The sequence below is a fragment of the Rhinatrema bivittatum genome, chromosome 3 (genome assembly GCF_901001135.1).
Source record: "Rhinatrema bivittatum chromosome 3, aRhiBiv1.1, whole genome shotgun sequence".
Lineage (NCBI taxonomy): Eukaryota > Metazoa > Chordata > Amphibia > Gymnophiona > Rhinatrematidae > Rhinatrema > Rhinatrema bivittatum.
This window is the reverse complement of record NC_042617.1, coordinates 79182857-79327035: the sequence shown is the minus strand read 5'-3', so window position 1 is coordinate 79327035 and position 144179 is coordinate 79182857.

Below are 144179 nucleotides of genomic sequence, written 5' to 3'. Positions count from 1 at the left end.
CTGCAGCAGCGTCCTCCTCCAGCCCCCGCAGGCCAAGAAAGAAGAATCCCATCGGCCACGGGAGGCTCACGCTGCTGTCTCCTTTCCCAATTACTGGTTGCTTCGATTGTTCGGGGGCCGATGCTGCTGCCGCCGCCGCTGCTATTTTTCCACACGGCACGGCTCTTTCTCCTTCCCGCGCACCGCGTATCACTTCCTGTTCCAGGTCACGGGGGGGGGGGGGGCACGGGAAGAAGAAAAGGCTGGCCGCAGTGCCCTGCTTCTTCTACCACCGCTGCAGTTCCCACTGGGCTTGAACGTACTGATAGCCCGGTGGCAATGGCAGCAGGGATGGAAGAGCAGAGGGAGAGACCGGGAGCACGCGACACACCTGCCGGTGCTTGGCGACACACTGGTGTGTCGTGACACACCGGTTGAGAAGCGCTGACTTAGAGAATAGCCACTACCTATTATCAGAAATAGTAGCCTGGGATTTATTTACTTTTTGGGTACTTGCCAGGTACTTGTAACCCAGATTGGCTACTAATGGGAACAGGATGCTGAGTTTATTGGAACCTAGGCCTGACCCAGAATGGCAATTTCTTAAGTTCTCATATATATTTTAAATAACATTATTATTTTATAGATGACAAATTATATTTTAGGGACAAACGTATTAGTTATTGATGTCATGTTGTAAACTGTTATGATGGTACCCATCCAAATGATGGTATATAAAACTCGTAATAAATAAATAACTAAATATTAGGGATGTGAATCGTTTTCCATATCGTCTTAACGATAGAAATCGTGTGGCAGGGCAAGAAAATCGTCTTAGGCACGATTTTTTAGTTAAAAAATCGTTAAAAATCGTTTTTTCCGATTAGTGCGCACTAACGGGAGTTAGTGCGCACTAACTGAAAATGATACAATTTGACACTTTTCAGGTCAGTTAAGGTCAGTTTAGGAATGAATATGTATTCCTATTGGCTGCCCTCTTATTTATTCATGTTACCAAGTTTCCTACTGACAGTATATGGGGGATGGGAAATGGAAACAGTTGGTAGCTTGACAAAACAAGTAATGTGATCAGTCAATGTGACTAGAACTTGTGCCCTAACCCTGATACCAGGGGTATTGTGATCTTCCTGCACACAGTGCCCTATCCCTATTAATACCAGGAGTGTTGTGATCTTCCTGCACACAGTGCCCTATCCCTAATACCAGGGGTGTTGTGATCTTCCTGCACACAGTGCCCTATTCCTGATACTGGGGGTGTTGTGATCTTCCTGCACACAGTGCCCTATTCCTGATACCGGGGGTGTTGTGATCTTCTTGCACACATCCCGATATCAGGGATAGGGCACTGCATGCAGGAAGATCACAACACTCCTGGTATTAATAGGGATAGGGCACTGCATGCAGGAAGATCACAACACTCCTGGTATTAATAGGGATAGGGCACTGCATGCAGGAAGATCACAACACCCCTGGTATCAGGGATAGGGCACTGTGTGCAGGAAGATCACAATACCCCGGAGGAGTGAGGGTCAGGCAGCTCCCCCCTGTCTGTGAAGCCAGCCTCTCACTAGTAATGCAGGGAGGGAGCTGTCTCAGACTTCTCCATCCACCCCCCCCCCCTCACCCACACACCATTCACTAGCTGGGACATGGGGGAAGTCAGGAGTGAGGGACAGGCAGCTCCCCCCTGTCTGTGAAGCCAGCCTCTCACTAGTAATGCAGGGAGGGAGCTGTCTCAGACTTCACCATCCTCCCCCCTCACCCACACACCATTCACTAGCTGGGACATGGGGGAAGTCAGGAGTGAGGGTAAGGCAGCTCCCCCCTGTCTGCGAAGCCAGCCTCTCACTAGTAATGCAGGGAGGGAGCTGTCTCAGACTTCACCATCCTCCCCCCCCCCTCACCCACACACCATTCACTAGCTGGGACATGGGGGAAGTCAGGAGTGAGGGTCAGGCAGCTCCCCCCTGTCTGTGAAGCCAGCCTCTCACTAGTAATGCAGGGAGGGAGCTGTCTCAGACTTCACCATCCTCCCCCCCCCCTCACCCACACACCATTCACTAGCTGGGACATGGGGGAAGTCAGGAGTGAGGGTCAGGCAGCTCCCCCGTCTGTGAAGCCAGCCTCTCACTAGTAATGCAGGGAGGGAGCTGTCTCAGACTTCACCATCCTCCCCCCCCCTCACCCACACACCATTCACTCGCTGGGACATGGGGGAAGTCAGGAGTGAGGGTCAGGCAGCTCCCCCCTGTCTGCGAAGCCAGCCTCTCACTAGTAATGCAGGGAGGGAGCTGTCTCAGACTTCACCATCCTCCCCCCCCCCCCTCACCCACACACCATTCACTAGCTGGGACATGGGGGAAGTCAGGAGTGAGGGTCAGGCAGCTCCCCCCTGTCTGTGAAGCCAGCCTCTCACTAGTAATGCAGGGAGGGAGCTGTCTCAGACTTCACCATCCTCCCCCCCCCCCTCACCCACACACCATTCACTAGCTGGGACATGGGGGAAGTCAGGAGTGAGGGTCAGGCAGCTCCCCCCTGTCTGTGAAGCCAGCCTCTCACTAGTAATGCAGGGAGGGAGCTGTCTCAGACTTCACCATCCTCCCCCCCCCCCTCACCCACACACCATTCACTAGCTGGGAAATGGGGGAAGTCAGGAGTGAGGGTCAGGCAGCTCCCCCCTGTCTGCGAAGCCAGCCTCTCACTAGTAATGCAGGGAGGGAGCTGTCTCAGACTTCACCATCCTCCCCCCCCCCCTCACCCACACACCATTCACTAGCTGGGACATGGGGGAAGTCAGGAGTGAGGGTCAGGCAGCTCCCCCCTGTCTGTGAAGCCAGCCTCTCACTAGTAATGCAGGGAGGGAGCTGTCTCAGACTTCACCATCCTCCCCCCCCCTCACCCACACACCATTCACTAGCTGGGACATGGGGGAAGTCAGGAGTGAGGGTCAGGCAGCTCCCCCCTGTCTGTGAAGCCAGCCTCTCACTAGTAATGCAGGGAGGGAGCTGTCTCAGACTGGTATCAGGGTTAGGGCACTGTGTGCAGGAAGATCACAACACTCCTGGTATTAATAGGGATAGGGCACTGTAAGAGATGACTGTAGTAGATTGAATAAAGATCTGATGTTTCTGCTCTCCTCACACCAAACAAAAACAACACACAAGCAGAGAAGCCCTTCTTACAAAGCTGAGCTAGTGAGTTAAGTAGGAGGAAAAGTAAACATACTGGTGCCAGTGTGGCTACTTAAAAAATACACTTACCAACAATCAATTACATATATTTGAACTGTGTACAGTTCCAGCCAGGACCACCTTTCTAAAATGCAGTGATTGGCAAATTCAACATGCACTAGCATTTCAGGTGCCTGCTAACAAAAATAATAAACAAACAAGTTCTAGTCACGTGAGTGCTGATCATTACATTACTTTTTTTGTCAAGCTTCCAACTGTTTCCATTTCACATCCCCCCAACCATATTGGTAACATCAATAGATAAGAGCACAGCCAGCCAATAGGAATACATACATACATATTCATTCCTAAGTGACCTTTACTGACCTGGGAAGTGTGAACACTTTGTTTCATTTTCTGTTGGTGTTCGTTAGTTTCCAGTTCCATTTCCCATCCCCCCAACCATCACCTCAGTGGTAACCTTGGTAATATCAATAGATAAGAGGGCAGCCAGCCAATAGGAACACATATTCATTCCTAACTGACCTTCAGTGACCTGGAAAGTGTTTATTTGTATCATTTTCAGTTAGTGCGCACTAAATCGAGTTAGTGCGCACTAACACGATTTAACGATTTTTAACGATAAATCGTTAGAATTTCTATTGTATCGTGTTCTATAACGATTTAAGACGATATAAACATTATCGGACGATAATTTTAATCGTTGAAAAACGATTCACATCCCTAACTAAATATACATGTTTAGATCTTGAAGTATTTGAGGAAGGGGGTATATGCATATAACATAATCATAACACAGTTTAGCATAGCATAACATAATATGGCTTTGGGGATGCTTTCCAATATCGATTTAAAGAAGAGGATAATGGGGATCTTTGAGTATAAATTGAGTATATGTTATGATTCAGTGTGGTGTTTCCACTACTTGCAACCATGGGGTAATGGGGAGGAGGTGTATGTGTGTGTGTGTGTGTGGGGGGGGGGGGGTGGTGGTGAGAAATGTTTGGAAGTCACAAATGTGTGCGGGGGATGGGAGTTGATTTAGGTAGAATTTTGATGCTCATGGGAAGCAGTTAGAGTCTACAGAATTTTGGCAATTGTTGCCAAAATTCTGTAGACTCTAACTGCTTCTAACTCAATTCAAAAGTCTCCTCTTCCCCCTGAGTATCTTGACCCAAAGCAAGTCTGTAGCAATATCCCAGTTTGCTCAATGCTGGTGTAAAGGAAAACTTTAGAAAGCAAGCAAAAAAGAGTGGACTATTTACGCAGATATGCACAGAAAAACACACAAATACATGGATAATGATAAATCTATATCAATGCATGTCTCTGTGTGTGGATGCGAGTGTGTGGAATGTTTGTGTGTGTGTATAGATTTTTATGGCGTGTGTGTAGAGTATGTATGGGTGTGTGTCTAAGTTTGTGTGTATGTGTGTATGTGCTGTGGGATTTGTGTGTATTTGGAAGTATGTGGAGGGTGTGCATTTGGAGTGTATATGTATATGCATTATGCATAGAGTATTTGTTACGCACCCCGCCCATGGCCGTCCCGCACGCGGGCCTGCTCACCTTCATGGTGCCACAGCGGGTCCCGGGACGACCTCCCTCGCGGTAGTTGCCAGTCCTGCCAGGCACTGGCGTCCTGCAGCGGCGGTCGCCGGGCCTTCCAGTGCGCGCCGGGCCTCTTGCCAAGGTTCGGCGTCTTCAGCCATGTTAGCCACGCCCATTCGCACGTGCGCGCAGACTGCCTGGACTCATGTAGGGCCAAGGGCGGGTTCTAGCTCCGCGGCACACCCTGATTGATTCCCCGATATAAGGAAGCACCTGTCTCTACTTCCTTGCCTTGGCAATCGGGTCGGTTTGTTCTAAGATTGCCTCTGCGTTTGTTCCTGCTCTTGCCTGTTCCTAGTCTCGTTCCAGGATCCTTCTGTTCCAGTTCTGTTCCTGACTCGTTCCTGCATCCTAGTTCCTGTGCCCTGCTTGCTCCTGTGTTTGTCTGTCTACCCAGGTAGTACCCTCGGGCTGTCTTACTGGTACTGACCTCAGCTTGCTCCTGACCTGCCTGCCTGCCTGTCGCCTGCCTCAAAGACCACAGCTTGCTCCTGACTTACCCGCCTGCCTGCTGCCTGCCTCAAGACCTCAGCCTGCCTTTGACCTCATCTGACCTCCAGTACCTGACCTTTGCTCTGTTGACCATTCCTCGGACTGACTTCTGGACATTGACCTTTGTCTGCCTGACCTTGTCTCCAGATTCTGGCTCTGTTCCTCGCCTTGTTATCACCAACTCTGTTCTGGTTCTCCCTGTTCCAACTAGCAGCCACCTTTGAACCGATCGTGCTCCCCCTGTCTCCGTGGGCACATCTGACTTTCACTCTCTTAGGAGACCCTGCGAGGCCTGGGTCTTTACGGGCTCCTGCTGGGGGGACCTCGGGCTTCCAGTGGTGAAGATCTTCCTAGCCTATGTCCCCTCCAGTGCTCTGCCCCCTGGGGGCAGTTACTTCCTGTTTCCTTTCAGAAGGCATTCCATCTTTGCCCCAGGACAAGGGTCCACCCCTGAGCGCAACATTATTTATTTATTTATTTGGCCATTATATATACCGTCATTCCATGAATAGATCACAACGGTTTACATGATGACATTCACAGTTATAAATTCAACAGACAAACATAAAATATTGGTTTACTATGTTTTGTATTCTTATGTAGGTATTAATTTCCATATATTCAAAGATGTTTTCTGGGATATATTGAATTACAACTAGTACATAGAGAAAGGAGTGTGTGTAATCACAAATAAAATGTTAGGTACTATCTGGGGATTTTTATTTGGGGGCATGCATTTGTATGGGTGTGGGTGCATATGGGTTCGTGTTTGGGGGAATATATGTGTGTGAGGTATATGTGTATTTTTAAAGGGGGGTTGATTGTGGTGTGCTTGTGAGGGTGTGTGTATATATTGTGTAGTTTGTGTGTGGGAGTTTAAGTGTGTGGAAATATGTGCATGAGGGGTCTGTTTATTGGGGCTGTGTGTGGAGAGTGTAGAGATACAGTTGCGTGTGAAGTACTGTATGTGTATAGGAGTTGGTGTGTATGTTGTGACGGGTGCTCATTGAAGAATGTATACAGGATGTGTGTGTGTATGTGGGTGTATATACTGGGGTTGTGTTTGTGTGTTTGTGAGGTGTGTATATCTTTGCATGGGGGGGGGTGTTAGTGTCTCTGAATAGGTTTATTTTGCTTATACTTTGAAAGGCATGAATTTCATTACCATGCTGGAGTGTGCTGGGAATGATCTCAGTCTCCCAAATTTACTACTAATGTTCTTCTTAATTCCTGCATTTTGTCAAAGAGAGCCTCCTTCTGCAGTTTATAGATTATGGGGCGGATTTTCAGAGCCCTGCTCGCCTAAATCCGCCCAAAACCGGGCGGATTTAGGCGAGCAGGGCCCTGCGCGCCGGTAGGCCTATTTTACATAGGCCTACCGGCGCGTGCAGAGCCCCGGGACTCGCGTAAGTCCCAGGGTTCTCCAAGGGGGGCATGTCGGGGGCGGGCCCGGTCGTCGCGGCGTTTCGGGGGCGTGTCGGCAACGTTTTGGGGGCGGGTACGGGGGCGTGGCTACGGCCCGGGGCGGTCCGGGGGCGTGGCCGCGCCCTCCGTACCCGCCCCCAGGTCGCGGCCCGGCGTGCAGGAGGCCCGCTGGCGCGCGGGGATTTACTTCTCCCTCCGGGAGGCGTAAATCCCCGGAGAAAGGTAAGGGGGGGTGTAGACAGGGCCGGGCGGGTGGGTTAGATAGAGGAAGGGAGGGGAAGATGAGGGGAGGGAGTTAGAGGATTCCCTCCAAGGCCGCTCCGATTTCGGAGCGGCCTTGGAGGGAACGGAGGTAGGCAGCACGGCTCGGCACGCGCCGGCTATACAGAATTGATAGCCTTGCGCGCGCCAATCCAGGATTTTAGTGGATACGTGCGGCTCCGCGCGTATCTACTAAAATCCCGCGTACTTTTGTTTGTGCCTGGAGCGCCAACAAAAGTACGCCAACGCGCCTTGTTTAAAAATCTACCCCTATATATTTAAGAACATAAGAACATAAGAAAACGCCATCCTGGGTCAGACCAAGGGTCCATCAAGCCCAGCATCCTGTTTCCAACAGTGGCCAATCCAGGCCATAAGAACCTGGCAAGTACCCAAAAACTAAGTCTATTCCATGTAACCATTGCTAATGGCAGTGGCTATTCTCTAAGGGGCGGATTTTCAGAGCCCTGCTCGCCTAAATCCGCCCAAAACCGGGCGGATTTAGGTGAGCAGGGCCCTGCGTGCCGGTGAGCCTATTTTACATAGGCCTACCGGCGCGCGCAGAGCCCGGGACTCGCGTAAGTCCCGGAGTTCTCCGAGGGGGGCGTGTCGGGGGCGTGTCGGGGGCGGGCCCGGTCATTGCGGCGTTTCGGGGGCGTGTCGGCAGCGTTTTGGGGGCGGGTACGGGGGCATGTCTACGGCCCGGGGCGGTCCGGGGGCGTGGCCGTGCCCTCCATACCCACCCCCAGGTCGCGGCCCGGCGCGCAGGAGGCCCGCGCGCGCGCGGGGATTTACTTCTCCCTCCGGGAGGCGTAAATCCCCGGAGAAAGGTAAGGGGGGGGGGTGTAGACAGGGCCGGGCGGGTGGGTTAGGTAGAGGAAGGGAGGGGAAGGTGAGGGGAGGGCGTTAGAGGATTCCCTCCAAGGCCGCTCCGATTTCGGAGCGGCCTTGGAGGGAACGGGGGTAGGCTGCGCGGCTCGGCGCGCGCCGGCTATACAAAATTGATAGCCTTGCGCGCGCCAATCCAGGTTTTTAGCAGATATGCGTGGCCCCGCGCGTATCTACTAAAATCCAGCGTACTTTTGTTTGCGCCTGGAGCGCAAACAAAAGTAGGCCTATTCGCGGAGTCTGAAAATCCGCCCCTAAGTGAACTTAATAGCAGGTAATGGACTTCTCCTCCAAGAACTTATCCAATCCTTTTTTAAACACAGCTATACTAACTGCACGAACCACATTCTCTGGCAACAAATTCCAGAGTTTAATTGTGCGTTGAGTAAAAAAGAACTTTCTCCGATTAGTTTTAAATGTGCCCGATGCTAACTTCATGGAGTGCCCCCTAGTCTTTCTACTATCCGAAAGAGTAAATAACCGATTCACATCTACCCGTTCTAGACCTATCATGATTTTAAACACCTCTATCATATCCCCCCTCAGTCGTCTCTTCTCCAAGCTGAAAAGTCCTAACCTCTTTAGTCTTTCCTCATAGGGGAGTTGTTCCATTCCCTTTATCATTTTGGTAGCCCTTCTCTGTACCTTCTCCATCACAATTATATCCTTTTTGAGATGCGGCGACCAGAATTGTACATAGTATTCAAGGTGCGGTCTCACCATGGAGCGATACAGAGGCATTATGACATTTTCCGTTTTATTCATCATTCCTTTTCTAATAATTCCCAACATTCTGTTTGCTTTTTTGACTGCCACAGCACACTGCACCGACGATTTCAATGTGTTATCCACTATGACACCTAGATCTCTTTCTTGGGTTGTAGCACCTAATATGGAACCCAACATTGTGTAATTATAGTATGGGTTATTTTTCCCTATATGCATCACCTTGCACTTATCCACATTAAATTTTATCTGCCATTTGGATGCCCAATTTTCCAGTCTCACAAGGTCTTCCTGCAATTTATCACAATCTGCTTGTGATTTAACTACTCTGAACAATTTTGTGTCATCTGCAAATTTGATTATCTCACTCGTCGTATTTCTTTCCAGATCATTTATAAATATATTGAACAGTAAGGGTCCCAATACAGATCCCTGAGGAACTCCACTGTTCTCTCCCTTCCACTGAGAAAATTGCCCATTTAATCCTACACTCTGTTTCCTGTCTTTTAGCCAGTTTGCAATCCACGAAAGGACATCACCACCTATCCCATGACTTTTTACTTTTCCTAGAAGCCTCTCATATTTGTCCAGTTTTTGACATATTCTCTACTTGCCCAGAATGCAAGTTTTTTGTTTTTTTTTTGGCATAGAAGCAGCAGTATATTACTCTTTTTTTATTTTCAGATGTTCATCTATCTTTAGGTAGCTCTCTCAATTTTTTCATCAGTTTCTGTGATCAGTCTCCTGCTGCAGTAAGTCAATGAATTGGGTCACCATGGCCTATAGCAGTACCAGGAACGTTGTCTTCATCTGAAGACTTGGTAATATCACTATGCTATCATTAGCCCTAGTGCTGAGGTTAAAGGTGAGCAGCTTTTAAACTTGGGCAAAGTGCACCCAGTATTACATTTTTTTTCTTTCTTTCTTTCTTCCTTTCGTACTTCAATAATAGTGGTTACCTAGCTGAGATTTGTTCTCAATGTTATAAACAAGGTCAGTACGCAAGATTTGGAGAGAGATATTTATTCAATTATTTTCTGGTAGTATGTACAAATATATACAGGTTTAATAGACTAGTATATACTTTTAGATTAATATATACATTTATTAAATTAGTATATACATACGTGACTATGTACATTGCTAATAGGATGTGAAGCAGCACACCTTTTTACTTATGGTTAGTAGTCTCAGTCTACACAACTATATACATTTCTACAAGGCAGCGAGAACATCCAATGCTTGGCAATTTGGGGTTGTTGGCCCCCACATTATACCACCCTATAGAAACAGAGAGGTACCTCATGCATTCCCATTTACTCAAGTATTATTATTATCCTCCCCATTTTTCTCTGGTGAGCAGTCGTGGCCGGGGATGGGGGGGGGGGGGTGTCCATCTCCATCTACTGTGAGGTCCATGCCAGCACTGGGCGGGAGATCCAACTCAGCCTCCAGTCTGTGGTTGGGGTCCACACTCTCCTGGAGGACCCAACTCCACCCTTTGCTCTGCTAGGTCCATATCCTCCACCTCACTGGATTACCACTGAGTTCTCTTTGCTCTGAGGGGGGGGGGGGAAGGAATAAAACCACCTCATGAACTGGTGGGGGGCAGTAAACCCTCTTGCTTTCAGCCATGCACCCACTTGGACTTCTGCTTTATCTATTGTTTGACCCTATATGGGACACCTCTCACCCTGAGAATCAGGTAGGAGAGCAGAGCATGAACTATGTACACACCTCTCTATAATACCTCTCTTTTTTCTCTTTTTTTTTTTCCAACTTGACTGAGAACTTGCCACCCAATGTGCCTGAATACCCCTGCTAGTCGGGGTGAAAATCTGTCTGCCTCCCAGTACTGTCTTCCAGCACATTTCTCTCAGAAATCCTTTCCCCAATCATAGTTCTGTAATTTAGAAATGTAAATCCTCTGAATTTTTATTAGTGATATTTCCTACAAAATTACCCAGAGGTCCAGGGGACAATAACATGCAAATCCCCTACCTGAATGTCTGACTAATCCATTCAATGGTCAGTTAAGTATCCTCACAGCAGGATCTCTGGCAACCTTTTCAGTTTCCTGAGTTTGTAGTTCAGGTTACATAGTTGTATTGTTCTGTACTTTTCTTTCCTGTAGCTCACTCAAACCTCAGTCTCTTGGGTGTGTATATGTGTGTGGGGGGGGGGGAAGGGGGGTTCATGCCTTTCTTACTCTGGGCCAAGCTGTTGAAAGGGGGAAAGGGTCTTTTGATTGTAATGGTCATCAACATTCCATAGTCTCTATCTACTTCCTTTACGGGCAGCTACAGAAAAACCCGCGGGAGAGCCGGTGAGCTCCCAGGCCACTCCCCTGGGCGCGAGATTCAGTATTGGCCCATATGCAAATGAGGGCCTGCAGTAAAAGGAGGCGCTAGGGACACTAGCGCATCCCTAGCGCCTCCTTTTTGACAAAAGCAGTGGCTGTCAGCAGATTTGACAGCCGATGCTCAATTTTACTGGCATCGGTTCTCGAACCTGCTGACAGCCATGGGTTCAGAAAACGGACACTGGCTAAATTTAGCATCCGTCTTCCAACCCGTGGGCCACGGGCAGATTTAACTTTTTTTTTTTTTACTTTTTACTTTTTTTTTAACTTTTGGGGCCTCTGACTTAATATTGCTATGATATTAAGTCGGAGGGTGTACAGAAAAGCAGTTTTTACTGCTTTTCTGTACACTTTCCCGGTGCCGGCCGAAAATGTGCGACTTCACTGCACATTTTATTTTCTGTATCGCACGGGAATGACTTATAGGCCCGCATTAGTTTCGGGGGGGGGGGGGGGGGGGGTTGGCCGCACGTTTTCCACATGCTGTTACCCCTTGCTGTATAAAGGGTAAAAATAGCACGTCGAAAACGCGCGGCCAAAGGGGGGCTAACAGTGCGCTCAGCCTGAGTGCACTTTACTGCATCGGCCGGTAAGAGAGCAATGGAGATTTTTTGGAAGGGTTCATTCTCTGAAAATACTGACTCATATATATTTTTTTAAACTCATCTGCAATATTCACATTTACTTTCTTTGTGGCAAATTTAGTGACTTTCCATGCCTTCTTTAGAGATTTAGTTTGCCCTCAGAAAGACAGACATGGATCCTTTTTACATATTTCTTATCAACATGTTGTATGCTGGATGCCAGGGTCTTGACCTTCTTCATGTGGCTGGAGCCACTGCCGGACCCCGCTTCCCCTGCGGCCCTGCAAGGCCGCCGACAAAACTCAGCCTCATGGCTGGGTGCCACCTTCAGGCCCTGCTCTTCGACCCGGCAGGAACGCCGCTGACGTTGCCTGCCTCTGGGCCCTTCTCTTTGTGGCCTGTGCTGCCGCCAGGCCTTCCACCGTGGCAGGTAGGCCGCTCTCCAGGGGGCTGTTCCTGCCTTGCTTCTGGCATTCCTTAGGTGCGAGGCCATGCCTCTTCATCTCTTAAAGGGCCAGTGACAGGAAGTGGCTGCAGCCCCACAGATGTCTAGTCTCTGCCAACTTCCTGGGTCAGCCCTATTTAAGGGCCTCGCTCCATTCCTCCAGCGTCTTTGCATCTGCCTGGATGTTCCTGATTCCTTTGTTGGTTCCTGTTCCGCTGTTCCTGTAGTCTCAATGTTCCATGTTTCCTTGTTTAGATGTTCCATGTTCCATGAGTCCAAGTCCAGAGATATTCCATGAGTCCAAGTCCTGAGTTGTTCCGTGAGTTCAAACCCCGAGATGTTACAAGTTCTGAGATGTTCCAAGTCCCGAGATGCTCCATGTTCCAAGTTACAAAATGTTCCATGTTCCAAGTTCCGAGAGGTTCCCAGCCTTATGTATCCAGTCCTGATGCTCCAGGTCCCGATTAACCTGTGCCTTTGGAGGTTCCTTGCTTTTAATCTGAGTTCCAAGTTCCAAGTTTTATCTTCGCCTCCGGAGGATCTGAGGGGTTACTTCGCTCCTGTGCTGTGAGACATCCTGAGCATGTCCCGCTCCCCTCATGGTCCGCAACCAGCTGCTCGGCTGTGTAGGGTATGTAGGGGCAGCATGGTCCGTGACTAGCCTCCGGACTGGGTAGGGTGCCTGAGGGTCTTGCTCGCCCCCCCCTCTGTGTCTACGTCTACATTCCAAGAATCCAAGTGTCTACATATACTTTCCAAGTCTCCAAGTGTCCACGTTTATGTTCCAAGTCTCCAAGTGTCCACGTCTATGTTCAGAGTCCCAAGCTCCACGTCTATATTCAGAGTCCCAAGTTCCACACCAGAGTCTCCAGAGCCCCAAGCTCCACACCGGAGTCTCCAGAGTCCCCAAGTTCCAAGCTCTTCCTTGACTCTCTGAGCTTCAAGCTCTCTTTGGACTTTCACATGTTCCATGCTCCATATCCTTGTCTGAGGCTTACTTTCAAGCCCTGTGTTCCCACTCCATCCAGCTCTGTTCCTCTTCCGCCCATTCCTACACACACACCTCACCATGGGGTGTGGTTCATGTCCTGTCTCAAGCCATTCCGTGGCCCAAGGGCTCCTGCTCTCCTATGAGCTAGTGACGTGTGCCAAACCCGCTCTATCAGCTCCAGAAAGTGGTTCTTCCAACAATATTCAAAAAGAATGTAGCCAGTCTTATACTTTGAAGCTTTCTTTGTGGGTGCTTGGGGGTAAGAAATCGAGCCACCTGGCCCAAGCATGGCCTTACATGGGGGCGGGAGGAGACTGGGCAGCCAGGCTCGCTCAGCTTCTCTCCTTTTTTTCCCTGTGTGCACATAACCAACTATATTCTTTTGAATATAGCTGGCTAAGCTCAAAGCTATCTAGGTACACGAACCCAGATAATTTTGAAACCTTATCAGCAACATTCAAAGATAGCTAGTTAAGTTTCAAAGCTATCTGGGTAAGTTTACCTGGAACACTTTGAGGATATTCAGGGGGCATTTATCCAACTTTAGCTGGATAAGTTATCCTTTTTCCAGTTTTTTTTTTTAATTTGAACTTGAAGTTGAATTGAAATCCCTATATTCCTGATTGCCAAGCACTTTAAAAAACTAAGTGATCCTATTCCAACTTTAATGTGTATGACTATTGTATGAGAAGGTGAAAATAAGGAGTTTATTTTAAAAAGGTAAAAAATCTTTAGGAATGGATATACACATGGGAAGGTGATGATGGGTACTTTCTACCCATAGGACTGCAAGCTCATTTTCAAAGAGAAATTCCTGATAGTTTCTCTTGGAAAATCTTGCCTATGTGTAACCCCATGGACTGTATTTTCACAGTGAGTTTTTCTTTATGAAGCCCTGAGAGAGAAGGGCATAGAGCACGCTCAGTTAGATGTTGTTGTTTTACAGCAGCCTTGCCCTGCCCAGTAGTCGAAGAAACTACATGTGGATAAAGTGCATATAGCTAGCAGAAGAGTGAGGATTTCTCAGTTCTGCCCAGAGCCCTGAGGAGACAGTAGACTGGTGATACCAACAGGATAGCTGTAGGCCAGAGACCAATGAAAATTTGAATAGGTTGAAAGATTCAGATTGTCAAAAATGACCTTCCAGCATAGTGTTAAATAAATAATTTTATTAAGAATCACAGGTGATGGTATCTGATTTACTTGCATATAACTTTTTTTCTGCATTTGTAAATCTATGTAATATATGTGAAATGACCAAGATTATAATATTGTGGCAACAAAAGTTAATTGAATGTAAACATTATGTTAAAAATTTGCCAAAGGCTTTTCTGGGTCCTGCACAGACCCTGCAGAAGACAGTAGACTAGTGATACCAACAAGAAAGCTGTAGGCCAGATGCCAATAAAAATCTAAGTGGGTTGCATGCAGGACTCAAGTTGTGGAAACTTTCCATTTAGATTAGAGTAATGGATTCCTAAAAACATTGAATCCAGAAGAACACTCCTAAAGAAGAAAATTACTTCAGGAACTAGGCATCTATCACGAAAGAAACTTACAAGTAACACAAAGTCTAAACTGAGGAAAGGGACTGAACAATTAGGAAACTCTGGGTTTTTTCCTATTACAAATTTGAGAAAGATAATTGTAAAATGATTAGCATTTGCATAAATTTAATGACAACCTGATTTAATGTTATTTTCATGATTGATGAAGAAACAGCTTTTCAAGTGTAAGCTAAATAAAGTTTTATCTTTGGTTAAAACACACAATGGTTTCTACTTCTCTCTGGCTTTTTTCCTGAGAAGCAGATAAGTAGTTGCTAAGGGGAAAATAAAAACAATCCAGATCCTGAATTGAACTCTGAATACATAGTACACATGTACTTTCTGCCTGCATTCAAAAGGGTGCAAATTATATATGTATAATTAAAGGAAAATACAAACTCCCTACATTTACAGAAATAATACCTAAATCAATATAAGAGAGAACAGCAAAATTCACAAAACTTTACAATCCATTATTATAGTTCACACAATAGTCAGAAAAACTGAGGTAATTGCTCCATAATGCTATTACATTTTAACTATTGAATGGCATCAAACAGGTGACTTGGGTATAAAACTAAACCCAATGTCTATCCCTGAAAAATCATCATATGCCAAATTTTCTCAAAACTCAGTCTACACTTGTGCATTCTTCATGGAATTGTTTTCATATCATGTACTCAATCATTATTGTGAAAATCCAAAAGTCTTAAAGACAGTAGTCTATTTGCAGAATATGTAAGTCCACATTAATGTAAAAAAATAAAAAATACTAGGGCTTCTCCACATTTCTTGTATCATCTCTTGTCCTGTCATCGATATTTTGAGATCACTCAGGGAATCTACAAGAAAGTAACCTGGAAAAAAAAGTGAACTGAAACAGGCTTTTCTCCAAATTAACCCCAGGATTCATCATCCCACTATAAATATAATGTATGCAGCTAGCTGCATTGCTGCGGTACGTTTTCACCCACTGCGGTTGCGGCCAGGCCACACATTTATACCCCATAGCGCCATGGGAAAAGGTGTTGTTATTTCCTACGGTACCGCTGGCGATAATGTGGAAAACATTATTGCCTGCAGCGCTGCAGGGCCATAACCTCACCCAAACCCCGCCCACACTCTTCTTATTCCCCTGCTTTAAATTGCACCATTGCACAAAAATTTGCACAGGAAATTAGACACAGAAGGATCAATCTTCAATGCCAGGTAGCTGGATAAGTCACAATTTTTTGAATATTTAGCTACATATCTGGTTAGATTTTAGCCAAATAAGTCATTATCTGGTTAAATGGTGGAAGTGGTGCAAACAAAAATAGCATCTGAATTTAAGAAAGCATGGGATAAATAGAGGCATTCTCTAAGGGAGTGATGGGAATTATAATGCTAAATTATTTGGATGGATGGGTAGACTGGATGGGCCATATGTTCTTTTTCTGCTGTCATGTTTCTTTGTTTCTTCTGTGTCTCTAAAATATTGCAGGATAAAAAAGATGCTTTCTGGGGTCATTTCAGGGTTGGTCTAAGTTATCTAGCTAACTTAGGCCAGGATTCATCAGAATGATGAATCCTGTGAAAATGGGGGGTGAAGGGGGGGGCGGGCCTGAGAAAGCCCACAGCCTTCACACCACAGCGGTGCGCCGGCTGCCGGCTTTTGCACCGAATAGCACCATTGGCACGCTCTCGGGCCGTTGGCTGCCACTAATAAAAATGGCGCCGGCCATCTTAAAGATGGTCGGCGCCATCTTTAAAGATGGCGCCGGCCATCCAGTGCTCCTACCATGTGACAAGGGCCGGCCAATAGCACGGATACCCTGTCACATGGTAAGGGCAAAAGGCCATCGGCGCCATTTTTATTAGTGGCAGCCGATGGCCTGAGAGTGGGAGATCGCTCCCCGCGCCCCCACCAGGTAATTTTAAAACGGTTTTGGGGGGGTTCGGGAAGCAAAGGGGTCATTTTTAAAGGGTCAGGGTGGGTTTTTGTTTATCGGCTCGGGCGCAGCCGATAAACAAAAAAACAGTTGTGCCAGACTATAAAATTTGTAAGATTTGAATCGGAACTGGAACCGAACTGATTCCGCTTCCGATTCACATCTCTAATATGCACATTTAAAATCACCATGTTCTCTACCCAGAAATTTATAACAAAGGCACCTATCTAGTCAAAAGACATTTCTGTACCGTCAGATGTAATCTCACAATTCTGAATAATGGACTTTATTTTGCCTTATACTAGTCAGTAAATTATTATTTAATACCCAGTTTCTGGTCCGGTCTGTTCTTTTGCAGCATCTCCTTCCCGGAGATGCCACAGCTACAAAAACATACAACGGATACACTAAGGGGAGGATTTTGAAAGGGATATGTGCATAACCCTTTAAAACCCCTCCTGCGTGCACGGGGGCATGGCGCGATCCCCCTCTAGGCCGGGGGATTGCGCGCCGGCACTTGGCCGGCACGCGCAACCTATGCCTGCCCAGAGGCAGGTGCAACTTAAATAATAAAGGGGGGGGGGATTTAGGTAGGGCTGGGGGGCGGGTTATATAGGGGAAGAGAGGGGAAGGTGGGGGGCGGCGAAAGGAAAGTTCCCTCCGAGGCCGCTCTGATTTCGAAGCGACCTTGGAGGGCCTTGGAGGGAACGGGGAAAGCCATCGGGGCTCCCCTAGGGCTCAGCACATGGAAGGTGCACAAGTGTGCACCCCCTTGCATGTGCATGTTATAAAATCGGGTGTAGATTTGTGCGCGCCGGGTTCCGCGCACAAATCTACGCCCATGTGTAGTTTTGAAAATCTGGCCCTAAGGTTCTTTCTCATTGTCTGGGCCATAGTTGAGAATCCCCCCCACAGAAAAAATACGCCCCCAGGGATCAAAGTCAGGCTGGAAAGGAGTTATTTAGCCAGCTGCCATTCAGATCCCTGTAAGGGAGTAGGCATTCTGCTTTTGTCTTTGAGAAGACATCCAAGAAATTGGCATAAAGGACAGGGACCTTGGGTACTGTTGCCATCAAAGGTGGACATGGAGGAGGCCCCACCTTCTGTAGGCAGGAATGGTGGCAGTTGGAACCCCATTTGGAGAGCTACAGAGAGGTCCAGTCGAACTGCGGAGAGTGGAGTTGTAACCACGGTAGCCCTAGGACATGGGATGAATCAACTTGTTGATCACATGGAATTCAGTTTGCTCGATATCTAGTGTGACTATATGCAGGGTTACCAGGACTGTTGTGAGAGTAATCCTCCTGGGTAACAAGTCTCCCTGGATGGAGGAGATGACCAGCGGAAGCTCCTTCGTGATGTTGGAATGTGCAGATGGTCCATCAGAGTTTTCATAAGGAAGTTCCCTCCCGTGCCGGAATCCATGAGAGCCAAGATAGGGAAGCTCATTTGGCCATGCTGATGTCTACAGGAAGGGTCAGTTGGGGTGCTGGAGTCAAAAGGTCTAGGTTTAGCCCCCCACTATACCATAGGCGGGGGAGTTTCCCAGATGGATTGAGCACTGCATGATTTGATGTCCAGATCCACTGCAGTACAGGCATAGTTCTGCTTGTTGCTGCCATAGGCACTCTTCAAGAGATAAGTAGTCATGACCCCCAGTTGCACAGGTTCCTCTAGTGAAACAGCTGGAGACAGGCCAGAAGTGGGAGGCGAAGATGGTGGAGGCATCTGGGGCCTTACTAAGGTAGGATTTCGAGGTGAGCAGAACTCCTGGGCTCGTTCCTGGAGGTGGCGGTCTCTCCTACCTGCCAGGTCGATGAGAGCCTCCAAGTATTTTGGAAGATCTCAAGCTCCAACTCATCCTTGATGTGAGAAGAAAGCCCCTCCAGGTATATGTGGTACAAACAATCCTCCCTCCAGATGAGCTCTGTTGCTAAGGTGCAGAAGTCAAAAGCATAATCCATCAGGGATCGATTCCCATGGCAAAGGTGAAGGAGATTCGTGCTGGAAGCAGCCTGGTGACGTGGGTCATTGAAGATTTTTTGAAGGAAGAGATGAATTTCTGCAGGTCCTGAAGTAGTGGATCAGAGCTTTCCCAGAGTGGCTATGCTCAGGACAGAGCCTTAACATCCAGCCAAGAGAGAATGAAGGTGATCTTTTTGGTCTCATCTGGGAAGAGAGACGGCTGGAGAGAAAAGTGCATATAGCATAGATTAACAAAACACCGTCACTGCTTTGGATGCCTTGCATACTTGAGAGGTGCCGGCAGAAGAATCAAGGAGTGAGGAGGCACTGCTGGAACAAAAAGAGTCACTGCTGGTGGTGACGGTGCAACATGAATCGCCGTAGCATACAGCCAAGAGTTGAGATGCTCTATGAAGGCTTCTAGAGCCTCGAGAAAGCACTGTAGTTCCTGGATCTTGTAAGCTAGGCCCGGAATGGCCTGAAGGGCAGTAGCCTCTGCCAGGTCCATGGCCTTGGCAATCTGTTGAGACTGTGGACCCTTAGACTGAGGGGAAGTTGTCATAATCTGTAGGGAGGAACCCTGCAGATCTCCCCCATCGGTAGGTGGAGAGGACTGGAGCAGAGACCCAGCTGGAGCTTAATGAATATCAGCCCTCGTTCCCCTTAGGTTGAACCCTCGGGTTCCAGGGCCTGCTGGACTTAGTTGCGGGCTTCTGGGTAGATGAAGAAGTGATGAGATGCATGTATGAGGCCATTCCAGGAAGAGCATGCAGTCAGGGTCAGGCAGAGGTCTAGGCAGGCAGCAATCAGGCAGAGTTGATATTCAGGCAGAGGTAAGGGCAGGCAGTGAACAAGTGGGGTCAGGAAGCAAGCCAGGCTCAAGCCAGTGAATCAATCCAAGAAGAATCCAGGAGCCAGTCCGAGGTCAAGAGCCAGGAATCCAATCCAAGCAGCAAGGATGAGGGATACAGAGAAGACAAGACGCTAAAGACTAGTGAAGGAAGGACCAACCAGGAAGTCAGGAACTAACACAGGAAGACACACAGAAGGGAGGAACAGGAATGCAGACAATGCACTTCTCTAACAGGACAACCTATTGCCAAGGCACTGGATAGTTGGCAGGGCCTCTTTATATCTGGACCAAGGCATGATGTCATCAGCAGGCACCTGCACGATTTTCCCGCCACTGGCCTTTAAAGGATCCGACAGTTGGCACGTATGCACCCTAGGAAGGCTCTGGACAAGCGGTGTTGGAATGTTAGTGCTGTGGAACCTTGAACTGGCACGAGAACTTGAACCTCCACTGAGGAAAGGACCTCAGTGGACCTCGTAGCCGGGAGGCGGTGCAGGACCAGGAGACCCAACTGGAACTTCACCTATACCAACCCTCGTTCCCCTCAGATTGAGCCCTTGGGTACCGGGGCCAGCAGGACTTAGGCGAGGGTCTCCTGGCGTAAGGTGTCCATGAGAGGAAGCAGTGTATGGAGGTTCGGGTCGAGGCTGGTGGAGGTCCGGAGAAACAAGGAGTCAGGTCAGGCAGCGAAGTAGCAACACGACAAACCAGGCCGGAATCTCCCCGGTCCTTAACCATGGCTATCACCCTTCCTAACCTTCCATGCCAGAAAACTCAGGAAACCCAGACCCCTCGGAAGGATGTCCTGAGGGCAGTCTTTGCCCAACTGGAAGACCAACTGGCATGTAAGTCAGCCAAATATGAAACCCTTGTCAAGAAGCATAACCAAGCCATGAAAGGGTTTTTGTCCCTTTTGACCTTCAAGGAAAACGAGGTCTGGAACCTATATGCCCTTCCACAACAAGAGACGGGGAAGCATTGTTTCTCTCCGGCTTCAGCCGGTGCTCTAAGTAACCCTGGAATATCTTTCTTTCTATGCCCTGTGGGACCTCAGGCTCCAGATTCACATGATCGTGATGATATTCGGTACCCCAGGCAACGTAACCCTCAGGAGGGGGTGCCTTGAGGAGGGAGTACTGTTACGCCGGCCAGCCACTGGTTCCATGGCCGGCCTTTCTCACCTCCTACTGCTGCCCCCACGATGCAGAGGAAGCACCCTCGGCGCTGCCCTCCTCTCCACGACATGGTGGAGATGCTGTTGCCATCCTCTTTCTGGGCCTGTGTCGTGACTGATTTGCTGCCGCCATATTTCTCTCTTTTCTGGGTTTCCCCTGGTGCGCGCATGCGACTCTCTGCTTGATTTAAAGAGCCCGTGGCGCGTTAGGGCTGCCGGTCCCCCCAGATGATGTCACTCACCTGGCCCTATTTAAGGCAAGCTCTGACAGTCAGAGCTTGCCTTTGCAACAGGTTCCCTCGCTTCCTATTGCCTCCAGGCTATTCTACAAGTTCCTGAGTTCTTCACCTTTGGATTGCTCCCTTGAACCTCAACCTCTGCTTTGCCTGACCACGCCGTTGACTCTCTGAACCTCAACCTCTGCTTTGCCTGACCAGTGCCTCGCCGTTGACTCTCCCTGAACCTAGACCTCTGCTTCGTCTTACTACGCTTGACTACCTTCATGATCAAATTTCCGCCTTGCTTGCCACAGACTTCGGATTGCCACCAGCTCGGAGTCAACCTGTTCTTCGATGCCTCTTCAGCTTACTCCCTGGATGAGGTTTACTCAGGCTTTGGCCTGCTCTTGCTCGAGTGCCCCCTGTCTGCCTCCGTTCCATGGGCGCTCGGGTTTCCAGGACATTGCCCTGGTCAGAGTAAGCCGGTACCATCTTCCACCTGCTGTCTCTGGGCTGAACCAGACTTTACTTCGACTTTACCTCGAGGCCCACCTAAGTCCTGCCGGCCCCGGCACCCAAAAGCTCAACCCGCGGGGAACGAGGGCTGGTATAGGTGAAGCTCCAGCGGCCTCTATCAGCCCACTCTGCCTGCCGATGGTGGGGACCCATAGGTCCGTATCTACAGGTTGCATCAACCACACCTCAGTTCAAGGGTCCACCTCCGACACAACAGGGAGCTTTTGAATACAAAGATTTGCTTATTTCTTCTCCCTATTACCTAACTTTAAAAACGCAATAAGAAAAATTAACTTCCTTTCACTGATTCTTCCCACAACTTGTATGTTCCCTAAGGTGTGATGTCTATGATGTCTCATCATACAAAGATAATTAGATAATTAGATCATCACTGTCATTAATGCAAGGGACAATGAGATAAATTGTGTGACATAATCATACAAGGTTCCAACTCTTCTGTTCTTTTTGGAATCACTTCAATTTTAATTTCCTTAAATCTCATTTTTCTAAGAAATCATGGGGCGGATTTTCAAAGGGTTATGCACGTATATTACGCGTGTAACCCGAAAACCCGCTCCTGTGCGCGCCGAGCATATTTTGCATAGGCTTGGCGACGTGTGCAAGCCTCGGGACGTGCGTATGTCCTGGGGCTTGAAAAAAGGGGCGGGGCAGGTGCGATCTGGGGTGGGGGCATGGCCAGAGGCCTCCGAAGGCCTGCTAGGCCGGGGGATCGTGCCGGCACTCGGCCGGTGTATGCAACTTACGCCTGCCCAGAGGCAGGCACAACTTAAATAATAAAGTTGGGGGGGATTTAAGTAGGCCTGGGGGGTGGGCGGGTTAAATAGGGGAAGGGAGGGGAAGGTTCCGGGGGGGAGGGGGGAAAGGAAAGATCCCTCCGAGGCTGCTCTGATTTCGGAGCGGCCTCGGAGGGAATGGGGAAAGCCATTGGGGTTCCCTAAAGCTCGGCACACGCAAGGTGCACAAGTGTGCACCCGCTTATAACATGCACGTGGCTGCGCACGCATGTTATAAAATCGGGCATAGATTTGTGCGTGCATATGTTAGAAAATCGGGCCCCATGTGTATAAATGCTCAATGGCAAATTAAAAAAAAACATTTTATGCAATTCTTAATCATTAATTAAATTTGGAATGAGAAGAGATATCAACTTCAATTCTATTATTCTATTATGAATCTTTAAAATCTCTCAGATTTTTACAAGAACCTGAATAATATCTTATATCATTACAACAAAGCTTTGTCAATTTATCACAAAGTCTAAGGAAAACCATAATAAATTAACACTTTGTCTATGTTTCCTAATATGGTTTATGGCCAACTTTCTGAATAAAATCACTTTTTGAGGAATTTTGGATAATCCAAGAACTAAAGCATCAAATACTTTCCGCCTTCTCTTCAAAGGCTCTCAATGGTTTTATGAAATCTCAATTTCCTTTGTGGACCATAGAATTTTCCATTGAATTTAGGATTTCTTTTGAATTTTATGGGTATCACAATTTCTTTGTTTTATAAGTCTGGTTGTGACTCACAACTTGTGAGTCACAAGTTGTGAGACACTGTTCATTCTTCTGTGGAAATTTCATTGAAACTTTGTCTTTATTCAGACCCACTATACAAAGGCTGACAATTCTTGAGGGTCAACACCTTTCTGTTTATTTTTAACTTTTCTGCTTTACCTTGACTAGAACATTTTTACATAACACATTTCATTACACTTACACACATAACTATTTCAACACTGGGGTTTTTTTTTTTTAAATATTAAGAGATTTTTACAACTATTAAAAGTTGCAGAGAGAAACCAAGGTACAGTTCTCCTTCTATAACAGAAATCTGATTCTGCTCTCCCTAGATTCTAATCTGTCACTGTATTTTCTCTGAATAAAGATATCCTTGCCTTTGTGATGTTACTTGTAAGAATAATTCTTCACTGACTGAATTCACCTGTTGCTTTATAAGTCTCTTCTGCGTTGCCTAGGAAATGATTTCAAAATCTTACTTTTCTTCACTTGAGCTAGGTTGAACAAACTAGTTTTTTCAGGTCCTCAGAGGAAAAACCCAGACTAGATCACCAAAATTGTTGGAATGGAGTCAAATTTTGCAATAAATGAAACTTTTAAAACTCAAAAGTGTTTCCAATGGGTACACCAAGCAACAAAGGACTATCTGATACCTTCAATTCCCAAACTGAGACCATATCAACACACACAAACCCCTCCAAAACTGCCCATTTGTACTAATGCCCAACCTGAAGTACCCAGTATAATTTTATTCAAAATTAATATCAATTTGGGTTCCTTATAACATTCTCATGTGTACCCAATGGGCCGGATTTTAAAAGCCCTGTGCGCGTAAATCCGGCCGAATTTACGCGCGCAGGGCACTCGCGTGCTGGCATGCCTATTTTGCATAGGCCACCGGCACTCGCGCGCACAGCCCCGGGACGCGCGTAAGTCCTGGGACTTTGTAAAAGGGGCAGGGAGGGGGCGTGTCCGGGGTGTGTCCGGGGTCAGGGGGCGGTTTGGAGCAGGACCGGGGGGTGTGGCGCCGGCCCGGGGGCATGGTCGAGGCCTCCGGACCAGCCCCCGGGTCAGGTGATGGCGCGCCAGCAGCCCGCTGGTGCTGAAAAGCTGAAAGCAGGCGTAAATCTGCCAACAAAGGTAGGGGGGGGGGGGTTAGATAGGGCCGGGGGGGGGGGTTAGGTAGGGGAAGGGAGGGGAAGGTGCGGGGAGGGGGGTGGAAAGAAAGTTCCCTCCGAGGCCGCTCCGATTTCGGAGCGGCCTCGGAGGGAACAGACAGCTCGCGCCGGGCTCGGCGCGCGCAAGTTGCACAAATGTGCACCCCCTTGCGCACGCTGACCCCGGATTTTATAAGATACAGATACGCGCGGCTACGCACGTATCTTATAAAATCCAGCGTACTTTTGTTCGCGCCTGGTGCGCGAACAAAAGTACGTGCTCGCGCAAATTTATAAAATCTACCCCAATGTTTAATTAAGCCCGTGCTGCTTGTTCTACTTCTCCTTCTCTGTAACTCACCAAAGACTTCCTGGTGCCACAGAGAACCTTTACCTTATACTTGTGGCATCAACTATGCAGCTCAATAATGCAATTGAAGTCTCCAAAGCCATGGGAGACCCTTCTTAACTCCCGCAGCTGTCCTCACCATCACGGCAGACAGCCGCCAGCAGCACAATACTGCCCTGCTCTAACCCTACTCCCAGAAGTCCTAATGCTGCAAACTTTAATCTGCTCTTCCACCAGGACCCCAGGAACCCCAGCCACAGGCCCTACCAGGCCCACCATAGCTACACCACAGCCACATTACAGTTGTATCACCACTACTTCTCTAGCAGCCCCAAAGCTGCCATCAACCACCCCAAGGACACAGGTAAATATATTATTGCTTTTTGCCCCTATTTTCAGAACATAAGTTATGTGGCAACCAAGATGTTGGGAGCTCCGTTGGTACAACATTTAGCCAACCAGGACATGATTTCTCTGAAATTAAATGGACTGTATTACAGCCAGTTCATCCACATTGGAGATGTGGCAATAGATAGCATATGCTCAATCATTAGGGATGTGAATCGTTTTTCAACGATTAAAATTATCGTCCGATAATGTTTATATCGTCTTAAATCGTTATAGAACACGATACAATAGAAATTCTAACGATTTATCGTTAAAAATCGTTAACTCGAGTTAGTGCGCACTAACTCCCCGTTAGTGCGCACTAACTGAAAATGATACAAATAAACACTTTCCAGGTCACTGAAGGTCAGTTAGGAATGAATATGTGTTCCTATTGGCTGGCTGCCCTCTTATCTATTGATGTTACCACTGAGGTGATGGTTGGGGGGATGGGAAATGGAACTGGAAACTAACGAACACCAACAGAAAATGAAACAAAGTGTTTACACTTCCCAGGTCAGTAAAGGTCACTTAGGAATGAATATGTATGTATGTATTCCTATTGGCTGGCTGTGCTCTTATCTATTGATGTTACCAATATGGTTGGGGGGATGTGAAATGGAAACAGTTGGAAGCTTGACAAAAAAAGTAATGTAATGATCAGCACTCACCTGACTAGAACTTGTTTGTTTATTATTTTTGTTAGCAGGCACCTGAAATGCTAGTGCATGTTGAATTTGCCAATCACTGTGCATTTTAGAAAGGTGGTCCTGGCTGGAACTGTACACAGTTCAAATATATGTAATTGATTGTTGGTAAGTGTATTTTTTAAGTAGCCACACTGGCACCAGTATGTTTACTTTTCCTCCTACTTAACTCACTAGCTCAGCTTTGTAAGAAGGGCTTCTCTGCTTGTGTGTTGTTTTTGTTTGGTGTGAGGAGAGCAGAAACATCAGATCTTTATTCAATCTACTACAGTCATCTCTTACAGTGCCCTATCCCTATTAATACCAGGAGTGTTGTGATCTTCCTGCACACAGTGCCCTAACCCTGATACCAGTCTGAGACAGCTCCCTCCCTGCATTACTAGTGAGAGGCTGGCTTCACAGACAGGGGGGAGCTGCCTGACCCTCACTCCTGACTTCCCCCATGTCCCAGCTAGTGAATGGTGTGTGGGTGAGGGGGGGGGGGGAGGATGGTGAAGTCTGAGACAGCTCCCTCCCTGCATTACTAGTGAGAGGCTGGCTTCACAGACAGGGGGGAGCTGCCTGACCCTCACTCCTGACTTCCCCCATGTCCCAGCTAGTGAATGGTGTGTGGGTGAGGGGGGGGGGGGAGGATGGTGAAGTCTGAGACAGCTCCCTCCCTGCATTACTAGTGAGAGGCTGGCTTCACAGACAGGGGGGAGCTGCCTGACCCTCACTCCTGACTTCCCCCATGTCCCAGCTAGTGAATGGTGTGTGGGTGAGGGGGGGGGGGGGAGGATGGTGAAGTCTGAGACAGCTCCCTCCCTGCATTACTAGTGAGAGGCTGGCTTCACAGACAGGGGGGAGCTGCCTGACCCTCACTCCTGACTTCCCCCATGTCCCAGCTAGTGAATGGTGTGTGGGTGAGGGGGGGGGGGGGAGGATGGTGAAGTCTGAGACAGCTCCCTCCCTGCATTACTAGTGAGAGGCTGGCTTCACAGACAGGGGGGAGCTGCCTGACCCTCACTCCTGACTTCCCCCATGTCCCAGCTAGTGAATGGTGTGTGGGTGAGGGGGGGGGTGGATGGTGAAGTCTGAGACAGCTCCCTCCCTGCATTACTAGTGAGAGGCTGGCTTCACAGACAGGGGGGAGCTGCCTGACCCTCACTCCTCCGGGGTATTGTGATCTTCCTGCACACAGTGCCCTATCCCTGATACCAGGGGTGTTGTGATCTTCCTGCATGCAGTGCCCTATCCCTATTAATACCAGGAGTGTTGTGATCTTCCTGCATGCAGTGCCCTATCCCTATTAATACCAGGAGTGTTGTGATCTTCCTGCATGCAGTGCCCTATCCCTGATACCGGGATGTGTGCAAGAAGATCACAACACCCCCGGTATCAGGAATAGGGCACTGTGTGCAGGAAGATCACAACACCCCCAGTATCAGGAATAGGGCACTGTGTGCAGGAAGATCACAACACCCCTGGTATTAGGGTTAGGGCACTGTGTGCAGGAAGATCACAACACTCCTGGTATTAATAGGGATAGGGCACTGTGTGCAGGAAGATCACAATACCCCTGGTATCAGGGTTAGGGCACAAGTTCTAGTCACATTGACTGATCACATTACTTGTTTTGTCAAGCTACCAACTGTTTCCATTTCCCATCCCCCATATACTGTCAGTAGGAAACTTGGTAACATGAATAAATAAGAGGGCAGCCAATAGGAATACATATTCATTCCTAAACTGACCTTAACTGACCTGAAAAGTGTCAAATTGTATCATTTTTAGTTAGTGCGCACTAACTCCCAGTTAGTGCGCACTAACTGGGAGTTAGTGCGCACTAACTCCCAGTTAGTGCGCACTAACTCGAGTTAGTGCGCACTAATCGGAAAAAACGATTTTTAACGATTTTTTAACTAAAAAATCGTGCCTAAGACGATTTTCTTGCCCTGCCACACGATTTCTATCGTTAAGACGATATGGAAAACGATTCACATCCCTATCAATCATCATGATCAAGAATGGAATTTTTGTATGTGGACTGTACATCTATATAGATTAAATGCTGATATTGAGTGGTGCGTATTGTTTTAATTGAAAACATAGCTTTTCAACTTTATGGTCATTATTTAGTACAGCAAAGTATTAATTTAAGTTAGACATATGTTTATTACAATTGAATGATAAAGAGTGACATGTGTGCTTCCATGTCCTGAGTGGGCCCTGTGGATATAAATCTTGTGTTGTTGCTTCTTCAGTGCTTACTGGATAAATTTGAAACACTGTTGGCAGCATTGGATACAGTAATTTTTTTTACATACAAGAGTTCCTGAAGCAATGACTTCATTCCATGAAATGCGATATCACGTCAGGCAGTTTCTTGGAATAAAAAAGGGGAAGTATTCCTGTTTTGATTTTATATGCAATTTAAAAATATTTAAAAAATGCTTGAATGTTATAAAAGGGACCACTGATTAGTGATTATATAAACATTTAGCAAAGTAAATGGCTAGAAAGACTGGGAAGTCAGTTGCCTGCTGCTAGTAATATGAGGCATTACTTAATTTTGCCATATAAATACAATAAATATTAGAGTTCCTTAAAAAAAAGGATTTTGATTGTAGTAGTATCCTAATGGTGTACTCTGTTTTGTTATTGTGGGTACAGGTTGTGTGAGAGCAGCAGAGGTGTTGAAAGGTAAGGGAAGATAATAGAACCATAGGTGGTGAAGTGGGAAATGGTGACAGAAATCTAGATGTGGTAATAGGGAGGGGAGAGCCAAAATTATAAAGGAGGAGGACGGGTTAATAAGGAGCCAGAAGTAGTGAATGAGAGGAGGAACGTTTTGAGAGAGAGAAAGAGGAGCTGTTGTGTGAGAGCCATAAGGGGTGATGGAGAAACATGTATGATAGGGATTGAAAGAGAATTTTTCAGGAGAAGAAGAATATGCAAGGGGAGAGAGTGAATCAGATAAAGGGTGAGTTTGAAAAATGTGAGATGGGATAACTGAGGAGTAAGGGAGTCACAATGGGAATGATGGGGTGAGAAAGCCAAACAAAAGGGGATGGGTGAATGTGAGAGGAGGTGACTGAAATGAAATGTTTCAAAGGGGGCAAGAAGGTTAGTGTAAGGATGATTAAAAATGGTGAAAAAAGGTGTGTGTGTGGGGAAGGGGTGGCTGTTACCAAAGAAGGGAGCCTGATAGCAGGATATTGATGGGGGAGCAGTCCAATGAAGGGAAGAGAAAGGGTGAGAGAAGCAATAAAGAGAGAGTTAGAGAAGTAAAGTGTTGAGGCAGTGGGAACATTAGGGTGAGAGATAAAGAATAGAAGAGGAGTGATGGAGAAGGTTGGATGAGATTGTTAGGGAGTATTTGGGCTTAGCAACCAGAGACTACCCTAGAGGGAAGATGAGTGTTTGGAGAGGCAAGGCCAATGGTGTCCAAGGACTGGAGAAGAACCAGAGGAAAAGCATGAAGCAGGATCACTGGAACTGGAGAAACAGGACATGGAAACTGGATTGTAAGATAGGAAGGTAGCAAGATTGCAAGAACATGATTACCAGGCAAGAATATAGGAACATGGTTACAGGAAATCAAGAGTAACATGGATAGCACTTTTGAGGAGATGGATGCTAAGTGGGCTGTTGCATTAGAAAAGGTGTGTCAGGCAAGAGCTCTTTATATATAAACTTCAACTTGGAAAATGCCTAATGCTGGACCAACAAGGAGTTTGCAGGGGCATGTCTGACTCTCCAGGAAAATAGGATGGAAATATTAGATCTTCCTGGAGAGCCGGCAACCTCTGTAGCTCTGTGACAGGTCCATGGTCCAGAATCCTCAGGACTGCGAGTCCAAACCCCATTGACCCCATCAGAGATACAGGTGTAAGAGGCTAGAAAGAGTGAAGAGATTGTGATGGAAGAGAGAGATTTAGAGAGAGAGAGAAACAAGAGAAATGAAGGAAAATTGGATGACAGGGAAAAATTTCAGAAGAGAGATGAAAAGGAGGGCCTGGAAAAAGAGTTTGGAAAAAACACTAGACAGACAGGAGGAAACCAGAAAAAAGAGACCAAGACTAATGCAAAGAAAACTTCACTTAATAAAGGTGGACAAAATAATTTCATTTCCACTTTAGTAACTCAAAATATGTAACACTGTGAGTAAACTGGAGTAAACTGGATTCTGTACATGGTGTGATGACTTTTATTGAATCTATATAAATATTATTCATAAGTGTTATTCATTAGCTATAGAGAGTTAGAGACTATGTAGGTCCCTTCTTCAGATGTGAATGTCTCAGGTTTGACATCTGAAGAAAGTATGTCGGTGGTTTCAAAAGCTCATGTGCAATATTTTTGTATAATTTCTTCACTGAACCAGTAAAAGGATTCATTATCTGCCAAGAATCCTATGATTTGAATGCAATTTTCAGTGTTTATTGTATGCTCTACATACAATTTATTTTTTTTCTATGGAGAAAGGTGGTGGAAGATTAAGGTTTTGAATATTTACCTCAAAATATTTAAGACAAAATCATATTTCATTCAAAGACCAAGAAAACAAAACAGTATAAAATATATATTAGATACCAGATCATGTGTTATGAGAAGCATTTTTTGTGGCAATAATTGAATATGTTTTACACTTGTTCAAAGCAGCATAATTTGGTCAATAAAGAAGTCATTGCCTAATGCTATGTACTTATTTTATAGGATGAAAACATCTGTAATTAAAACTAAAATGATGAACTTGATATATATATGCAATGCATGCAACAGTAGACAAATTGTGAATTATTATATTATTTAATTTTAACACCATGTATATATCTGCAATTTGAACTCTCTTGAAGTCTCAATGCTTTGCCTTATGCTGATATATATCAGTATGGAAAGTCAAAATGTATGTGGTTAGGTTACTGAATTATTTTTTAGGTACATATGATAACCCAGAAAATACATCTATTGCCTTTGCCTTGTTTGACCATCCATATGCATCTTTCAAGTGTGTGACAGAGAGTAGAGAAAGGGGAACCGGAGTGTATGAGAAGCTGGACATGGAAGCAGAGAACAGAGGCAAGACTTGAAACCCAGATGTGTACCTGAAAAAAGAAAGAGAATCCTGACATACCACATCTGTGAAATGGCTAGTTTGCACTGCACAACTTCTTTTCTTCACTGTGTTTCCCCTGGTTAAGAGCTTTGGAATGAGGTACAATTCACTTCAATCAGACAAAAACTAATGGAAGAGACAGGCAGACAGGCAGAGTAATACAAAAATAGACAAAATTATATAAATATAGATTCCTTCCCTAATTTCACCTTCTTGTTTCAGAAAGACAAAAGTAAGCTATGCACAAAATCCTTAAAAAGTAGACACCTGTTAATTCAGATTTACCATGATACTTTATGACAGCATTACTGTGGTGTAATGCAATTTAACACAACAAAGTCATTGTTTCCTCTGAGACCAGTTTTATTAACTCAATTTAATATGATGTGCCTCAGAATACTTTACAGCATATCACGTTAAAATGTCAGTTAACTATACTTCACAACTGTACAAGCTTCTCTCCACTTAGGAGTCTTTGCAGATTATGTCATCATTTATTCTGTAGCTGGCTGAAAAGTAAGGCTCTGAATCATTATTTATTTATTTAGTTAGTTTTAGCTCATACCTTTTCATTATTAGCTTAATATAAGTTGCATCCAGGTACAGTAGGTATCTTACTGGGTAATCAGTTCCAACTGCTTATTCTTAACCAAGAAAAATGGCATTGGGTTAAGATTTGATAGAGAATTATTCATAGAAGTTAATAATTTTTTCCATGCCTATGATCACTACTGGATTAAATGACTTCTACTTGGAAAAGCCAGCTAAACCTTCATGCAAAAAATGATCATTGTCAGCATGATCCAAATCAGTAATCAGTAATATTGTTTTAAAACAAATAGTGTAAATGTTTTTTAATAAAATATTGTCTATTTTTGCATAGTCAAGGATGAATCATTTTGCAAAATCATGCAACTTTGTAACAGAACTGTCACAGAATTTTGAAAAATCTGCCACAGAATTTGCTACCTCTTGTAGCAGAATCTTGAAAATCAGCTTCAAGAAAATGGTGCCAGTAATCATATATCTAAATGCAATGTCTAAAGATTGTAGAATCAAGATGGATGTTCCCCACCATTGAGAAAGGACAACATTCTTCATCAATATGTTCAATAAAAATGAACCTATTCCACTTCAAGATTTAAATCCCATGGTGAACAATTTATAATTGGAAGATTCACTTTTGTTCACATTGTAATAAGCCTTGATCATGGTCACTACCTCCAGGAGACAATGTCAATAAACGTGTTTGTTCAAATTCATGAAGGCAGTTCATATAGCAGAAAACCATATGATTATTGCAAATGCAGCTCTTATACTCCATGAGTATCACCCTTTTTGTTTGCTTATCCACTTTTTGCCAAGAAGGTTGTAAATACCCACTTGCTTGCTCACATGCTTACAACTGTCACATAACTTAAATAAAATATGAGTGAATTACTGAAGCTCTTGAATATGTGCCATTTGTAGTTTTAAGCTTCTGGCAATGATGCCAAGTTAGGGTTTGGCATATCAAAGGATTTTCCCATAGGCAAAGAATAACAGAATTTCCCATAGGCAAAGAATAACAGAATTTGCTTAATATACTAGGGATGTGCAATCTGTTTTCCCGAATTAGGCAATGTCAACGAAATTGCCTAATTCAGAATGGTTCAGGAGAACCGAAAAACGATTACATTTTTTCCAAAGTTTGAAAAAAATGCATTTTTTAGTTAGTACACGCTAACGGGAGTTAGTGCGTGCTAACTCCCGATAGTGTGCGCTAACCCAGAAATTGGGGCCCCACCAAAAAAAACCCCAAACCACGGGAAAAAAAAAATTCCCAGTGGGGGGGGGGGGGGGAAGAAGCCCAACATGAAATTTTTACCCGAAGCACATCTCTAGTATATACTGTATTCACCAACGATGGCTTCTTTCACATTTGATGCTTTGTAGATTCCCTCATCATTTTGTTGTGAAACATCTTATTTAAAAACGAGTAGCAAAAGTATCCTGATATTCATGTACTCAAAAATCATGATAATTCCCATCATTTGGTGGAAATCTCTTGTCATTTTGTAATAAATAGGAATATGCATTCATTTGAATCAAATGGGTACAACACAACAAGTGAGTCCTTATTTATTTCATTTGTGAACCCCCAAACAAATGGAGGGGACTATGAATGAAACAAAGAATATTTGTCTCATTTGATGTTTTCAATTCAATTTTATATCCCATTGAAATATATGGTTGTGTTCTATTGAGAAAAATTATCTAGTAACTAACTAACTATATCAACCAGCTCTTGCCTATATGACCTCATTGCCTTATCAAAGCTAAGGAAGGATAAGTTGGCAAGGAAACTACTAGAGGACAAATCTCAGTGCAGCATCTTTTTAAATAGTCTGTAGCTGCTATCTGGGTAAAATGACACTGAGCTACTCCATGTAAAGTCTAAGCATATGCAAGAAACAGTCTGTACTTCCTTTTTAACTGCTGGTGGAGAAAGAAGTGCTTGTAGAAGCTTTCACAGAGGTTTTTATAAAGCTTAGAAACGTTTGGATTTGGCACTGACAAAGGACTGTTTCAGATCTTTTCTCTGGTGCAGTGGTCTCACTCACTATACCAGAAAAACAAAGGCCATGTATTACTTATGATTTTGATTTTTCTCTTCACTGGGGGAAGGGTCAAAGTAGTAGAAAGTAGAAAGTGTGCAGATTGTAGCAATGCTAGTGATTTTTTGATTTGGGACAGTGAGGTGAGCATAGCACACTGGAGAAAAGTCTTAACAGTGCCAGTGTTTTTGGTTTTGTTTTACTAACAGTTTTATTTTCTGAGTGCAGTTGCTCAGCAGTGAACATTGTACAGCACATATACATTGTATATGTGACTCTGTGTGTGCATTTAATAGACAGTGAGTGGTACAGTGAGTCACATACAAATACAGTTTCAATAAATAAATAAATTCATGTTTAATTATCCAAACCCCCAATAGTCAATGCCCTTCAACAAATTCCATCATGCCAGAAAAAGGAAGAGTAGGGAATGTCAGTCTTGACAGGGGCAAAGGAATTGGTGCAGAGCCATCCCAGTCTCATAGCAGCAATAAAAAATGGCACTTGAATAACTATAGAATGGCAGGAGTGGAAATCACTTGTAGATCAAGGTAGAAGCAGTTAGTATTGCCACTTGTTCCTCTCCCTCTTGTTTTGGAGGAGAAGGAAAAGATGGGAGAGCAATCCAATTAGAAAGATAGGGGCATTAAAAGTGCAACACCCAAAACAAGGAGCATGAGCACACTCCTTTATTGTTACTGCTTCTGAGGCAGTGAAGGCAGTATTTTCAGAAACTGATTCTGAGGAGGAATTTTATCTGGTATTCTCTGAATCAGAATTTGAAGATCTAGTAGCTGAAAAAAAGTTGGGAAGATTAGTCAGTAGCTTGTTAGCTTCCAGTGCAGAGATTAGGGAACTAGGTAATTTTGACAGTGGTGACGTAAAATAGGCAGCACAGGTAGAGAGTATAAAAAATGCCTCTAGTATTTCTCCTCAGGGTCCACCTTCAATCTCAAATCCAGTACCTACATTAGCATATAAGGATGTAGGGAAGAGATTGAAGACATCATCCCTGATCTGAAGGCACTATAAAGTGAATGAGGACCCACATTTTCTTCACTGCATCCACTGTAGTAAGGACATAAGTTGAGGGAAGCAAGTAGGGCATCTGAAAAATATTGGTAAGCAGTATCACCTGCCAAAGTGGCACTCATTAGCATTGGCATCAGTGGAGGATGGCAGTACTATCTTGAGGAACACTTCTGTCAGTCAAATTAAAAGCCAGAGGAAAGGGTTTGAAAAGGGGAAGACTTTTTCCCAAGCTGATCCAATGACTTCTTTCAGCGATCAAGTGGCAGGCCAACAGACCCATGCCATGCATCCACAGCAGCAAGCCACCATTGAGGCAATGGGATGGTGATCCATAGCACTGTTCTGGGACAAGATGCAGGGATCATCTAAAAAAGTAAAGAGGAGCAGTAGGGAAATGATTGCACTGGATGACCAGCCTTTGCAGGAGGTGAAGAACATAGACTTTAAACATCTGCTGATTGTATTAGGCTCCAATTACAAAGTCCACTCCAAACTACATTTAATAAGAATGTCATCCCTACCCTGTATGACCAGTGTCATAGTCGCATATAAGAGCAGCTGGCTAAACCAAAGTAGTATGCATTTCACCTGTGATATCTGGACCAGCATGATGCTATGCAAACCTACCTCTCCCTGATGGCACACTAGTAGAACATGGCTAAGGCAGGGGCTGGCAGCAGTTCTCCTGGAGATGGAGTGGATTTCTGAAGGATCTGATATAAAGGTGCAAGAAAATAACAGGACATTTCCATCGAAGCATGAAGGGAAGGCACTTTTTTTGTAAGAAGCAGGAAGAATATGGGATGCCCCACAAACATCTGATTCACGATGTTGTCACCCACTGAAATTTCACCTATATGATGCTGCAAAGGATAATGGAGCAACAGACACCCGTTCATGATGTGTATCTGGAAATTGAGATAGGTATATATTGTCCCTTGGGGCATCATGATTGGGTAGTGATGAGGCAGCTAATGGAAATCCTGAAGCATTTCAAGGATGCCACAGAGGATCTAAGTTTCAGAAGCACCTTCATAGGCAGGGTATCCCTATAGTAAATATTCTAGAGGAAAGGTTAGAGGGCTTCCATGAGCAAGAGGGAATTGAAACAGAAGTATTGTAGTTTCTGGACTCCTTGCAGCAGCAGGTACAAGAGAGACTGAAACCTCTGACATAAAAAATACATACACACTTGCCACACTTTGTGATCCATGGATGAAAGGTAGTTTTGCCCTCCAGTACCAGCACCTATATTCATGAAGGAGATGCTGATAGCTAGGGTGTATGAAGAGAAGTGCCAGAAACAGAGACAGAGTGGGGATGTAGCACAGGAAACAGTGGCCACTTTAAGGAGTAGTGCAAACAGGAGCAGCACCCTGTAGGGATGTGCAGAGCAAAAGTTTATGTTCATAAGTCCATAAGTCGAAAGGGGGTCCCATTTGCGGTCAATATGGACATATGGAGAATTCCATAAGTTGAGTCTATGTCCATATGTGCAAATAAAAATTTAAACCCCTCACCCTCCTTAATCCCCCCCCCCCCCAAGACTTACCAAAACTCCCTGGTGGTCCAGCAGGGTCAGGACGCCATTTCTGATCTCCTTTGCAAGGAGCACATGACGTCGGCGTCACGTCGGAGTGACGCGGCGTCACGTGATTCCCCGCGGGTTCGCTCCGGGACCCTCGTTCGACCCAAAAGGAACTTTTGGCCAGCTTGGGGGGGGCTTCCTGACACCCCCAAGCTGGCCAAAAGTTCCTTTTGGGTCGAACGAGGGTCCCGGAGCGAACCCGCGGGGAATCACGTGACATCGGCGCCACATCGGAGTGACGTGGCGTCACGTGATTCCCCGCGGGTTCGCTCCGGGACCCTCGTTCGACCCAAAAGGAACTTTTGGCCAGCTTGGGGGGGCCTCCTGACACCCCCAAGCTGGCCAAAAGTTCCTTTTGGGTCGAACGAGGGTCCCGGAGTGAACCCGCGGGGAATCATGTGACGCCGCGTCACGTGATTCCCCGCGGGTTCGCTCCGGGACCCTCGTTCGACCCAAAAGGAACTTTTAGCCAGCTTGGGGGGGCCTCCTGACACCCCCAAGCTGGCCAAAAGTTTCTTTTGGGTTGAACGAGGGTCCTGGAGCGAACCCGCGGGGAATCACGTGACGCCGCGTCACTCCGACGTGGCGCCGACGTCACGTGCTCCTCGCAAAGGAGTTCAGACATGGCAGAAATGGTGTCCTGACTCCTCGCTGGACCACCAGGGAGTTGTGGTAATTCTTTGGGGGGGGATTAAGGAAGGTGAGGGGTTTAAATTTTTATTTTGGATCAACAATCGCAATTTCCAATGTATTCAACATAGCTATGTTGAATAAGTTGGAAATCTGATCGTTTTCGCCTCATCACTTTTTTAAGTTAAAAAAAATAATAAGTAGCGTTTTACATTTAAGTTCAAAATGAATGCACACCCCTAGCACCCTGTCAACCACCCATTCCTTCCTGACCTCAAAATGCAAAAGACACATTACTCACAAAGAATCATCTCTCCTGACACAGCTCATAAGTAAAATATCTAGAAAAAGAGACCATTGCCCCACTCCAACAAAGGATACCCCAGCACAAAGTTCTGTGAGAAGCTATCTCAAAATCCCATCAAGGACATGGACACACTTGTGCTGGCAAATTGTTATACATATTGGCAATCTGGCCAGATTTAGCCAAGGTGTCTCAGTACTAGTTTTCCTCTCCACCAAACAATGTGCCCAGGAAATGTTTATTCTCAGTGTCAAGAAACATCATCAGCCCTCATCAGTCAAGGCTGGTGCCACAGGTGATGAAAAAAGCGGATCTTTTTGAAAATTAATCTGCCCTTGCTTGGGTTTCCAGAATTCCATAAGAATGGCAAGATGACTGTAAGAACTTTAGGAAATATCCCAATTCTTGCTGACAAGGACAAGCTGCTATGATGAGCCCGCTAACATCAGGAAAAATGGACATTGGACTATTTGGGCTATGCACAGCTAAATGCAGAGAAAATAGACAGGGCCAGTTCTGCCATGAGCAACCAAATGCAGGGCTGTGTACATGACAAGCCTAAAGGCTTTATTAGTCTTGCTAGCTGAGCTGGCACCAAAATAGGACCAAAAGAAGCAGCAGCACATATGGTATGGTGAGAGAATTGGACCTGCAATAATATTAAGGCCTCTTTTTATGGCTCTTAATATCCTTCTGGGATCATAGTTTTTCAGACCTCTGACAAATGTGAACAACTGTCATTCATCAGAACTGGCCATTTGATGAACATGGAGATGACACAAAAGACTGATAAAAGTATTGGACGGTCTGCTAATTAAAAGCCTTAATTACGCATTCACCTGTCTATGCATGAGCTGCTGAATTATGCATAGGTAAGCCCTTGAAAAACAGCAGGGGGCAGTTACTCAGGGACAACCAATCGAGACCCCTCTGAAGAAAAGGAGGCAAACTATCTTTCCCCCTGCTTTGCCCCTGTGCATCCTGGCTGAGATGATTTGTGAAGGCAAGCTCTAAGAGACTTGAGAGTTGAAGAGTTGGTTGTTTCTGTGACAATGTCTAACCTCTCTGCATCTGTGCTGGAGTTCTGTGAAGGGAGGGACCTCTCAGACAGTCTGAGAACATACGCTACTGCCAGCTGCATGGTAAAAATCTGGGATTCATTTCCTACCCCATGGTTTACTAAAGTAGAGTTTATTACTGATTAAAAGTAAGAGTGTTACGCTCTCCTCCTCCAGAGGGGAGGAGTTAGCAATCTGTTATTGCTCACCCTGCTAGGAGGGTGGGGTTAGCAATCTGTTCTGCTTTTCTCCTGAAAGGGGGAGGAGTAGCAGTCTGTCATGATCTGCTCCTCCAAAGGGGAGGAGTTAGCTATCTGCAAATCTGTTAGCGAACTACTGTTAGATGCTCCTGTAAGGAAAGGAGGTAGCAATCTGTTATGGATCAACTCTCTCAGGGAAGAGGAGTTAGCAGTCTGTTCAATGATACTCTTCTGATGAAAGGAGCTAACAATAGGTATATTGTACTTCGCTACTGAGATAGCACTCTATCATGCCTCTGCTACGGAGTAGCAATCTGTTATATATAGGCTGCTGGCAAGTCTCAAAGAAAGATGAGTTAACTATCTATATAATACTTCCGTAAGTGGTGTTAGTGTTCAGTAGTGGTTGGCTCCCACAGAGTGACAGTAGTGTAAGGAATGACCACTTAGAGGAAATGGTGAATCCCTGGGCCAATGGCAGATGACAGCGCCCCCAGGAGGAGATCCTGAGAGGAACCACTGGCTAGGCTAGAATATGAAATAAACACAAATAGTTCTTTATTAGACAGGAAGCTGGACCACCACTTGTGGCAGTAATGTCAATGTGTCCGGCAAGGCTGAAGTCCTTCTGATACTGGAATATAATCTCTGGGTTGCTGAGCTGTAGAGAGAGACTAGAAGTAGTGAGTAGACAGGGTATACTGGATACAAGATGGTACACTCACAATAGTAGATATCTGCAATGGTCTCTATGCCACAGAGAGTCTTCAGTACATTCATGAACAGGAGCTGTAGGCGAGCACTGGTTTCAATAAACAGTCTGTAATAAGAACTCACAATAGCTGTATATGAAATGGCTTCTAGAGTAGACGAGAGTCTGTCAAGGATTCTAGGAACATGGGCCCTCGTGGAGCAAGTACCGGTTCCTATCTGTAATCTTGCCAATGAAACTCTCGATCTCTGTACCTGCGATAACATCTTGGATGGAAGGGAGTCTTCAGAGCTATAGGAATGTAGGCCCTTGTGGAGCGAGTACCGATTCCTATGTACAGTAGAACTCACTGTGTTCACGTTCACGATCGCTTCCAGGCAATGAGGAGTCTTCTGAGTATTCAGGGAGGTAGGCCCTCGAGGAGCAAGTACTGGATCCCGTCTTGGCAATCTGAAATCAAGAAGAGAGAGCAGAACCCCCATGGAGCAGGTACTCCTTGTAAGTTTGAAAAGGACAAGCAGTGGAGAAGGATTCCCCTGGCTGACTCGGATTGTTGTTGCAAGTAGCGTTGACTGCCGAAGCAAGTCCTGTTGGGGTTCCTTGCTAAGAGGTTAGCAAACAAAGACCTTTTAAAGTGAAGATGCTTGATGTCACTACGGGGGGACGCCTCCGAGGTTCACGCCCCCTGCTGGTACAAAGTCTGGAGTGTGCGCGTGCCCTTACGTCATCAGGAACATGGCGGATCCATAGCGTCAAGCCAACCCAGGGACACCGGGACCAAGAGGCAGGTAGAAGCTGCGGCTACATCTGTCCGTCAGAGCCAAAGGGAGTCATTCCCAAGGTAGAGAGGGTGGAGCGAGGGGAGAGAAGAGGCACAAACGCAACAAAGCCTCAGCAAAAGAGAGGTGAGACCAGCAGAAATTAATAGAGATGTGCTTCGCTTTTGGACCGCCGTGTGAAATTTCGTATTTCCCGCGGTTCGTGCCTTTTAAATTCAGGGAGATACAAATTTGGATTAGTGTACACTAACATTTTTACATTAGCCTGCTCTAACAGGAGTTAGTGTGCACTAACCCCATTAGTGCGTACTAACCCGAAAACACATTTTTCCCAAAATTTCAGGAAAAATGTGTTCAGTTTTCTAGCTCCCTGAACCAAATGAATTAGGCAATTTCATTGAAATTGCCTAATTCTTCCTAGACGAATGCACATCCCTAGAAATTAATAGTAATTGGAGAAGCACTGGACTTTAAATATGCTTTTATAGCTATTGCTTTTATTATAATCTGTGTCCCTAATCACCTGTGTGGGTATTGCCTGACAAAGTGTTAAGCTTAGGCTTGTGAAACCAATAAGTGAAGGAGATTTGTTTTTATTCAGATAGTTAGGTAATTTTTTTTTTAACAAAGAATAGGAAGGTCTCTGGTAAATATTGGTACATACATAAAGGGAGGTGGTAGAAATCAGAGCTCTTTTCCCTACAGAAACTTGCTGGTCTTGCTGCTGATCTGCCTACCTGTCATACTAATGATATACCACCTTAAAGGGTCTTGCTACTATTGCTTGGCTTACCTGCCATTTCCCTAATATACTACCTTCGGGGTCCTGCTGCTGCTAATTTGCTTACCTGTAATGTCCTTATATACTAACTTATGGGTCTTACTGCTACCAATCTGCCTACCTGCCATACCTCTGATATACAACTGTAATGGTCTTGCTGCTATCACTCTGCCTACTTGCTATGCCCCATATTTACCACCATAGGAGTACAACTCTGCTTTCCTGCAGTAACATATAGGTGCTACCTTAGGGGCCTTGCTGCCACTTGTACCACTCCTCAGGCCCTTCATTCTATAGTCTGACAGAAGCATATGCTACTGGCTGGGACATGTATCCCCCACTTTGGCTGTCTTGGATTTTCTGTCCAAATCCTATTTCCCTATGGAACTTGCCAACTCTTGGTCTTGCCCTGGCCATATGCTCCTTTGCACAGTCACTGCAGCACTCCTCAGGCTTTTGATACCATTTTTCCTCCTGCCTTGGCCCTCAAGGTACATCTCAGGGTTTTTCAGCTACTCTTTTTTTCTGTATTGCTCTGATCCTATCATTTCAGTTTTTAATCATCAGTGCCACTGTTGCCATCACCACTCTAAGCTAATCTTGATACCTTTGGATGCTTCCTACCTATGCTTCAGCTGTCTTTCTTGGTGTTTTACAAATTCACTTATAAATGATCTGGAAAGAATTATAACAAGTGAGGTAATCAAATTTGCAGATGATACAAAATTGTTCAGAGTAGTTAAATCACAAGCAGATTGTGATAAATTGCAGGAAAACCTTCTGAGACTGGAAAATTGGGCATCCAAATGGCAGATGATATTTATTGTGGATAAGTGCAAGGTGATGCATATAGGGAAAAATAACCCATGCTATAGTTACGCAATGTTAGGTTCCATATTAGGAGCTAACACCCAAGAAAGATCTAGGCGTCATAGTGGATAACACATTGAAATCATCGCTTCAGTGTGCTGCAGCAGTCAAAAAAGCAAACAGAATGTTGGAAATTATTAGAAAGGGAATGGTGAATGCCTCTGTATTGCTCCATGGTGAGACCGCGCCTTGAATACTGAGTACAATTCTGGTTGCCGCATCTCAAAAAAGATATAGTTGCGATGGAGAAGGTACAGAGAAGGATGACCAAAATGATAAAGGGAATGGAACAGCTCCCCTATGAGGAAAGACTAAAGAGGTTAGGACTTTTCAGTCTGGAGAAGAGCTGGCTGAGAAGGGATATGATAGAGGTGTTTAAAATCATGAGAGGTCTAGAACGGGTTAATGTGAATCAGTTATTTACTCTTTCGGATAATAGAAAGACTAGGGGGCACTCCATGAAGTTAGCATGTGGCACATTTAAAACTAATTGGAGAAAGTTCTTTTTCACTCATCGCACAATTAGACTCTGGAATTTGTTGCCAGAGGATGTGGTTAGTGCAGTTAGTGTAGCTGTGTTTAAAAAAGGATTGGATAAGTTCTTGGATGAGAAGTCCATTACCTGCTATTAATTAAGTTGACTTATAAAATAGCCACTGCTTTACTAGCAACAGTAGCATGGAATAGACTTAGTTTTGGAGTTCTTGCCAGGTTATTATGGCCTGGATTGTCCACTGTTGGAAATAGGATGCTGGGCTTGATGGACCCTTGGTTTGACCCAGTATGGCATGTTCTTATGTTCCTCTATGGGTCTTGTTGACTCTTAGTCTTGATCTGGCCATCTGATACTTTTCGCAGGCCTTACCCACCTAGTTATCTTCAATTTCTTCAAATTTATTTTCCTTATAGTTCTTGTAGTTATTGGTGTCATCTCCATGACCGCCGACTTCAGTCTCGTCAAAATCAGTACCAGCAATTATATTCACTTTTCCTCAAAATATATTGTATTTAAATTATACTCTCCTTGTTCATTTAAGATATTTTATTATTTATTTTTTCCAAGTTCAATTTACCTTGTTCATTGTAAGACATTATTCTATATCAGCGGTTCTCAACCTGTGGGTCGCAACCCCGGCGGGGGTCGAACGACCAAAACACCGGGGTCGCCTAAAGCCATCGGAAAATACATATTTCTGATGGCTTTAGCCGCTGAGAAGTCGTGCTACCATCTGCAGCAGCGCTATTCAGCTGGAACGCACGCCGTTATGGATGCGCGTTCCAAACTGAATGCCTGCGCGCATGCACAGACGTGATTGCATCATCCGTCCGGGGCCTAAGGGGCGGGGGAAGCGGGGGGAACACTCCACAGTCCATAGCAGCGCATTACATGTGTCCGGCGCTTGCTGACGTCATCAGTGGGCAGACGCAGCAAGCGCCGGAGGACAGAAGCCTAGGAGGCGGAGAGGCAAGAGGCAGAGAGCCTGCGAGACAGCCTGCTGGTGTAAAAAAGGTTAATAATGTAAAAACAGTACACACACCATACACACAATACTGTGTAAGTGTAAGGTGCTTTGTGTGTAATCATTACACAGTACACAAAGCAGCTTACACTTACACAAAGCACCATACATTTAAAAATGTGAACTCCAATCGGTCTTATACTATGAGACCACTATAAGATGTAGTTCACACTGTTCCCCAATGTATAATTATGTTTGATTTGTAGCAATGAGAATACATAATGCATATCAGGTATTTACATTCCGAATCATAACTGTAGCAAAATTACAGTTTTGAAGTAGCCACCAAAATTATTTTTTGGTTTGGGGTCACCGCAACAAGAGGAACTGTATTGCGGGGTCACAGCATTAGAAAGGTTGAGAACCACTGTTCTATATACTGTCAATTCAATTGTTGTAATGTAAACCGAAATGATTAGTAACTCTGTTACCAGAACTTCGGTATATAAAACTGTTAAATACATAAATAAAATAAATAAATCTAGTATTTAGCCTTCAATGAATTATACCATTGCAATGCAAGGGCTGCTGAAGTGCAGCACCTAGCACCAGGAGTGCACTCCTCCATGACTATTGTTTCTGAAGTAATGAAAGCAGTATTTGTAATAAACTGATTCAGAATAATTCCCTGTAACACAGAATATTAAACAGCAATTGGCTAAAGAACATTTGGTGCTTCTTGTCAGTGGTTTCTTAGCATCTAGTGAATAATTGTTTGTTTATTTATTTATTTGTTTAAATGTATATACCATCATTGCAAATGAAAATCACTAGTTCATAATGATTTACATGTAAATCATTCATAAATAAAATGAGTGTTACAGAGTAGATAGACATTCTTAGAAATGGTAGTATACAAAGGTAGACATCTAATATAGAAACCGAGCTAGATAAGAAGGGTTAGTGAGGGTAGGTGGGATATTGAATGAGAATAATTTATATTATCTGAGTCATGGGGGGCTAGATGTTACAGTCAAGTAGAAGGCATTTTTGAATAGCCCAAACAGCCAGCTCCTTCTCTTTATATTGTTATACGGAATTTCTATCAATTTGGTTGGTGCCTGTTGCCCCTCTTTTGGAATCTTGGAGTTTTCTTGCCACTCTGGTTGGCTGCTTTGCACTTTCATGATGCTCTGAGTTTTTCACGCCACTCTTTCATTTGCTTGCATTCTCTATCACTGCCTTGGGGATTTCTCTACCTGTTGTGGTGATTTGTTCCCCCTTTATAGTGCCTTGAGCTTTGGTGCTGCTTTGATCCCCCTCATACAGTTTTGGGGGCTTCATGCCACTGTTGTTCGTGGTCTTTGTCCTATTGTTGCAGTCTTGGGGTGATCTGAATACTCTTGTTGCTGTTTTGCTCATCTGACAGCGCCTTGAAGAACTTCTGCCATTGCTACTGCCATTTTACACCATTGCGGGTCCTTGGGCTTGTCTTGCCACTTTAGGTGCCACATTGACATGTTCTTGATGCATTAACATGCCTTCACCCTTTTGATGACATCTACCTACCAGTTTCATTAGAAGAGATTTAAAAATCCCAGTTTGGAAACACAAAATAGCCTGCATTACTTTCCCATTGACTTTAATGATAAACAAATGAATAAATAAAATAAAAAAAAAACATTTTTGGTTTGAAATGAACTTAATAAATGACTGTAGCCTATGAAATGAATGAATGAACCGAAAGAATTTTTTTGATTCTGCACAGCCCTAGAAACAAATACAGATAAAATTATTTGACAGTACCTTCAAAAAGATATAGGCGACATTGTGCAATCCACCTTTTTATAAGACTGAGAAGTTACTAAAATGGAAAAAAAATAAAAACAAACTTCTGTGTAAAGCTATCTGAATGTTAATCACACCCTTGAGGATGGCACAATGACCTTGTTCTCTCTGCCATAGTAACTGCTGAAAAATCTAACCCATCTGTTAAAGCCATTTGATTAATGAAGAGCTACTTTCTAGATCTGGAAAAGCAACGCAAGAGTGAGCAAAGTGATTTTCCTCCATGAACTTGCTGAAAATCAACTTTGAAAGCCAAATATAGATTTTGAAAAAAAATTACATAAGGATTAAGGATAACTAATAAAGCCTCCCTGAAAATTATCTAGATGCTATAGAGAGCTGTAACTACTTTCACTGCATGATCAAAGTCCATAATTATCTGATGGCTACGCTGCTGGATTTTTGCTTTAAACTCCCATAGCTGCCCAAAACTGCTGCAACAGTGGTAAATGACTTGAAACACTGGAAAAGCAGCAATAAAGAAAAACAGTAGAGATGTATGAGAGGCAACTTTGAAATAGCTCACTTAGCTGAGAACTACACAGGTTCTTTTACCAATTGCCCTTGCAGCTAATTTTCAAAGGAAAGTCACACAGATAGTTTCTCTCTGAAAACAGGTTAGTGAAAAGCACTTGCACTAAAATCACCCATGTACTCTGCATCTGCTTTTTGTGTGGGTAGCCAATGGGGTGTAAAATAGCAGATGAACTTTTGAAAATCCCATGCACATGTGCTCTCTTACTTCCCAACCTACACACACCCACGGTAATGCTTCTTTTTAACCAAACTAAAAGTGCATGAGCAATGGAATCTCATGTGGACTTTTACCCAAGCAGAGCAGAACCATCTTGAGACAAGTTAATTTACCTGGTTAAATCAATGTTTTTGCTCCTGTGAATGACTTCCCCTCTTGGGAAAGTTCTCCACAGCCTTTTTTTTTTTTTACCCAGATAAATTTGTTTACTTGCATAGAAACATTTAAATCTCCCCATGTGGCTGCCTACTTTGCCCCTGCTCTTTTGTACAGATGAACAAAAGGGGTAAAATAGCGGGTATATTTGTGCAAATTGTCATGCATGCTGTTTTGTTCCCTTGACCTAAACACGCCTCTTGGCATGTTTCCAATAGCAGGATAGCAGTATGCACACTATGGAAGACACAAGTTTAGCTGGATTGTGTACATAATAGTACATGCTTAGGGCCAGGGACACAAGAACACTTAGACTCAGTAAAAGGTATAAAGTAAATTTTATTTGGCATTATAAGTGTTCTTGGGAGATGCTGGATATTGGGTGCCCTTTGTCTTACAAACTGACCAGCATCTCATTGGATACAGGAAGTGACCCTTCTGTTATAGTTAAACATACAGTATTGTCGAAACTTCTAGAATTACATGACTGCCCAAAGACTCATTTACAGAGACACATCATGCTGTTGTCATGACAACCTGTCCCTGAACTGCCCTGACAAGTTTTCCCAGATGTAGCCGATTTGCCCCCACTCTCCAGATAATCCTTTGTTTTGTAAATTATCTTGTCCAGTGAGATAGTGCCTGAAGCTCCCGCATCGGTTCCTTCATTGTGACCCATTGAATAGCCCGTCCCTTCATGGTGCCAGCTGGTCTATCTGCTCAGGGACATTCTGCAAGTCATGCTCAGAAAGGCACTCAGAGTTCATTCAGCTCTGACAGGTCACAGAACAGCAGAGGTGTCTGGGTATTTTCCTTCTCAATATCGGTTGTCTGATCAGGCCTACTCCTCAATTGAGGGCAGCGACTGTCTCTAAAGTCACATTATACAGGTTGACAGCCCTTCTTTCCCTCACTAAAAGTACCACATGCTTTCTCTTTGAAAATTAGCATAAAGTGCATTTGCCCAAATCTCTCTCCCAAGTACCCACGCTGTCTTAAAATTGCCACCTCAATGATTATGTCGAAGACGTTATTTCAAATTAGTTGACCTACACTCAGCTATATTCTCAGCTATATACTCCCTCCATCATCAATAAACTCTCTCCCCCTCTCAGTTCCATTCTCCTTCCTTTACCCCCTTCTTCCCATTAGATACTTTCTCCCATCATTATCCAATTCTCCATGCCCCCTCATTTTGCTTCTCTACTCCCCTCCCCCCAAAAAAACACTACTTAGCTATCGCTAGGGCTGCAACCTATCATGGGATGCTGAACTAAAGACATTCAGAGAAATGTTTTGCAAACCAGGCAATGCTCTATTTTAAGTAAGACAATGCATGACTTTTGTAGCCTAAGCAATATGCACCTATTCCTTGAGGCAGGTAAGTCCAACCTGTAAGTTATGAGGAAGCAACAAAGTGGTGGATGCCACAAGAAAGTCTTTTTCAAGTCTTTAATAATGGAGACGTAAAATATCATATACAAGTGCCCGACTCTGGCCGAGTTTCGCCACCGATGGTGGCTGCCTCAGGGGCTACAAACAAACATGTAAATAAATTTAATAAAGCATAAATACATCTAAAAAACATAAAGGGGTAGATTTTTAAAAAATGCGCGTTCACTTACTTTTGTTGGCGCACCAGTCGCAAACAAAAGTACGCTGGATTTTAGTAGATACGCGCGTAGCCGCGCGTATCTGCTAAAATCCAGGATCAGTGCGCGCAAGGCTGCCGATTTTGGGCAGCCGGCGCGCGCCAAGCCGTGCAGCCTGCCTCTGTTCTCTTCCTCTAACTAACCCACCCCCCTGGCCCTATCTAACCCCCCCCCCCTACCTTTGTCCAGGGATTTACGCCTCCCGGAGGGAGATGTAAATCCACGCGCGCCAGCCGACTGCTGGCACGCCGAGACGCGACCCGGGGGCAGTTCCGGAGGGCACGGCCACGCCCCCGGACCGCCCCAGGCCAAAACCACGCCCCCGGGCCCGACCCGAAATGCCACGTCCCACCCCCAAAACGCCGCGTCGATCGGCCCTGCCCCCGACACGCCCCCGACACACCCCCGACAAAAAACCCCGGGACTTACGCGAGTCCCGGGGCTCTGCGCGCGCCGGCAGGCCTATGGAAAATAGGCGCGCCGGCGCGCAAGGCCCTGCTCACGTAAATCCGGGCGGATTTACGCGAGCGGGGCTTTTAAAATCCGCCCTAAAATCATTAAAACACAAATAATAATAAAAATCAATACAAATATAATTATGTAAAATAAATGAATAAATAATAAGAACTCCTCATTAAATACATACAAACAAGTAAATAAATAACTTAAAGTGACAAAAAACATAATCTAATAGAGGGGTGCCGCAAGTACTAATAGAGTATAATAATAATCTAATAGAGTAATAATCTAATAGAGGGGTGCCGCAAGGTTCATCACTTTCACCCACACTCTTCAATGTCTACCTGCTACCAATATGTCAATTACTTACAAAATTAAGCCTGAAACACTTCCTTTTCGCAGACGACGTACAGATCGTGATCCCCATAAAAGAATCAATCTCAAAAACAATGGAATACTGGGACACTTGCTTATTAGAAATTAAACTTCTCCTCAACAGTCTAAATCTTGTGCTCAATGCTTCGAAAACAGAATTCCTGCTCATATCACCGGAAAACAATAACATACTTCTAAAACCACCCACACTCCTTCAAACAGCCCATGTAAGAGATCTAGGAGCCATACTAGACAATCGTCTCAACCTCAAACCATTCATTAATCAAACCACAAAGGATTGCTTCTACAAATTGCATATTCTGAAAAGAATTAAACCACTCTTCCACGCTCAGGACTTTAGAACAATCTTGCAAGCTATAATCTTTTCCAAACTAGATTATTGCAACTCGTTACTACTAGGCCTCCCAGCCTCTTATACTAAACCTCTACAAATGGTTCAGAACTCTGCAGCCAGAGTCCTTACAAATTCCAGGAAAATCGACCACATTTCCCCTATCCTCAAAAACCTCCATTGGCTACCAATCCATTATAGAATCATGTACAAAACCATCAACATCATTTACAAAACTATCAACCAACACACGCAAATCGACCTACAAATACCACTTAAAAAATACACTTCCGTCAGACCCATCAGGGAATACTACAAAGAGTCTCTCCAAATTCCAAAGGCCAAAACCTTCCAACATAAATCCCTGAGTCTCAGAGCCTTCTCTTCAGCAGGTCCAGCTCTCTGGAACTCTATCCCACCAGACTTAAGACAGGAGCCATGCTCTCTAACATTTAGGAAAAGACTAAAAACTTGGCTTTTCAAAAAAGCATTTCCAAGCCCTGAATAAAACCTTCACGCAACAGCACAACTGGATCTAAATTCTGTGTTATATTTATTCATATTCTGTGTCATACTTAGCCTTCTAGATACATAGGTTCCATCTCACAGTGATATACCGCCACATTTATTCGCATAGTCTTATTTACTCATCTTTTTACTCTTTTACATTAATTGGCTGAAATGTAAATATTGCTCTGTTCCTTTATCTCCCCTCTTCCAGTTCCAAGTTAATTTTCCCTGTTTTTTGTAACTTTCTCACATCCTTTTCTGATTCCCTGTATTTAAAGTTCAAGGTTTTTATTGAGAATATTGTTTATTACGCTACGTTATGCCTTTCACACTTTGTTAATTGTAAACCGGGTTGATGTGATGCCTGTCATGAAACTCGGTATAACAAAAACAATAAATAAATAAATAAATAAATAATGAAGTGGAAGTGTAGATAGAGCCAGTTAGCAGCATCAATATGGACAGTTCTATCTGCATAATTTAAAACTAGTAAGCTGGTACCTTATATGTCAGAGAGCAGTTGGGATGATGGTCAAAGTAAATTCCACTGTGCACATATGTCTAAAAAATATCAAACAAAAGGTCTGTAATAATCAACACAACGATTGCACCTCTCTTTCGTAGACTCGGCCAGAGTCGGGCACTTGTATATGATATTTTACGTCTCCATTATTAAAGACTTGAAAAAGACTTTCTTGTGGCTTCCACCACTTTGTTGCTTCCTCACGGCTTTACTGGATCGCCTACCTTGTTGCTTTTTGGGTCCAACCTGTAAGTTAGACATCCAGTAATCCTTTTTCAAAACTGTCATCCTCTAGAGCAGGGGTGGGCAATTCCAGTCCTTGAGGGCCACAAACCTGTCGAGGTTTTAGGATATCCTAATGAATATGCATGACATAGATTTGCATACAACTGAGGCAGAGTGCATGCAAATCTCTCTCGTGCATATTCATTAGGGATATCCTGAAAACCAGAGTGGTTTGTGGCCCTCGAGGACCGGAACTGCCCACCCCTGCTCTAGAGGAAACACATACTGTAAGCTGGTCTGATTGGCGATGAGATGCTCACCCCCATACATGGCTGACCAGCTCAAGCAAATCGTCAGCCTCCTGTCTGCTGCTGATAACAGGCCAGATTTGTACTGATGACTTCAGAGAGACTGGTGGGAGGGAAGTGGAAGAAGGGAAAATTACATCTAGACATCTACTTCATCACTAGTGATCACAAGCAAGCTGAGTACAGGCAGAGAAGAGCAGTGTTACTTGTCAATTACTACAAATATGGGACGATTTTCATAAAGTCTACATAGTTCACAGGTACTGTAACCCCATGGACCTTGTAGCACATTTTCAAAGGGAAACTATGTAGTTCATGGGTATGGAGTATCTGTGGACTTTACATCTGTAAAAATGGGATGCAGAAAATGGCAAGTATAAATATGCCATGTATTTCTCCAATATCTTTTCATTTTACTAATCTCCATCTTCCCCAATTCATTTTGTCTTCTCCACCTCTCTCCTCTCTATCTCTTCTTTTAGAGGATCATTTTCAAAAGCCATTTTCTCAGCTAACTATCTACCTGTGGAAATGGGGGTCTTTGAAAAATTGCTCATCCTGTGTGCAGGTAAAACTACACACAGAAAGTGCTGGTGTACCTTACCTGTGGTAAGAAGAGGGGTTCCCAGGGCAGTGTCAGGACAGAGCATGGAGTAGCCAGAGAAAAAGCAGGTGCAAAGTTGGGCAGATTCTTTTTTAAAGCAAGATTCAAAGGGAGTTTGTTTTCATACAGGCAGTTTGAAACTTGTCCTTTTAACCCCTATGTTTACCTTAAACATTCCTCTGTCCTCATTTTCTCAAAGCACATCTTTTCTCACCACCTACCTCAAACCCTTCGTCTTCAATTATTTCAAATCCCATTCTCTCTCATACCATTTTTATTTCCCAACCTGCCTTTCAAATTCCTCCATTTCCTCTTTGCACCCATACTCATATCTTCCACGCCACTTCCCAACTCCCACTCCTTCACTTTACATTTTGTCTCTGCCCTCATTTGTATAACTAAAGGCAAGCAGCCAGAACAGTGATGTGCAGAATTCTTTTTTTTTTTTTAGCAAGCAGTCCTAGCTTGACAATGGTCAGATATCATCTCTTTAACATCCTCTCGGTCATGTACACTGTCCCATCTGAATAATCACTTCCCATTCAATCATTCCTGCTCTTCCCTCTGTATCCCATCCCAGGCATTTCCTTATCCCCTCCAATTATTACTCCCTTTCTATTCACTCTCAACCTCCGTATCACACTCACTCTCTTCTCCAAAATAACTCTTCCCATAAACATTTCCAGTTCCTCATTCATCCAATCTTCTTCAAAAACTCCTTCCACTCACACCTATAACCCTCCCAAACAATTTAGTTGTTTTCATCACTGCTTCTCTCCCCATTTTCCCCACATTAATAATCTTTTGTTCTCATCTTTTCTTTAATCACCCTCTCCACCTCCATATTGCCCCCCCCTGAAGCCCATATCTTCCTACATAAGAACATAAGAACATGCCATACTGGGTCAGACCAAGGGTCCATCAAGCCCAGCATCCTGTTTCCAACAGTGGCCAATCCAGGCCATAAGAACCTGGCAAGTACCCCAAAACTAAGTCTAAGTCTAAGTCTCAAATGAACTCCTCCTAACTTTCAATCATCCCTTTTGCCTCCCTGTCCCCACCATCCATTTGAACAGAATGCTATTCTTTTCTCTTATTCAAAAGTACATTTAACTACACAGGCATTACAAACGGGTCATCACATTTTTGAAGCATTTTACAGTCAATATTGAATATTTGCATATAAATAGACTAATTTGGATGAATTTCTGTACCTGCAAAATTGATACAACAGTTAATAGGAAAACAATTTCCTCTCATTTGATTGAGCTGTTAGTTGTCATTGCTTTCGAGGATGATTAATTATAATAAATAATAGCTATGCATTGTGACAGGCAGTGTTTGATTAAAATGGTGTGATCATGAAAAGCAGATATGTTTAATATTGTAGTATAAGGAGTAGAAATATATAGCAACAACATTTTCAGTTCAGTTCTTTTTTTCTTTGGTTTTTTTTTCCTTTCATTTTTATTCAATTTGATTAATGTTTTTTTAATGTTCGGATCATTTGTGAAACAAAAAAAAAAACCATTAAGAATGAAAAAAACACCAAAACAGAAAAAAATGAACTGATAGAAAAAAATAACCTCTGGCAGCCCTGGCTAGGCCAAGGTGCCATAAAACCACCACAGTGGTTTTATGGCACCTTGGTGTCAAGGCCTGGGACCAGCGCTGAGACCTAGGCCCAGGCCAGGCACAGTGCTGAGGCCTAGGGCTAGTGCCGAGGCCCAGGCCTAGACTAGACTGGTCAAACTGTTGAAGCCTAGGAGTGAGCTGAGCCCAGTTTCTGGTTCATCAAAATGGGGCCAAAGAGACATACTTTTTGCACTGTCCTCCAGGAGGAATGCATCATTTTCAAGTGTAAGGGCATTGCACCAAAACCTATGTCTGGGCCAGGTCTGGGGTAGTGGCCTATAGTACGTCAGGGCCAGGCCCTTCATGGAGGCCTAGGCCTGGGCTGGGCATGATGCTGATGTCTAGGCATGGCACAAAGTCCTAGATTCTGGCTAGACCTGGCACCAAGGCCTTTTCCCAAGCCAGGGCCTGGTCCTGAATCATAGGCCTAAGCTAGGTCCAGGCTGGATCCTGACGTCTGTCTGGTCTGTGTACTGGCAATGGGGCCTGATCCTAGCACTGAGGCTTAGGCTTCTGCTGGACCAGGCCCAGGCTAGGCCTCAGCACTGGTCCCAGGTCTCATTTCTAGGCCCATCCAAGACATAGTAATCAGTGCCTGGCCCCCAGTTCATGGTTAGGTCTCATAACCAGGCCCTAATTTGGAAGAAGGGCTTGGTGTTGGGCCTAGGCCTTGGCACCAGGCATGGGCCTAGGCTTGGTGGCAGGCACAAGGCCGAGACCATGGTGCTTTGCCCCAGACTAGGACTAGACTTTTATGCCAGGCCAAGCCCAGGCTTAGGCTTCAGTGCTATGCTTGTTATGGTGTTTGGCCTTGGCACCATATCTAGTCTGGTACTAGGCCATAACCCTTGGGTTGGGTATTTATTTTTAGCTGGAAGGGCCAAGCCATGGCCACAAAAAGAAAAATACCTGAATATTTTTGGTATGTTCATAGGAGGCTATTTTTAGTTTATTCCATTTGGAATGAATCAGAAATGGCCTTATTCATTGCAGCTTTTGCATTTATTAATGACAAAAGCTCACTTAAAATATTTTCTTCATAAAGTATAACCTTCTTTTAGCTAAACACAAAGGGGTAGATGCCTTGATCTTTTTCAAATACTTTATTAAAGTAGAGAAGTATTCATAAAACCTCCCGACGGGCCAAGTTTCGCAGCTCAACAGCTGCTGCCTCAGGGGCTTAAACAATCCAAGGTCTTGAATGAAATACAGTAGTGTAGTGTCATCAAGCAACAAGTACCTTGTGATTCACCGCTCAGAGTAGAGACTGCACTCTGAATGGTGAATCACAAGGTACTTGTTGCTTGATGACACTACACTACTGTATTTCATTCAAGACCTTGGATTGTTTAAGCCCCTGAGGCAGCAGCTGTTGAGCTGCGAAACTTGGCCCGAGTCGGGCGGTTTTATGAATACGTCTCTACTTTAATAAAGTATTTGAAAAAGATCAAGGCATCTATCCCTTTGTGTTTACCTGACTGCCATTATAGATCGCCTACCTCTTTGTTTTCTTGGACTAACCTTCTTTTAGAGCACAAAAAATGATAGAGTATTTGATGTCTGTTTTAGAGGTAAGCACCATTCTCTGTGGGTTAAAAAATAAAAAACAGTGGTCGTGCAGGTAGTATAGTAGACTTGGCAAAGATGCAAATTGTGTACTCCTCATGCTGGATAGGGAAAAGTCTGCAAAGCATGTCCTTTTTGTGACCCCCTTTGACCTGACTTCTTCTAAGAGCTAACAGATTCCTCTCTTGAGCCCATACCTTGGGATGAACAAGGGTCTCACTCAACAGGTATTTTTAACAAGACAAAATGTTTCTTTTTTGAGCAGTCAGAGATTCACAAATATTTTAAAAAGTTAATGACTAAATCAGGGTCCACAGGATCTTAATGCATTGAACTAGCAGCAGTAGCAGCAATAAAACACTTCCCTCAAATCTTTAGTGGAATCACGTTTCCTATTCCTCGCTCAGACAATGTTCAGTTGTCACATCCCTTCACAGCATTCTTCTCAGTCACAGGTCTGTCGGTACAGTTCATCCACAAGGCTGATGTGGTACATTAATCTCTAGGCTGCCACAGGGTAATTCCCAGGAACCCAATAATGTTTCACTGGCCTCCCGTGGCTCGACCTGGCTGGAATGAATATTAGGGGTGTGCATTCGGATTGACCGCATTAGTAAAACGCAACTCATATTTTTTTTTTACTTAAAAAATTGATTCGACATAAACGATCGGATTTCCCACATATCGAACATAGATATGTTCGATATGTGGGAAATCGCGATTGTTGAGCCAAAATAAAAATATAAACCCCCTCACCCTCCTTAATCCCCCCCCCCCCCCGACTTACCACAACTCCCTGGTGATGGAGCGAGGAGTGAGGACGCCATTTCTGCAATCCTTGGCGAGAAGCATGTGACGTCGGCGGCACGTCGAGTGACGCCGGCGTCACGTGATTCCCGGCTCGTTCGCGCCGGACGGCTTGTTCGGCCCAAAAAGAACTTTTGGCCAGCTTGGGGGGGCCTCCTGACCCCCCCAAGCTGGCCAAAAGTTCTTTTTGGGCCGAACGAGCCGTCCGGCGCGAACGAGCCGGGAATCACGTGGCGCCGCGTCACTCAGACGCGACGTCACGTGATTCCCGGCAAGTTCGCGCCGGACGGCTCGTTCGGCGCGAACAAGCCGGGAATCACGTGACGCCGACGTCACGTGATTCCCGGCAAGTTCGCGCCGGACGGCTCGTTCGGCCCAAAAAGAACTTTTGGCCAGCTTGAGGGGGTCAGGAGGCCCCCCAAGCTGGCCAAAAGTTCTTTTTGGGCCGAACGAGCCGTCCGGCGCGAACTTGCCGGGAATCACGTGACGTCGCGTCTGAGTGACGCGGCGCCACGTGATTCCCGGCTCGTTCGCGCCGGACGGCTCGTTCGGCCCAAAAAGAACTTTTGGCCAGCTTGGGGGGGTCAGGAGGCCCCCCCAAGCTGGCCAAAAGTTCTTTTTGGGCCGAACGAGCCGTCCGGCGCGAACGAGCCGGGAATCACGTGACGCCGCGTCACTCGACGTGCTACCGACGTCACATGCTTCTCGCCAAGGATTGCAGAAATGACGTCCTCACTCCTCGCTCGATCACCAGGGAGTTGTGGTAAGTCTGGGGGGGGGATTAAGGAGGGTGAGGGGGTTTAATTTTTTTTTTTGCACATATGTACATATACCCAACTCATTGGATTTTTTTTATGTCCATATTGGCCGCAAGTGGGACCCCCTTTCGGACATAAAAAATATGAACATAAAATTTTGCTCTGCACATCCCTAATGAATATACCAGCTGCCCACCTTGGAGCTGTGAAAGCTATTTCCAGAAGAAAGCACTGCAGGATGAAAACCACAATTCCTGCTATGAACATATCCTTATATTTACACTAAGGAAGCTCCCCCTAGTGGGTCTTTCTCAAAAAAGTACCTTAAAGAGATACACCAAATCCCTTTAATGAATCTCTTCCATTATAACACATAGCCATAATCTAAAAGTAATAGTTAAGTGATATCCCTTAACATTTATTCTAAGACAAATTTCTATTGACCAGGACTTGATTTAGGGACCCATTACAAAAGCAAAAACAAGGAATGGGATAAAGACTCTCTTTCAAACATTAGTGTTGAGCACAATTCCCTAAAAAAATAAATACAATAAAAGCTAACGTCTTGCTTACATATAATTGACTCTATTATTGTTTATTTTCCAAATGTCTGCACAGACTGAGAAAAACTGGAAATATCCATAGTATGGCTCATTTCTCATTTTAGCTCACATTTCTCAATAATCTATATGGGGTTCATATTAAAAAACTTGCTGACAAGGTTAGATAACCAGGTATACTTAGGTGTTTACCTTCCCAGGAATATTCAGCTGTGCTTGGGCTTAATATTTGCCTGGTGAAGGTTAACCTGATAAATTTAGCAAGTTAGTGCTGAAAATCATGCTAACTGGCAAAATCTGAAATTCCACATCAGGCATTAAATTAACCTGTCCCATTTTTTTGTCTATATAAATTGGTGAGGCTTGTGATTTTCTGCACTAACCCCTAGATTAATCAAATTGCTAAAAATATAGTTGGAAATAACCGTGATAAAAAAAATGGGAGTCGTTAGGAAAATTTTCCAGTTACTACATCGCATAGATAAATATCGCAATGCATGATACATTATCGTGTCACGCATTATTTGTTTTTAATGCACACGGTATATTATCACAGATCATAATGCACAACCACAGCTATTATCGCAGGAGAGAGAGAGAGAAAGAGAGATCATGCAATACATATACCATTGTACAAATCATCTCCTCTTGTTGGTATCTTTCATTGATTCAAATGATTTTATTTTATTTATTTGAAGCTTTTTTATACTAACATTCGAAGGACATCACATCGGTTTACATGTAACAATTGTGGAAGCCGTACATATTACTAGGGAACCAATACATAAACTATGTAACTTAACAGCGGGAAGGACGCTATAAAAGGATATGTAACAATATATAATTAGATAAGGATCATAATTGCTAAACAATAGGGCATGTTAAAGGCCTGGGTATAAAAACATAAGAAAAAAAACCTGAAAGGATGATACGAGAAAGGGGGTAGAGTAACATTAACAGGGGGGGGGGGCAATAAGAATAACCAATATTAATAAGTACAACATTGTGCTTGAGGTGGAGTTGGTCGGGCATGGGAGCATGATGAGGTGGATTATGCAAAGGCCTGTTTGAAGAGCCATGTTTTTAGGTTTTTTTTTTAATTTAAGGGTGCAGAGCTCCAGCCGCAGGTCAGGGGGCATAGCATTCCAGTTTGAAGGTCCTGCAATGTATGTTCCTCTGACTGCATGTATAACCAAAAACATGCATTTAAGTGCTGAGAAGCATACATTTCATTAGTTACTGAAAACTGTAATGTAGAACAAGATGTTTCACACCCATCCCTTTGCAATGCAAATGACAGTTGAGCATTCCCTATGATAGCACTTATTGTCTACTTTTATAGGGCTGTTGAAACTAATTCTTGTGGGGGCCAGTGAACTAATTTGTGCACATTATAAAAATTTAATTTGCACTTATTTAGGTGCAAGTGCAAGCCTTCAGAAGGATGAGAGCAGTATTTTAGGGGAGGTAAGAGTGTTCTTTGTTGGGTTGAGACTGCTATCTCTCACAGGGATGAGAGTGCTGTCTCTTGTTGGAGGTCACAAGTATTCTCTGTGGAGGGTGAAAGTACGGTCTGCTGGTTCTGAATGCTTACCCTGAACGGGGGATAAGAGTGATTTCTTTCAATAAAATGAGTAGCTGCTTTTCTTCAAGTGGTAACTGAGAGTTAATAACATTTCTGAAAGGGGATAGCAACACGCTAGTGGCACATTAGCAAATTACTAAGGATATTAACATCCCACTGACACTAGAACTTCATAATACACTGACTCCCAAATGACTTCTGTTCTTCCTAAGACACCATTATGCCTTGGTGGGTGAAGACGGAGGGTGAGGATGGTAAATTTCAGTATTTTCTGATGTGCATGACTGTACAATGTGAATGGTTTGGAGATTTATTTCCTTGTAATTTCCCCCCTCCAATTTGTAACTTTAATGGTTGATAATTTACTCTTCACACAGGAAATTGCAATATTAGGTTTCACTAATTCCCTTACAGGTTTATGATGACCCTTTTCAAGCATTTCTTGGTTAATTGATTATTGTTAGCATCAGGATTTAAGCGACTTAGCAGAAGCGTGAATTGGAGTGACTTTCATTGGCAGCCATTTTGTTTGTCTCTTAAGTGTAAGAGACAGAGCTGTGTAAAAGGTAAGGAGGTATGTTCTATGAGTGAGCATTTGAAAGGGTGTCAGATATATTATGTCCTAGGAAACAGATGAGAAAACAGTGTCAGTGTGTATGCATATGTGGATATAATAAAATAATTATGAATATTATCTGTTTGAGGCAAAGAGGGTTCTGAAAATTATCTTCACACAACAAAGAACAGTTTAAAAATTATTTAAAGAAATTCTGTGTGTATGTGGGTATGTGTGTGGGCTTGTGAGAATTGTGTTTTAGTATGTGATGATGTACGTCACACAATATAGAATGTCTCAGACTATAGTGTTATGTAAATTTTGATTTGAAGAGCACTTGTAAACAAAGCACTTTGCTGTTAAATAGCATAGTCAGGTTATCTGTAATAACAGAAATGATAAAGCAAGCAAGAGACATGTCACACATTTGAAAGATAAGGAGTGCACAGAACGAGGACAATATTCAAAGCCCTTATTGCATGTAAAACAGCAATTTACCCATGGAAATTAGGGCTTTAGAAATTCTCACACCTGTCTATAGATAAAAATACATGCATTGTTGAACAACACACATACTTTTATCTCTTTTTGGGGTGTGTAGCCTGTGCAATCGAATAAGGCACCATCCTCTAGGGATTGCCAGTGTCCCCTTCTAATGCAGCTATGAGAATGCTGCCTCTCTCTTTCTCAATATTGTCACAGAGCAGAAGATTTGCTGTAACCCTGGAAAGAAATATGACAAGTGAGGTAATCAAATTCGCAGATGATACAAAATTGTTCAGAGTAGTTAAATCACAAGCAGATTGTGATAAATTGCAGGAAGACCTTGTGAGACTGGGAAATTGGGCATCCAAATGGCAAATGAAATTTATTGTGGATAAGTGCAAGGTGATGCATATAGGGAAAAATAACCCATGCTATAGTTACACAATGTTAGGTTCCATATTAGGTGCTACCACCCAAGAAAGAGATCTAGGCGTCATAATGGATAACACATTAAAATCGCCGGTTCAGTGTGCTGCGGCAGTCAAAAAAGCAAACAGAATGTTGGGAATTATTAGAAAGAGAATGGTGAATAAAACGGAAAATGTCATAATGCCTCTGTATCGCTCCATGGTGAGACCGCACCTTGAATACTGTGTACAATTCTGGTCGCCGCATCTTGTGATGGAGAAGGTACAGAGAAGGGCAACCAAAATGATAAGGGGAATGGAACAGCTCCCCTATGAGGAAAGATTAAAGAGGTTAGGACTTTTCAGCTTGGAGAAGAGACAGCTAAGGAGGGATATGATAGAGGTGTTTAAAATCATGAGAGATCTAGAATGGGTAGATGTGAATCGGTTATTTACTCTTTCGGATAATAGAAAGACTAGGGGCACTCCATGAAATTAGCATGTGGCACATTTAAAACTAATCGGAGAAAGTTCTTTTTTACTCAACGCACAATTAAACTCTGGAATTTGTTGCCAGAGGATGTGGTTAGTGCAGTTAGTATAGCTGTGTTTAAAAAAGGATTGGATAAGTTCTGGGAGGAGAAGTCCATTACCTGCTATTAATTAAGTTGACTTTGAAAATAGCCCCTGCTATTACTAGCAATGGTAACATGGAATAGACTTAGGGGCAGATTTTAAAAACTTGCACGAGCGCGTACTTTTGTTCACGCAGCAGACGCGAACAAAAGTATGCTGGATTTTATAAGATACACGCGTAGCCGCGCATATCTTATAAAATCCGGGGTCGGCGCGCGCAAGGGGGTGTACATTTGTGCAACCTGCGCGCCCCGATCCCAGCGCGCGCTGCCTGTTCCCTCCGACGCCGCTCCGATTTCGGAGCGGCCTCGCAGGGAACTTTCTTTCGCCCTCCCCCCACCTTCCCCTCCCTTCCCCTACCTAACCCACACCCCCGGCCCTATCTAAACCCCCCCCCTTACCTTTGTCGGCAAAGTTACGCCTGCTGAAAGCAGGCGTAACTTTGCGCGCGTCGGCCGGCTGCCCTGCTCCGTGGTCCGGTTCCGGGGGCTGTTGCGGAGGCCGCGGCCACGCCCCCGGAACACCCCGGGCCGAAACCACGCCCACGTTGCCGCCCCCGAAACGCCACGCCCTGCCCCCTACACGCCACGCCCCGCCCCCTACACGCCGCCTCATCCCGACACGCCCCACGACACGCCCCCGACAGGAAGCCCCGAGACTTACGCGCGTCCCAGGGCTTTACGCGCTTCGGCGGCCTATGCGCGGGCTTTTGAAAATCCGCCCCTTAGTTTTTGTGTACTTGCCAGGTTCTTATGGCCTGGATTGGCCACTATTGGAAACAGGATGCTGGGCTTGATGGACCCTTGGTCTGACCCAGCATGGCATGTTCTTATGTTCTTAGTATGGAAGGTTACTATATTGGTTCTGAGTGCATTTTTTGTGAGGTTTCATTCTTCATCCCAAATGTCTGGTAGTGGAAGGAGTTTGTGCTGTTGTTACTGAGGTAACACCAAAATGTGAATATTGTATTTTGTACAATGAATTGAAGGGAGAACCACCTAGTTCTGCTCTGCATCAATTGTTGGAGGAGTTTCTGTGGACAGAAGGGGGAAGAGTTAAGGGGAAGATCAGGTAGGGAGCAGGGGGTGAGGGTAGGAGAGATCCATGAAGAGGCTGTGGGCAGTGGTGTGAGTGACTTATTGTGGTGGTGGTTAGGGTACCGGTTAGCTTAGACCTGCCCTTGCTTATCCTTAGACTGCAGCGGTTGCCTCAGGGCAGGGAAAAGGTGGGGAATTGAACAATCACCCACATTGTTTTGTGCCAAAAAGTTATCTAGAGAGAAAGCAGTTTCAAATCTTTGCAGGTCATTTATGTTGTGCAAGAATCAAAAGTACTCTTGTACGTTTTGCTTTGATTATGGCGCAAACCCTGCAGTCAAAATGTACCTCAAGAGTTTCAACTCAGCCTCCCAGTTTTGATTATTTACATCTGTATGCGTGATATGTTGTACCCCAATTTCTGTGTGCCTGTAGTGTGCTGTAGCCCTTTTCAGGCTTCTTGGAACCCAAAGGCTGGAAAGGTTAGACTATGATTTATCCAGTACATATAAATTTAATCCCCAGATGGACTGCTGCCTGATTGAGAATCCATTCAGTATTAGGGGTCTGCTTTGGTTTTGGGAGTTTTTGTGTGTGTGTGTGTCATTTTCGTTTCAATTCATTATCTGTTTTATTTCATTTTTTAAAAGGTTTGGGAGGTGTTTATTTCAGGTTTCCCTAATTTCAGATGCAAAGGTACATTTTAAAAGGGATGCACCAATTTTTAGAACATATGCACATTGCCACACACGTTAATGAATTGGCTACCCATGCACACATGCATGTCTGATTTTATATCGGTATGCTCATGTGCGCGTAGGTTCTGACTTGCGCGCAAAGGGAGGTATTTTGTAAAAAACACGCGACAACGCAATTGGGCCTTTGCTCATTTCCTTCCCAGTCTACTGCAGGCCAAAGGAGTGGACTGGGAGGGAACTTCCCTTTCCCTCTAAGTAACCTTCCTCCCTTTTCCCCTCTCCACCCTGACTCCTAAACCCACCCTAACTATCCTATTTTTTTTTGTTTGTTTTAGAAATCACCTGCTCCTCTGAGCAGGAGTAAGTTCTGCATGCTGACCGGCTGCCGGCATGTGCTTCACCAGGACAGCTGCCCCATCCCAGTCCCGCCCAGATCCTGCCTCTGGCTCTCCCTGGCCTGCCCCTTTTAAAATGCCTGGCACTTCTGCATGTACCTGGAAATACGTGCATTACCTGGCTGTTTTTTAAATGTGTTTGACGAGCACGCAACCCAGCCACGCACATATCTCCTGGGATTTATGTGCACCAGGGATTTAAAATTTGCCTCTTAGTGCACACTAATTGAAAATGTTACTAATATGTTAAAAAGTATCATTTGGGAGAGTAGTTTCTTAGCTAGAGGTATGATTCTACATTCTCATTGGCTGTCTCCTTAGTTACTTGTTGTGCTGCCAAGGTTGCAGGTGGTATTTGTAGAGGGATGGTCATTGTCTACTAATAATTGCGTAAACAAACAGGTAATAATAGCATCAAGTTCTAGTCAGCAAATACAAATGCATGTTATTTATTTATTTATTTATTTATTTGTGTTTTTCTCTACCGGCATTCACGGAAGTTCGTATCATGTCGGTTAACATAAAACAAGGGGTGAGCAATACATTATAACGTACATAGCTAAAACGTAAGAGTATACATTACAAAAGTATAACAAGTGCATAGAAGAAAAAGTTACAATAAAACAGGGGTTATTCTAACTGGGATTAGAGTTAGAGGAGAGATAAAAAGTTTAACAAGAAGTAGAACATTGTAGTGATTGGTTGGTATTGTATGTTATGAATTCACCAATCCCTTTGCATTTTAGAAAAGGGATCCTGGCATTTTGGGATATACTATTTTGAATTCCCAGTAAATGACTGGGATAACTGTATGGGGTGATAGGTGAGAAAGAGATTGGTTGGGTAGTGACTAGTGAGAGTCACCCCCTCCTCCCACTCCAGGCTGCTTCTCTCTCACCAGTCACCACCCTAAACATTTATTCCCCTACCACCGCATACAGTCACCCCAGTCACTTCCGCTCTCACCAGTCACCCTCCCACACACGCACCAGGCTGGCTGTCTCACCAGTTACCACCCCAACCAGTCTCTTTCCCACCTGTGACTCTCCATACAGTCATCTCAGTCACTTACCCTCTCACAAGACACCCGCACACATACACCATGCTGCCTCTCTCTCTCTTACCAGTCACTATTCCAACCAGTCTCTGCCCCACCTGTTACCTCATATAGTCACCCCTGTCACTCCCCCTCTGACCAATCACACCCCCCCCCCGCCCCAGAAATACTCACATGCCAGGCTGCCTTTCTTTCACCAGTTACAACCCCAAATAGTCTCTCTTCTACCTGTCACTGCATATAGTCAACCCAGTCAATTACCCTCTTACCAGTTACCCTCCCCCCTCCCACACACACACACACACACACACACACATACATACCAGGGGAATTAAAAGTATACATATTCCAAAATGCCAGGGCCACTTTCCTAAAATACAAAGGGATTAGCACATTCAAAATATGCATTTTCTTTTGCTGACTAGAACTTGATGGTATTATTATATTACTTTTTGTTTATATTTATTACCTGGCACTGACCATCTTCCCATGAACACCACATTGCAACCTTGGCAACACAAACAAATAACTAAGGAAACAGCCAGTTATTTGGGAATGCAGAACCATACTTCTAGCTAACAATTGCCCCCTTCCCCCAAGTGGCACTTTTTAACTTATTGGTAACAATTCCAGTTATTGTGAACTAACTATATAGTTAGTGAGCGCTAACATCTAGTTACTTGTGCACTAAGTTCCATTAGTACGTATTAAAATGAAATATCAAATTTCATGAAATTTCAGCATTTTTTCTTTTGTGTCATGATGCTCCCAAAAAAAGATGAAATAAAACATTTTGTTACCATTATCTGTTTTGTTTAAAATAATTGCACATCCCTATTCGGTATACAAGTATAACAATTTTTCCCTATAGTGATCCCTTTCCTCAACCGACCATATAACCTGGAGTGGGGGTTATGTACAGTAGCTAGCATCACATTGATTGATAATCATTACTTACAGTTTAGTTTGATTTGAAACAAAAAAAATGCTGCATCAAAATAATAAGGGGTAAGGAACTGGTCTTTGTCAGAGACATAGGTGGTGAATTGAGCTAATTCAATGTTCCTCCCAGAGTGGGAATAAACCTCAGAAAGGGCACTGCTCACTGGAGGTGGATGCTCAGCAATTGATATGCCCAAGATGGAAGCAATTTCTCAGGAGAAAGCTCAGGGCACATTCAAAAGGGCCCCAAATGTCTCAGAACAGAGTTCTGCCAGATGTAATATTCCATTGCAGCTGCCTTTCATCCTTTTATTTATCATATTTATTAATTGCTAATTCCATTGAATGCTCATAGCAGTTTAAACATCAGCATGCAACACAAATTAAAAACATTCCATATATTATAAACATAATAAACACTCAGTAAACAAAACCATCAACTTAACTGACAAACTATCTTACAATATACATGACCATTTAACCTAAAATGGCATTCAATGATGGTAACTTTTGTTGTGTTCCGCGGCCGTGGCGCCCCACGACCGCGGCTCCCTATCTGATTTGCGGCGTTCCTTCTCCACGGGAGCCCCGGGGGAGGGCTCCGATTCGGGCCGTCGCACCTGCGCGGCCTCCAGTGCTGCTTGCTGCAGGGGAAGCTGTCCTGCTCCCCCCTCGGGGCATCCAGCGGCGTCTCCCCTCCACGGGGGAAATCCAAGATGGCCGCTGCCATCCTTAGATGCGAGGCCGCACCTCCTCCACAGATTTAAAGGGACCCAATCCCTTTAAATGGCCTCACCTGTTCTCTATTCGCCAGAGCAGGGGAAGTATTTAAGGCAGCTTCCTCTGCTTATCCAGTGACTTGGCAACGTCCTCCAGCGCTTTCTAGTCTGCTTGCTTCGGTGAGTTTCTTGAACTTGGATTGCTGTTCCTCTTCGTCTTGGTGTTCCCAGTTCCTGACCGGATTGGCTTACGGTGATTCTCTGGTGTACGACTTCAGATTGGCAAATGGTGATTCTCTGGTGTACAACTTCGGGCTGGTGAGCGACAACCCTCCGGCACTCGACTTAGGACTCCTTCAAGACTACCATCTCCAAGGACCCACCTAAGTCCCAGCGGCCCGGGTTCCTATGGGCTTCCAGGGTGAAACTCCAGTCAGCCCTTGCACCGACTCCTGACCTCTCATAGGTCCACTTAAGTCCCAGCGGTCTGGGTCCCTAAGGGCTCCTCCTGGGGGGGACCACAGACTGCCAGGGGTGAAGACTCAGCTCCCCGTCCCTTCATCAGTCTCCGCCGCCGCCTCAGGTTCCAGTGCCAAGGGTCAGCTCGTCCCGTCTTCTGCTCTGCCTCGCCTCCCGACGAGAGAACCTATGGATCCTCCGAAAGGTATACCATCCTCCCGTCGGCCAAGGGTTCACAAGCTTGAGCGCTACAACTTTGAAACAGCTGCATGGGTGCACGAGTGTGTGCGTTTGCTGGTTTGCGCCCAGGGACTCGTCCATTTTATAATGGCCCCCTGATTAAATAGTCTCCCTTTTACCCTGTTAACCCCGATCTTTAAAACCCCACGCACCTCTTTTTACTTTTTTTTGTTTTTTAACTTACACACCATCCATAGCAGAAGTAAAGTTACGCAGCAGTGGATCCTGTCGCGCACTCATGCACATAAGTATATACATGCACATCTCTTAGTCTTCATCTGACATGCTCATGCCCCACCCAGACCATGCTCACGCCCCACCCCTGTTTTGGACTTTTTCATTTGTGCATGTACTGGGAGATTTGTGCACACAAGCATAGCTTTTAAAATCTGCTCGGCACATGCTGGTCCAACATACTCGCATATGGAGTTTTGGCACATCCTGGGCTTTTCAGATTCACCTAAAAGAGCTTAATTTACAGCATACAAGCCAAAACATTTAATTGAATATAATTATGAAACTTAATCCATTCATAATGAAATAAAATTTGAAAAAGCTGAATCCTTCAGGGAGACAACCACAATAATCTTCAGTAAATTTGCTGCCTTGCTATTCTATATGTCTGAATTTCCTCTAGCATTATCCAGGCTATTGCCAATTTCAAATGCAGCCCTCGAATCCTGCTGCAGCCCTCCTCTTTCTGGAATTTGTCTTAACTCTAATATCACTGCATAGTAGAGCCCTCTGCTGGCTAGCTGCCCACAGAGTCAATCAAATTCCATAATACATTAATCTAACATTAATATCTTTTTAAAGCAATATTACAATAGGTCCCAACTATCATGTCAATTTAAATGTTGAATGACTTTGAAAAGCATAGACAGCACAGGTCAAAAGTCTGCCGAATTTATCCATGTCCTAGAATTTTCCCTGTTAAATCTGAACAAATTTGGGTTTCGAAAATACAACAGTATTGAAACCCTTCTGCTCTCCATCTTTGATACTATTTGGAGTGGGTTTAATAGTGGCCAGGACTATTGATTGTTCTTTTGGACATCTTGGCTGCCTTCAACACTGTTGATCATAATATTTTGATCTGTTGACTAAAAGAAATAGGATTTATGGGGCAACCATTGGAATGGTTTAGGTCTTACTTGATTGACAGGACTTACATTTTCAGGAAACAAATTTTCTGAATGGTAGGATATACATCTAGGGATGCCACAAGTGCATGATCATCAATACTTTTTAACATTTATTTGATTCCTTTGTGCAAATGATTGGCTAGTTTGGGTATTAATATTTTTTTTCCTATGCAGATGACATCCAATATTTCCTCCCCATTAAGGGCTCACACTCATCAACATCTGAAAAACTATATAGGACCAATAGAAAACTGTCAAAATCTAAAATGATTATTGTTATCCAGAACCAAGTACCTACAGAAAATTCTAAAGTTGTATTTAATGGGCATACTATCAATAACTCATCTACTGTAAAAGATCTAGGAGTTCTATTGGATACACATCTCTCCATGAGAATACTCATAAAAAAACATGATATGGAGCAGCCACTTTAAGCTTTGTATGTTGAAATGCCTGAAACTGTTATTAGAGCCAAATGACTTCAGAGCTATGGTGCAAACTTTGCTATTTTCTGGGTTCGACTACTGTAATTCTTTATTTTTTTGGACTTCACAAATCTACAATGCACTCACTACAACTTTAAAAAAAATTCAGGGCATTTTTATCACTCCTGTTTTGGCAGCCATGCATTGGCTACCTATTCATTTAAGAAGAGAATATAAAATTCTGATATTAGTTCATAAGCTCATCAGCAATGTGAAAACTCCCTAGTTGGAGCTATATTATGAATTTATACTCCTTTGTGAACCCTATGCTCCCAAAATAAAGGCTTGCTGGTAATCCCATCTATTCAACATGTTCACTTGGGTGAGATTAGGGACTGTATTTTCTCAGTAGCTGGTCCAATTTGCTAGAATAATATACCTGAGTACCTGAGAATTATGACCAATACCAAGACCTTTAAGAAAGCCTTGAAAACTTGATTATTCCAGGTAAATTTGGAGGTAAAGGGACTGGGAATTATGGATTAATGAATCTATAAATTTATTCTTAAGCAGGGTACAGGACATTCAGCTTAACTTTAGATAACTACATGAGGAGAGTATTATGGGCAAGATTTGTGTAATGTAACTATGACTGGTTTATATTATTACTGTGTCTAATTATGTATGTAATTACATAATTACAATACACTGCTTTGACCTTTTGTAAGCTTGAGGTATAGAAATAATTGTAAAAAAATGAAATAAATATATACATAAACTTCTTTGTAACTTTCACATGTCCTTAGAATAGAAGCCCCACCATAGGTGTTACGCTGGAGGTGGACCCTTGGCCTGGTGCAGGATTGGTACTGCCCTCTGGTTGGACACAGAGAGCACCTGCCACCAGGAGGTGGAGCACACGAGGAGACAGAGGCTAGCTGGAGCTTCACCAATAACAGTCCGGGGTTTCCGCAGGTTGAGCTCTTGGGTACCCGGACCGCCTGGACTTAGGTGGGCCTCAGGTGATCTCCCGGAGAGGTAGCGGAGAGGTGTGCCCACCACAAGCAAGTATGCACAGCTGATGCAAAAAGGAGAGACCAGACCCAAACTGGAAGCTCCGGAGACCTCAGGGAGGTAACAGTTCAAGAAGGCCCTCCGGGCAAAACAGGCAGTGCCTGCGGGTCTGGTCGGGTGATGTTGCGACCGTCGTTGCTCGATGCCCTCACTTCGCCCTCTTTAACTCTGTGGCGAGTCCCTCCGGGTCTGATGGATGGCTGGCTGCTGCTTCGTCTCCCTGCCGTCTCACTCCGGCGTCCCCGGACCGGCTTGACTTTGCAGATCCGCCATGTTGCATGAAGACTTAGGGTGCGTGCGCACATGCTCTGATTGAAGTGCCAGCAAAAGCGCGAACCTCAGGGGCATCCCCCTGAGATGACTTCATCCGCTTCCAATATTTAAAGGTCTCTGATATCACTAACTGAGTTAGTAAGGATTCGCCATGAGGATTTGCTAAGGACTCGCTTTGGCTATCCAAGCTACTTTGCCTCCTCGGACTTACGAGAGGTACCACCTCCTCGGGGGCCTCGCTTTTTTCTTTACTTTCAGATTACAGATAGGAACCGGTACTCACTCCTCGAGGGCCCATGTTCCTGGACACTCTGAAGATTCTCTACTGCCTGGAAGCTTTCGCTGCTACAAACAATTATGAGTTACCATCGCTCTCTCATAGCTTTCCCTGGAACTTGGTACTCGCTCCTCGAGGGCCGGCACCATCTTGTGCTCCTACCATGTGACAGGGGCTGACCAATGGCACCGGTAGCCCCTGTGACATAGTAAGGGCAAAGGCTATCGGCAACATTTTGAATACTGGCAGCCGACGGCCCGAGTGCAGGAGATTGCTCCAGCACTCCCGCTGGACCACCAGGGACTTTTGGCAAGTCTTGGGGGGGGGTCAGGAGGGTGGGGAGTTGTAGTAAATTAAATTTAAAAGGTTGGGATGGGGGTTTTTTTGGGAAATGAATACATATGTATAATATAACTAATGAACAGATCAGGGTCCCCTGAAAACAGATGCAACGGATTTGGGTCCCGACGAATACGAATACCGAATGGGACAAATCTGTCCCTGCTGCACATCCATAGAAAAAACCCAAGACACCAATAAAGGGATAAAGCAGCACAACGAGTGACATTAACACACCAAGGTACCATACGTGGTGCAAAGCAGCCTATCCACAGTAGCAAGAATACCCCAAGGTGTAAATTCTGGGGTATGGCAAAAAGGGTGAGTGACAAAAGGACCCTAAGGTCTAGTATGAAGGGTAGAGCAGCAAGGCAGAATGGCATGTGAGATGTCTGCCTGTTGAAGTATTTGCCACGTCAGATTTAGTAGAAGAAAATGATCTGTCATCAGGATCATTTTTGGGATATGAGCTTTTAGGTCATTACCTACTTGAAATGTATCTTGCTGCTGGGTGGTATGTTGGGTTTCTTGTGATAATTTTTTTCCATTTGAAATTGTAGTCACAATAAGAAGATAATAAATGCTCTCTCCTCAGTGTGGCTTTTCAAATTTTTGTTAGGTTTGCTTTATTAAGAAAGTTTTCCTATATACTGTAGCTGAACACAGACGCTACCATTTCTTGATTTTTTGGTTTTGCATTAGTTATCTCTTCCTTCTGAAACTTTTACCACATTCAGAACATGCTCTGCATCCCTTCTGAATGAGGATTTTTGTGGACAAAATTAGGGGTGGGAAGAGGAGAAAATTTTGTTTCAATTTTCATGTCATTTTTTCCCACGAGTTTCATTTTGTGTAATGTTTATTTCATTTCTTTAGTTTAAAAAAATGAAAAAAACATTAACCCCCCTCTCCCCCCCCCCCCCCCCCCATAAAATGGAAAAAACAGAAATGGGGTCTTCCATGTAGTCCAAGCATCCCTCCCAACTGGAAAAATGCCAGGGCACTCCCCAGCCCCTTATCTTATCGATAAGACCGGTTAGTGTCTGCTTGAGAGTGACACATAACATCAAGGCTTGCTGACACCTTCTTAGGCCACTATTTGAATTGTTATTTTGGTTCCACATTTTTGGTGATTTGATCATATGTTTGTGGTTAACCACTGACTCCCTTGTGCGAGTAGATTTCAATTACCCCAATATTGATTGGGTAAATGTAACATCAGGACTTGCTAGAGACATAAAGTTCCTGGATGTAATAAATAACTGCTTCATGGAGCAATTGGTTCAGGAACCAACAATCCTGGCCTTAGATTGTAAGCCCTCTGAGGATAGGGAAATACCTACAGTACCTGAATATAATCCACTTTGAAGCACTGAAAAAAGTGTGAAAAGCGGAATAGAAATCTAAATAAATATTTAAGATAATGAATTAATCCAATAATTACAATTAATAAAACAGAATGATAAGAAGCATGCTAAATTAAAACGTTTCACAGAAGTCCAATAGTATTTCACAGAAGTCCAATATAATCCCTCTCTCACAGGGAGTCCCACAAGGCTCATCCCTATCCCCTACCCTCTTCAACGTCTATATGCTGCCATTATGGAACTACTTAGACAAAACAGGGCTCACCTACTTCCTATATGCCGATGACGTACACATCCTGCTACCCATTAGAGACAACATCAACAATACTCTAAACCGATGGGAATCCTACCTGACAGATATAACTTCCATCCTCACCCAAATGGCACTAATGCTCAACCAGAGTAAGACGGAAATTCTTCACCTCTCCAGAAAAATGTTAACGCCCAACCCTGACCCCACAACACTGTCCAAATACAACATGCTCATGACAGTTAGAGACCTCGTAGTCACCTTGGACAAGGAACTGAACTTCAAATATCATATCAAGACACTGATAAAAGAAGGATTCTACAAACTTCAAATCCTTAAGAAACTCCAACCCCTACTTCACCCCCCTGACTACCGGTCGGTACTACAATCCCTCCTTTTCACCAAGATAGACTATTGCAACGCCCTCCTAACAGGCCTTCCCGCAGCCACCCTCAAGCCCCTCCAGCTTCTTCAAAATGCAGCTGCATGGTCACTAATAAATAACAAAAAAACAGATCACATTACACCCACACTCAAACAGCTCCACTGGCTGCCCGTCCCTTTCAGATCTCAATACAAACCCCTCATGCTCATACACAAAGCAATCCATAATGACAAAGCTAGTTGGTTACAGGAACCACTGACCCCTTGCAACCCCACCAGGAATCTCCGCTAAACCAATACACGCTTCCTCGCCACTCCCTCCATTAAGGAAGTACATCGAGTCTCCACAAGAGAACGAGCTGCATCCATAGCAGGCCCTCACCTCTGGAACAACCTTCCACCCTCTCTCAGAACTGACCCCTCTACGCCCTCCTTTCGAAAGAACCTAAAAACCTGGCTCTTCCGGAAAGCATTCCCTCCAGATAAATAATTCTGCAATTGCTACCCGTTCCCTCCAGATAAACAATTTCTGCCACCCCTGCTCACCTGCTCCCTTGGCCCTGCCAGTTCCCTTCTCTGCTACTGTACATAGTAAGTTATAACAGAACATATTTCTGTTAAAAAGTTTTTCTGTAAAGCAAATTATATTTGTAATGTTATTTTGTAAAGCAAGTTGTATGTACTTAGTTAGTTAATCTGTTACACTGTATCATGTCATTATAAGGCTTGCTTTAGACATCATGTTGTATGTAAACCGATGTGATATGTCAAATCGAATGTCGATATAGAAAAATAAATAAATAAATAGATACATAAATAAATATTTTGCCATAATACCCCAACTAAACAGAATAGCTATGGTGAGATGGCCATAAGTCAATGTGCTTCCATATTGGATAATGGTGGCCCCCATAGGCCTGTGAAAACAGTCAGGTTTCAGTAATTTTTTTACATAGCATCATATCCGTTGTCATCCTTAAGCTCAGTAGGATGGAGTTCCACAGAAAAGGTCAGTGGAAGGAAAAGGCACATTTTTTAGTGTAGCTAATGAAGCAGTCCACTCTATCAGTGCAGAGAGTATAGCTGACTGGGAGCACTGCAGTTGTCTAAGGGGCAGATATAGTAATAAAAGAAAATGAAGATACAAAGGACCATTATGATAAAGGGTTTTACAAGTCAATAATGCATTCTTGAACTCGATATGCCAGAAAAGTGGTAACCAATGTATTTTAAACTGAATATGTATGATATGTTCTCTGCAAGTTGCCTGCGACAGAAGTCTAACTGAAGTATAATGAATTAAATGGATTTTGTGGCTAGATCCACCCACAGACTATTGCAGTAGTCCAGGAGATCGAAAATCAATATCTGGAAAACCAAAGCTAGATCTATTTTAGGAAGATAAGAGAATATTTACTGTTGCGGTCCCGGTCGCTGGCCTCGCGACCAGGTCCTTAACTTTTGGCCACGCTGAATCCCGCGATGGGGTCAGGCGTTTTTCGGGCCTTCTCAGGCCTCTCTGCGGCGGCATCTCCATGAGGAAGATGCCGCAGAGCTCCACTCTCAGACTCCACCCCCCTTAAGCACGCGCGCGCAAGGCACCTTTTAAGGCACAGGAGCATGGAGCTCCGGCCAGCCCCTAAGATGACATCAGACGCCGGCAGGGTATTTAAACCCGGCGTCTGACTAGGGAAATCACCTTGCAACAGGGTTCACCTTGGAGTCACTAGTTGCCTTGCGTTCCTGTGTTCCTGCTTCGATTCATGTGTTCCTGCTTCAGTTCCTGTGTTCCTGCTTCAGTTTCTGATTTCCTGCTTCAGGTTCTGTGCTCCAGCTTCAGTTCCTTCCTTTGGTTCTGGTTCCAGATCTTCGGACTGACTTCCTGGTCTCTGCTTCGGTACATCTTCGTTCTTCTGTTCTGCTGCCTGCCTCGACCTTGGACTGCTTCAATGGACTATCGCCTGCTCCGGGGGACCTCTCCTAAGCCCCAGCGGCCCTGGTCCTCACAGGCTCCTCCTGGGCGACCACAGGCTTCCAAGGGTGAAGTTCCTACCTGGTCTCCTGGCTCTGAGCCTAATGGATTCCTTCAGTCATAGGATGACATTTCCCAGATTTTATGACTTCCTCTGATGGTTTCCCTACCACAAGATTTCAGCTTTGTTAGGGTTCAGGCACAATTTACTTTCTACTAACTACCTTAATATAGTCTCTAGTACCTGGTTGATAAAAGCAATATTATCTGTCTGGACACATGGAGTGAGTAATTGTATGTTGTCTACATAGCAGAGGAATTCAGAAACCATACTTGTTAACCAAATTTGCAAACGGCTTTAAATACAAGTTAAACAAGAATGGTGAGAGCCCTGAGGAACACTGCACCTCAGATTTTGAGCAGAGAAATGATAATGGCCTAATATTACAGATCACTTATTATTTTCCAAAAATGAATGAAACCAATTGAACAGTTTAATTCTGAGCCCAAAATTAAACCAGTGCATAAGAAGGATGGTATTGTCGACAATACTAAAGGCAGCACTTAGCTCTAAGAGGATTAAAACAGATGGAAACATTTCCTCAGCAAGATGGTGATGCAATTGATTTATATGGAGATAAATTATGTGGCTAAGAGTATTGGTATCTTCCTGCATAAATTAGAGATATAAATGTGTGCGGGTAATTTTCCTGGGAAACGTTTCACTTTGAAAATAGATTCAAAATCCATACATAATTGACATTGCAGCAACACGGGCAGTTACAAGATTCCCTCCTAAACAAGCATTGGTATCTTCCTGTGACCATCCTCCTCTGTCTATTGAGAAAAATAATGTATTGCACAAAAATAGAGGAGTTCAGCATTGCATGTTATTTGATTCACTGGCAATTACTGCATTAAAATACTTAATTTAAATAGAACACAATGTGAGCTAGAAAAAAAAAATATATATCAAAAGGTAAACAATGTGAACTAATGCACAAGTATATACAGTGTTTGCATTTATTTCAAATGGCAAGATGCCCATGAAAAATAAGCGTGCTGAAACTAATATTAAAATGCATAAAATACCATGCAAGTTCTCAGAGTCCTCCTAATTTGTCATGATATATTAGTACATGCTTGAGTAGTCATAATTAATACAGTGACCTGACTAATTTAATGGTTGTGACTTCTTGGTTTAAACTCCCAGCTGAGACACCAATGCATCATCTGACCCCTGAAGATTTGTAGAAACATTGCTCTGTGCACCTTTACCTTATCTGGAAGTTTTTATATATTATAAATGAGGTGCTTCAATTCAGTTTAGCATGGATTACAAAATCTTTCAATATCCTGTTGAGAAACAAGAGTGACCTACTCCCTACTCAAGTTCATATTTAATTAGCTACTATGAATTCCTAGTTTAAACAGCTTAAGGGAAATCACAAACTGTTTAAGGGATTTTAGACAGTTAAGTATGATTTATAATGCATGCCAACATTTGTAACTCAGTGTTATTAAACATATTTGTTGCTAACAGAAAATGGTATAATGTTATTGGACATATAGGGTATATTTTCAGAGACTTAGTTACCGGTATCTATTTATCAAAACGTGAAAATGCTAACAGAAGCGTAAACATGTATTGAATATATTCAATATTGCCCAACTTTTAAGAGCCTTGCTCATATAATAAATGGAAGTTACGCTCGTGGCCGAGCCCTGCTCATGCTGTGTGCATTTTGGAAAGGGTCCGGCCATGTGCGTAACCTCCTTTGCGTGCAGAAGTGCCGAGCCAAGTAAAAGGGGTGGGCCGTGGGGTGTGGTCTGGGCTGGGGAGCGGGCCAGGAACGCGCCATTAGACGCTGTCCAGGGACGTGCGCACTGGCAGCCAGCAGGTGCGCATAAGATACTTCTGCTCTGGAGTAGCAGTAAGTATTGAAACAAATAAAAGGGGTTAGTTAGGGATAGTTTAGGGGTCGGGAAGGAGAGAGGAAAAAGGGAGGAAGGGTAGGGTTAGGGAAGTTACCTCCCAGTCCACTCCTGCTCGTGTCACCGCACACATGTTATAAAATTGGCGAGTCCTTGTGTGCACTCAGGGAACCGCGTGCACATGGATATGCATGCGCTCCTTTTAAAATTGACCGTTAAGAGTTAAACTGGTGTGAATATGTTTGAGTTAATGTTGAAACATTACTATTGACGTGGCGTAACTCATTTCAATGGTTAATAAGGTAATTTTCACAACCATTTCTGCATGTAAACTGTGATTTATCCGCAGAGAATGGCTTTTAGAAAACTGCTTGCCTATATGCACCTAAAACTGTACATAGGGCCTCGATGTATGCAATTTTATCCACAGTGTGAAGAGGCATTCCTGGTGGTGGGGTTGGGGAGAGGTTTGCATGTTCATGCATAATTTAGAATGTTCAAAAGTATGTGTATAATTTTTCTTGGAAATACTATCCGCATATATTAGCAATTGGTGCAGATAGTTTTCCAGGGAAATGTTTCAATGTGAAAATATGTACGTGCTTTCACTTTGAAATTTGGTTCAAAATCCGTAGGTAAACTGACATTGCAGCACATCAGTTGCAAGATTACTCCCTAAATGAGTTGGCAAAGTTCAAAAACAAAGTAATCAGCTCATTTAAAGTGTAGTTTGCATTTGTACATGCATCCCTGTTAATGCTGTTATTAACACCAAATCTTAATTACACCTCCAATATTAAAGCATGCTTTATGCCCTGTAGTGAAGCATATATTAGCTGGGCTAATTAGTGCATTAATACTATGTGTTTACATATTATTTTAATGCGATTTGATAAATAGACCCTTTAGTCCTTTATTTTGCTGGTAAAAATAGAGTTAAATAGAAATAACTAAACCTACAAACATCCAATTAATCCACAGGTAACCATATACAGTAGAGATGTGAATCGTGTCCTCGATCGTTTTAACGATCGATTTCGGCTGGGAGGGGGAGGGAATCGTATTGTTGCCGTTTGTGTGTGTAAAGTATCGTCATAATCGTTAAAATCGTGAGCCGGCACACTAAAACCCCCTAAAACCCATCCCCGACCCTTTAAATTAAACCCCCCCCTCCCTGAACCCCCCCCCCCAAATGCCTTAAATTACCTGGTGGTCCAGCGGCACACTAAAACCCCCTAAAACCCACCCCCGACCTTTTAAATTAAATCCCCCACCCTCCCGAACCCCCCCCCCCCAAATGCATTAAATTACCTGGGAGTCCTCCGTAGCAGCGGTCCGTGGCTAAATCGGGGGAAGGGGGAGAGCACGAAAACCGGCACACTAGATCGTGAGGTCTTCAGCCTGGCGCCATTTTTCAAAATGGCCGCCGCAAAATGGCGGCGGCCATAGACGAAAACGATTCGACGCAAGAGGTCGTTCCGGACCCCCGCTGGACTTTTGGCAAGTCTTGTGGGGGTCAGGAGGCCCCCCCAAGCTGGCCAAAAGTTCCTGGGGGTCCAGCGGGGGTCAAGGAGCGATTTCCTGCCGCGAATCGTTTTCCGTATGGAAAATGGCGCCGGCAGGAGATCGACTGCAGGAGGTCGTTCAGCGAGGTCCGGAACCCTCGCGAGATTTCCGGACCTCGCTGAACGACCTCCTGCAGTCGATCTCCTGCCGGCGCCATTTTCCGTACGGACAATGGCGCCGGCCAGATGCGTATGGCCGGCGCCATTTTCCGTACGGAAAACGATTTGCGGTAGGAAATCGCTCCTTGACCCCCGCTGGACCCCCAGGAACTTTTGGCCAGCTTGGGGGGGCCTCCTGACCCCCACAAGACTTGCCAAAAGTCCAGTGGGGGTCTGGAACGACCTCTTGCGTCGAATCGTTTTCGTCTATGGCCGCCGCCATTTTGCGGTGGCCATTTTGAAAAATGGCACCGGCTGAAGACCTCACGATCTAGTGTGCCGGTTTTTGTGCTCTCCCCCTTCCCCCGATTTAGCCACGGACCGCCGCTACGGAGGACTCCCAGGTAATTTAATGCATTTGGGGGGGGGGTTCGGGAGGGTGGGGGATTTAATTTAAAGGGTCGGGGGCGGGTTTTAGGGGGTTTTAGTGTGCCGGTTTTCCTGCCCTCCCCCTTCCCCCGATTTACGATTTTTTGACGATAAATCGGGGGAATTGGTATTGTATCGTGGCCCTAACGATTTTTGACGATTTAAAATATATCGGACGATATTTTAAATCGTCAAAAAACGATTCACATCCCTAATATACAGTATATAAAAAATAGAAGGAGATAACCTAAAATTATATGTATGGAGCATTCATATGGTGGCACCAATCAAAACCATAAATTTTCAATAGATACAAAGTATGTATGCATGAAGGGAAGCTAATTAAAGGCATTTTCATGCTGAAGGATCCCACCCTGATCATGTGATATAATCAAATATCGCTCCTGGACTTCCATTTAGAGGTGGCCTGTTTTATGCCCTTTGGTAGGCCAGGGCACAGGGCATACTGTTTGGATTGCAAGTGGCTTTTTCTTAATATGCTGGTAAGATACTGGATTTGGTCTGGAACTTCCATTTTCTCATGTATTGCCTGAATGGCTCATTATGACTTATAATAACATCATTTCCCCTTAATATTGTAATTGTAATGAGACACAATTGCTATCAAGGTGTGCTTCAAAGACATGAAACTGCACTTAATAAATGTCAAGATGTATCATTAAATAGCTATTGTGAAAAAGAAATCTTAGCCCTTCAAATGAGATAAAGGTCTGTAAGAAATAAGGATATTTACTATCAGGTATCATCTCACAACATTCATTAGATGTATTATAAATCATGGAGTCCTGGAGGTGGTGAAGACTAAATCAGTGAAAGATTTCAAAGGGGCATGGGATAAACACTGTGGATCCTTAATGGTTAGAGGATGGAAACGAAGAAAAGAGTGCAAGGGGTTACTTGCTGGTGTGGTGGTTACTAGCCTTAACCAATAAGCCTGACACTTCTGATGCAACTCCAACACTGCTCTCTTCTTCAAAGGCAGATGCAACTTCAACATTGCTCTCTACTTCAATGGCATGGAGGAAAGAGGAAAAGGGGAATTAGATAGAAGATGGCAACAAAGAAAAGTGTGCATGGGGGTAACTTGCTGGTATAGTGGTTACCACCCTTAACCAATAAGCCTTCGTACTGCTGATGAAACTCCATCATTCTCTCTGCTTCAATGGCAAGAGGTGATGGGAATTGGACTCAAACAGCAACCAATAAGACCCCTGGCTTGATGGTCTGGGAGGCTGTTAGGTATGGGGAGAATTGTATGGCATGGGAGATGCTGCCATGAACTTGCTGGGCAGACTGGATGGACCATTTGGTCCTTTTCTGCCATCATATCTATGTTTCTGTTTCTATACTGATTGTGATCTGATAGTTTTGAACCAATTATGGCCATCTGAGTATGTTTAGGGAATATGCTTAACAAGGAAAATGTGGAGGTGGTGTGTTAATAATATATGTTGTGGAAGTGGACCATTAGCATGAGACAGGTTTGCCAACCCCCTATAGGTCCCCACCTTCAGCAGTCAGAGCTGACTGGTGCAGAAGCCGACTGGATTTTCACCAATACTAGCCCTCATTCCCCTTAGGTTGAACCCTCTGGTGCCGGGGACAGTTGGACTTAGATGCAGGCCTCTGTGGTGGTGAAGATCTGAAGCTTGGTAAATGAGGAAGGCCAACACAGCGGGAAATGCAGACTGGGGACAGGTAACAAGCAATTTGTCTAGATGAGGTAGAGGTCAGAGGCAGGCAGAATTCAATCGAAGACGAGGTACAGTCTATGGTCAGTGACAGGCAGAGGTCAAGCAGCATTGGGGTCCAGTCCAAGGTTGATGCCAGAAGATAAATCCAAGGAGGATGACAAAGAGGAGGAAGATGAGGGACCACAGGAACACGAGGAGATGCTGAAGACAGACGGGAAGACTGACTATAGACAAGGAGATACAGAGACAAACCAGCAAGGGCAGAAGACATGGACTCAAGAACACCACAGCAGAGATAGGAAGCAGAAACCGGATGCAGGATGCAATAACATTGGCAAAGCACTTCTCCAGGAGGGGTCGACCTATTGCTGAGGCACTGGACGATCATCTGGAGCAGCTTTATATGGAGACCCGCCTGTGATGTCATCAGAGGGCGCCGCCAAGCTGTTCTTGCCACTGGCCCTTTAAATATGGGGTGAATCGGCTACACGCACGCCTAGGAAGGCAGGAGTGGATACTTCCTGGAAGGCAGAGAAGGCCCTGATGTTCCTGTGATGTCCTGCTGCACCAGAGAGAGGCTGGCTGGAGCAGCATGGCGCAGCTTCCTGTCACATTTATCGGAGGGTGCTGTCTGGGGCCGTTGCGAGCACCAGGGGAGATGCTGTGTCGGGAGGCTGTGCAGCCAGGCCTGGCCAGAAGGGCAGGGGACCACAGGATGGGCCCGTGGTCCGTTGAATGCAGAAGATATAAAAAATCATTGTACATTATCAGGCTCACCTGTGAAACTGTCTCCTATAGATGCATAAATTACCAAAATCCAGGACTGAATGGTTTGTTTACTGTACAAACCAGAGGCATACCAAGGGTCTCTGGTGCCCGGGGGCCTATGCATTTGTGTTGTATCCCCTATGCCCCCCGCTTCTATCATCCTCCATGCAGTCACAGAAAATCACACTAATACAAATCCAGAAAAGAAATGACCTGCCTATGGGACAAAATCTTCCCTGCCTGCAGAGAAGCCACCACTAGAGTTTCCTTTGCCCCTTCCCTCTGTGCTACTGCAAGCAAACAAAAACAGCCTTTGATAAAAAAGGAGACTGAAAGTCAAGGACTGTGATGTAAATTTTCTAAATTCTTCCAGAATTTCCAATTTTTCCACTTTGGACCATCAGGAAAAAAAAAATAAAACACATTCCAAATGTGTTCTTTTTTTCCAGACCTACACACATCACTCCAGTCTCATTAAATCATACTGCCAATCCCCTCACCAAATGCAAAATAATTGACTACAAATTAGAAAGAGAAACACGGAAACAAAAGCGGAACTGGAAACCCCCAAAAAACAGACTGCCTGCAGTGAAACACCAGAGAATTAAATAAGATACTTACAAAAATAAAAAATATTCAGATGCACATTTCCCTAAAATTACACAGAGAAAAACCTAATTCTTACCACTTCCCATCTCAGGAAATCAAAAGCAAGAGCAATCTCACTCTCCTACCCTCTCAGTCCCCATCAGTCTTGCTCTCTCTCTCCAATCCCAATCCCCAGCAGTTTTTTTCCCTCTCCCCTCCCAGTCCCCAGCAGTCTTGCTCCCCAGCTCCCTCTCCCCTACCCTCCAGACTTCCCCTCCAGACTCTTATGCAATGCAATAAAGTAAAAACACAAATATCACCACTGCTCATAAAACAAAATCAAGAAATATAAATGAATTATAATAGGAAACTATACTAATAAAAATAATATTTAAAAGCAGGTAACAAATAGAGCATCTAATAAGAAAAGCAAGGATTAAACAATCTTTGAATATTTCCAAAAGAATCAATAAAATATTTCAATACAATACAACTAATAAGGATACAAACTTTCCCCTCTCCATACTTGGGAATGTTTGATTTTCAGTCACCTTGAGATTGTCGTGGATTGGGGGAGGAGGTAACACACACATACACACACACACAACACACAGACACATTCCTAGCTTTTATGCTGCTCTGTGTAAACAATTACTGTACTGGTTCCTCCTCATTCTGTACTTTTTTTTAATGTTTAATTTGTATTTTTCTAATCAGGGCCAGTGCAAGGGTATTAGGCACCCTAAGTGAATCTTACATCTTTGTGCCTGGCCTTCCTCCCCAACATGGCCCTCTGCAAACAATTTAAAATTATGCATTTATAATAAAAGATTTTACATGAAAAAGGACACTCAAAGTACAGTCTTTTGAAGGAAAGTATCACAACAGCCTGTATATTATATTTGCATGCATTGCTGTGGTGTCAACCAGAAAACCCTGCATAAAAGTTAAAAGACAGTTGGAACAAATATGGTATTAAGAATATTTTAATGCATGTTAGGAAGTGGCTTGATCATCAGAAAGCTGTGAGTAAATTAAATTTCAATTGCAATATAATAAACCTCCGATTCTAAAACAGCACAACTGCAATCATTATGCCAGGCTCTAAAACACCAATACACCTTCTAATAGGAAAACAGAACAAGCCAAGCTGCTGTAGATCCCTAAATAAAAATGACATGTTAGCAGAATACTTAACCTCAGTCACAAATGCAGAACAAAGACATACCCTCACCAAATACAAAATTGTTGCGTCCGTCGGTCTCAGACTGCTTCGCCCGACATGCCTCACCTCTATTTCAGCCTTCTCCACCAGCCTCGGGAGAATGGCGTCTGTAGCATCTCCTTGCCACACCCTCCGGCTTCCCCGGAGCGGCTCTGGCGCGGCATCCCGCCATGTTGACCTGAGGCCTCCTAGGGCGCACACGCCTTTTAGCAGTGATGGCGCGAACCTCGGGGGCGTCCTCCTCGAGAGACGTCACTGCTTCCGTATTCAAAAGGTTGCCCATTTGCTGACTCTCACCGAATTAGCAACAGATTGGATTCGCTCCGGTCTGAAGCTGCTCTGCCGCTTATACTCTGCTGGAAGCCAACTTCACCCTCCGGGGTTCTACTAACCTGGGTACCCGCTACTCGGGGGCCCTTTGCTTATTTCCAGGTGCCTATCCTAAATACAGGTACTCGCTCCTCGAGGACCTGTGTGTCTATCCTGGTGCCTGCTACCAATTCTTCAACCTGCTGGAACACTACTTATCAGCTACAGAGAGTGAGTACAACATCTCCCAGTCTGTCCATCTACAGCTCCTCACGGTTCATCTACATCAGGCCCTACACCACCATTGTGGAATGGGTCTCCTCTGCCAAGGATTACAGACTGTTAATACCTATCCTCTCTCTATTGCTCATTGGGAACTCTATCTACTCAGCAATGAGGGAGTGTGTTATAACATCTGCCAGTCTGTCTGTCCTACAGTGCCTTACTGGACATCTGCATCGGGGGCCTTACACCACCATTGTGGGATGGGCCTCCTATGCCAAGGATCACAGACTGTTGCTATCTAATCTACTCTCTACTGCCACCTCTGGTGGACCACACTAGCTGTATAATAAAAGATATATTCTCTGTGTTTGTGCATCTGAGTCTAGCCCAGGGCTTAAGTTCCCTACAGAGCTCCTACCCGTAGGAGATACCATCACTGTTGCCCCTGAGAATCCACCAAACACCTCGATATCATAACAAAAATAAAGTAACTATAAAGTATAAATGGAAAAATGCAGACAAAAACTGAAGTAGAAACCACAACAAGCCAGACTCTGTATGTAGTACACCAATGGAACAACAGAAACATCACCATTCCTCAGAAAACATCAAACAATAAAATCAAGAAATACAAAATAATCATAATAGTAAAACCATATTAATAATAATTAATATTTCAAAACAGTTGATGAACAGAACATCCAATAATTAAAACTCATATATATATATATATATATTTTAATTTTTATTTTCCCAAACAGCAATAAAATATTTCAAAACATCATACAGACCAAACAACATCCAATTAATTAAAATCAATAAGAATAACAAAAATAATTCACTCACTCCATGCCTGGGAACCTTTAACTTCCGGTCAATCTGAGATTGTTGTGGATTAGTGGGAGGGGAAGGGAGGTGTACAAACTTTCTCATCTCTCACACACACACACATTCTTCCTCATGCTCACACAAATGTTCTTTCAAGACTTATACATGCTAACACACACATATACACTGGCTCTCTTCCTTTCTTTTAGGCACACAATCACACACACATACATTCTGGATCCCTCTCTCTCAGACATACAGACATACTGGTTTCCTCTTTCTCAGGCAACACATACATACATGTATGCTTTCTCTCACTCCAGCACACATACACTCACACATGCCCCCTCTCTCTCTCTGTCAGGTATGCATACACACACTGGTTTTCTTTCTCTCAGGCACACATGCTTACCCACACGTACACTCATACACATGCTTCCTCTCTATCAGCACACATTCTTACACACACACACACACACACACACACACATATTCTGTCTCAAGCAGGTGGACAAGACTGCTCCCCTGCCAACATGGGTCCTCCTTTAGTTGGCCTGCCAGGCAGGATGTGATCCCCTGCAGCCGTGGTGCCTCCTCCATTTTGGCTGCCAGGCAAGATGTGATCCCCAAGCAGCTATAGGTAATCCTCCATTTTGGCCACTGGGCAGGACATGAACCCCTGGCAGCCTCGGGTCCTCCTCCATTTGGGATGCAGCTGGCAACAGAGACCCTCATCCATCCCAGCAAAGGAGACACCAGCAGACATTTTTATGATGTGCTGTCTGACAGAGTCCATCGAGGATATGGCTACAAATCCACTGGCATACTGGACACACAAGTCCAAGGTCTGGCCAAAGTGACTTGGCATTCTCTTTCCTGCCTACCAAGCATACCCAGTGAACATGTCTTCTCAATGACAGGGGACATCTTGAGCCCACATCATTCAAGGCTGGAGCCAGAGTTCATGGAATAGTTGTTTTTCTTATTTATTTATTAAATCTGTAGTCCGCTAATCCACAAATCTCAGTGGAGAACAATACTACACACATAATTATGATATAAAGCTTGTGAAACCTCACAAATCTCCTAGTGACAAACAAAATAATAATAAATTTAAAGTCAATCAGCTATATCTGTGTTTTCTTCATTTTGTCATTCTGGGCTACCACACCTTCCAGGTTCACTGTGATTTGGTTCAGTTCATCTGAATTGTTACCATTGAAAACCATCTCTAAAATGGGTATCTCCCCAACAACCTCTTCAGTAAACACCGAAGCAAAGAATTCATTTAGCCTTTATCTTCCCTAAGTGCACCTTTAACCTCTCAAGCATCTATTATATAAATAAAAAATATGAATATGAATATGCTGAGCAAGAGAAATACTGAACTGTAGAGTCGATGAGAGAATTGATATTATAATTTTTATATTGTTTAGATTATTATTTTAATGATTTTATTGTAACCATTTTACTGTATTGTTTTATTGTATTTTATTGTAAACTGCCATGATTGTATGTCCAGAATGAAGGTATACAGATAAATAAATATGAAAATAAATATGAATACATCTAACGGTCCAACCAGCTCCTTCACAGGCTTTCTGTTTCAGACATATTTTAAAAAGGTTTTATCATTAGTTTTTGCCTCTATGGCCAACTTCTTTTCAAATTCTCTTTTACCTTGTCTTATCAATCTCTTACATTTAACTTTGTTGTGTTCTGTGGCCGTGGAGGCCCACAACCGCGGCCCCCTACTTTGCCCGCGATGGCGAACCGCCACGGCAGCTCCGGGGGAAGTCCCTGACCCTGTGCCCGTTGCTCTGGCATGGGTCCCCGAGATGGCCGCCGGATGGGGAGCCGTCCCTGCTCATCCCTCGCGGCGTCCGGCAGTGTTTCCTCCGCAGAGGAAATCCAAGATGGCTGCCGCCATCTTTCGTTGTGAGGCCACGCCTTCTCCATAGATTTAAAGGGGCCAGGCCCCTTAACTACTCACAGCTGTTTCTAATGGGCCAGAGTAGAAGAAGTATAAAGGGAAGCTTCCTCTGCCCATTCCTTGACTTGGCAACATCCCTCGTAGTCAGGTCTGCTTGCTTCGGTGAGTTCTTGTACTTCGGATGCTTGTTCCTGTCTCGTCTTGGTGTTCCTTGTTCCTGACTTTGGATTGGCTAGCGGTGATTCCTGGTGTGTGACTTCGGACTGGCAAGCGGTGATTCCTGGTGTGTGACTTCGGACTGGCAAGCGGCGATCCCTTGGTGTAAGACCTCGGACGGGTAAGCGACAACCCTCTGGCACCTGACCTCGGACTTCTTCTGGACCATCATCTCCAAGGGCCCACCTAAGTCCCAGTGGTCCGGGTCCCTACGGGCTCCTCCTGGGGGGACTGTGGACTTCCAGTGGCGAAGACTCCGTTCTTCTCTTTGATGTCACGACTCTTTGTCCGCTTCCACAGTCACCTCAGTCTCCAGTGCCGAGGGTCAGCTGGTTGCATCTTCTGTTCTGCCTTGCCACCCGACGGGAGAACCTACGGATCTTCCTCCTAAGGTATGCCATCCTCCCATCGGCCCAAGGGTTCACAAGCCTGAGCATAACAGATTGCCAAGTGCATGGACCCGGTGGAGGTATCCACCCGCTAGGCCATTCTGGGAATGGCCCAGCGCCTGATGGACCAGCAAAAGACCCTGGATGCTGTTGTCTCTGCAGTGGAGGGCCTGAACCAACGCATTGAAGTGTTAGGGCCCATGAACCCCACTCTGACGCCCCCACCTGTGGCTCCAGGGGGCTGCTCTACTCCTCAGGGCCCCGTGCAAGCCACCGTTTGCGGTCTTGGACAAGCAATTCCCACGCAACTGCCGTCGCCCTCTCGATACGCCGGAGACGCGAAGTTGTGTCGGGGATTCATTAGCCAGTGCCAGGTCCATTTTTCCTTGTTGCCTACTCAATTTCCTAGTGACCTGGTCAAAACCAGTCACATTATGTCCCTGCTCGACGGGAAACCTTTGATCTGGGCCTCTCACCTATGGGAGAGAAGAGATCCGGTGTTTGGAAACTTGAACCAGTTTCTGTCCGCTTTCCGACAGATTTTTGATGAGCCTGTTCACAAACCTACCGCTGTCTCAGAACTACTCATGTTGCGACAGGGTATGCGGACAGTGGCCAAATACACAACAGAGTTCCGTACCCTGGCCACGGAGCTAAACTGGAGAGAGGATTTCCTCCATGGGATCTTCTTGGAGGGGCTATCCTCACGCCTTCAGAATGAACTAGCAGCAAAGGAACTCCCGGATGACCTCAATGGCATGATAGATTTGGCCAATCGAGTGGATTGTCGCATGCGATTTCGCCTTCTGGAAGTAAAGGCAGCGAGGAGGCCCTAGCCTTCTTGCAAAGGCACATTGGGAGCCCTTCGAACACCTGCCGAGGAGCCCATGGAGTTGGGCCATGGGAGAGTTTCTCCACAGGAGCGCCGGCGGTGAATTAAGGAAGGACTGTGTTTTTACTGCGGTGCAACGGGCCATCAATTAGCCACATGTCTGATGCGGTCGGGAAACTTCTGGGCCTAGGACATGAAGGAGGTCTCTTACTGGGCCGTACTTCACCTGCACCTCCACTAATGCTACCAGTAGCGTTAACATCTGCTGATGGTGAGTTCCACACCTTAGCCCTGGTGAACTCTGGCACGGTGGCAATTTCATTATGAAGAGCCTGGTGGAACACTTAATGATCCCACAAGTTCGTCTTCCAGCTCCTTTGGTCATTTCCTCGATCCAAGGCAAACCTCTTCTGGAACGTGTGACACACACCACGGTTCCCGTCCAGTTGAGGGTTGGGATCCTTCATCGGGAGGAGATGCCATTCTATGTGTTGGAATATTCTATACATCCGCTCGTCCTGGGCCTTCCCTGGCCTCAGGAGCACGCTCAGTTCAACTGGAAGACCTTGCAGCTATCTCGCTGGGGGCCGAATTGTCACGGCAATTGCCTCCAATCAGTGACTCCATTTTCTGTTCCATTGCCTCCACCAGTCTTCAGGGCCTGCCGGCCTCCGATGCCTCGTACACGGATGTTTTCTCAAAGCAAAAGGCCAAGATACTTCCACCTCATCAATCGTTCGATTGCGCCATCAACCTCCTCCCTGGCACTGAGCATCCTTGGGGGCGCACCTATGCCCTCTCGCCTGCGGAGACGCAGGCCATGATGGAGTACATCAAAGAGAACCTGGAGAGGGGCTTCATTCGGAAGTCAACGTCCCCAGCAGGGGCTGGGTTCTTCTTCATCGGAAAGAAGGACGGAAGCCTTCGCCCTTGCATTGACTACTGGGGCCTGAATGCTATAACAGTCAAGGACCGTTACCCTTTGCCCCTCATCTCCGAGCTTTTCGATCGGCTGCAAGGTGCGAGGATCTTCTCCAAGTTGGATCTCCGAGGGGCTTACAACCTGATCCATATCAAGGAGTGTGATGAATGGAAGACGGCCTTCAATACCCGAGACGGTCACTATGAGTATTTAGTGATGCCATTCGGGCTCTGTAATGCTCCAGCGGTGTTCCAGAACACCATGAATGAAATATTCCGCAACCTCTTGTATCAGTGCGTGGTCGTGTACCTGGATGACATTTTGATATTCTCTGACTCTCTGGCCACTCACCGTCAGCACGTCGTCCAAGTATTGCAACGCCTCCGAGAACACAGACTGTATGCGAAACTTAAAAAGTGCCTTTTTCAGTAGGAGTCCCTTCCCTTCCTGGGGTACATCATCTCTAGTGAGGGTTTCTGTATGGACCCCCAGAAGCTGAAGGCCATTTGGGAATGGCCACAGCCGTCCGGACTAAAGGTACTTCAATGGTTCCTGGGTTTCGCTAATTATTACCGATCATTCATACCTCATTATGCATCCATCGTTGCCCCGATGACAGCCCTGATCCAGAAAGGCGCCGATCCCAAGAACTGGCCTCCGGGAGTGGAGGCCGCCTTTCGTCATCTCAAGGAGGTGTTTCTGCAACAACCGTGCCTTCGGCATCCGGATCCGCAGCGGCTGTTTGTCATCAAAGTGGATGCATCCTCAGAAGGCATAGGGGCCGTTCTGAGCCAGACTTCTGAAAGTCATAAGTTATTCCCATGTGCCTTCCTCTCCCGCCAGTTCTCTCTGGCAGAGCGGAACTACGTCATAGGCGACAAGGAACTCTTAGCTATAAAGGTAGCCTTAGAAGAGTGGCACCCTTGGCTAGAGGGGGCACAACACCAGTTTACGGTCTACACAGACCACAAAAACCTAGAATACCTGCATCGGGTCAACGACTCAACCCACGACAGGCACGTTGGGCCTTATTCTTCACCCGATTAAATGTTATTCTTCGTTACAGACCTGCCAGTAAGAATATCAAGGCCGATGCCTTATCATATCTAGTTGAGTCTACTGAGACTTCTGATGACCCACAGTTCATCATCAAACTGTCACATATCTTGCTGTCCGCCACCACGACCATCCCTCCTGGGAAAACTCTGATTCTGCCGCACTTGCGGAAACAAGGCCTGGCGTAGGCTCATGATTCCCGCTGCTCTGGCCATCCAGGACAATCTCGGACTTTACAGAACCTGCGCCAATACTATTGGTGGCCTAAGGTCAACAAAGATGTCCGGGCTTATGTAGAGTCCTGTCAGTCGTGCGCTCGTCACAAGAGGATCGCAGGGGTGACTCCAGGCTTGCTTCAGCCTTTACCAGCCCCCTCAGAACCATGAACCCATCTGGCAACAGACTTCATGGTCGACCTGCCATCATCCAGTGGCAACACGGTTATATGGGTGGTCATCGACCGGTTTAGTAAAATGGCGCACTTTGTGCCACTCCCAGGGTTGCCGTCCACACCTCAGCTGGCCCAGCTGTTTGTCCAGCATATCTTCAGACTACATGGCCTACCAAGAAGTATCCTTTCGGATTGGGGCCCTCAATTTACTGCCAGGTTCTGGAGGGCCCTCTGCCAGAAGTTCGATGTTACCTTAGACTATACGCCTGCTTACCACCCACAGACCAATGGTCTGGCGGAGAGAACAAACCAAACTTTAAAGCAGTTCCTCCATATTTACGTCAATGAGAAACAAGATGACTGGTCAAGTCTGCTACCATGGGCAGAATTTGCACTCAATTCTCATCTTTCCACGGCTACCGGATCTTCGCCATTTCAGATAGTGTATGGGAAGCTGCCACGCCCACCGCAGCCAGTTCCTATTTCAGTTACGTCCCCGGTAGCCCAACTCTCTGCAGACAAGTTATACCACCTGTATATCTCCACATGGCGCGCGCTGATCAAAGCCAGTCAGGCGGCAAAAAGATATGCCGATCAGTGAAGAAGACCATACCCGCCTCTCAGGCCAGGCCAAAAGGTATGGCTGAGCACACAGTTCATCCGCCTGAAGCTGCCATCAGCGTGACTGGTCCCGCGATTTATTGGGCCATTTTCCATCATTCGACAGGTCGGTGCCGTATCATATCAGCTTCGTCTTCCGCCTTCACTCAAGATACACAACACATTCCATGTCTCCCTCTTGAAGCCTCTGTGTTATCGTGGCCTTCCAGTACACCTCCGACTCCCCAACCTATTGCCTCCGAAGATGACCTCACCTATCAAGTCCAAGAGGTCTTGGACGTAAGAAAGCATAGAAAGAAATTGGAGTACCTGTTAGCTTGGGAGGGGTTCGGCACCGAAGAAAACACCTGGGAGCCGTTGGCCAACATCTTAGACCTGGGCTTGCTTGAGCAATTCCACAGAGACCACCCATCTAAGCCCAGGCCTCCGGGGAGGTGCCCTAAAGAGGGGGGGTACTGTTGTGTTCCACAGCCGTGGAAGCCCACGACCGCGGCCCCCTACCTTGCCCGCGAAGGTGAACCGCCGCGGCAGGTCCAGAGGAAGTCCCTGACCCTGTGCCCATTGCTCCGGCATGGGTCCCCAAGATGGCCGCCAGGTGGGGAGCCATCCCTGCTCCTCCCTCGCAGCGTCCAGCAGTGTTTCCTCCACGGAGGAAATCCAAGATGGCCGCCACCATCTTTAGTCGTGAGGCCGTGCCGCCTCCATAGATTTAAAGGGGACAGGCCCCTTAACTACTCACAGCTGTTTCTAATGGGCCAGAGTAGAGGAGGTATAAAGGGAAGCTTCCTCTGCCCATTCCTTGACTTGGCAATGTCCCTCGTAGTTAGGTCTGCTTGCTTCGGTGAGTTCTTGTACTTCAGATCCTTGTTCCTGTCTCGTCTTGGTGTTCTTGGTTCCTGACTTCAGATTGGCTAGTGGTGATTCCTGGTGTGTGACTTCGGACTGGCAAGCGGTGATTCCTGGTATGTGACTTCGGACTGGCAAGCGGCGATCTCTTGGTGTAAGACCTCGGACTGGCAAGCGGCGATCTCTTGGTGTAAGACCTTGGACTGGTAAGCGACGACCCTCTGGCATCTGACATCGGACTTCTTCTGGACCATCGTCTCCAAGGACCCACCTAAGTCCCAGCGGCCTGGGTCCCTACAGGCTCCTCCCGGGGGGACCGTGGGCTTCCAGGGGTGAAGCTCCAGTTAGCCCTTGCACCGAACATTCGACTCCTTGACCTCTCAAAGGTCCACCTAAGTCCCAATGGTCCGTGTCCCTATGGGCTCCTCCTGGGGGGACTGCAGACTTCCAGTGGCGAAGACTCCATTCTCCTTGACGTCACGACTCTTCATCTGCTTCCATAGTCTCCAGTGCCGAGGGTCAGCTGGTTGCATCTTCTGTTTTGCCTCGCCACCCGATGGGAGAAGTTATGGATCTTCCTCCTAAGGTATACCATCCTCCCATCGGCCCAAGGGTTCACAAGCCTGAGCATAACAAACTTGCCAATGCGTATGCTTTATCCTATTTTCTTTTGAATGATCCTTCTTCCAATTTTTGAATGAAGATCTTTTGGCTAAAATAGCCTCTTTCAACTCACTTTTTAGCTGTGCCAGTAATCATTTGACCTTCCTTCCCCATTTCTTAATGCATAGAATACATCTCGACTGCACTTCTAAGATGGTATTTCTTTTACATGTTTATGCCTGTTGCACACTCTTAACCTTTGTAGCTGCACCTTTCAGCTTTTTGTTTACTATTTTTCTCATTTTATCAAAGTTTTCATTTTGAAAGTTTAGAGTTAGAGCTGTAGATTTACTTATTGTCTCCCTTCCAGTCATTAATTCAAATTTGTTCATATTATGATCACTATTGCCAAGTGGCCCCACCACCATTACCTCTCTTACCAAATCCAAGTGGCAGGATGACTGAAAGCACCTTGAGTGTCTTGTTTCTACTCTGCTTTTTTGGCATGCCTCTAATGCTACATATTAGGGGTTTTGCTGACACCCTACCTTGTTACCCCACTACTGATGTTACACTTTTGTGGTGCTGTGGTCACTCTGCCTTGCTGCCATGCTCCTGATATTACACTGGGAGGATCTTGCTGCCACCCTGCTTATTACCATGTCCCTGATGCTATACCTTGGTGGTGCTCCTGCTACTTTGCCTTGCTGCCATGACTCTGATGCTACATCTTGAGTGTATTACTGCCATACTGCCTTGTTGCTCTGCTCCTGATGTTATACTTTGGTGTTGCTGCTGTCACTGTACCTTACTGTTATATCACTGATTCTACACTTTGGGAGCCTTGCATCTACTTGACCTTGCTTCCGGGCAATTGAAGCTGCATCTTGGAGGGATTTTGAGCCACTCTCCCATGCTGCCCTGCTGCTGATCATGTATCTTGAAGGCTTTGATGCCTCTGTCTATGCTTTGGGGGTTTTGCAGCCATTCTGTTTTTCTGTCTCATTCTCTTTGCTGAAATTTTGTCTTTTACTCTGCAGCTACTATTAACTTTAGAGACAGATTGCAGTGAACACCATAGAAACATAGAAACATAGAAATGATAACAGAAGAAGACCAAACGGCCCATCCAGTCTGCCCAGCAAGCTTTCACACTTTTTTTTTCTGATACTTGTAACTCTTGGCCCTTATTAGTAACTTTTTGGTTCTAGTTACCTTCCACCCCCGCCATTGATGTAGAGAGCAGTGCTGGAGCTGCATCTAGCTGAAGTATCTAGCTTAATTGGTTAGGAGTAGTAATTGCTGCAATAAGCAAGCTACTCCCACGCTTATTTGTTTACCCAGCCTGTGCAATTCAGTCCTTGTTGGTTGTTGCCTGAATATGAATCCACTTTTCTTTATTCCCCCCTGCCGTTGAAGCAATGAGCTGTGCTGGATATGTATTCCAAGTGAAGTATCAGGCTTAATTGATTCTGGGTAGTAACTGCCGTAACAAGCAAGCTACACCCATGCTTATTTGTTTACCCAGACTATGTAATTCAGTCCTTGTTGGTTGCTGCCTGGATATAAATCGACTTTTCTTTATTCCCCCCTGCTGTTGAAGCAGAGAGCTATGCTGGATATGCATTGAAAGTGAAGTATCAGTCTTATTTGGTTTGGGATAGTAACCGCTGCAACAAGCAAGCTACTCCCCTGCTTTTTTGTGAATGCAAATCCTTTTTTCCACATTTCCTCTTGCCGTTGAAGCATAGAGCAATGTTGGAGTCAAATTAACAGTGAGTATGTTTATTGAATAAGGGTGTTAATCTCCAGGTAGTAGCTGTCATTCCCGAAAGCCATCCCCATGCCTCTTCTCTTCATTCACATCCTCTAGACTTTATGGATCCACAGAATTTATCCCATGCCCCTTTGAAATCCTTCACAGTTTTGGTCTTCACCAGTTCCTCCAGAAGGGCATTCCAGGCATCCACCACCCTCTCCGTGAAAAAATACTTCCTAACATTGGTTCTGAGTCTTTCTCCCTGGAGCTTCAAATCGTGAACCCTGGTTCTGCTGATTTTTTCCAACAGAAACGTTTTGTCGTTGTCTTTGGATCATTAAAACCTAAGCCTTGTCTGTTCCTCTCTATTTCAGTTTGTGCTTATAGATAACAGTCAGCACACATTCACAGTGTGTGTGAGACATTTTTGCACACACCCTGAGAGTTACTAGGTACACTATATAGGCATAGCTTGCCAGTAGATAGTGTGTGCCTCTGCTAAGCTTTCTAACTCTGCTTGATAAGGAATGCCACCCTTCGTATTTCATTGCTTTGCACTTAATATTTGTGATTTTAGTTGCAAGTGCTACTGTTGCTGCTTCAAGCCAACCTTTGGTTGGTTCCTCGTCTGCTTTGGCTTTTGAGGAACTTTCAAAATTCCCTTCCTTAATGTACTCGCTGACTCATGGTCTTGCCCTGGTAAACCAAATGTTTTGCACACTTGCTGCTCACTTGTAGACCCTTGAGCCCTTCATGTCTCTCCTGGTACTGCTTTTCCCCTTTTGAAGCATTGTTTTTTATACCATTCTTATTCCTGCCTCATTCCTAGCTGTAAGTTTTAGTGCCATGCTGCTACTCTTCTTCCTGCATTGCTTTACAACTTCCATTTGTTATTTTAATCACCAGAACCACTGCTATTTCAAGCCACTTTTGGTACCTTTGGATGGTTCTTCATCTACTCCGGCTGTCTTTGAGGTTTTTTTTTCCAAACTCCCATCTCTTATGGCACTTGCTGACTCTAGTTCTTTTCTTGGCAATCCAATGCTTTGCACACTTACTGCACCACTCATGGACCTTTGGGACAATCCTGGAACTATTTTGTCCTTCTTGGCACCTTTTTTTTATGCCATTCTTCTTCTGGTTCAGCCTTTACTATATATCTTGATGTATTAATAACACTCTTCTTGCTGCATTTCTCTGCACTTACCATTTGTGATTTAAAATGGTAATGATAATTGTATTTTAATATACCATTTTTCTAGGCAAAATCAAACCAGTGAACAATAAATACCAGTAATGATGCTGCTCCAAGCGACCTTTGTGTGGTTCCTCCTCTGGCTGTCTTAGATAATTTTTACAAATTCCCTCCCCTTACAGTACTTGCTATCTCTTGATCTTGCCTTGACAATTCATTGATTTACACAAACCTTACCAAGTTTTGGTAAGGTTTGTGTAAGGTTTGGTAAGGTTTGTGTAACCTTTAATAGCTTCCTGCTCTCTTGGACTTTTTCTTCAAACTCTCTTCCCTTACTGTTCGTACTGACTAGCTTTCGAGAGATTATACAACAGCAAAAAGCAGGGGTAGCAGAAGTTCAGCACTTAAAACAAGGACCATAATACTGCATGATTACTGCTTCTCAGGTAATGTAGAAGCATTTGCAAAAACTGATTCAGAAGAATTATGTCCTCAATTCCTTGAATTACAATATCTTGAACAGCTGGTAGCTGAAGTTAACTTTGTGCCTCTACTCAGTAGCATCTTAGCCTTCAGTGTCTTGAGGTTTTTCCTGCTACTTGTGGTGCTTTGTTCCACCTTCATTGTGCCTTGAGTTGTTCCTTCTACATGTGATGCTGTATTGCTTCTCTTTTTGACCCTTGGGGTATTCTGGCCACTCTTGCTCCTTCTTTGCTTTTTTCATAGAGCCTTTGAGAACTCTTGCCCCTGCTGGTATTATTTTGCCCCTTACAAGTTGGCACAGTCTTCATGTGTTAGAATGCCCTTCACCCTTCTGATGATGTCTATGCAAATGTTTTATTAGAAATTATTAGAAAAAACAATTCAGAAGCCCAAAATAGAGTGCACTGATGTCCCCCTTGATTTTAATGGGAAACAACATTTTCATCTGAAAAACCAACTGAATGATTGAATGATTGCTACTATGAAACAATAAATGAACTGAAACCATGTTTTTGCCTCTGCAGATCCTAGGATTAACTGAACTGTATTAACTACCTCAGTTTAGTAAATTCCACATGCTGGGATAATGTATTGCAACAACTAGGTAAAGAATGCACATTACCAGCTTGGTAATGCATTATAACTGTGTTCTTCTAAGGCCATAAGATGAAAGTGTCAGTAAGCCCCAAGAGACTTATTCCCAGTCTCAGCAACTCAAGCCCCCAATACCCTTCTCATAACCATGCTAACCATCTACACCCAAGGAAGTACCACCTACTGACTCAAAACCCCATTCTCTCCCAATTTTACATAAAAGTTCCCCTCCCCATGGTGCATCCTGTCCTGCACCTTCTGTACATTTTTATACTACTTAGCTCAAAAGGTCTTAATAGGGCAAGATTGATTCACATTTGCTTCTACCCTGCCAGTGCCTTAATCCAAATGGTACAATCTGAGTCATGATACCTCTCTGCCTTGACTTTGAAAGGATTACCCTCTCCATCTTGCTCAAAAAAGTATTCTTTCCTCTTTTGAACAGGAGAGGGAGATCCCCTGTTTCTTTTTTTTTTTTTCTTTTTCTTCACAGCAAGAAGGGCTATATACCACTGAAAGGATGCTTTGTTAAAAAAAATTACTGTTGGAAGGAAGGAAGGGAGGGTTAAATACTGATGTGGGTGTAAACCCCCCCTGTCCATTGGAGGTCATCTTCTCTGCTTTGGGGAGCCTGGGGTAACTCTCCCAGTGTGAAGAAATTAATCTCAGTTGGGTTGTGGGCTAAGTGCAGCTAAACTGCAAGGCCAAACTAGGTGCAGGGCACTCACACATGCCCTTCCAAAAAGCCACTGCCCACATCAAAATTTGTGCTCCAAATGGAAAGAGAGTTTATTAGAAACATCTTCAGTTACTGTAGAAGAATATAACTTTCAATTTCACAGCAAATCCTGTAAGATTTTTCTTCTCAGCCTTCCAGAAGGCCTCAAACAACTTATATTACAGTCTATATAAACCACTCTTCAACTTGTGCTAGGCCACACTGTCCTTATTCTTTTTGTAAACACAACACTACCTGAGACACTATTGAAGTATCTCTGCCAAGTCCCTCCTCTTTTCCCCTAAAACCCCTCGAGAGGGTCCCAGCTGCTGCCTTCTCTTTGCTTGGTGACTTTGGAGAAGCCCCCACCCTTGCCCTAAGCAGGGTTATATATCTTTTTCAAAACCCAACCCGTAGGGGCTGAACCAGTCTGTCTGTCAAGAAATTCAGGACCACCCCTTGACCAACAGATATCCTTTTCCTAGCTGGAGCCTTCCCTGCTCTTTTGCCTCTCTAGTTCTTCCCTTATAGGGAAATCACATTAACCACAATACACTCTCTGCACTATTACATTTTCCACTCTCAGCATTATACACGCTGCAAATCCTTTCTGTTACACACAGGAGGCACATGGGGAAGCTTTCTAAAAAAATCTTACAGTCAGATGGAGGGGAGATTTAATCCCTGTGCCTTTTTTTGTTTACATTTTTTTACAGTTTGGAGCACGGAGGGGAACGGGCCTTAGATGCATTAAAAATTAATCAGAATGGGGGTGGGTGGGAAGTGGCAACTTTAAGCCTGCTACAGCAGTGCCTGGCTTTGGCCAGCAAAGATAGGGAGCTAGTGCTGAACATCAATGCTATCCACCTAACTTCTTCCACCTGTCCTAACCCCTTCCCCCGGACTAAATTTAGCCACTTAGTGAAACTTTGAAATAGACGTTCAAAAGCTTTTTCTTGCTAACTTTTGAAATTAATTATACAAACCACTAGAATAACAGTACAATAATTAACATTTATTTATAACTAGTTTTCAAACATTTTATATCTCTTTACTCTTTAGTAATTGTTTAAGGAATATCTTCTACATTTATATCTCTATAATACATCACCATCACCATAACATTGATACTGATAAAATCTTAGTACAAAAACACTCACACAAATTTTCACTCCAATTCACACTCATACTATATCCAGACAGCAATGTCACAATTAATGTAACAATGATACAGTCCTTGTTCTCATTTTACAATATACTGTTCAATAGTGAAAATCCTTTTTATTCACTGTACAAAGGATTATTATTGCTCCTTATATAATATTCCAAATTACAGAGTTAAATGTGGACATTGACTCAACAGAAATGTATTGCAGTCCTTAAAATCACAGTCCTTTAAATCAATGTCATCATTAAACACCATACAGGTATCTGGGAAAAATTCTTCAAGATGATTTCAAAGTTCATTCCAATATCACTTCACAGTTATCATTTGCAACTGCAGAGAACTGTACCAGGCGCTGCAGCTGCCTGCATCAGGGGATTAAATTAATTAAACCCTACAGAGGAATATGTTATACTTTAAATTTCAACATAAAACTTACCAACCATTTGAAAAATGTAACCAGCTTATTTATTTATTTATTTATTTATTTGTGGGGATTTATGCTGCGCGCGGGGGGGGGGGGGGGGTGGACCCTTGTCCTGGGGCAGTGGAGGGACACCTCCTGGTAGGAACAGAAGGCAACTGCCCCTAGGGGGCGGAGCACTGGAGGAGACTGAGGCTTGGGGAGAGCTTCACCACTGGAAGCCCGAGGTCCCCCCGGGAGGAGCCTGTAGGGACCTGGGCCACTTGGACTTAGGTGGGCCTCGGAGAGTAGAAGTCCGGCGTGCCCACAGACACAGGCCTTCGTAACAGCTTACTTACCCGATCTAACCGGTCTTTGAGATTTTGCACTCCCGTCAAAGCAAAAGTAGGACAATCTTGAAAAATAGTTTATAATCTCAGAATATCCCAGTGTGCTATCTAATACTTTTTGTGAAACTTCCAAGTATCTGGAGTAAATGGTAAAACAGATAAACCTAGATTCTTTCTGAGTTGGATGGGCATTCAACAGCAGATCTCAATTAGACCAATGACCCCTTCTATATGACTGTTGTATTATCCTAGCCAGATAACCTCTTTCAAGAAATCTACTCTGCATCTCGGAAGACTTTAATTTGAATTAATCTATTGAGGAGCACAATTTCCTCAATCTAAGGTAAATTCTGCCAGAGCTTAACAGGATGGCAACTGGTATAATGAAGTAAAGAGTTACAGTCTTTGTCTTTTCTAAAAATGGAAAATAGAAGCCCTCTTTCACTATATCTGATTAAAATGTCCATAAAATGAATCTGAACAGTATTAGCTAAACATGTAAACAGCAGATTCATATCCTGGGCATTCAATCTCCTAAAAATATCTTCAAGCTCTTTCATCTCACCAGACCACAGCAGAATAATGTCATTTGTGTACCGTTTCCATAATTTTATGTTACTCTTAAAGGAGCATATAGATAAGGCTTGCATCACCCCTATATACAGGTTAGCTATAAAGCACTGCACAATGTACTGCATTGCTTCTTTTTGATGCTCTGTTTGCTGGAGCAATACCATTTATCCAATATAGAAATATCTACTACTATGTATATTTTAATTGAATGTTTTCATAAAAAATCTGCACAGTGTAAACAAATACTTACAGTAACAGTGTATATTTGATTTCTTGGAATGATTTTCCGCCTTTATTTAAGTTGCAGCTGTTTGCTGCGTGAGTAACAGATATTGCTGTATATCTTCAGGAAACTTGCAGATCTTTAGAGACAACAAAGTCTCTGTGTTAGATACGCATGAAGCCCCTGTTCCGCTAGCTGACTACTAAAACTTTGGGGCTTACTTGTGAGTTCTGGGGCCAATTTCTGATCCATGCTCCTGGGTTCTAGACTGACTGGAGGATGAAAGTTAAAGGTCCTTGTGTGTATTCTCAAAATGTTATGCTTGTAAAAAAGTATCTATACGCATAAGTAGCATCTACTCGTGTATTCCGTATTTTACATGGATAAAAAAGGAGTTCAGAGACATTCCAGGGCAGGACCAATACACATTTAAGTTGCTATTTTAAAAGACACTGTGCCCATAGATTCCTAATTTTCTTATATAATTTTACACCTACTAATAATTTGATGTAAGTGATAATAAATATGTTTATTGTGTAGTACTGACTGGGTGGGAGTTCTGGGTGAACTGGGAGAGTTCAGGCTGAGGAACCAGGAGGGTCTTGTTGACCTGGAGAAGGACTGGGCAAACTGATGGACTTATTGGTAAAACTGGTAATTTCCTTGAGGTGCGCTTGTTCTAAAATGCACTGATTTACACAAGTAAGTCCTGCTTTATTTTCTTGCATAAAACTTATTTATATTTTTTAAATAGGTAGCAAAAGTACATGTGTTCAATGCATAGAAATTCACATTTTAAATGCATTATATATATTTATGCATAAGCCTACATAATGTGCATATGTTGTGGGCTAGAGATTCATGTTTTATAAAACACAGGTATATCAAATGTGCAGATTATAAAATACCAGCATAGATCTGCTTGAGGTTATATATACATGTATATGCCGCTGCACACATTTGTTTAAATTTATCAATTTAGACTGGTTACAGGGTCTTCTGACATGATCCATTGAAAATAACACACTGCCATAGAGTCTGGTGTTATTAAAAAAAAAAAAAAATCCTTTACTGAAATATTTATGCAATGAATAAAATAAGGGTGTACACAGAGAACAGTGAAATCAACAGCAAAATAAAAGACAGAACACAGTCACTGCAAATCTTGACTTACTAAAGGGCGGATTTTAAAAAGCATTTACATGCGTAAATCTGGGTTTTACGCATGTAAATGCACTTTACTCGAGTAAGTGGGCTTTTGAAAATTGCTACAGTATATGCCATTGAATCGTCCATAGGATTTATTCGCATAAGTGCACTTTACGTGAGTAAATGGCTTTTGAAAATTGCTACAATAGTAGTTACATTTATGCGCGTAACTCCTTTGAAAATTACCCCCTAAGTGTTTTCTTCCTCCACTACCCACTAGCTCTGAGGTACTTTATAGAAAATGCTTTCCTCTTTTTGGTACCTGCTTTTCATTTATTTATATTTATTTGTTTATATTTAATAGTCTGCTTTTTACCTTGACTAACCTCCAAGTAGATTACTATTAATTTAAAGTATGATTCAAAAGTATTAGATCAATAAAACATTGCACTTGATTCACTAATAGGAACATTTTAAAAGCCCTATGCGCATCCAAACTGGGAGGTACACTCAGAAGTCGGGCTGCCGTGCGCCAAGCGGATTTTAAAAGCTACCTGTGTATGCTCATATCTCCTGCTAAGCGCATAAGTCAAACGTTTTGAAAAGAGGTGCATAAGTAATAAAATAAAAAGTTCTAGGCTAGTCAGCAGGGTTTTGTGGATTGGTGCTAAGAGGAGGAAAGGGAGGCTCTTAAACTAGGGGAATTTGGAAGTCCTATCCCTTGCCTGGGCGAACTGGGAATGAACTGTAAAATTGGCAATGGCATGGATGCGTGCCCCTTTTAAAATCCCATCCACCCCCCTCCAGTGACAGAGGGATTTAAAATGGCCACTTAAAATTGCACACACGTATGCGTGTGCTCAGCCTATTTTATAACATATGCGTATATATGCATGTATGCTATAAAATAGCTATGCCCATGGGCCCGAGCCACAAACGTGTGCACATGTACCCACAGCACTGTTTAAAAATTAGCATCTAAGAGGTAGATTTTAAGAGCAGCGCACAGGCACAGCTGTGTGCACATTTGCCGGCGCGCTCACATTGATGTGCTGATTTTAAAACATATGTGCGTATATGCGCGTATACATGCTTATGTTCTGAAATCACCTATTCGTGCATACATGTGTGCCTGATTAAATATTGATGTGTGCATTTGCGCAGAAATGTCGCCTTGCTCATGTAAGTGGGGGGGATTTTATTAAACACGCGTGCGCTAGAACATTTTTCCCAGTTCATTTCCATGTTCCCTTAGTTAACCAATCGGCCTTCCTAAACTCCCCCCCCCCCCCCGTTACTTAGCCTACCTTTTACTCTGTTAGATCAGACACCCTAAACCACGCTAAGTAACCTATTTTTTTTATGACTTACACATCATCCATAGCAGAAGTAAACTTACGTGTTAGAGGGACTCCGGCACGCGCTTGTGTGCATACTTAGGTACGCGCAGAAATCATGCCTCAGCCCTGGCCTGCTCATGTCCCACCCATGCCCACCCAGATCATGCCCATGCTCTGTCCCTTTTTTCTGAAAATGTTTTTGTGCACATAGCGGGAGATATGCGCGTTGTCATGGGGGCTATTAAAATACGTGTGGTGCACACGAGTCTGAGAGATGTGTGTATCCCGGTTTTGGTGTGCACAAGCCTTTTAAAATCAACCAGTAAGGATTTTTTCCCATAGGCACAAAATGGTTGAGCGTCCATATATTTAAAAACAGATTCATAGGTTATTTTGTTATTGCTTTGGAAATAAGAATATTTCTGTGCTATCTCGGTTGTTTGACAGGAAGTCTCTATTGGGAATGTTTGGCTAAAAAGCATGTTTTAGCTTCCATCCTGAAAGCTGGGCTCCAAGCTTAGGGATAATGGAAGCATGTTCCAGATCTTTGGTGCAAAACAGCTAACAGTATCGGTTAATAGTTTTAAAAAATTGGAATGGTAGGAGAAGAGCAAAGCAGCAAGACGTATAGCTGTAACACCCCGAAAGCTGAGGTGTTATCAGGTCCATGCAGAACTTGAAAAATATGTTTGCAGGCAGAAAATGTAGTATTCTTAGGGTCGGCAAAATTTATTGGAAATGAATAAGGACCCTGAACTTTGTTAAGACTGTTTTGATATGGTTGGAGCATGGTATGCTGAAGCTGGAAGTGTCAGGCCACGGAGGTCATGGCTGCAGCAAGACAGGATTATGCAGGATATGTCAGGATTGAGTGGATATGTGGCACATGAGATACTGCAGCTGGAAATGCCAGGCTACATTGCTCATGGCTGGAGTAAAACTCAGGATACGTTCAAGCCTGAGTGGATATTGTGGAACTGGAACATGGAGGTCATGGCAGGAGCAAGACAGGATATATCAGCAGCTGGAAGTGTCAGGTCACAGTGTTCATGGCTGGAGCAAAACAGGCTTATGCAGGATACATCAGGCCTCAGTGATGGTATTTGGAGTACAGATGGCAGAGGATTTCAGTGGCGTCATGCTCAGTGTTAGCAATTGTGGCAAAGCAGTAGGAGGAAGTCAGTGGAAACATGCCTCAATAGTGGTGCTTGGAGAAAAGGAGGCAGAGGAACTCTGTGCAGTCATGCCTCAGTGGTGACATTTGGGGAAAAGGAGGTAGAGTAACTCTGTGGAATCATGCCTCATTGCTTGTGTTTGGGGAAAAAGGAGGCAGAAAAACTCTGTGGAGTCATGCCACAGTGTTCATGTTTGGGGAAAAGGAATCAGGTCTCACTGTTATTGTTGGGGATATGTAAGGAGGAAGGAGAAGTGAAGCCCCAGTGTTGTTATTGCAAACATGTAAGGAGGAAGCAGGAGGAATGAAGCCCCAGTGTTGTCATTGAGGATGTGTAAGGAGGAACCAGGAGGAGTGAAACCCCACCTCTGTTCTTGAGGACATGTGAGCAGGAAACAGGAGGTGTGAAGCCTCAGAGTTGTCATTGGGAATGATTAAGGAGGAAACAAGAGGAGTGAAGCCCTGGTGTTGTCATTGGGGATATGACAGGAAGCAACAAGATTGGTCAGATCCCAGTGTTCTCTTTGGAGATGTGACAAGAGGTAGCAGGATGTGACAGGCCCCAGTTTTGTTGATAGAGACAAGTCAGGAGGAAATAAGCTGAGTCAGGAGGTAGCTGAGTGTGACAGGCCCCAGTTTTATAGATGGGGATGTCAGGAGGTAGCTGAGTGTGACAGACCCCAGTTTTATTAATGGGGACAAGTCAGGGGGTAACTGAGCATGTCAGGCCCCAGGTTTGATGATGGGTATAAGTCAGGTGGAAGCAAGCTGAGTGAGCTGTCTTGATGGGGATAAGTCAGGAGTCAGGAGGATGTGACAGGCCCTGATTTTGTTGATGGGTCAAGTCAGCAGGTAACTGAGTATGACAGGCCCCAGTTGTCTTGATGGGGACAAGTCAGGAGGCAGCAGGCTATGAGAGGGCTCAGTTTTGTTGATGGGTAAAAGTCAGGAGATAGCTGAGTGTGATAGTTTTATTTATCAGGACAATTCAGAAAGAAATAAACTGAGCCAGACCAAAGTTGTCTTGATGGGGACAAGAGAGGAGGCAGCAGGCTATGACAGGCCTCAGTTTTAATGATGGATAAAAGTTAGGAGGTAGCTGAATGTGACAGGCTTCAGTTTTGTGGATTGGGACAAGTGAGGAGGAAGTAAGTTGTTAAAGACCCCATTTATCTTGATGGGGACAAATTAGGAGACAGCAGGGTATGACAGGCCTCAGTTGTATTGATTGGGACAAGTCAGTAGGAAATAATCTGAGTCAGAACCCAGTTATCTTGATGGGGTTAAGTCAGGAGTCAGAATAGTGTGACAAGCCCCAGTTTTGTTAATGGGGAATGTGACAGGCCCAGTTTTGTTGATGGGGAGAAATCAGGAGGAAATAAGCGGAGTCAGACTGCAGTTATATTGATGGGGACAAGTCAGTAGGCAACAGGTTGTTACAGGCCCCAATTTTGTGGATGGGGACAAGTCAAGAGGTAACTGAGTATTAAAGGCCCCTATTTTGTAGATGGGGACATGTCAGGAGAAAGTAAGCTGTTGAAGATCCTAGTTGTCTTGATGGAGAAACGTCAGGAGATAGCTGAGTGTGACAGGCAGAAGGAAGTGAGCTGAGTCAAACCCCTTTTGTCTTGATGGGGATAAGTCAAGATGCAGCATGTTGTGACAGGTTCCAGTTTTGTTAATAGGGACAAGTCAGAAGGTAGCTGAGTGTGACAGGCCCCAGTTTTGTTGATGGGGTGAGATCAAGAGGAAGTAAGCTGAGTCAGACTGCAGTCTTGATGAGGACAAGTCGGGAAGCAGCAGGCTATGATAGGCCTCAAAAGGTAGGAGAGCCATTTGAGACAACAGGGTAGAGAGGTGTTCTACAGGTTTCTTTCTCCTCACTTGTCCCCATCTTCAAAACTGGGGCCTATTACACTCAGCTACCTCCTGACCTCTCCATCACCAAAATTGGAACCCGTCACACCCTACTGCCTTTTGAACATGGTACATATTTACTCTTCTTTCAGCTTTTATTACTCCAAATCACATGATGGTAACTGTGATGTTTGTACGTAAGATTGTGCATGTTAAACTGCCCCCAAAAACCCAACTAACCTCCCTAAACCTCACCCCAAGTTCATCATGCCCCCTCTTACAGTGGTATAAAAAGTTCAGATATAAGTGAGCCTACACAGAGTCTCTCTCTCTGTCTCTCCTCCCACCTCGAAACAGGATTTGTGATAAATCCTGTTTTGGCCCTAAAGCACAGCTATTACAGGCATAATGCTCGGGAAAAAGGTATAGTTAAATCTTGCGATAGTGTGTGCTATGTTATCGCATGCAACGTTAACTAGCCCTCATTTCCAGTTACTCCTCCCACTTGAATTAAATTTTCAAATTTGCATATGCATTTCACGATGCGGTATTTATCGCATGCGTTATGGCGTTATCATGGGCATTAGGGCCCTAACACCCTTGATAATACCCTAATGCGATATGATAAATGACCCCCATGTATCATTTTTCTTGACCAGTGTTTTTCTTTTCTTTTGTGTATTAGAGTTATAAATTGTGCAAATTTATTGTTAATATGTTTACATATTTGCTGAGTTGTACTGGGTCTCTATTGCATTTCTGACTTGTATGTCATTTTATATATTCTATGTTCTATTTTCAAAACTGCCAGTAAGCAGAAATGAACAAAAAAAAGTATTATAGCTCAACTGATGGTGTTGGGGACACAGCAGGATTCAGCATTGCATGTGTTCTAGCCCTAGATCTGGCATCTCAAGACTGGGTGGCAGCAACAGTATGATTGTTGCAGTATGGCCCAACTGGCAGTGTTTGTGGTTCTTGGAATGGCTTCTGAGGCTTAGCAGGCAGCAGCAGTGTGTTTGTTGAAGTGTGGCCCAACTGGGTAGGAAAAAGAATGGCATTAAAATCCTGAGGCACGAAGAGGGATAGAGACTAGGTAATAGCATAGAGTGGCATGAAGGTTCATGAGAGATACAGCAAGTAAGACCAAGATTTTGCAAGCCATGTAAGGAAAAGGGATTTAGAATGAACCACAAGAGCAGCAGTAGAAGAGGAGGAGCTACCTAAAAGTAACAACAGTGGCTTGGAGCAGCAGAACAGTGGTGCTGTTATTTAAAATAAACAGTAGGTAGAAAACAATGCAGCAAGAAAAGTGGCCGTGCTTGGCAAGCAGAGTTAGAATGCTAGGCATCAGCACACACTGTATACTGGTTGCAATGCCTTTGTAGTGTACTACAGTTGTATAATACAGTGCTACAACTAGAAACTCTGTGTGTACAAAAATGTCTCTCATATACTGTGTATATGTGCTGACTTGTGCATACACACAAACTCTGAGATAGAAAAGAAACAGACAAAGCTCAGGCTGATGTTCACTGTAATGTGCCTCAGAGGTTAATAGTAAATGCAGATTAGAAATCAAGATGGAGTGGCATCAAAATCTCCAAGAAGTAGAGTATAGGATATTACAAACAGCACAGAAGCATCGAAACACCCAAGGCATAGAATGCAGTTATTGTAGATAATACAGAGGCATCAAACCCCCTAAGGAATGGAGTGCTGGGTATTGCAAACAGCACAAACATATCAAAACCCCAAAACAACATGAGATGGGCAAAGGGAATAAAGAATAGTTATATGAAATGCCAAAGACAGTGAAGGCACCAAAAGAATATCAAGATAGCACCAACAGTGGCATGAATATTGCCAAAGCTACTAAAAAGTGGCAAAATGGCACCCATAGTGACAAATGTTCTCCAAAGCACCAAGATAAAGAGGCTTGGCAGTAAACAATGGCAGACTTAGGCAGCAAGGCATAGAATCTGAAAAGAGGCAGGATAGAAAGAGCAACCTGTATATTTTTTCTTTTTTTTTTTTCTTTTCTTTATATTTTATATTGGGAACAAAATACCCCAATATAACTTTTAAAGAAGCAAGGTTGAAGAAATTGGGCAAGATCCTAGAAGAATACAACAAAATAGTAAAGTGTAGAACCAGGAAAAGGAAGGGTAGAAGTAGAAACTTATAATTGTTTTCTTTTTCTACATTTTATTTTGGGGACAAAACATTGTAGCATAACTAAGAGAGAAGTAGGGTTTTGAAAATTAGGCTGAGATTCAAGTGGAAAATAACATGGAGGCATCAAAACATCCAAGGTGTAGCATCAGGGGTATTTCAGTTAGGCAGAGTGGCAGGAAGACCTCCAAGTTGTAGCATCAGGAGCAGAGCAGCTAGGCAAACCAGCAGCAAGATCCTCAAGGGTGCTATTAATTGTCCAGTCATTCACATGGATGCTCTGGTATACCCCATTAAGACAGACTGATTTTCAAGAAGACCAATTTTCTTTATTATCAAATCTGTAACCAGTTTTGAATGATAAGGGCTCTCGAAGTCCCCTTCCATTGAGAAGATATGTTCAATGGTCACGTTGGTTGGAGACCAAGAAAGATAATGGTGAGTCACTTTGGCCAGGTCTAGTCACAGTCCATAGACTTGTATGCCCAATATGCCATCAGATCTGTGGCCATGTCTTTGATGGACTCTGTCAAATAATGGGCTGATAATCTCTGTTGTCAGCTGTTTTGATCATGGACTATATCAGGAGAGATGGTTTTTAGGGGGAAATTTTAGCTGTGGCATATTGAGGTGGGGAGGAAGTGGAAGCTGACAAGTTTCTGCTCATGCTCGACTACTCTCTTAGGCAACCACTCTTTCCTTCATTGCAACCTCACTGTGCCCCTGCTTCTGGTGTTCCTGTTCATGCCCCCTCGTGGCCAGTATCTACTGAGGGACTGGAGGGTGAGAATCATTTTCAATTATGGATCACAAACTGTGGCAAGTATGAAAGTATTTTTTTCTGTCAGTGGTTGCAGTCTGCCTTTCACCTACAGCTGCAAAGAATATACAAATTGAAACACCTTTGCTTTCATACCCTCTTGCATCCAGAAACCCTCTAACATTTACTCCAGAATATTTTTTTATGGGGATGAAGGAGGTACATGATACTGACTAGGGCTCCAAAACTCTTTTCCACTATCAATTCTTCAATATTCTGATTCAAGGAATCCCAGACATGATTCTTCCTCAAAATCAGTTTTTGAAAATACTGCCTCCATTACCTCTGAAGTAGTAATTATGGAGGAGTACCCAGCTGGTTCTGGGTGTTGTACTTTTGCTCCCTCTGCCCTGCTTTCTCAAATGGCTCTCCTTCCTTTTGATTATGTTCTAAAACAAGATAAAGAGGAATAGGCAGTAGTGCACAAGCTTTCCTAATTTAAATTTCTTATGGCTTAAGCCCGTTTCCACTCCTGGCTTAACGTTAGCAGATGCCACTCACTCCTTCATCCATCATAAGTCTAATTTAGCAGATCAGTACTCTTATACCATCTGGGCCTTATCCCCTATAGTAGTAATCACACCAAGACTGTCTTTGGTAGGAAAATGGCCACAGTTTTTATTTTAAAACATAACATGTTAACTTTCTAGGATACCTGAGCCGGCGGCTTTCATATATATATACCGCTGCCCACCGCCTGATCCAAGCAAGGCAGACCGACTCTGTATGCCCCCCGCCTTGTTCCCGAGCAAGGGGACCATCGCCTTTTATGTCTCCTGGCGCCAGCAGCTACCGCACTGTTATGTGATGACACCAGCACCACTTGTAATCCTGTCCAACCACCCTGGGTACCCACCAAAACACGAGGTAGGGAAGACCCTTGCCTCATGTCCCCCACACAATATAAGCCGTGGCCATTTTACCTATGTTGTGCATCAATGACATCTTGTAGTGTAATATTGAAGATGTCATATCCAATATCGGATAAGGGTATCCCATCCAGGCGAAAAAGCCCGGGGGACATGTTGTCAGTCAATTGATGCCTTATCTTATACCCCCAATTTTTTGGACCCATGAACCAATCTGTCTATTAACCTTCTTTCTCCCACAGCCCCATAATTTTGACTCTTTCTGGTCTGGGAATAATATCGGACCAACATACGACCGCACCTGGGTATAGCTCCAATATTCCGGCTATGTCACATTTTACCATTCTAATCAAGTGCTTACATGTGAATGAGTTCAAGTCATTGCCTCCCAAAAGCAGTATGATAACATTGGGTGGTACCCTCAAGTACTTCAGTCGCCGAATTAAGGGCAGTAACTGTTCCCATTGCATGCCTGGCTTACCCATCCATTTGATGTGCCAGCCTTTTGGTGCCATACCCAAGTGAAGTCCGTAAGGCCAGTTATGAGCTCTTTTTGCCACCCATCGGACGTAAGAGTGACCGATAATCCATGCAATATTCTGTCTCTTCTCATCTGTAAAAGACAATTAACAATACTTGTTTGCATTGCTTGTTTGCAGTGCTTGTTTGCAGTGTCCAGCCTGTCGAGTCGGACATAAGAGTTGAAAGCACTAGATCTCCAACGCCCAGTTTTTTTGATAGCATCTGATTGTAGCCCAGCTTGTGCCGCGCTGATCCTGAATGAGTGTGTGGTGAACTTTTTTAGGTCCTACTTCATTTCTATGATAGATGCTCTTAATATTGCAGAGAATTGGAATCTGGTAAGTGGTGAAGTATCAGCGTGAATCAACAGGTGAACGCCTCCCTTCGGCTGAATCGTCATATACTGCCGCATATTGTCGATTGGGCAAGTAGCACATGCTGGAATTTTCAAGAGTAATAACCTGGTACCCCGTCCTTCTTGATCTGTTTTTGATTTCTGTATAGTAATTGTTATTTTCTCTGGAGTCCACATCACATTCTTTGCCAGCAGTCCACTCCTTCCTTCATCATCATTGTTATCGGCCACTAGTTCGCTAACTCGGAATGCACCGAGGAATGCCAATGAGAATGTGAGGTGAAGAAGTAGAGATTCAAAAGGAGAAGAACAGATTGATGATAACTGTGTCCATAATGTCCTGAGCAGGTCGTGAGTGATGGGATGTCTGCTATCCTTGGTGGAACCCGCTTGCCTCACCCATCCAGACATCACTTTCTTGATAAGGAATGACTTGGTGGGGTTGCCCTAACCGCGAGCTTTGGTAAAGAATGCAAACCCGCCATGCACTTGATAACAGTGTTCCGTGTTACACCGGCCTCCTTTGATGAGACAATGAATCTGACCATCAGGTCGTCGCTTATGGGGCCAAATTACCAACCATTTCCCTTCAGGAACGTAGCAACAATCTCATATCCTCTCCAATACGAATTCCAAGTGGATGGGGCGACGGATCTGCGTATTAAATCTTGTGTATTTGTCGTCCAATGATCCATAAGCGTGCAGGCATTTGTGTTTCCACTTTGTCTGCTGTTGGTACCTGCTTGCGAAACAAAGTCCATTTAGCACAGGAAAGGAAATCCGCTGCGCCATTACATATTCCCGGGACATGCCTAGCGTGCAGGGTGATGTTATTATGTAGTGATTCTAAAACAATTTCCCTTAGTAAAGTGACCACCATGGGGCACTTAGCCGTTTGCGCATTTAATACCTGCACTACTGCCTGATTATCACTCCAAAAAACTATGTGTTTATTTTGTAGCCTTTCGCTCCACAGCACCAGTGTCACCCATATGGGAAAGAGTTCAAGGAAGGTAATGTTCTTGGTGAGGCCCCACACTATCCAATCCTTCGGCCACCTCTCTGCGCACCAGGAATTTTGACAAATGGCGCCAAAACCCCACCCTCCCAATGCATCAGTTTGAATGTGTAGATCGACATTGGACATTGCTGGTCCCTGCAGCACCGATATTCCATTAAAGTTGGTGAGGAATGAGTTCCTTATGGAGAAATCAGCACGTATGTGATTGGATAGACGTAGGAAGTGGTGAGGTCACTGTATTCCTACGGTTGCTGCAGCAAGTCTCCTCAGGAATGCGCGTCCCATGGGGATGACTCGGCAAGCGAAGTTTAGAGAACCCAGAATGGATTGTTCCACCCGTAAAGTTATCTTCTTTGATGTAGACACTTGGTGAATGATTAATCTTAGCTTGTTAACTTTTTCGTCCAGGAGCTTCGCTATCATCTGATTAGAATCTATTTTGATCCCAAGGAAGGAGATAATAGTTGTAGGGTCTTCAGTTTTGCTATGTGCTAGGGGAACCCCAAATTCAGCAGTAATCTTTTGAAATTCTGCTAAGTGGTTGGAGCAGGAGTTGGATTGTCTAGGCCCAATGAATAGAAAATCATCGAGGTAATGAATAATATTATGGAAAGATGTATGCTTTTCCGTTACCCAATGTAGGAATGAGCTGTAGAGCTCAAAGTAAGCACAAGACACGGAGCATCCCATGGGCATGTATTTGTCGAAGAAGTACAAGTCGTTGAATTTGAAGCCCAATAAGGGAAAGCTTTCTGGGTGTACTGGAAGTAATTGGAATGCAGATTCAATGTCTGCTTTTGCCATCAGGGCCCCGTGGCCAAAAGTGCGAACCAAAGCAACTGCGGAATCAAACGAAGCGTATTGCACCATGCAATACCTGTGGAAAATGGTCATTGACTGACCGACCTGGGGGGTAAGAGAGATTCTGAATCAGTCAATATTTTCCTTTTTCTTTTTTTGGAATCACAGCCAATGGAGAAAATAACATGTGGGGAAAAGGTGGTTCTTGGAACGGACCAGCAATTCTTCCGTGCATGATTTCTGAATATAACTTGGCTTGGGCAATATCCTTGTGTTGTGTTGCTGAGCATGCATTGCCCATGTAGATATCTTCGTTGCTTCCCTGGAAAGGTATAAGGAAACCTTGATGAAAACCTGGGGCTAATTTGTGGGCCTTTTGTTGATTAGGATATATATCAAGCCATGGTTGCATGGCAAGCCAATCTTATGGGGGAAGGAGCTTTATCAAATGGAGCTGGTCGAGATAGCTTTTGGCTTACTCCCTGAGCCTGCTTTTTTGGACATTTTGACAACGGGTGAGGTAAGCGCAATCTGTGCATACATGTTTATATTTGCAATCGGGAAAGTACAGACTGCCTTGCTATACCTCCAGCAGGTACTGTCCTGGACCAGCGGATGTTGTTTTGATGTGAATCTTGGAGGAGATGTCATCCTTGTAAACCGTGACCTAGTTGATAGATCAGAGGGTTTGCGTATCATCTGAATTATCCATAAACTAACATCTTGTGTGCCCCATGTCATGAATCAATTCTCCTCCATCTTGTCCCGGAATTATTCATCGTAGTTGAGCCACGCCCAACTCTCGTGCTGCTGGTAAGCCCGTAAGATGGTGACAGTGTAGCTCAATATGGGACCATATTGTGCGGGATCATGATATCCCATGACACTAGTCATGTACATGAACGCAATAGCCCAGTTAACTATGGTTTTTGGTATTTTTACCTCTTTGCTCAAGGTTGCAGATCTGGCTCTGTGCTTTTTTCTCTCCTCTGGTTTTCGCTGGCCATGGAGAATGGAAAAGATGTCTATGTATTTACGATTTCTGATTTTTTTTCTCAATTTCCTAGGCACCCCCTCCCATAACTCGGACAGTGTGGTGAGAGCTGGTGGGCCTCTGGACTCCTTTTCAATTATGGTAGGGGTCACCTGGCGGTCACTATCAGTAGATGATTCGGAGGATGTGGTTGAGGAAGAGCTACTAGAGCTAGAAGTAGATCTGTGCCTGTGCTTCGACCTGCGTTTTAACTATTGTCTTATCGTAACAGGAGCCGTGTCAGACTTTTTACCGCTGAATACAAACTCACCAATCTCAGCCTCTTGGCTGCGTTGGCTTCTGCCAGCCTGTGAGCTGGTAGATGGCCTGTCATCGTCACTTCGAATGTCACGTGCCAATGTGACATCAGCCTGCCTTGTGAAGTCAACACATGCCACGGGCGCGTCAGCTGTGGTATTGCTGAAAGAATGCTCGACATCGGGCTCGGCTGTGCAGTTGGGTGAATTGCTGTCAGGAGCAGGTATCAGCTGTCGAGTTAGCTCTCTCCTCTGGTAGCCAGCCACGCTTGGAGGCGCTTGCCAATACCACCAAGGAGGCTGGTCGTAATATCGGCGGCTCCTTCCTCGATGTGCGTAATGGGTGTCACTTTGCCAAGGTGACCACGAATACCAATCATCATCTTCTTCGTGATATCCTCGTGATTCATAACCGGGAGTATGTGGATCCCATCTGGGCTGGTATTGTTGTGGAGGGTAGGAATCAGGATGTGGAAAACTGTGTTCCAAACTTCTGGTGGGTAGAGGTAGTGCTGATTCGTGAGCAGACAGAGGCCTTGTAGCATGCACTACAAACTCAGCTGCAGGCGGTGGTGGGATGTCCTGAGCTGAAACGGCCGTCGGGGAATGCTCCATAGCATGTATAGGAGTAGTAGAGTTGGTCTGTCTTGCTGCGTCCTTCCGACTCTTCCCCCTGAGAGTACGACTTCTTCCTCTACTTTTTGGGGCACCCTTCTGCTCATCAGGGATGCTGTTGGCCTCCAAGGGGACTTTCTTCCTTTTAACTTGTCCTTTTTTACCAGATCTGCATGTCTCCATGATGTGTATTGGCTTGTGAGGTGTATAAATCACCTGCTAGTGATGGAAAATGGAAAGAAGGGTTAAAATGCACACTTATTAGAAAAAACAGCTCAGCATGAAGAAAGTGAGAATTTTTTTTTTTTTATATGGAGGGGCATGAACCCAGATCTCCTTGTTCAGAGTCCCCAGCTGTAACCACTAGGCTACTCCTCCACTCATGTTCAAGCAGGAATTAACTTTATTAGTGGAGAGAGAGTAGCAAATAGTGAAAAATTTCTAGCATGGGACAGGTAAAGTGGGATAAGGGAATTCAAAGGCTCAGTTCTTGATAAATAAGTACTACAAATGCTACAAATTTGTAGCAACTGGTGGAAGGAGAGAGAGAGAGAGAGAGAGACTGTCAAGGTGGGAGAGAGAGATAGACTGTCTGTAATGAACTAGCTGAGGGAGAAAGAGAGACTGACTAGGATGGACCAGTGGAGAGATAGAGACAGAGACAGAGAGACAGACTGACTTCAAGAAAGGGAATAGTGAAGGCAGAGTCAGAGACTGGTGAGGATGGACTGCTGGAGAGAGAGAGAGAGAGAGACTGGTGAATATGTACTGGTGGAGAGAAACAGACAGACTGGTAGAAAGGTACTGATAGAGAAAGAGACAAACTGGTGAAAATAGAGAGAAGAAAACTGGTGGGAATGAATTGGTGGGAATGAACTGATGGAGGGAGATAAAGAGTAACTAGTGGGGATGGACTAATGGAGAGAGAGAGAGAGACTGGTGGGGGATTATGGAGATAGTGAGAGAGATGGGTGGGGATGGACTGTGGAGGGAGACAAAGAAAGAAACAGACTGGAGGGAATAGGCTGGTGGAGATAAAGTATAACTGGTGGGGTTGGACTGGTGTACGAAGAGACAGAGTGACTGGCAGGGATGAACTTGTGGAGGGAGATAATGGGTCTGGTTGGGATGGAAGGGGAAAGAAGGATGTTTGAAACAGGCCCACATCACTAAAAGGGAGATGTGGAGAGAGGTTTGGTATATATATTCCCCTCCTCAAACACCCCTGTCCCCGTCACACCTTAAAATCTTTCCAGACGTCTCTCGTCCTACACAATTCACAAGAAAACAATTTTTGGCTTTGAAGCCAAGGGTGTTGTCTCTCGGGGCAACATTCTTACTAAAATTTCCCTGCAAATGTATAATTATTCATCAAAAGAATAAATTTATATTTCAAGACCCCTCTCATCTAGAATCTTTTCTAGTAAATAAAGAACAGGGTTGAGGCAAGAATGGCTGCAATTAAAATAAAATTTGCTCCCTATTCATGTAAGATGGAACTTACAGATTACTTTGTTAAATAGTACCTTTTAATATCCTCCCTTTATGAGGACTAATGGTTGTTGTTAACACGTACTTTAGGATGTAAGATTTGGAAGTAATATGTATAATTTGCCTGTGTTACAAAACTGATTCTTGATTTTGTGCAAATGGAAATTTGTTTAAAAATCGCAATAAAATATAAATTAAAAAAAAAAATGGCGCGGGCCATCCATTGCTCCTACCATGTGACAGGGGCCGGCCAATGGCACCGATAGCCCGTGCCACATTGATTATTGGCAGCCGACGGCCCGAGAGGGGGAGATCGCTCCCGGGACCCCCGCTGGACCACCAGGGACTTTAGGCAAGTTTTGGGGGGTGAGGGAGGGTGAGGGATTGTAATTAATTAAATCGTAAAGTGCCCTTTCTCCCCCTCAAAAAAAAACCCGATAAGAAAACCACACAAAATTTTGTGGGTTTTCCTATCATTTCAGGGACCCCCCCCCCAAACCACGACAAAAGAGGAAATATTGTCTATATTTCCTATTTCGTCACAAATGAATGCACATCCCTACTTTCTAAGTAGCAAAAAAAGAAAACAAACCATCTGGCCAGTTTCAACCATCTAGTAAAACTACCTCTAAAATTATTCAAGAATATCAATCAAAAAATGTTTCTATTTGGGGGTGGGCCAGAACCACATCATAAAACCTGAACTTCAAGTTCTACAATATCCTACATTCACAGGAAAATACAAGGACACTTCCCCTCACCATTCATTATAGAAAAGATAATATTCAAATTCTGTTGTCACCTCAGTAACTGCAACAGATTAGTAGGGGTGGGGAGGAGGTACTCAAACTTTCTCTTCTCTCTCATATTCACATTAATGCATATGTTAATTCCCATTCATATTCATATGCTCCCTATCACTTACATACACACTCATAGAAACATGCTCTTTCTCTCTCATTTGCACATGCTCATATACACAGATATACAAGCTTTCTCACTCTTATACACACATGCTCTCACATACACATGCTCTCTCTCTCATACACACATATTATCTCTCTCACACACATACATACACACACGAGCATGCTTCCTCTCTTTCATAAATATATTCTTTCTCACACAGACACATGCTCCCTCTCTCATACACATACCCTCCATCTCTCTTATACCCAAAGCTCTCTTGCTCACAAATACATGCTCCTTCTCTCTCATACACACATACTCTTTCATACACAGAGACAATCCCTCTCTCTCATTCACATTCACATACACATACACACACATACATACATACATACAAGTTCTCTCTCTTTTACACATACACTAATTCATACCCTCTCTCTCACACCCGGGCCACTCCCTCTCTTATACCTGGAATTTGTACTGAGGGGTGGGGGGAGAAGGGACCTATGGCTCACTTATTCTGCCCAGTTGAATTACTTGAGCTGATGGTTTTGCGGCTTCCTGCAGTATTCGGCTGCCTGCGGGATGGGGTGTGTAAGTAGCTCCAAGGCCTCCTTCATTCTTTAGCTGCTGATGAGATAGGATGCACCGCCCCTCCCCCCCCCCCCCCCCCCCCCCCCCCCACACACAGACTCCTTTATTCTTTAGCCACTGGCTAGATGTGGTGGCCCAGTGGCTTCAAGGACACCTTCATTCTTCATCCTCTGGCGAGATATGGTGTGCTGGCAGCCCACGGACTCCTTTATTCTTCAGTCACTGGCAGTATGGGATGCACTGGTGGCCCACTGCCTCCTTTATTGTTCAGCCTTCATTGAAATGGGGTGTCGCGGCCCTAATTCCTCCTTCATTATTCGGCTGGCAGCGAAACAGAGTGCACCGGCAGCCTGTTGGCCCTTCTCTTTTGCAGCTGCCATGGGATGGGGGTCAATGGTGTCCTATCAGGCCTCTTTTTGGTGCAGGCACTTTACGGACCTCTGCTAAAGTCTGGCAGATTCCTAGGAGGATTCCACCGGGATAGAACATACTTTCAAACTCATGGCAGTGAACATTCTGTACTTGTAAGATTATTACAATGTAATAGTTGTAAAAATATTTAAATAGCTTACAAAACTTTCAAATTAAGTTCAGGCAATTCGTGCATCAAAATATGAATGGGAAAATTATGTTGGTGAGCTAGAATATGGGAATGAGACTATGCAATCAGGAGGAATTTAATTTTCAGTGGTGACTATGTTTCATATTTAGCCAGCTTATACATAGGCCTATCAAAGATAGACAAACAATGAATGACCTGTTATCTTTCCCTTGCAGGGCACTTGAATAGAGTAAGTTTAGTGTTTATAAAGGGAACTATACTTTACTTGGCTTTATTTGTCTCTTGTTTAAAAACTTTGAATTGGTCCCAGAGATCCAAGAGGAAGACATACAGAGCTATTACATAAAACAAACAAGAGAGCGACAGAAAATCTGGAAAACAGCCAAAATACTGCATATTTTTGAACAATATGTTCTTCCCTAAAATTTCCTGGAAACTTAGTATAGTTTGCCTTGCACATTAGGCCTGGTAGTGGAACTTGCAACAATATATATCATTGAATTATTAAATAGATCCTCAAGCAGGTTTTCCCTTGTGTTCTGTCCTCACAGCAAATCTCATAACTTCCCTTCTGCACAGTTCTAGGATTTTTGTTTTAGAATCTAAAGAGGTGTTATATTCCTTTCTGAATAATTCCTAACATGATATTTTTCTGTTTTGCTTCACAGTGAGCTGAGGATTTCAATGTATTGTCCAGACTCAAAATGGGGTTGAATTGCTATAATTGAAACTTGTGAGCAGTAACATCAATCTTCAAAGCTTCAGCCTTGGCTCCAATTGCACATCTGTCATATGCATTCATAATTCAATCACCTTAGTGAAAAAAAAAAATGTTTTCAAAGCGAAGCATATATCTCACATTATCTCATGCTTGGATCAGAATGTATTGTCCATAATGACTGCAAAGACATTTACTGAGTGATAATTCCGTTTGTGACAACCCAGCACTATCTACATATAATTAGGATTATTTTTCTTTTTCATTTGTACCTCACTTTTCACTTGTTCATACTATATTTCATCCCACATTTATTAGGGCAATTTTTAAAAGTAGATACACAGATGCAAAGTATGTGGGTTCTCTTAGCTATAGACTTTATACCAGTCCTCAAAGGGAAAGCATGAGCATATGAGCAACTTTATCAGTGTTATTATTCGAATCTGTTTTCCATGTTTTCCAAGTTCTATAACCTTGTTATATGTACCGCCTCTTGGCATAATTTTTATGTTTCAATGTAAACCGATGTGATCTGCATTTTAATACAGGAACACCGGTATATAAAAATCTAAAAATAAATAAATAAATATGCTCCCCTTGAAAATTTCCCAATAAATAAATTTCCCAAATAAATCCCACTGTGATTTGAACCTGCTTTTTCTGTGGGTGTTTTTTCCTTTCAAAACAACACATGTCAAGTTGAAAATCTATTCTATTCATGTTTCCTTCACCCACCTAACCACGCCCCTGACACCATCTAACGTTTTCCTGGCTATAGGAATGAACCATGTTGTACCTTAAGGGGCAGATTTTAAAAGCCCTACGCCCTGCGCAAACATGTTATAAAATCAGGAGTACATTTTAAAATCTGCCCCTAAGTGTATCCAGGCAAAGGGTGGGTAGTTTTGAAATATCTAATTTAACTAGGTACATTGTTTCTGAAAATTTCTCTATATACATCCAACTCCCTAGTCTTGCAAGGTCCTCCAGCAATTTCTCTGTCTGATCATGTTTTAACTACCTTGAATAATTTTTTTGTTTGCAATTTAATCACTTCACTTCTTGTTCCCTTTTTCCAGATCTTTAATGAATATATTTAAACTACACTGGTCCCAGTACAGATCACTGGGGTACTCTAGTATTCACCCTCTCCATTGGAAACATTGATCAATCAGTCCTAGTCTTTGTTTCCTATCATTTAGTCAGACATCAAATTCATAATAGGACATTGTCTCCTGTGCCATGTCTTTTTAATTTCCTCAGAAGTCACACAGATTTATCAAATTCCTTCAGAAAGTCCAGATACTTTATATCAATTTGCTTGCCTTTATCCATATGATTCCAAAGACTTCAGAGAATTCTAATAACTAGTAGTCATAATTTTCCTTTCCTAAATCCATGCTGGATCTTCTCCATAAAACATATTTATTCATATGCAAAGTGTCTCTGCTCTTAACAACAATTCTACCATTTTACCAGGCATCAAAATAAAGCTCATGGGTCTGTAGTTTCATGGGCCACCCCAGTAGCTCTTTTTAATTGGCTATGCTCCAATTCTTAGGCACAGTCATAAAAACATAAGAACATAAGAAATTGCTATGCTGGATCGGAACAAGGGTCCATCAAGCCTAGCATCCTGTTTCCAACAGAGGCCAAACCAGACCACAAGAACCTGGCAGGTACCCAAACACTAAGAAGATCCCATGCTACTGATGCTAGTAATAGCAGAGGCCATTCCCTAAGTCAACTTGATTAATATCAGTTAAAGGACTTCTCCTCCAAGAACTTATCCAAATCTTCTTTAAACCCAGCACTAACCACATCCTCTTTAAACCCTGCACTAACCACATCCTCTGGCAACAAATTCCAGAGCTTAATTGTGCATTGAGTGAAAAATAATTTTCTCTTATTAGTCTTAAATGTGCTACTTGCTAACTTCATGGACTGCCCCTAGTCCTTCTATTTTCTGAAAGTGTAAATAACCAATTCACATCTACTCATTCAAGACCTCTCATTATCTTAAAGACCTCCACCATATCCCTCCTCAGCCATCTCTTCTCCAAGTTGAACAGCCCTAACCTCTTCAGCCTTTCCTCAAAGAGGAGATGTTCCATCCCCTTTATCATTTTGGTCACCCTTCTCTGTACCTTCTCCATCGCAACTACATTTATTTTTAGATGCGGTGACCAGAATTATATACAGCATTCAAGGTGTGATCTCACCATGGAGCGATACAGAGGCATTATGACATTTTCCATTTTGCCTTCTTAATAATTCTTAACATTCTGTTTGCTTTTTTGAGTGCTGCAGCACACTGAAATGACGATTTCAAAGTATTATCCACTATGATGCCTAGATCTTTTTCCTATGCAATAACCAACCTCGTTGCCTTGTATGATAAAGCTCCAACACACTACATAACAAGGAAACCTCTTGTTATGTGGACATTTGTGCGGGATGCCGTCCTCGAGGCAGCCTTGAGATTTTGACTGCCTCCCCGGGCTGGCTCCTGTTTTTTATTCTTTAATTTCTTCTCAAAACTATTTTTTATATATGTTTTTTTTCTTTCTTAAAAGTTGTCACCGTCCATTGCTTAGGTCCCCCAACTAACACGGATGGACCCGTAGGCTGTTACATTCAATTTCACTTATCTTAGTTTAGTAACCGTTGCCACTGTCTCCACTGTTTCGGGTCTCCGTCCGTCTGCAGACAGTGAAAACTTTTAAGAAAGAAAAAAAAACATATATAAAAAATAGTTTTGAGAAGAAATTAAAGAATAAAAAACGGGAGCCAGCCCGGGGAGGCAGTCAAAATCTCAAGGCTGCCTCGAGGACGGCATCCCGCACAAATGTCCACATAACAAGAGGTTTCCTTGTTATGTAGTGTGTTGGAGCTAGATCTTTTTCCTGGCTGATAGCTCCTAATATGGAACCTAACATTGTGTAACCAGCAAGGGTTATTTTTCCCTATATGCAACACCTTGCACTTGTCCACATTAAATTTCATCTCCATTTGAATGCACAATCTTCCAGTCTCGCAAGGTCCTCCTGCAATCTATCACAATCCTCTTGTGATTTAACTACTCTGAATAATGTTGTATCATTTACAAGTTTTATAACCTCACTCATCGTATTCCTTTCCAGATCATTTATAAATATATTGGAAAGCACTGGTCCAAGTACAGATCCCTGAGGCACTCCTGTGTTTACCTTTTTCCACTGAGAAAATTGACCATTTAATCCTACTCTCTGTTTTGTGCCTATTAATCAGTCTGTAATCCATGAAAGGACATTGCCTCCTATCCCATGACTTTTTAGTTTTCTTAGAAGCCTCTCATGAGGGACTTTGTCAAACGCCTTCTGAAAATCCAAATATACTACATCTACCAGTTAACCTTTATCCACATGTTTATTAACCCCTTAAAAGAAATGAAGCAGATTTGTGAGGCAAGACTTCCCTTGTGTAAATCCACATTGACTGTGTTCCATTAATCTACATCTTTCTATATGCTCTGTGATTTTGATCTTTAGAATAGTTTCCACTATTTTTCCTGGCACTGAAGTCAGGCTCACTGTCTATAGTTTCCCAAATCGCCTCTGGTGCCCTTTTTGAATATTGATTTACATTGGCCACTAGGGATGTGAATCGTTTTTGACGATTTAAAATATCGTCCGATATATTTTAAATCGTCAAAAATCGTTAGAGCCGCGATACAATAACAATTCCCCCGATTTATCGTCAAAAAATCGTAAATCGGGGGAAGGGGGAGGGAAAGGGGGAGGGCGGGAAAACCGGCACACTAAAACAACCCTAAAACCCACCCCGACCCTTTAAAATAAATCCCCCACCCTCCCGAACCCCCCCAAAATGCCTTAAATTACCTAGGGTCCAGAGGAAGGGTCCCGGTGTGATCTTTTAGTCTCGGACCTCCGGTGCTTGTAGAAATGGCGCCGGCGCTACCTTTGGTTTTTCCGTACGGAAAAACGATTCGCGGCAGGAGATCGCTCCCGGACCCCAGCTGGACCACCAGGGACTTTTGGCCAGCTTGGGGGGGCCTCCTGACCCCCACCAGACTTGCCAAAAGTCCAGCGGGGGTCCAGAATGGCCTCCTGCAGTCGAATCGTGTTGTCTATGGCCGGCGCCATTTTGCGCAAAATGGCGGCGCAAAATGGCACTGGCCGTAGACAACACGATTCGACTGCAGGAGGTCGTTCTGGACCCCCGCTGGACTTTTGGCAAGTCTGGTGGGGGTCAGGAGGCCCCCCCAAGCTGGCCAAAAGTCCCTGGGGGTCCAGCGGGGGTCCGGGAGCGATCTCCTGCCGCGAATCGTTTTTCCGTATGGAAAAACGATTCGCATGCAGGAAGTCATTCCCGGACCCCCGCTGGACTTTTGGCAAGTCTTGTGGGGGTCAGGAGGCCCCCCCAAGCTGGCCAAAAGTTCCTGGGGGTCTGAGAGCGATCTCCTACGCTCCTGACCTTGGGGACAAAAAACAAAATGGCGCCGGCGCTACCTTTGACCTGTCATATGACAAGGCAAAGGTAGCGCCGGCGCCATTTCTACAAGCACCGGAGGTCCGAGAGTAAAAGATCACACCGGGACCCTTCCTCTGGACCCCAGGTAATTTAAGGCATTTTGGGGGGGTTCGGGAGGGTGGGGGATTTATTTTAAAGGGTCGGGGTGGGTTTTAGGGTTGTTTTAGTGTGCCGGTTTTCCCGCCCTCCCCCCCACTGGACCCCAGGTAATTTAAGGCATTTGGGGGGGGGGTTCGGGAGGGTGGGGGATTTATTTTAAAGGGTCGGGGTGGGATTTAGGGATGTTTTAGTGTGCCAGTTTTCGATTTACACGATTTTCACGATTTTCACAATATTTAAAAAATCCGATTCCCTCCCCCTCCCAGCCAAAATCGATTGTTAAGACGATCGATCACACGATTCACATCTCTACTGCCAATTGCCGGTGTCTTCTTCTCTCTCCTCTAATCAGCCTGGGACATGAGGGGGCAGAGAGTGATCGTAGAATGCCTCATTGGAAGTGAGAGGGAGGAAAAAGCTGATCAACAGTGGTTTGCTGTGATCACAATTACTGCCACTGCTGGTGGCATCCTCCTCCCATGATTGATGCAAAAGCAGTATTGATAGGAAACAAAGAGAGAGGCCATAATTGAAGTGAGTGGCCATCACAACACACCGCCACAGTTTATTTATAAAATGAGAAAATTGGCATCAGGGACTTTGGGAAGCCCCAACACCACGATGACTCCACGGTCCCACTGACATCACTAAATAATATTAAAAGGAAAATAAAGGTGGTGGCCAGATAAGGAGATCCTAAACTTCAGATAAAAACTGGAAAAGTTCTTTCCTCCAGTCTATCACCAAGAAGTGTCAGGGTAGTGTCTCTCCCTTCCTTTGCTAGACTGAGGGCCTAACTATGGAGAGCACACTGAAACATCTACTTCTCCCTCAAAACCAAAACTACATTGCCTCCTAGTTACATGGGCTAACCCTCCCTTGTGCCTAACAAAGTGCCTATTCCTGCAAGCCTCTAGGGGAGGAGCAGTAGTGAATGACAGCCTGCAATGCAGATGGGCTAAAGTGAAAGGCTTGGGACTAAGGACACTAGATGGAGAACTCTTAGGGCTAGATTTTAAAAGCCCTGCATGCGTAAATCCTGCCGGATTTACGTGCGCAGGGCACTCGTGCGCCGGCGCGCCCATTTTTCATAGGCCACCGGCGCGCGCAAAGCCCCGGGACGCGCGCAAGTCCTGGGGCTTCGTAAAAGGGGTGGGAGGGGGTGTGTCCGGGGCGGGGGCCTGTCTGGGATCCGGGGGCGGTCTGGGGCGGTTCCGGAGGCATGGCAACGGTTCGGGGGAGGGCCGGGAGGGCGGTCCCGAGTCTCCCGGCACTGCGGCCTGTGCTGAGGGATGCCGAGGTGGCGTGCGCAAGTTACGCCTGCTTCAAGCAGGCGTAACTTGCCCAACAAAGGTAGGGGGTGGGATTTAGGTAGGGCTGGGGGGTGGGGTAGATAGGGGAAGGGAGGGGAAGGTGGGGGACATGGAAGGAAAGTTCCCTCCTAGGCCGCTCTGATTTCGGAGCGGCCTTGGAGGGAATGGAGGCAGCCTGCGCGGCTCGGCGCGTGCAGGCTGCCGATTTTGCACAGCTTTGCGCGCGCCAACCCTGGATTTTATAAGATACGTGTGGCTACGCGTGTATCTTATAAAATCTGGTGTACTTTTGTTCGCGCCACCGGCGCGAACAAAAGTACACACACGCGTATGTTTTTAAGATCTACCTCTTAGTCTCTACAAATAGAAGGCCAGTCCAAATCAGATTGATCAGAGATCATTCCAAAGCACTGTAACTCATTTGATCAAAAAAATAAACTAGATAAAGTTGCATGTACAGAACACAATTCTGAAATATAATTCATATTGCAAGGACAGCAAGCCTGAAACTAATATCCTAAGTAGAATGGGAATCACTCCTTGGGAAGAATTTCAAATTGAGTTACTTTTCATTTATTCCTTCCATATTAAACCACTATCCTTAGCTACAAGATATTTCCTTTATTTTACTTTATTGACATACTTGATATTCTGTTTCATTTGGGCATCCTGGATTACAATAAATATAGGGAGCCCAACTTTAAAATAGCCTGCATGTACCTTAGCGTGACACAGATTCACTCAGCAGGTGTCAATTTCGATTTGGACAATTATGTGCATAATTTTGAAAAACAGAAGGACACATCTAAACGATTTCCATATTCTCAATTCCACGCCTTGGAATGCCTCTTTGCAGTATGCATAAAAATATTTACAAAATCTTTTCTACTTGTACTTTTATGCATACGACCACTGGGGTAATTTATAACAAGCCTATTTACAAGCATAAAACAACATTTTATGCATGTATACATTTTTTTTAAATTAACCCCTAAAATAACTGACAATAATATAAATATAATGCAAAATGAAATATGAAACATGTGTTCCAGATTATGCATTTGTTGCACGGCCCAGTCGCACTAGGGCCGCACCCGGGCCTGCTCTCCTTGTTTCAAGCTCTGCAGGTCCCGGGTCTTCCTCCCTCACTGCCGAAGTCTGTGCCCCAGGATCAGGGCAGCGGCGACCCCGGCAGCCTCCAGTGCTTCGGCATCCCAGGCCTCGCTCCTCGCCCCATGCAGGGGCTCGGCGTCCTCCACCCCTAGGCACCCATGCACAGATCTCCAGGCCCTTTAAAGGGCCACAGGCAGGAAAATACTCCTCGGCACGTACAGATGACATTACTTAGCCTCAGTATATAAGCGAGGGCCTGCACCTCAGTCCCTCACCTTTGCAATCGAGTCATCACCTCAGTTTGAAGCTAGTTTGCCATCCTCGTTCCTGTGCTTGTTCCAGTGTTCCTGCGTTCCTTGTTCCCATGCTAGTTCCAATGTTCCTGCCTTGCTCCTGTGTTCCCGTGGTCCTCCTGTGTTCCAGCGTCTGTTCCTGAGTTCCATTGTTCCCGAGTACTGTTCCTCATCTTGCTACCCAAGTTGTACCCCTCGGACTGCTACCCAGTACTGACCTTGGCCTGTCTCTGACCACGCTTGGACTGATTTTTGGAACTGACTTCTGCCTGTCTTTGACTACGCTCGGACTGACACCTGGAACTGACCACTGCCTGCCTTTGACTATGCTCGGACTGATACCTGGAACTGACCCTCACTTTAGCTGACCATCCTTGGACAGATACCCTGGCTTTGACCCTTGCGCTCCATTCAGACATTCTCTTCGCTACTTCCGTGACCACCAGGCCTGCCTGCTTCAAGACTTACCTCGGCCCTCTTCGAGCTGGACCTCTAGGCACTGCCTATCCTACCCGGAGGACCTTCAGTTCCTTCTTTGTTCCCGTGGTCTCCAGTACCCTCGATTCCGGTCTAACTCGCCTGTTTGCCGATAGCCGCGCACCTCTTCTCTTGGTGGACATACCTCTCTGTCGTCTCTCCAGGAGACCCCCAGAGGCCCACCTAAACCCAGAAAGTCCGTGGAGTCCCCGGACTGTTATTGGTGAAGCTCCTGTCAGCCTCTGTCTCCTTGTGTGCTCTGCCTCCTGGCGGCAGGGACCCTCTGGGATCCCTCAGAGGGTCGTACCAATCCTGCGCCAGGTCAAAGGTTCACCTCCAGTGCAACAGCATTTGTACTTTAATATGCAAGAGAGTCCAAATCTATGTGCTCAATTATTCCAAACAACTAAATTCTTATTTTCATTTCCTGGTCTATTTTAGCACTCTTCATAAATACTGTGATGAAATGCTGATGAAATGCATGGTATTCTTGATGTTCTTATATATGAGAGGTACTTATGTGACCATTTATCATAGTTCGTTGTCATTTATGTTTATCATTTCTTCTGTGTAAGGGGGAACAATGGATTTTATTTCCCAAAGGGAAGATGTCTGTTAGTAAAAACATTCTGTGAGCAGGATTTGGATGAGTGGGGAGGGAGCAATCTGTACATGTACTGGGGCATACTACTGAGAGAGAAGGGAAATTATGTGTTAAGGAGAATTAAGTTTTTGCTAAATGTTGTTGAGGTGACATATTTGCAGTCAGAGGAAACATATTTATGTAGGCTAATGATGAAGTGAAAATACCAAGTGTTTACTTTTTTCAGATTAGATAGGCATTACTCTAAATAAAATCACCTAGAATGTCAGGATTCCCAGTTAACAGTAAAAAAGTGTTAAGTACACTCAAGAACTATGGGCCTAAGATCGCACTTAGGGGTAGATTTTCAAACCGCGCGATTTGGCGTACTTTTGCTGGCGCATCAGGCGCCAGCAAAAGTACGCGGGATTTTAGTAGATACGCGCGTAGCCGCGCATATCCGCTAAAATCCTGGATCGGCGCACGCAAGGCTATCAATTCCGTATAGCCGGCGCGCGCCAAGCCACGCAGCCTACCCCCGTTCCCTCCGAGGCCGCTCCGAAATCGGAGCGGCCTCGGAGGGAACTTTCTTTTGCCCTCCCCTCACCTTCCCCTCCCTTCCCCTACCTAACCCACCCGCCCGGCCCTGTCTAAACCCCCCCCTTACCTTTGTCGGGGGATTTACGCCTCCCGGAGGGAGACGTAAATCCCCGCGCACCAGCGGGCCGCTAACGCGCCGGGACGCGACCTGGGGGCGGGTCCGGAGGGCGCTGCCACGCCCCCGGGCCCGCCCCTGGAACGCTCCCGACATGCCCCGAAAACGCTGCACGGTTCGGGCCCGCCCCCGACACGCCCCCGACACGCCCCCTCAGAAAACCCCGGGACTTACGCGAGTCCCGGGGCTCTGCGCGTGCCGGTAGGCCTATGTAAAATAGGCTCACCGGAGCGCAGGGCCCTGCTCGCCTAAATCCGCCCGGATTTGGGCGGATTTAGGCGAGCAGGGCTCTTAAAATCCGCCCCTTATTGAATAAACATGCTTAAGTGATGTAGAACACATACAATTTCTTAGAGACTGGGTTGGATCCTTTGCTTTCTCTGGAACTAAGAAAGCAGAGGTGGCCATATTATTCTATAAGAGGTCAATTTTCAAAAGATGTATCCAGCTAACTTTGGATAAACATAACCAGTTAAAAGTTCTCCTCTCTGACAAGGTAAATCTGCATGCCTTAAATTGCAATTTGCACAAATTTAATCAATCAAAAAAGTGGTGGGAGAAGAGACATTCCTGGTGCCAGTTTGAATTTTTATGGTCAGCACCAATTTTCAGGCCTAACTGGCTAAATTTAGTTGAATAACACTGGTCTCCCAAAGAGCTGCCCTAAATCTGGCTGAAAAACTTGTCATCTTCAAACCTAGCCAGTTAGATGTGGCTGAAAATGTGGCTAATGATAACTACTAGTATTACTGCTACTACTACTACTACTGTCACTTAAAGTTATCTTACCTGTTCGGTAGGTATGTGCATTTGTTAAACCAAATGAGCATCCCAAAACAAATTGAGACCAATTTGTTTCTTCCAGAGGTTCCTGAAATAAATGAATAGGGACCTCCAAATTAAACAAATCCTATTAATTTCATTTGTTTTTTGCCACATCCATTTCTAGGAGCCATTTAAGTCAATGACCCCATAGAAATCAATGTGAGAGTAACAGGTATACAGGTAGGAATTGATACTAAGTTTAGAAGCCATCCAGGCCTACCTAGTGAGTTATTGTGACCTTACAGCCTTGTTAGACTTGGGTAGGACATGTTGTCAAGGAGACAACTGAGGCAATGTATCACAGTGAAACATTTTTTTAATCCATCCTATCAATGTGCGCTGGATCCATTGATGCTGTTCTTGAAGACTAGAATGTCTGAGATTTGCTGTGCATTCATTTTGAAGGCATTATCTATGAAGGATGCTGTTTGAGCTCTGTCTTAGTTAACTTTGCCCATTTTAGTCTGTCAGACTATCACTGTGCCAGTCAGCAGAGAAAGACAGGCAGGCACTGCTGAAGAAACTCTATCGGTGTGTTGCAGTTTTTTCTCTCCCTTAGGGGAGGGTGAAGGCAGAGTATGGATAGCTGCTTGCACGGCTGCTATTGATTTTGTCCCTGACTGCTTGGGCAGTGGGTACAAGGTGAGCAATTAGGACAGTTCAGAGACTGAAGCATACAAGACTGTGTTGTGGAGCCTTTTTCTACGTTCAGCAGTGTTAGAAAGAACAAAACATTGTCTCTGTGTTGTCTGCTCACACACAACATGGCACAGTCAATGAGCATAAGGTCAGTTATGGTACCACTGAGAACTATTCAATCATTTTAATATCCAAGCCCCCAGTGACAAAATCAGATATGTCAGGGATAGGGAAAAGCAGAGCCATACCCCTAATTCCATCATAGGAGACTTGCTGGCAATTGGCTTCCTGGCATAGTTCCACCATAGGTGACTTGCTGGCTTACTTGCCATTCCCCTAATACTATCATAGAATACTTGCTGCTATGCCCCTAGTACCACCATTACTATTACTCATCCTTCCTGCTATGCCATTGTCCTGTTATCTGCACAGGAGTTTTTGTTGTTTCTATGTTGTTTGCTGTCGTTTGCCTCTTAGTTGTACTTGGAGTGTTTGTTTTTCCCAAGAAAGTAAAAAAAATAAAAAAAAAATCCACCCATCCACCTATTTTGTGGTTTTTTTTTGTTCTGCTCTAACCTCTCTACAATGATCCCAGCCTTGTTTTTCCACACTTGCTTTCTTCTTGGTTGTTATACTGGGATATTTTGTCCTTGAACAAAATTTGAAAAAAGGCAAAAAAAGACAGGTTTCATTACCACGGGTTGGCACCTGTTCTAAAACTCCTCCTTTTCTCCATCCACTCTACAGTCTCAGTATGGTTCTCCTACTCTGTTTGATGGTTGATTAACTGGGGAAATTTGTCCAAAAAAGCCCTCACTGAGAAGGAAGAAATATAGGCACAATAGAAAATTTACTCAAGATTAACCATTTCAATTTTCTGAATGTGATAGCAGGTATAGTAGAGTGAAAGATTTCATAGAAAACAAGAAAATCATGACATGGAACAAACTGAGGTCAGTTAGAAATATGGGAAAAGGTTTCTAAATAAAGCAACAATCACCATCTTCCATGAAAACCAAACCACACTCATTAGAGAAACTAGATGTCCTACATGCGATAACAGCCTTCTTCAGAAAACCCATTTCACAAGAAAATCTAAATTCCATCCAGCAGCTAGGTTAATTCAAGTAGGGAATTTAAAAAAAAAAAGCTTATTTGAGAAAAAGAGTGATTCTTAGCACAGGTCATTTTCTTGTACTGAATCTGACAATTCAATAGAATGACTGGCATCTCCCATGATTCTCGGCCTTCCTGCTATACCTCTTAGTGCTACACCTTGGGGGTCTTTATTGCACTCAGCCTTGCTTCCATGCTCAGACCTTGAAGTTCTCTTTGCCATTGTGCCTTGCTGTCATACCCCAGACCTTACACCTTGAGTTGTTCTTGCCAGTTTGGGGGGCTGCTTTGTACCTCTCATATTGTTTTTGAGTCTTGAAGCCAATCTTTGTGCTGCTGGGCCCCTTTATCAGTGCTTGCCTTAGGTTTGTTCTGCCACCTTTTCTGCTTTGTTTCCCCTTCATGGTATTTTAGAATGCTGATGCCAGTTTTGGTGCCAGTTTCCCACTTGTGATGCCATCAAGAGTTCATGTCATTGTTGCTAATAAACTATTTTGGAGTCTTGGGGTTTCTTCCCACTTTTTCTGCTTTTTTGCTCCTCTCACGGTGACTTGGAGAACTCCTGCTAATATAATAATAATTAATGTTATTTCTGTAATGATCGTTTTATTATAGGCCCTGAAGCAGCCCTTGACTGGGCGAAACTCAGGCCTAGAGTAGGGCATTTACAGAATATTGTTTTATTAATAAACTTTTCTGAGGACCCTCAGCATCTCTTTGTTTACATATATCTCTAGGACACATCTCACCGAATCATATCTCAAGTATGTTCTGGTCTCTAAAAAATGTGTCTTTAAAGTTCAGGCATGGACATTGGCTCTTTGGTCACATTATGTGCCCAATTTGGTAGACATTACAATTAAGAGATTCAAAGCTCATTTCCAGTTGTGGAAATTCCCAATATATCTTCAAAATGACCGAGGCTTTAAATAAATGTTGAATGTAAAATGGGAGGTCTTTCAATAATTATATAAGTACATAAGATTTGCCATACTGGGTCAAACCAAAGGTCCATCAAGCCAAGTATCCTGTTTCTGACAGCGGCCAATCCAAGTCATAAGTATCTGGCAGGATCCAAAGGGGTCGATATATTCCATGCTGCTTATCCCAGGTATAAGAAGTGAATTTCTGTAACTCCACCTTAACAATGGTTTATGACTTTCCCTCCAGGAACTTGTCCAAACCATTTTTAAAAGCAGCTACACTAATACCTTTCACCAAATTCTCTTGCAATGAATTCTATAGCTTAATTATGCATTGAGTAAAATAGTAATATTTTCTCTTATTAGTTTTAAATGTATCATCTAGTAACTTCATTGTATGTTCCCTAGTATTTGAACTCTTTGAAAGCATAAAAAACTGATTAATATCCTTCTCTGCACTCATTATTTCATAGACTTCTATCATATCTCCCCCCAGTTGTCTCTTCATCAGGCTGAAGAGTCCTAATCTCTTTAGTCTTTCCTCATAGGAGAATCGTTCATTCCCCTTTATCACTTTGGTTGCCCTTCTCACTCCTTTTTCTATTTCTGCTATATCTTTTTTGAAATGTGGTGGCCAGAACTGTATACAATACTCAAGATGGAAATCCAGATACACTATGGGGAAGATTTTTAAAGAAGCGAGCGCGGGGTACATTTGTGTGTGCTAGCCGGTGTGCACAAATGTACACCTGATTTTATAACATGCATGCGCGGCAGCACACGCATGTTATAAAATATGGGGTCGGCGTGCGCAAGGGGGTGCACACTTGTGCACCTTGCACGCGCCGAGCCCTAGGGGAGCACCAATGGCTTTCCCCGTTCCCTCCAAGGCCGCTCCAAAATCGGAGCAGCCTCGGAGGGAACTTTTCTTCCGCTCCCCCCCACCTTCCCCTCCCTTCCCCTAACTAACCCACCCCCCAGCCTTACCTAAATCCCCCCTACCTAATTTCAATTATTTACGCCTGCCTCTGGCATGGGTATCTTGTGCGCACCAGCCAGCTGCCGGCGTGCCATCCCCCTGCACAGCTGCTGTGCCGGAGGCCTCGGTCCTGCCCCCGGACCACCCCTGGACCGATGCCACACCCCCGCCCCTTCCCGCCCCTTTTTCAAAGCCCCGGGACATACGTGTGTCCCAGGGCTTGCGCGCGCTGCCAAGCCTATGCAAAATAGGTTCAGCGCGCGCAGGAGCATGTTTTTGGGGTTACGTGCGAAAATTGCACACATAACCCTTTAAAAATCTGCCCCTATATTAATTGGTACATCTTTATCTACATGTTTATTTATACCCTCAAAAAACTGTAGCAGATTGGTAAGGCAAGACTTCCCTTGGCTAAATCCATGTTGGCTTTGTCCCATTAAACTATTCCTAACTATGGGGCAGATTTTCAAACAATACGCGTGCGTGTACTTTTGTTCGCGCCACCGGCGCGAACAAAAGTACACCAGATTTTAAAAGATACACGCGTAGTCGCGCGTATCTTATAAAATCCGGGGTCGGCGTGCGCAAGGGGGTGCACATTTGTGCAACCTGCACGCGCCGAGCCCAGCGCGGCCTGCCTGTTCTCTCCGAGGCCGCTCCGATTTCGGAGCGGCCTCGGAGGGAACTTTTCTTCGCCCTCCCCCCACCTTCCCCTCCCTTCCCCTACCTACCCCACCCCCCCCCCCCCCGGCCCTATCTAAACCCCCCCTTACCTTTGTCGGCAAAGTTACGCCTGCTAAAAGCAGGCGTAACTTTGCACGCGTCGCCGGCAGCCCCGCTCCGTCCTCCGGTCCCGGGGGCGTGGTCCAGAGGCCTCGACCATGCCCCCGGGCCGGCGCCATGCCTCCGGGCCTGCCCCCGAAACACCGCGTTGTTTCGGGAATGCCCCGGACATGCCCCCTCCCTCCCCTTTTCAAAAGCCCCGGGACTTACGCTCGTCCTGGAGCTTTACACGCGCCGGCGGCCTATGCAAAATAGGAGCGCCGGCGCGCGAGGGCACTTTGCGCGTAAATCTGGAAGGATTTACACGCGCGGGCCTTTGAAAATCCGCCCCTATATGTTCAGCAATTTTGTTCTTTATGATAATTTCTACTATGTTGCTTGACACAGACATCATACTCAGTGGTCTGTAGTTTTCTGGAGCAGCCCTTGATCCCTTTTTAAACATTGGCATTACTTTGGCAATCCTCCAATCTTCAGATACTATAGATGATCTTAATGATAATTTACAAAGTACTAATAGCAGGGCCACAATTTCATTTTTCAGATCTTTCTGCACTCTGGGATGTATACCCCTTGGTCCAGGCAATTTGCTACTCTTTAGTTTGTTAATTTGCCCTTTTACGTCTTTCAGGTACACTGAGATTTGTTTCAGTTCTGCTGAATAATCAGTTTTGAATATCATTTCTTGTATTAGCATCTCTTTCTTACATCTTCCTCAGTGAAGACCGAAGCAAAGAATTAATTTAGTCTCTCTGCTATGGCTTTGTCATCTTTAACTGTCCCATATACCCCTTGATCATCTAATGGTCCAACTGATTCCCTTGCAGGCTTTTTACTTTGAATGTACCCGAAAAAGGTTTTATTGTGATTTTTTGCTTCCACGGAAAGCTTCTTTTCAAATTCTCTCTTTGTCTTCATTATCAATGCTTTGTATGTAATTTGCCAGTGCTTATGCTGGCAAGTAAAGCTGGCATGTTTAAAACATAACACAGCAGTGATCTATCCCTGTTTTAAGAAATGGCAAAAGAGGAGAAATCATAGCATAGAGTAACAGAAAAAAAAAAAAGATTAAATCCTATCTATGGAGAAACAACTACATAAGGCCAATGTTCTCTCAATTAAAGCAAAGGGATCTTTGCAGTGACCCAAGTTTGCTTCATGGGCTGTTGCATAAGAAATGCAACCCTTAATATTATGGTCAGTGTTTAACTGACTAACTTTGGGTGTTAGCTGATTAAACTTCTACTTTTCAAATTTTTCCCCCTAAATTTACAAGGAGACAAATTTAGCTGAAAAAAAAAAAGTCAACTCCAAGGGCATTCCCAGGACAAATTTAAAACTCAATTAGTGCTGTTTTCCAGTACTCTAAATGCATGGAAAAGAAAGGTTCTATACTTCATTTAGGCATGTGTGAAGACAGAATTGGGTCTTCTCTATAAGAACATAAGACATTGCCATGCTGGGTCAGACCAAGGGTTCATCAAGCCAAGCATCCTGTTTCTAACAGAGGCCAAAGCAGGCCACAAGAACCTAACAATTACCCAAACACCAAGCAGATCCCATGCTACTGATGCAATTAATAGCAGTGGCTATTCCCTAAGTAAACTTGATTAATAGCTGTTAATGGAGTTCTCCAAGAACATATACAAACCTTTTTTGAAACCAACTACACTAACTGCACTAACCATATCCTCTGGCAACAAATTCCAGAGCTTAATTGTGAGTTGAGTGAAAAATAATTGTCTCCGATTAGTCTTAAATGTGCTAATGCTCTCTAGTCCTTCTATTATCCAAAAGTGTAAATAACCGATTCACATCTACTCGTTCAAGACCTCTCATGATCTTAAAGACATTTATCATATCCCCCCTCAGCCATCTTTTCTCCAAGCTGAACAGCCCTAACCTCTTCAGCCTTTCCTCATAGGGGAGCTGTTCCATCCCCTTTATCATTTTTGGAATGAGTTTCCTATGATGCTACATGCAGAGGATAACCTTCTCCAATTTCAGAAAAGTATCAAAATATGGTTGATGTCCCAAGAGTGATGGAGGGCTTTGGAGGGTAGATTTCTTTCAATGTGTATCATTACTTTTGTTTCTGTTGTCATCTTAGTTTGTCAGATGTATATGTGAATATATTTTATGTATACATTTGTACATAGATTTCAGCAATTTTTATCTTGAAAGGGATTTATAAATGTGATTACATATTAAATCATATGTGATCCTGCTTTAACCAAACTAAAGCTTGTTAAGGATAGAGGAGGTGTCAATTTCCCTAATTTTTATGCATACCATCAAGCTTTCATGCTTCAACAAGCTCAGCACCATTTTTCTCAATCTACTATTCTAGGAGAAAGGCCTAGATGGCTAGATTTAGAATGTTCTTTAATATCTCCTTTCCCACTTACCTGCTTTCCAGGGATGAAAATATCTAAACATCTGGAATCTAATGCTATTTTATGCTCGCTGCACAAGGCATACTCTCTTTTTGACTCCATCCGCCCCAAACAAGTATGCTCTTGGAACTACTCTACTATGACCCCTATATGGCGAAACTCTAAATTGACGATTGATAATCACCCACTCAATTGGCCGTTATGGCAGACAAAAGGAATCTGGTTCTTGGCTTCCATTTTGGAAGATGACACAATACACACTTTCACTCAAATGCAAGCGAAATTTGAGCTACCAACATCTCAATTCTTTGCATGGCTACAATTACGAACAGTTATTGCTGCCTCTCCATACTCCTCCGCTTCCCTCACTACACCTCCCTATCTCCTACAAGTTTTCCAGGACCATGGGCTTCAGAGACACTTAGCATCAAAACTATATAAAATTCTTGTTTCTACTGAGGCTACTGTTCTTCGAAACGGGCTTTATTCTACATGGAATAGGGAGATTGACACCTCTGTTAACCCAGATACATGGCGGTATCTTTGGACCATAACAACTCGTATCACACTTTCTTCCAGCCTGACACAATCTTCCTTTTTCCTCATGCATAGAGCTCTCTGGACACCTTGGCATTTACATAGAGCTGGTTTACTTACCTCACACCACTGCTGGTCCTGTTCGGCACCCAAAGCAACTTTTGAACATATGTTTTTCTTGTGCCCATATGTACACAGTTTTTGGCTCCAAGTTTGGTCCACGATCACTTCCATCGTTTCCATCTCCCACCCCTTCACGTATGCTGTGTTTTTTTTTAGAGGCTCCAACCCTTCTTTTTCCTTGTCTCTCCCCAATCAAAAATTAATAGATTTTTTGTTCGCCATTGCTATACACACAATAATGTCTAACTGGAAACGTAGTGACTTGCTTTCACAGACTTGGTGGTGGAACTCGGTGTGTATGTATTATAAGTATGAAAAAGCCATGGCTATCAAATGTAATCGTTTATCCTCTTGGGCTCAAGTCTGGAAACCGCTTGAGGATTATATCAACTCTCTACCTGGATAACCTGATGATTACTAGTACATTCCAAGCTCTCTCTGCTCTATCCTCATGTCGCTCTTTTATGTATTTCTGACCTTCTCTTCTTCTCTCTTCCTCTCTATTATCTCTCTCTTCTTCCCTCTTCCTTTTTCCCCTTCGTCTCCTTCTTTCTCAGGATTCTTCATAAGGTTTTCTATATTATTCTGTATGCTCCTCCTTCCAATATTCTCACTCCTACAGATGATGTGGATTAATCCTCTGTTTGGAATATATGTTTACTTGGAAATCTACAAATTGGATATCTTCTGTATTGTGATACTCTGTTTACAATTGCTTTTGCTCCACTCCATTATGTTGAATCCCTGAATCCCTATATTGTATTTTTCTTTCCTTTTGTAACTTTCTTCACTTTATATTTGAAAACACAAAAGTTTAATAAACCGTTTAAACTAAAAAAAAATAAAAATCATATGTGATCCTATTCAAAGAACTTGTTTGTTTTTTTTTGAACCAAGACATATATGAGGTAAATAAAATAAGGACTCAAGAAACAAATCGGAAACCGATCCAAGATGCTGATAAGCAAAGAAACACAAGGTGATCGGTAAAAAGCAGCCTTTATTGGAATAAGCCCGACTCTGGCCGAGTTTCGCTCACACAGGAGCTGCCACAGGGGCTGTTGGGGGCAAAAATTATGTAACTCTTAAAACTCAAAAATAAAAATAATAAAAACACACAAATAAAATGCACATACATATAATACATTAATAGGTGTGAACCTACTGAGAAAGAATATGTGTATATGTTATAGAGCATACTGTATAAATAAATATTTTCGAAACAATGGACAAATGACTGTAAACCAATTTAACAAATACTGTGCACAAACAGATAAATGTAACAAATACAATTGTGCATGAATAACATGCATTAGGTTTTCTAATTATGTACAAATCTAAAATAAATTATAAATGTACATGTATGTGTTTTAGTATTTTTAATCAGTACAATGTACTAAGACTCTGTTATTAGTAAATTGTGTATGCATGCTGTATATCGCAGAAACAGATATGCCGTGAAGGTGGGTGCCAGTCGGATTGCACAGGGACACAAATTTGTAATTACCTATCATTGGTGAATGTCTTCAATTGTGAAAGATACACAAGCAGGCTAAAATTCAATAATTCAGATTAAGCAACTTGGTGTTGTGATCTATGAAAAATATGAACCTAAAGTTAGCAACCAGTTGTACCATACAAACCAGAAACAAAATGAAAAAAAGGGGGCATTTTGTTTCTGGTTTGTATGGCACAACAAGAGGTCTGCCTGTGAAACTTTAGAAACAGACATCTGATCAAAGCAGACTTATGCTACCACACAAAATTTAGAGGGAGTCTCTGTTGCCCAAGTTATGCAAGTGGTGGCCATACGCTCACACAACTTGACCAGCAGTCCCTGGTAAAAGTAGTTGGTGAGAGCCACCTAATTTCTCTCACTCTCTGGATTTTCAAAAGCTGAAAATTGAACATACATCTCTACAAGTCTGCTCAGAAACTCATATGTATTTTCATCAGCAGCCATTTTACACTTTTTTTTTTTTGGCCAATCTGTTTTTGAGGGGAAAATTTCAAGTGCAGGCTTAAGCAAATCCTCTTTTTCATTTTCAGAAGGGGAATGTGGATTTGGATGGGTTTGTTTGCACACTGACCAAAGGTATATAGACATTTACTCATATCTATGGGGAGGGCATGTTTTAACAGTTGCTCTATCAAGAAAGTGGGTTGTAAACACTAAAAAGATTATGTAGCTTGTCTACCTACCTACTCAGTTCCTTGTGGTAAGGTGGAAAGGAGTTTTTGATAGCCAAAAGTCTCTCATGGCCAGGGGATATATAGCTCCTGAGTGCTGGAGGCAGAAGTGGGATAGTTCTGATACACCCCCAGAACTGGTTGGGCATGATGTGTCAGGGAGGACTACAACCTTTCATGCTTACAATTAGGGTATGCAATACAGCAAAGGATTGGGGTAGAATGTCTCTATAGACCATCCTGCAAATGAGACAAATCTGCAAGGAGGAAATGCTGGACCTTCTACAGAGCCTCATGAACAGGAGGGGGGAACTTTGGGAGACACAGCATGGGAGGATCCAGTTGAAGCACTGCAGGAAGTAACACAAGTCTCCTGATAAGCGTTCCAAGGAACATGTGTAGGAGTATGACATGAGGGAATGGATGGGGAAGCTACATCAGATCTCAAAGAGAACACTGGGGGACCTTCTCCCTTCAGTGGTATCAGCAGATTTGTAAGAAAGGATGGATCATCCAAGATATCCTCAGGTGGAGAGTTTTGTAACATCTTCATGGTCTTTACTGGGTACAGCTGGATAAGCTGGGCACTCTGGATGTTGAGCGAATTCGAGAAGGTCAGAAGGCAGAAGTGGAGGCCCACTCCCAAATTTTGCCTAAGGTTTAATCACCTGCATTTTAAGTTCATTTAGTTCTAACTTGGTTTCAGATAGAGTCTTTTTGTCTTATCCAGTGAATCTTTCAGCTTACCCTAATAGATTTTTCTTTTCTGATATAGCATTCCAGCCACCAAGAATAAAATGATCTCCACTGACAATCAAGAGTTTTTCCATCTGCTGCTAGCGCATCTCTTAAATGTATAATTCTATCATAATCAAAACTCTCTTCTAAGGAAAATTGCAATTTAGGGATATCCCAGGTCAAAAAATGTCTATCTTTTAAGATATCTGACATCCATCTTAGAGTAATGCTCCTAAATATAGGGCCATATTTTCAAAGGGGTACACATGTAAGATACGCGCGTACCCCCCGAAAACCTGGCCCAAACTCCCCCTGCGCGCACCGAGCCTATGTTGAGTAGGCTCGACAGCGCGCGCAAGCCCTGGGACGTGCGTAAGTCCCGGGGCTTTCCTGGGGGTGGCGTGTCGGGGGCATGTCACGGTCGGCGTGTCATCGGAGGCATTACGGGGGGCATGTCGGGGGGCGTGTCACAGCTGGCATGTCATTGGGTGCGTTCCGGGGGGGTGGCCGCGGCCTCCGGACCAGCCCCTGGACCGGACCTTGACGCGCCGGCGGCCAGCCTAATGTGCGCAAGTTACGCCTGCTTTGACCAGGCGTAACTTGTACAACAAAGGTGGGGGGGGGGTAGATAAGGCCGGGGGTGGGTTAGGTAGGGGAAGGGAGGGGAAGGTGGGGGGAGGCCGTAGGGAATGGAGGCAGGCTGCAAGGCTCTGCGCGCACTGGCTGCCGATTTTGGGCAGCCTTGCACGCGCCGACCCCGGAATTTAATGGATACGCGTGGCTACACGCGTTTCTATTGAAATCCCGCGTACTCTTGTTCGCGCCTGGTGCGCGAACAAGAGTACGTGGGCAGGTATATTTGGAGGATGCTAGCCCTACCCTACCATCCTCTTCAGCCACACTTGCCTGCCTATGCCCTTCCCCTTCCTGCCTCCTCCTATCCATTCTCTCCATCTCTATTCCTGTCCCTACTCCTCCTCTTTCTATTATCACTCCTCCTCTCTTCCTCCTCTCCTCCCTCCTGCCCTCCTCCCCTCCTCCTTCCTGCTTCTCCTCCTCCTCTCCTCTTGCCTAGCCTCTCCTCTTTCCCTATGCCTTCCATGCTCTCCTCTCCACCACTTGCACTCCTCCACCACTCTGCACTTCTCCTCACTCTACTCCTCCACCACTCCACCACTCCTTTACCACTACTCCTCTACCACACAAGATTACTGGCCAATCATTCTAGAAGTTGCCATTGTCAGAAGCTGTAGATTGATAGATACCAAGTTGAAGGTGTGAGAATCTGGGAGAAGAGGGAAAGAGAAAGGAATTTATATATATTATTACATGTGATGTTATTAGGAATTATTATTTCATATAATAATTGTGCTCAGCTTTTTATGTCACAAACTGTAACACATGGTTATTTTTATTCACTTGCTTATTGTAAACTTCAATTAAACCATTAAATTAAAAAAAAAAAATTCTGGATTGCACCCATCCTGCTGCTACTGGATTGCTGTCTGCTTCTTTTGTTTTGCTTTTCATTCTTATTTTCACCCAAACCTGATGAAATTTGAATCTGAAACATATGAAACAAATCTGATGATCTGCTGATGCTATAAAATCCACTTTGGGATTTCAGGACTTTCCATCAGAAAAGGCTCCACAAAAAGTGCACCGAAAGGTGAAAACTTTTCAGATTATGTAAAATTGCTCAACAATCCTATTTTGACAAAGTTTGCACATCTGTATGCACAAGCTGACAGACAGCAGAGTAATTCATTTTCCTTATTCTACAGAATTTGTAACTAACACTAGTTCACCCTGAGCCTTTCATCTCTATTTCATTTCTTTGCTAATTAAGCAAGCTCAGTTATTTTCTTGCCTGCATTCCTAGGAGTTCATAGGACTCTGGATTTACCCAACTGAAAGACTCAATACTAGATTTTAAAAAAGAATCAGTTTAGTTTAGAAAGAGATTATGTGCAGAGACTGATGGTCCAATCAGAGACCCGTGGTCTTTGAAATATTAAGTTTCAGTTTTGTTTCAAGGTTTTCCCCGTTATCTGCATAATACCCCCACCATGAAAACCATGTTTTCTTAAAAGAATACATAGTAACTAACTGCTTTTCTAAGTTCACTAAAAATCATTAAAACTGATCAACATCTCATTAGATCTATTAGTTAACTGTGTAAATGGAACTGAAATTGCCTGCTCTGTGCATCAAACAACTTTTGTCAGTGACAAGATACATTTCAATTGCCATCTTTAAATGGCATCATGCAGGGACATGCTGAAAAATGGTTTGAAGTTAACCTTCTCCTCAATCATTTAGGAGCTATGGCTGTCTGTCCTCATTTGACCTTCAATTTTTCTTCCATGAGTACTTGTCTGTGCTTAAATGTTTTATTTCTTCTGCTTGCTGATAATATATAATCTTTTGCTAGGAATAACATGGGCAGATGTGACTAATCCTGACACCTCCTCCTCCCCTTTATAACACCCAGTGAACCATGTAAAGAAATACACAATATGTTTCTTGGAAATAATAACAGCTGCAGTTTTATTATATACAGAAGTGTATAAAATTCATAGGGCTTCTCATTTCAGGTATTTATAAAATGTAAACTTAGGTGTTTATTTTCCATCTAATTAGGGGTTCTTTGGGGGTACCAAAAAATCATTGTTTATGGGTTCGTTTGTGGCATGCATACTATTTTTGGATGCCTTTTTCGGTTAAATCAAATACATAATATACCATTTGTGCAGTTGAGGAGTTTTTAGTGTGGAAAAAGAGCAAAAACAAAGTGGAGATCCAGGATAGGAAAGGGAAGGTGAGAAAGCAGTCGGGGAAGAGGTGTTTTTCCAGTGTTTATCTAATAACTATTTAACTATTTAATGTTTTTGGCATTGGGTGGGGGTAGGATTATCGGTTAAAATCTGAAGACCTAAATATACCTGAGCAATGTCCTCTTTGCATGTTGGACTGCCTGCCATGAGGTTGCAAGGTAAGGGTAAAGATAGCATTGGGATCTCCACTAAAATTTGGCCTTGGTCTTTGGCCTGGGATAGGGAAGTTGGAGTGGAACAAATCACTTGTTGCAGCATTCCCTGTGAGGATGCTGTGGTTGCAAGCTCCTGCCTGCTTACGAGCTGGTGGCGCACAGTGTCACTGTGGCATTTCTCTTTGAAGTTCTGAAAGAGACATTGTTTTTGCTTTGTTTCCCTTTTTCAGTGTGGTTGAGCCTCCTTTCCTTGGCTACCCTGATGATGAAGTGAGATACTAATTTTCTAGTCCATAATGTTGCTAGTAAGGATAGCTCAGTATTTTATATTTGTTTTTGAGGACTGTTTGGCCATTGGTCTCACTTTTCTTGATTCCTCTATTCCTGCTAGGAAGGGAAGCGCACTGCCAGAGAAAGGCTGGGATGAGAGAAAACCCAATTCACATCCAGTGGTTGGAGTTGGGCGTCTCTGGGGTTTATTTTTTATTTTTTTGAAGATTGCATATATTTTGAGTGTGTGTCCTTTAGGTATCAAGAGAATGAGGTTTCCTGCCACCATTCCTGCCCAGGGGAGGGGAAAAAGGAGAGTCTTGTTTTCCCTGTTGTTTGAATTTTGGGATGTACAACCTGAAAGATCCAAGAAACATCAGAGAGCAGATCTGGAGGAGAAAAGGATTTTTTTCTAGAGATCCATCACAGGAGTCTCAGCTCTTAGAGAAAAAAGATTAGGACAACCGGAGAGAACATCAGTGTCCTCAGATATTTTTCAGCTTTTTGGAAGGGAGAACTGTTCTCCACTAAAAGTCTTTTTGCAATATCCTGGAGGACATTTATCTAGATAAAAGTAAATTTGGGTTTGACTCTGGGACATGTATATAATGGTTAGAAAATATGTTTGGTGACAGTTTGTTACTTTGTTGGAACACTCATCCGGAGTGTTCAGTCTGCTTATTTTGCATCTACATTTCTGAGATACATTCACAAAAAGACTATTACCCTGCACCTTGGGCCATGAAGGTCTATCTTCACCCTTTTTTGGATAGCCCATTCCAGGGCTCCAGGGAATTGGTGAGGACTTAGCCACAGGACTAAGTGAGACCCCTGCCTTCTCAGCACTCACTAGAAGAGGGGCCACCTCTTTCCTCTTTTTCTGGGCAGATACAACATGCAGCAGGCTAGGCCCCCAACCTGTAGGGAAGGAACACCCATGATCCTCTGCCTTGTCTCCATGCCATAATGGTGCTGTAGCCAGCTTCTCTTTTTTGTTCTCAGGTGACTGAGACCAACCGGGTGATTTTGAACCAATTTATGCTAAATGACTATTCTGTGATATTTCAGCCCAGACTGGGGCAAAAGGGGTACGCTTAATGGCACTATGTAAAACTTGTTAGGCCTGTCCTGCATTGAAACTTCCTTTGCCTCTCCTTTTGATCTTGTGGTACTTGATTCCAAGGTTTTCAATCTATGTTTGATTTATTGCGCTCCCCCGCCCACACACTAGCCCCAGGTTACTTTCCCACAATAAGTCTCCCCTTATTAAGTTATTAGTAGATATCAATGGTGATCCTGTTTCCATGAATGTTTTAGTTGACTTCAACCTCCACATTGATGTGTTACTGATACGGTTACATTACCATAATCATTTTATAAGTGAAATCCTGCTCAAGCCATGAGGGCTTTGGGCTGGGCTCAGATTATATGTGACTCAACCCATAGTGTAGGACACACTTTGTATTTAATATTTGTCCACAGAAATAGAATGAAGTTTGATGATAAGAGAATTAGAAGTAGCCCAGTCCTTTGGTCTGATCATAGAATGATTTTCTCTGAATTCCAGATTCAGAACATTACCTGTCCTTCCCTCTGTGAGTCAAGTGATTTCTTGTCAGTGTTCCAAGGATATTGATAAGCTAAAAGATCAGCTGACCTGTGTTTTGAATGAGCTTAACTATGATTCTATTTCCAAAAGAGTAGATGACTGGGAAAGGATTACGTTAAACATAGCCAATGAGCTCACCCTATATTATTCCTTTAGGACAGGAATAGTACAAAGAAAAGGAAAAATATGTCATGATATTTCCAAAATATTCAAGAAGAAAGGAGAAGGCTATGAGAATGTGAAATTAAAATGCATTTAAGTTAAATCCTCTGCCAATCTGAAAGAGTATTTAAAAAATTATATCTGAATATAGGCAAAATATTGATACAGCTAAAAAAAAATCTTCTTTTCCAAAAGAATTAATGAAACTGGCTTTGATGTACAAATTTTTTTCTCAGCTGTGAAAAACCTTACAATTCCTCCACTAGATCTCTATCAAGCAATTTGTTTGATGTCTTTATCTTTTGATGACAGGACTTTTGCAACTTTGAAGTTATAACATTCCTTGTAAAGCTTTTCACGGCATTTACTGTTTTATGTAAACCGATATGATGTTCCCAACGAATGTCATCTAGAAAAACCTCAAATAAATAAACAAATAAATAAATAAATAAATAACTTGGAAAATCTTTTTTTACTTTGTAAAAGGTTTCCTGAAATATCTGATACTATGATTACCCCAACTTTCTCCTCAATTTCTTGTTAGGATGCCTTTTTGCCAGCATCACAAATTGAAGTTCAACACATACTGGTGAAATTGAACCCAACCTATTGTGCCTTTATTCAAGTAGGCACCTTAAAATCAATTCAAGAAGAAATCTGTCCCTTAATTTCATAAATGGTGAACTTGCCCCTTTCCTGATTCTCTGAAGAAAGCAACTATCAGGCCAATTTTAAAAAATCCTCAGGCCAATTCTTAAAATTTGACCAGTTATAAGCCTATATCAACCTTGTTCTTTCTGGTCAAAATTATTGAGAAAGTTGTTCATAAACAACTTTGCAATTACCTGGAAGATAATTCCTTGCTAAATCCAAAACAACAGAGATTTAGAAAAAATTGTAACATGGAAACCTTGTTATTCTATCTCAGGGACAGCCAACCGTTCATGCACCAAGAGCCAATAAATCAAAGAGCCTCATGTTTTCAAAAGACAAAAAGCTTGGGAGAGGAGGGAGGTCCCCTTTCCAACAGTATCTCTCCCTCTCTCAATTTACTCACCCTGTCCTCACAGTCTCTATCTGTCCATTCCATCCTGTTCCCAGCAGTTTTTCTCAATCCTCCCACCAGTCTCTCTCTTTCTCAGTCCCTCAACCCTACCCTACCATTCTCTCTGGCTCAATTTCATTCTATTCCAGGTTGTAAAAATATTTTCATTAGTCCCATTAGGCAATAAAAACATTGATATTTACTGAGGCATTTTTCAAATCAGAAATCCAGATTCTGATGTATATTGTTTTAAAATTATCTATTTTTATATGTGTTGATATATTCTACTTTGGATTGTTTGTAATCCACTTAGCATGATAGTTATCAATATAGGCATAATATACAAATTTTAAATAAGTAAATAAATTAATAGTCTCTTTTTTATTCCTCCTACAAGTTTTTTACAATCTCTCCATCCTCACCCCCTGAATCTTTCAGACTACTCATCCTGTTTTCACCAGTTTCTTTCTCAGTTTCCCCACCGTCCACAGCAGTCTCTCTCAATTACCCCACCCATCTCTCTTCCTCAATCACATCCTGTCCCTCTAATTTCTCAGTTACACCAGGTTCTCACTCAAGCTTCCCACCCTGAACCCACCTGTGTCTGACCAGGGTCTTCTTTTTTCTCTCCTCCTATGCCCAATGTCTGTCTGTCTGCCTCTCTCTTATCCCCATCACTCTCTCTCAATCAGCCCCAGCATAACATACCTCAAACCCCACAAGAACAATGACAGAGCTCAGTGGATCCAACATTAACACTACCCTTCCCACCCCTTGTGCTACTCTGTCCCCCCTCTTCACTTTCTGTCTACCTCTAGTATTTCCCCTGCCCCTGCTCCCTATTACTCTCCTTCTGGCTCATCCCCTCCAGGGCATTTTCTGGCTCTCTTGCATACACCCTCTACCATTTCCCCTTTTCGCTTTCACATACCTACCTCCTCTCCCCCAAAATTCACCCCTTTTCAAATCACTCTCCCTGTTGCAGAACTTGTGGCAGCATGGACTTTGAGGAGGAATAAGATTCCAGACTGTCTAATTTCATTCCTGACTTCATGGAGATGAGGAGGGAAATAATATCCACCCCCCATCTTCCCCACAGCATAAACCCCTAATTAATATGTTGTTCCCCCAAACTCTTGCAATGATTATGTCACTTTTTTTCATGTCACTCAACCCAGAAATATTCACCCTTCTTGCATTGCTTCTTCTTCAAGCATTCACTTCATGCACTGCTCCCCAATGATTTAATCTATTACATCCACCCCTTCACCACTCTTCCTCCCCTTCTCTCAGTATTCACCACCTTTCCATTGCCACAAATTGTTCTGGTTTGACTGGAGCTTTGGGAGACTTCCTCCTATCCTCTGCTATCAGCTGAATCCCAAGTCATGGGAGCACATTCAGTTACTGGGTCTTGAGCTGTGTACACTCCAGCCCTTCCCCTCCAGACAACAGACCAGAGAAGAGCCCTCTATCCAAGCAGCAGGTGGGGAGGAAAGTTGGACAAGATGTGGGAGGAGTCTGCAGCATGTTGCTGACTGGCTCTTCTTTACTGTCCTGTCAGCTGCAACCTCATCCACTTCTCCTCTGTTACTGATTAGACTCTGATCACTGCTCCAACTTCTCACTTATGCCTCTGCAGCAACTAGCAGCACTGTCAGATCAGAAGAGGGAGGGGATCCATTCGCAAAGGGTTGGCCATCCCACTCTATCTGACTGCTATTATTTTGTGATCCTTTGACTATGGTCAAAGTTATATTCTAGTATTTCTAGATATTTCTGTAACCTTTGATACTGTGGATCACAGAATATTGATCACACAACTGCTCAAATTTGGTATTATAAAGACAGTACTAAGAAGGTTTAATTCATTTCTTGTGACTCAAATGTTTTCAGTTGTGATAGAAAACCAGAGTTCCAATTGGATAGACAGCAAAACAGGCATTTCTCAGGATTCAACACTCCCAGCCACATTGTTTACTGTATATTTGGCCCCCTTTTGTAAATTATTGGAAGGTTTAAGTCTAAATTTCAGGATATATGCAGGTTAAAGTCTAAATTTCAGGATAAATGCAAATGATATACAGTTTTCTTTCCCATTTAGAAATGCTTTGGCTTCTGTACTAAAGGAAACTGGAAATATACTTATAAACAATTCAGAAATGGTTGTTCCACAGCAGGCTTTCTCTAAATTTATCTAAAATGTAGACTGCAAAAGCACAGTCATCAACAAAACTTCTAAATTTATATTCAGTCAAGAT